Source organism: Ammospiza nelsoni, chromosome 4 (assembly GCF_027579445.1).
Source record: "Ammospiza nelsoni isolate bAmmNel1 chromosome 4, bAmmNel1.pri, whole genome shotgun sequence".
In the NCBI taxonomy this organism is placed as follows: domain Eukaryota; kingdom Metazoa; phylum Chordata; class Aves; order Passeriformes; family Passerellidae; genus Ammospiza; species Ammospiza nelsoni.
The window spans coordinates 64,209,389-64,353,567 of NC_080636.1; the positions used below are offsets into that span (position 1 = coordinate 64,209,389).

General features: G+C 41.8%; 1 protein-coding gene and 1 long non-coding RNA gene across 5 annotated transcripts; one reads left to right on the top strand and one right to left on the bottom strand.

Moving 5' to 3' along the window:
• Positions 1 to 47,912: 47,912 nt before the first annotated feature.
• On the bottom strand, positions 47,913 to 106,653 carry LOC132072782 (uncharacterized). The gene is made up of 3 exons (XR_009418389.1): positions 106,498 to 106,653; positions 60,811 to 60,959; positions 47,913 to 48,367 (listed from the first exon to the last, which is right to left on the bottom strand). It is a non-coding gene; the product is annotated as an uncharacterized LOC132072782 (long non-coding RNA).
• An 8,907-nt stretch (positions 106,654 to 115,560) lies between these two features.
• On the top strand, positions 115,561 to 131,082 carry PITX2 (paired like homeodomain 2). Of its 4 annotated transcripts, none has more exons than XM_059470927.1 (5): positions 116,941 to 116,985; positions 119,251 to 119,306; positions 126,829 to 127,092; positions 127,787 to 127,992; positions 129,767 to 131,082. In XM_059470927.1, the coding sequence occupies exons 2-5, from the start codon at positions 119,261 to 119,263 to the stop codon at positions 130,328 to 130,330; spliced, it is 1,080 nt and encodes a 359-aa protein (XP_059326910.1). In that variant the 5' UTR covers positions 116,941 to 116,985; positions 119,251 to 119,260; the 3' UTR covers positions 130,331 to 131,082. The 4 variants fall into 4 exon arrangements, with proteins under 4 accessions (XP_059326912.1, XP_059326910.1, XP_059326913.1 ...); XM_059470928.1 differs by lacking the exon at positions 116,941 to 116,985 and adding an exon at positions 118,492 to 118,627; XM_059470929.1 differs by lacking the exons at positions 116,941 to 116,985; positions 126,829 to 127,092 and adding an exon at positions 115,561 to 115,684.
• The last annotated feature ends 13,097 nt before the right edge of the window (positions 131,083 to 144,179 follow it).

The window sequence follows — 144,179 nt, forward strand, 5'->3', positions numbered from 1 at the left end:
CAGCTCAGACTGCTGGCGCATCCAGGCTTGAGCCCGGCATGTCTGGCCCAGCCCCATGCCCTTACAGATCTGCTCTCCTCAGCCTCAGGAAAGGAGGGCTGGGAAGGCCAGGGAGGGAGTCTGGAAGGCAGCACATGGCTCCAGCATACAGGCTACAACACCCCTGAGATCACTCAGAAGAGAGCAGCATGTGCTGTCAGGGGCTCTGCAGGCAGTATGCATAAGCAGGCTGCTCTGGAGGCAACCATCATCAGACAGTATGTTCAGGAGCAGGGGATTAATTGCCCTCAAAGCAGAAAGCAGGTGCCAAACTAAGAGATTTGTTTGACCTGCAACGTGTGAAATTAAACAGGTGAAAGTAAAAATAAGCCACTGTGTAGAAAAGAAGCCCCTCCCTATGAGTCAGACTGTAAGTGCCTTGAGTCCTTTGGGGGAGGAGCCACTGTGGGTGTCTAGGGTCTTTTTGTGGCTTATTTATTTCTTTTTGGGCAGAGCCTTTTCACTCTCATCCAGAAATACCTGGTTTTGCTTAGTGTTGTATTACTTTAGTGCAATCAGTACTAATTCCAAAATTCATGGCTGAACTTGGTTACTAATTAATGATCTTTAAATCTTTTCTTTCTATACTAATGACGAACCAGAAACAGATATTCTGAGCATCACTTTCATAATAATGTAATACATTGAAACCAAAGGAACAGTGCAGTGTTATTTCAGGAAAGACATACCATATACACATCCCAACAGCACAGAAGATGCTGATGCCAAACCAAATCAATTGAGAAATTTCAATCGAGTTTCCCTGTGTATTTCACAGCTGCAACAAACATTCTTGCTGGGGTGTGCCCAGCAGTGAGGGCTATTTGCAGAGATGTTTGCTATGCAATTTTTACAGTTACTGGGTACTAGACTTACAAGACAACTCATTGCTTCCACTGGAAGAATACTGAGAGAGTACTGAGAGATGGTAACATCTGTGCCTGTATCTAGCTAACCGCATTCAAGCTGCGACGGTGATGACATTTGTGAGACTTGATTAAACTTTTCTTTAATCCCATTCTTTATTTTAGAAACACACACGCGAACAATTTCATATGCAAGTCTGAAAGGAAGCTAAGCTGATGCAATGTGGCCTCATGCAAGAAATTTGAAAATTCCCTGAGGTCTGTCTCCAAGAGACACACAGGGCTTCCTGTTTATGGGACTCTTCATGCCCACAAGCTATGTATTAAAAAGAAAGAAAAAAAAAAAGTGGGGTGTAAACAGAACTCAGGAAAATTAGCTAAAAATACAGATCAGCTCACTATGGGTTTGTGCTGGATTCTTCTCTTTGATTCTTGCAAGGTTTTCTTTACTAAAACACCCATCATCCACCCTGAGGAGATTTTGTCCCACCACACTAAATCAGGCTTTCTTCACATTTTCCCTTGCAAACTTGTGGAGAGGCTCTGCTAGGTGATTTTCATATGATTACCTCATTTTTCTGTGCTACCTTCAGCCTCAAACAAACAGGAGAAGCTGCCCAAACACACTTAAGGATTCCTTCTTTTAACCAGGTAAATTCAGCTCAGGTACATCACCTAGTTGTCAAAGACCTCCTGCTTTACCCAATTTTACAGCTGGAAAAATGAGACAAGAAGAGGTCAGGACATGTGCCTAAGGTCACACAGAGATAAGAGTTTGGAGTACCTGGCATATCCCTGGATCACAAACCCTTATGCCATGAACAACACTGCCTGCTTATGGTGCTCTCAGTTTCAGTAGATAGTTTTCCTGAGTGAATGTAGGTTGCATCAATTGGCCTGCAAAGCCTTTTAAAACTCTTACAGAGGCCACAGGCAAAATAAAATGCACAAGGTTTTTCCAGGAAGAAATGCCATCTTTGTCAAAGGTGCTCCCTTAGATAAAATGAGGCAGATCTGCACACATTTATCAACTCTGCTCTGTATGGTCCTAATGCTTCCAAGCAACGAGCTCAGATTTTTTGATTTTGCAGATTAAGTAAAAAAAAAAAAACAAAAAAAAAAAAAAACCACACCTGAGATGAAGTGGACCCATCTAGATATTAAGTAGCCTGAATCTTTGAAGACAACATTTTTTTCTTCATAGTAACAGACAACTCTCATCTGAAAATACTGTCATTTCAAATGTTTTCACTTGTTTTGTCACCCTGTAGCAGAGCTACACATCCCAATCAAAAGAGAATTACTGTTTTGTTGTTAAAAAGTAAACATACTTTTCTACAGATCAAAGCCATAGTGGCAGAACACACAGTGGAACATGCCAGCTCAGAAAGAAAGGGTTACTAACCCCTGCTTTCAAGTATGAATGATTGATATGCAAATATGGTTTATGGTAATGCTTGTGAATATCTGCTTTTCTGGCAGCCCAGAGCTCCCGCATGCATTACTCTCACAGATCAGGGCTCTGTGAGGAGGCTTTGGGGGCACATGTGCACATTCAGAGACCCAGTTTGCTGTGGAAGCCTTCCAGAAAGCCAATAGCTTCTTGCGCCATAAAACTGAACATATATTTTAAACTTCTCAGAATCAACAGAAGCAAATAGTATATCAAATGCCTCTGGTCCTATGCAGCAAGGGTACTGCCAAACCCCAAGTATTCAGGATAAATCATGAGTGGGAACCTCAGATCATGAAAGAGACCTTTAAAGAAATCATAAGGTAGGAACATAACTTGGTCTCTTTTACAGTAACTGTTGAAGGCCTAGTTTTGAAAAGATTCATTAACTCACAGTTTAACTAGTTTTTTTCCCTGAAATACTGAGCTCTGGCACATGCCTATTTTACACAATGAAAGCTATGACTCAACACTTGCTACTTGCCTCCAAGAGCTGGGCTTTTTCTGAAAAAAAAAAAATCCCAAAAACCTATGAAACAGTTTAAATTTTCAATAAACAGCAAACAAGCAGCAGACAGGCACTGAAGAACATAGAACTCTCCTGAAGCCTGCAATAAAACTCCTCAAAATGTGTTAAGAAACTCCACTTCTCCCAATAAGAAAGCACACAAACTCTATCCTTAATTTCCGAAGTATTTACCTCCTCCAGTAAGTGCTCTGCAACACAGCAGAGCAAACCCAACCATTTCCCATTAGGCAACTGTGTGCCACAGCTTTTCTGCACACACACTCACAGCCGTAACTCATCGCTAGCATTTTTGTGCACATAAATTCAGACAAAACAGAAGGGTGGGGGGAAAAAAAGGCAAATCAAAAGCCACAAAACCTTAAAAATGGTTACAGTACCTGCAAGCTCCGAGATAGCACTCACAGTAGAGGCTTCCCTGAGGCAGAGAGCCCAGCACTCTGCTCTCTGGACCATCTGCAGACCTGGACCCAATATCCACATTTAAAGAGACAGAGAAATGAAAGTAAAAAACCCAGCAGCTTTTATCCAGGTTGTTGTATGAGAAATCACTTTCTTTTTATTTTTTAATGAACTGTCTTTAAAGAGAATTCACCAAAAAAGCATCACACTTGTGCACCTTGGTGTCTCCTTAACCAACTGCAAGACAACAAAAATGTAGCAAATCACACTTACATATCACAAGTCCCAATGACTCAAACGTGTTTGGAGCAAATGTAAATATTCCACTCTCTCAATGAGCCAATCCCTTAAGTGTAGGCTTAATTTTATCTCTCCTCAATAAATCATTTTTAAGCAAGAACCTAAATATAAACCCACAATGTACTCCAATAAATACTAATAGGACTTAAACATGTGCTTAAAATTAAACATGTACTTATGTGCTTCACTGAACCTGTCCAGGGGACATTATGATTGTGTGAGTGGTAAAATCTCTCAGACAGATTGCTTACAGGACCCTGTATAAGCTCTGTGCCATTCATAGGGCAAGACAAGAAGCACCAGAGGATCTGAGCCAGTGGGGTTGGATAGACCAGTGGCAGTAGGAGATTATATCCTCCACTTTCTCTACTGCAAGGAAGTCACATACAGGCAGATGCCATACAGTGAGGCTACAGAAAGCCAGCAGATTTGCCAAGGTCAAACAGGCATTTCTACAGCCATCCTTAGCTGAGGCTGGGAAGCAGCACTGAGAAACTCACTGATGGTTCTCAGCCTCAGCTGATAACTTGCCTGATGCTCCTCTAATTTAGGCCACAGGAGTGACCTGTGGAAGCTGGAGCTTGCCCACAACTCCCCTTTCTTACCCCTGCCACTGCTTGACCCCTGCCCTCACCTTGAGAGCCCACCAGGGACCAGGAAATGTGAGAGGAGGCCAGAGGCTACGCTGGGCTGGACATCGCTGGTTCCAGTACAGAGGGACGGGGTCTTTGCATCTCACTGTTCAACTCTGTATCCAGCTCTATTTTAACTGGCAATAAATTAAATTTTCCAACTTCAAGCCTCTTTTGCTCATGATGGTAATTGAGTGACCTTCCTGTGTTACCTAACCCATGAGATTTTCTATTTTTTTTTTCTACACAGTGCCACTGAGAAAGAGACATAGAGCATCTGGGTGGGCATCCAGCAGCCAGCCAAGGGCAACCTAACACTGAGCCTGAGATCCCAAAATGTCAAGCAGATCCCCTTTGGACTGAATAATCTTTCCTTTTCTGCAATTGAGATGAAAGGAGTGATTCATACATACCTAACTATACAGAGACATTACCTATATAATGAGCATACTGCATTCATGTCAAAGAGCATAATAAAATTACTGCAATTCTATTCATTATTAAATACCCCAGGACTTTTTTTATGAAAGAAAATATTTCCTTTATTTACAAAATTCAGATTATCAAAGAACAACAAAGACAAAATTGGGAACTAAAACCACATGGATCTAAATAAAAGCACAGCAAAACTACTAGATTTATACCTTAACTTCAGATGCCTTCCCCCAAAATATTATTTTTAGGTTAATTTCAGAAGCTGCTCATTTCACAAAGAGGCATGGGTATGACCAAAGTGTACTATACCATACCCAAAGGTGTAACTGCTACTGTGATACATATGGACACCCAGCCTAGTTCTCCTGGAATGCATCTGTGTTAACACACACATGTATGGGATTATGAGATTACATAGATTAGGTGCTTTTGCAGAAGACCAATTTGGTAGCCCTAATTGCAGGAATAGGGATCCTAAATCAAAGTAACCAGTATTTGAGTGAGTCACACTAGCATGGACACACTCATGCAAGCTGTTCCATGACTGTGGGTCCCAGCGCCCAGTTCAGCCTCAGATGTGGTCAGCAATAAAAAATGTTCTAGAAAATACCCATTTACAGTTAAAATCCTCTGCATCACTTGCTTGTTTTATCAGTCTGTCAGAAAGAGTCAGAGCAGAAATAAGAGATTCAAAGCCATTCTCCTGAACTCTGCAGCACAAACCTTGTGTACTGCTGGAATGACTGCTGGGTTGCCTAAACACAGCACTGTGGGCCCACAGCTGCTACTTAACAGGTTTACCTCACATTTACATGATTGTTTCTTATTTAATGTTCAACAAGATTAAATTTGCACATCAGGTTCTGTGTTTCCAAGTATATATATTTATAAACACACCATAACAAGATTAGGAAGTCAGTCTTCAAAGATTCCTGAAATTTTTGCACTGAGATATAAAACAGGCAGTTTGAATTTTTCTGACCAACGTCTTATTAGCAAACAAATTAAACACAGTTACACCACTGCATTTCGAGTGGCTGATTTAATTAGAGTGTAACATTCTTCAGAAAGTCCACTCTTTTCTGCTCAAGTACAACCAAAGTAAAATATTTTAGGATAATAAATATAAATTTTAATATCAATTTCTTAAGAAAAACAATATTTTTTTATAATTAAAAAAGAATATCAATAACTCCATTACCTCAGAATGCTTTCCACAGATAAATAAAAAGAAAACTAGCTACAGTGCTGTTTTTAATGTCCTAAGTGTTGTATAGAGCACAAATTTCCATGACAATACCATTGAAATACAGCTTTAGCACCTTTTTTGGGTTACTTGAAGATCAGAAAAGAAATCTCTAATCCAAGAAGCCAATACTGGATGAAAGTCCAGGTCATCAGAAAGCACAGGGACCAAATCAGGGCACAGACACTCTCAAAGCAACCAAGCACCTCAGTGGCCTTGAGAATCTTGTGGAAATCACTGGCGGGAAACATTCCCAATGGCTTCCCAAGACAGAGATGTAGTCAGAGCTGGGAGCTTCTTGAGTAAAGATGGATTGAAAGGGCAAGACACAGTCAATACTCTCAGGAAGCAGTGACTCCTGATCATCACTGGGTTTTGATGGATGAACTTCAGCATCCAACTCAGAAAAAAGGAATACAGCACAGTAGCATCCTCATTTGTGCAATGAACTATTATATCACAGATTTTCTAGTTACTAAAAAAAAGGCTAAGTAAATGAAAACAGAGGAAAACTGAGCAGTACATCTGTTCCAAGGCAGATTCTTCCCTCCCAGGGAGAAGGCCAAATTAAAAGGTTAATAACAGAATTACTATGCCTCTCCAGTGGGTAGGTTTTAGAACAGAGGGGAGGCTTTGAGCCTTTGGCTCAGCTACTCACACAGAGTTGGAAGCCACAACCAGCAGACTGAGAGCAGGAGAAAGTGGGCACTGGATGCTCTTCTGTAATGGGGACCTCAGACAAAGAAATCCTACATCCAGATGAAGGGCCCCCAGTGCTAAAAGATAAAGAGGATGACAGCCACCAATCCAAAAACAAATTCCAGCCTTTCTCTCCCATGTTCATCCTTGCCTCCAGACCTCATGTCCATAGCATGTCCCCAGCTGACCCACAGAATAATGAATATCTAAATAGAAGTTCTTAAAAATTCCTACTACCCTCAGCTTTCCTGGGGCAGCTTATTTCCAGTTCCAGTTTTGGCCAACGTCTTACATATGAGGATCCTCAAAACCACAGGCGAACTTCACAAGACTGAGCAACAGACACCGTATTTGGAAAAACAGCTCCTGTCAATGGTGATCCAAAAGATATTTGTCACCAATGACCAGTAAAAATCAGCCTTTCCCCATTCAAAAAAATCATACCTCTATATTCCCTTTGCAGCATAAGTGCTACTGCTTGAATCCATGGGGTTCAAGGCACCAACCTGCCCTTGAGAACAAGCCAAACACAAGACCTAGCATTTCTCAAAACAATTGTTTTTCCAGTCTAAAAATTTCTTCTGCATCTTTTTTTGAGAGCATGGTTGGTGTCACTGTGTTTCCTGCTGAACAACCTGTGATTTCACCAGCAGTTTAAAATGTGCAAAATGCTTGGCTTTCCTGTTGACATAACTCACAGACTGAGTAATGCAGAGGAAAACAGCCTCAGTCCACAAGTTGTCTAGCATCTGAAACTTACATTGATTTTTGACAAATGCAGTTTTCCTAATACAAACTGAGATTCAGCCTGATGCTGTACAATCTGTTATTAAACATTTACCTCAGTACATCAGCATTTTTATTTTAGTTGCCAAAATGCAAATATTCTGAAGATCTTCACCATACTAGTGATCATTTAACTGTATTTACCAGTGAGAGTCTTCCAAGATGAGGGAAGCCAATAATCTTGAATTAGGACTGTAGAAATGAGATCATACCACACATTAATTTACTGCATACGGCTGCTCTACAAAGTTTGCCATGAAGCATTTTTGAGGATTTCAGTGCCAAATCATCTCTGTAAAATTCTATTGCTGTGTATAATGTGTGTTTTCTCCTATATTTGCTAAATTTTACAAATAACTTTAAGAAGAAATTCTTCCTATGGCTGGTTTGTCCCTGAGTTTTAAGATTTGCCCTCATTCATCATGGTGAAAAGAGGAGGTGCAATGAGGAAAAATATGCCAGAGAAGGCTGAGAGAGAAAAGTCATCATCAGTAATGTTACACTGGAGTAAAACTGTGCATAAATCAGGGGTGCCCTTTTCTTCTAAAATTAATCACTAGTATCTTGTCTGATACCACAATTGGCAACATGGAGAGAAAAAATTCCACTATAAATCTGATGCCTACAGTATTGTAGAAAAGCATTCATTCAAGACAATAATTGATTTCGTAATGCAGTCAATAAGCAGATATATTTTGACCCTTTGATGCAGATGATGACTGTACTAGTACTGAGTAAGCTAATGAAACAAATAAAATTAAATATTTCCAAGCTTATATCAGATGCCAAATAGAGTTGCATGTGCGTGCATGAGGAGATACATAAGAGCACCGGAGTGCTTCTTTGGCCATGAAGTGCTTAAACCAGAAGGCATCAAGAGTGACAAAATAAGTACCCAGTCAGCATTGTGAGTCTGAATTTTTTTGTTTCCTTGAAGATCAGAAAAGACATCTCTAATCCAAGAAGCCTGGATGAACATGGTCACCAGGACAGATTCACTGTGCCAGTCTTTCCTTCTCGCTCTTCCAGGAAAAGGATGGTTATTCCTAAACCACAGACAGACATTGGTAGGAAGTCTATATAAGCCTGTGTCAAGTACGTTTTTTTAACATGCAAGACTAGATTGTGTTCATTGATATATAAAAATAAAAACAAGACTTCCTGCTCTTCCTCTTTTATCTCAAAACTACACTCCGCAGAAATTTTTCTAAACTTACTGCTTAAAAAATATTCAATGTATAGGATTCTGTAAAAAACTTTTTTCCATTCTTAAAATATTTCTACTTGAAATGTAGTTTTAATACACATATATTGTATTAAATTAATTGTTTGGGGAAATAGAGGTGTGGAAAATTTACAGAAGTAGAATTAATTATTCTGACTCTGGCATGGGGCTGGGTTAAGATTAGATTATTATTTACTTGAGAAATTCTTATAGAACATAATCTGATATTGTCTATGCAAAATCTTGCAATGTCATAGTGTGTTTAATTTGGGAATATTTTTCTCAACAGGATTTCAATTATCTCATATGATTCTCAGAGCAGACTGTCACACGTGCATCCTGCTCATCTGTCGGGGCATTTGTACAAAACCATTTTTTAAGGTAAGATTTTTCAGACAGTAGACTTGAAAAATTGGTTGCAGTCTTTAGCAAACAGTGCATTAAAATTCCTTCAATTATGTTCTTATCAGCTTAAAAAGAACCAAAGAAAACTGATATGAAAACAAGGAGACATTGTGTTATGAATGAAGGCTGGTAAATTGGCTCCTTTTCAGAAAAAGCTGAAAAACATCACTTTAAGTTGTGGCAAGCAGCACAACAGAACCTGCTCTAATCATATACAGATGATGGGAATTTGTCTAATGCTTTATGGTGAATCGTTGATGAGGCCTGCAGAAGGAAAATTTGTAGAAATAAAATCACCTTGACAGTAAAGCACTAAGGTCAAAAAGCAAAGTAAAGTCAGTGTTCTTAGCTTTAATAAAAACAGTATGATCTGTCATCAACACAGCATTTTTACACTCTTGGACAATGCACTCTGGGAGCTCCTGCTGGGTTTCATTTGATTTTCTTGAAAACCAACAAAGGACAGTTTATGGCTGGTAATTCATTATGACAGCAGAGGAGTTATAAAAATACACGTTTAGATCCCTGTAAACAAATAGCCCACACTCCAATTTTCCATACAGAAACCCTTAGCCAGACTAGGCAAAATATACCTATAAGCTATAAATTAGATCTTTTACCTTGCAGGTTTTTTTTATGTTTGAGCCGTTTGTTTTTAAGGGGAGGTTTGTGCCTTTTGTTTTTTTTAACTGTGAACCTGAAAGTACAGACTTCTAAAATTTATTATTGTAGTTTCTAGAAATTAATCTGCCTACTCTGCTGCAACAGTATTCAAGGCACATTTGAGGGAAGAAGATTGACAAAGTGCAAAGAGGTATTGTTAAATACCTGAAGGGATTGTACATACATTGCATCACTGTCTAAATACTGACTGGGCAAGATCACAAGGCAAAACAAACAGCAAGGTAATTGAAAACATCTATGAACTAGATGATCACAGAGGTAGGGTGATAGGCAAAAGAATATACAATTCACTCCTCATTGCCTGATTTTACACTAATATTAGTGCTGTAAGAATGAAAAACAGATAGGAAGAGAAGAGAATAAATTTAAAAAATAAAGAGAACACTTGAATTTTGAGCTTCATGGGCAAAAGGGATATTTCAGAGAAACACACCTTCACTTCCAACAGCCACTTTAAGAAATCTGGACCAAAAAAGCCTTAAAATATGTAGCTTTACTTAAACACTTCTATTTTTAAAGCTACAATCACTGACAAAATTTTGAAAAGAAAGTGTATAAAGTTCTCTTTAAGCAGAGTTTTTTGCAGAAAAGAAAAACAAGTATCCGGATGGATTAATCTGAGCACACTTTCTCCAGTTCAGCACTGATACATAAATCATAACAGACAGTGGTGCAGAGTGGCATAAAGCATTTTGAAGAAGCCCAACCTGTGGCTAGCTGATCCACACCAGCAGGAATCTAGGTAGACACAGCACTACTGACCAAGTGCAACATAACAGGTAAGTCTGGTTTAACTGGTGGTTGGTACACAAAGCAATAGAGAGCACCATTTAGCCAGAAAAGCCAAACATATCTATTATTAAATTAGAGGGATATAACCCATGTTGCTCCCACTTCACTCCAGTGAAGTGTAAGCAAGCCCAGATTTAGGTGGGAAAAAAAAAGATGGGAAAAAACACAACCCCCATCCCCCCACCCAAAAACAAACTTTAGGAGACAACTACATTACCAGAGAGTGAGGTCTTTTATGAGGACAGGTGCTGTACATGGGTACCTACTTTGGGACTCTGCAGTGTAACACAGGTAGTACAGCTGGTCAGCACATGCATACAGAGACTTGAAAATTAACAGCTTTCACAGACAATTAACGATTACATCTGTTTTCCTTTCTGTGTTGCTATCCACACCTGGTTGATGTGTTCTCTGAAATGAAGTGATTTCTAAAGATCACTCTGATCAGTTGTCCAAAGGCACCTAGATATTGGGTACTACTGGAATGCTGTATGACCAATATGACTCTCAATGCTGTAATAAACTTTCCTTTATTTATCTTCACTACTTTTCTCTAAATTCAAGAAGAATCATCACTACATTTTCACAGAGGGAGTAAAGAGTTCTGACCAGCCATCCATGGTGCAAGGAGTCACTGGAGTTGCTGTCAGCAGCAACTGTCTCCTCCTGGCTGAAATTTGAGGGAAAGGTGGTGTTGCCCTTGCAGTTGGGAAAGAGCCTGTTGTGTCAGAGCCCACTGAGCATCCCTGCACAGCTGAAGACTGGGTTTGTCTCACCCAAGCATAGCCTGCCCTACTGACTTTATTGTGAAAGTTCATTCCTGGACAGGAGCAAACACTTGGGCAGTTGAAGTTTGCCCAGTTGCCCACCCAGTTGCCAGGGGGTCTGTAAGCATGCAGGGTGCAGCAGCCACTCTGCAGGGATTGCAGAGACATGGTGCTTGATTCAAGAGCTTAGATTCCAGTTCTCTCTTTAGATACTGCTGGGCTTTTCTCCTGAGATATTTCACTTCCTATATCACTTAGGTTCTGCAATGATGACCTGAGCAGTATCTAAGTTCTCTTAAATATCTGTGATGGAGCAAGGAGATGAAACAATTTCCTGAGTCCCAGCTAGCATTTTACTAGCCCTTTCCTTCAGAAAAGCCCACACGCAGCACCAACACATTGAATCTTACATGTATTTTTGAAATTTGTTCTCTATATTGAGATGCTGAAAACTGAATGCAATACTGACATAAAAGAGAAGACCTAGCTTCACTGGAAAAAGGTAAAAAAAAGCCAACCATCTCAAGGGGGATTAAGGTTAGTAGTGAAAATGTGCAAAACTAATTGACCTTATTATACAAATTATATATGTCCCCAAGAAAGACCTTCTTCCTCATTGAGCTCCCATCATTTACATGGGAACTTCCATTCTGCACTTCATTCTGCATTTGGAGAAGCAAAATTAATGGTGGAGTTTTCCCACAAAATGCACTGAAGGCAGGCAAGTGTAATTTTTATTAGAAGTATCTTCTACAGCAGTCTGGATTCATCCACTTCTGTCTGGTTCTGGCTTTTTACTCTATTCTTCTGAAGACAGAGAACAGTTCTTTTACTGTGACCCAAATTTCTGTCTGAACTTCAGTTTCCCCCCTACTTTCTGGACATTTAATTTGCAAGTGCACAGGTTCTTTTTTTAAACATCTGCAACATCACAGCTTTCAAAAATAGCAGCAAGCAAGACAAAATAATATATTTTCTGGCATAACATCTACCTCCCTAGGTATCCATCCAGTTCTCTTCTTCCCAACCAATAAAAAAACCATGTATTATTATTTGAACATTAAGAGAGTTAGAGGCAAAACAAAAATCTCAAATGCAGGTTGTATCTGTCCCATCACTTACAATTTCACATTTTGTTGTCTCATATCAGGCATATGTTTAGCATAAATTTGCATCAAACTTGAAGACAACTGCATGAAAGATAGAGTTTACATTATTTTTCCTCCTCTTAAGCCTCATCATCCTTGAAAAATAGGAAGTCCCTTTACTGGGACTTCTGCTTCCATAACAGCAGAATGGGCCCTTGTGGAATAGCAAAACAGCTCAGCTCATTTCAGATCTGTGCTATTTTACTGAGCTGGCAAAAGTCTCATGTGTAAGCACAACAGCCCTGACAACTACAGTAACAGTTATCAATATCCCAGCCCAATGGAAATCCATGGGAGCCTTGCCACCAACTTAAGCAGAACCAGAATCTCACTCACTACTTATATATGAAGGAGGAAAAGATGAGGGAAAACAATTTAAATCATCTCCCAAATAGGAATTATTGCTTTTCTTTCAGTCCTCCTGGAAGGAAAAATGATTATGCTTTTTAGCTGTCAGAAAAAAAATCCAGGGTAATTCATAAGGTATTACATTAACACATATAAAACAAAATGAAAACCAGCTTCAGACTATGACCTTTCACTCCAGCAAAAGCTGAAGCAAGTGTATTGCAGACCAAATTAATACACATTCTACTAGCCAAATAAATTCAAAACAAGGAGTCACATTCTCCTCACTCTGTGGAGCTCAAAGAAGACATCAATTCTAAACAGGAATCAGACCAAAAATTGAAAATGGCAACATACAATGCTGATATTTTTAAATCTTTAAGGAACACAAAAAATCAAACACACCAAAACAAAACCCATGGTATTCCAGTAACACAAAATAGGGAAGAGGGATTTTTATACCTTGTATCACTGCAGTATTGTCTGAAATTTTGGAATTAAGCCCAGGATTTTATTTTCAGCTCCCTGGATCTTGATGTTGTATTATCATCAGGCAGCATGGCTAGAAATCCAGCTTGCCTAAGTGCACTTGTATACACATAGTTAAAGAGGTCTTTAACTGAGAGACATGGTCTGGTAAATGGAGTGGAAGATACAGTAAGTAATGGGGATATTGTCTGTAAAAAAAATCTAGTCAAATGCCATGACAATTAAAATTAAATCCCCACAACCTTAAGAGTAAAATAAATTTGGCTTATACAAAACTCTAATGAGGGAGATTCTTAATTCTTAAGTGAACAAACAATGTGGAAAGGATCAATTTTGTAAGTTCAGTACACTGTATAACACCATATAAACAGAGGAAATATATTTACTATAGCAGAAACATTCTGCTATAGCTCTTAAAAAGCAGATATTTAAAGTTTACTTTCACATGGGTTTTCACTTTTTGACCTGCTCTTGACCTGGGTAATACTTGCAGACCAGTGAGTTTAAGAAGGCCTGGGATCTATTAAAAGAGTAGTAGCTTGACTTTTACTGACTAGCACGCTGATGCTTTAAAGTAAATGTTATGGTTTGTCACAGGAACCAATTTGGTTACCGTTTGTTCTTCCTGCCCCTGCCTGCTGATATTTTTTCAAGTGTTTTTCATTCTTTAAATTCTATAAAGAAACCTGCATGCTGTTATTTTAAACTTCTGTATCTTTCTTTTGAGTAGTTCATATTTAAACAGCGGGCAATATACCCAAAGTTTAACCCCAGTGCCTTTTGGTAGGACTTGAACTCCACATGCACTACCAGGTTGCTCCTCTTTTCTGGCCACTCAGTTATCATGGTGAAAGATCACATTTACCTGATTTTTAAAGGCATGGATGGCTATAATTCTTCTTCCCCTACAGCAATCATAAGCAATACAGTACACTGTGTATTTAAGTGTTTTATACTAGTTCATCACATGTTTAAACTTGCACTTCAGTTATATTGTTTTATTTTGTTACCATCTCTGGTTCCTGTGATATCTTTCCAGCTTTATACAATGTGTAGGATTTTATTAGATGTGTCAAAATACCGAGAAACTTCAACAAGTTTGTCTGAACACCCTGACCCATCCCCTAAATTTACAAGGGACAATTTTGTAATACCTGTGTTCAATTTATTGGCTTAAAATAGTTCTATTTTGTGCAATATGACAAAAAAAGGTGCAAAATTTCTTTCCTTCCTCCTAGAAATTACAAAATCATAAAATATCAGGTCCATGGGGAAAGGCTACAGTTGAGTCCCTAGCTAGCAATGTGCTTGAGAAGTCCTGCATTTTTATGGTAGGAGAGGTACATATGAGAACAGGAATGAATCAGCCCTCAGCAGACATTAGCAGATACTTGACATATACAGCAGAGACTGAAGCACAATTTGGGTTGAGCCTTATTTTTTCTGTAAACCATTAGGTTCAAAAGGGCAGTAGTTGTGTAAATCCTCTAACTTGTATATTTTTCAATATCACACTTTTATTTGCCTCAAAATAAAGGGCTTGTGTACCAGCAATGACTTATGTCCCAAAATGATATCAACTGTGTAAGTTTATGTTCACAAAACTAATCACTCCTGTTCTCCCAGGTCAATGCAGAAGGGGATGGAACACAGCAGAGAAGCTGCCCCTCTTCCTATGGCAGGTTTATTGGCTTGATTCTTCCATGAATTATGTCTGATATTATATGAAGGGGATTTTCTGTGACTCTCCTCCAATATTGTGAAGTCTGTCAAACAAAAGAAATCTCTAGGCTTTTGAAGTTGCCTGTATTGCACCTTTAAATTGCAAGAAATCCAAACTTGAGAGGGTTTGTTTGAGGCAGAACTGTTGACTGACTAGAGACCTTTAAAAATTCAGTTAAGAAAACATTAGCAACTCAGGACAGGATTGATGAATGTATCAAGTGACAGCCTGCAAAACCTTCAGAAATTAGATGGGGTGCAAACAAACATGCAGAAATTAAGCTGCTAAGTAAAAAGATGCAAATGTTTCTTATTTCTCCTAATTGTTTCTTCTTCCTTATGCAAATTCAAAAACTGTCATGCTTACACCTAGAAAATTTAAGATCTTATCTTCATTTCTAATCATCTGTCTAGAACCAAAGATACTCCTTTGCCTCTTTTGTCAATTTGTTATTTACTGATTAGATCTACAGAAAAATTATAAAAGAACATTTAAAATTCCTAACACTGTCTTTTGATATAAAATTATTTTGGAGGTGTTACCATTAAAACAGACTTTAGTTTGAGTAGCAACTCCTGAAAGGCAATTAAACCAAAGGGAACATTTTGGTAAATAATTTAAGAGGGATTTTCCTGCATCAGTTCCCTCACCTTTACTAACAGTAAGCACCCATCCTGCCTTCACAAAGCAGCAGCATGCAAAATTGTACTTAAAAAGCACTACAGGGTACTGCCACAGTAACTTTACTGTGCAGTGAAACATTTACTGAACCTGAGACAGGCTAAGCAGCATTCCACTATATAAATCACCTAGCCTTGGTTTTGTTCAAGCCATGTTATTAATGGGAATGTGACTAACTGAAGAAGTAGATACTGTGGTACTTCAAAGAAATCCTACCCATCCCATTCTGTGTTTTTCTGGGATGTAAGATAACGTCACTGCCTTTGGTGTCCTGTTTAAGTCTGATTAAAGAGTAAAACTAGGATACACTTGTGTAAAGGATTTCCTGTTGCATGGAATGAGACAGTTTACTTGCACAAATGAAAGTTTAATGACTTCAGACAATGCTAAAGTTCATTAGCTTTGGTTGGCTACTAAAAGAAAAGCAAAACAAGGAAAAAAATTCACACCTCTTCAATGTTTCCTATTGAAGAGCAAATAATATCTGGAATATTTACATCTTCTCTTCAGAGCTTTAGTTTAACATGCAAATAGTTGATTCAGGTTAATGGTTTGTACAAATCACAGTCCAAAGAACAAGAATTTCTTTATGCTTATAAATATTTTTTCAATTTTTTTCTTCTTTTTAATAAAAAAATTAAGATGAAAATTATTCACCGTAACTTCCATTTTTACCAGCTGTGGGATCATCACCCTTTAGCTTCTCCATCTATAGCCAAGAATCCAAATTGCTACTATTCGTGGCTCCTGCAGGCTGCTGTAGTCACCAGAAGAAGGCTACCTTTACCTCAATAAAAGAGGATTGATCTGAACAACTGCCTTCCAGATTTTACAAGCAACTAGTGGAAAGGCTAAAAAGATTAGTATTGTAGTAGCAATAAGATGTTTGAAAGATATAAGAATCTTTCATGGCTAGAAAAGGCATTAGAGCTGGTGGCTTACTGATGATTACCCCAACCTCTTGTATTTCCCAGTATAATGGTGATTGAACACGTTAAAACATCAATGATAGATAAATGGAGTCACCCTTGGTTTCTAGGATTTACTTGGACACTTAAGAGTCAAACTCAGAGCTTAAAACTGTAAATGGAGTGATCAATTTGTTAACAAATATCAGATAGGATTTTCCAGTTGTGAGGACAGAATACTAGAAAAAGAGCACTTAATTTTCAATAAATCAACACAGCGGAAGAATCACCACACAGCAGAGAAGAAAGAAAAGAGTCATAACTTTTAAATAATTTCAATTTTTCATCAACAAGTTTAAGTAGGTGTTTTTCCTAATGAAATTAGGGAGTGTTGGAGAAGGAAGGATAGGCTTAGCCAGGATATTTTAAAATTAATACAAGTCACAACATTTGTCTTTGAATCCAAATGTGTAGTCAAGCTTTTGAGACTTTGCTAGTGTTAGCATCTGGGTTTCAGTTCAGGACACTTTAAAGCTAGAAAGCTGTCAAAATCTGCTGATCCAATATAAGTTGTTCTGGTTCTACAGTAGGATAAGTCAAAGAGTGCAGGAAAATTAACAATTTACCCAAACTTTAATCCAAACTAAAGGCACGTGGGAATCCTAGAGAGACTTTCCTAGTGAGCACCTTTCACTGCAGTTTTCCTTCTTAATCTGGAATTCAAAGTAAATAAAGCAAGTTTGACCCCAAAAAGGTTTGCAGCTAAGATTGAAAGCAGAGTTCATTTATTTTAAAACCCTTACAATCTAACAAGAATACTTTTATCCCAGAACAGGCCGCTCAACTGTCTGGATCAGAAAGCCTCTTTTCCTAACTGTGTGGAAAGAAATGAGAAATTTGTCCCTTATTTCAGAATTACGAAACCTCAGACATAATCTCTGATGTGTAAAACATAGGCAGACACCTTGATATCAGGGTATAGGTTGCATAGCAGGATTGAGAATTGCCCAAGTACTGATAAGATTTTTTCACAAGATTTGGGAGAAACTTTTTAAATATCAGACAGGCTTAGCTCACATTTCCTTGCCTGCACCTCAAGTCAGTTTAACACCCATTTCCCTAATTTCTGAATGGATGTTTTTACCAGATTCCAAACTGTGCTAAAGCCTAAGGTATAGGATTTATTGAAGTGTTTCTCAACACACAAAACTGCATTATCCAAGACTTCTTCTGCACAAAGATCTTCTCTTGTCTACTCTAGAGAAGACAAAGCCTCAAAAGGAGTGTTACAGCAAGGCTGCCTAAAAACCAGATTGAATCTCATGAGCAACCTTGTTTAGAGAGGATGAATGGGGAAGAATGACGAGCAGGAAATTAAAGCAGAAGAACTACCCACCACCATTTAAAATGAAGCCAGAAAACGGGAAATTTAAAGGATTTGAAAATAAAATGGGCTCCCTGGATCAAAGCATTGCAAAAGGAATACAGAATTTTTAACCTTTAGGTAGCCAGTTCAAAATCCAGCAGAGGTCAGGAGGGATGAAAGGTTATCATCCTCTAATGATTTTCACAAACTTAATTAAAGACTCCATCAAACTTTTTATGTTCAAGTGCACAACCCTAACTTCCACTGGAGACAATAGCAAAACTCATATTGACTCAGAAAGGAGCCAGCCTGTATCCATAAATAGACATCACGCTGATGACCGGAGATAAGCTCATTTAAAAAAAAAAAAAGAAACAGGGAATACACTCCAGATGCATAGAGGTTTGGGGATCTAAACATGCATTTCATGATTTTAGTAGCAACTTAATGAACAGTCTTGCTGAGAAGAAAAAAACAAACACCAAGCCAAAAGGACGTAAGGCCCAAACTAAAGAAAAACAAATAATTAGACTTTCCACAGAAGGACAAGCATCATGAGCAAGAGTAAAAATCATATATTGTTGGGTATAAAGTTGTACTGGATTTCTACTGATGAACATTTCTCACCCCTTTCAAAAAAACAAACAAACAAAAAAAAAATACCGCAACGGAAAAAAAAAACCAACCAGGTCTTGATCTATGGTGTCACAGGCAGAAGCAAAATAACTTGTCATAAAAATGTGGTTTTCAGTTTTAAATCATGTTTCAGCTTGCAAATGCAAATCTAGTTTGGAAATGCCATGGCATTAAGTTGATTCAGTAAGAAACACAGAGAGAGCATTGAGCCTTGGATGAACCATAACTCTTTTGGAAAGAAATTTGTGTTCATTTACACATTTTTGACACAAATACACAAAACCTGCAATGTGTAAGTCCCTATCTCGTTTGGCTGACAAAGATTTTGCACCTAAACTCACGATACTGTAACCACCTTGTTATGTCATGAGATCCTGATGAACAGATTTTTGCAAACCTCCTGGGACCCTAAAATTTACCACTCAGGTTTCTCTAATTGTAAGAGGTTATCATGAGCTAAACTTAGAACAGACAAAACCAAGGAGGAAGAACCAAATTATGTGACATGTTCAAGAGCAAAGTGAGGAACTCAGGAACAAAAATCTCTCTTGAAAAATCCTCTTTTAATGTATTATTATTTGCATTTGTTGCTGGAATTGCTTGAAAGCCTCATCTAAGTGGTGCCACAGCAAAGAGGAAGGGGTAAGAGAAGAATAGGGATAATAATTGAGAATCTGGCTTTTTAAAAATGTCATGTTCAGCTTACTACCCAACACTACAGGTGTCCTCCTGCATTTCATTGGGAACTACACCTCTCTTCCCCTGTGCTTCCCTGTGTTGTTAAATGACAAATATCTTACTTCAAAACTCTTCTCAGTGACTCAAATTGAAGTAGAGATATTCTTAGAGGCTCACAAAATTACCAGGTGCACACAGACCAGTAGCAATTATTCAGCATTTTGTATAAAGCAAACATTTTCTTGAATGCAAACTTGAATGTTCAAGATAAAACCATTCTCTACTGGTTTAGGCTCAGGATTTATCCTCCAGAGAAAACCTGAACATCATGAAATTTGTCCCAAATAGAAAGGAAAACATATTAAAAATAATTTCCTAGCAACTTAAAAGTTAACATTTTTAAAGTGTTTTTTCTACACTTTTATTTTGAAATCTGAGGTTATAATACCAAAATGCTGAAATTAAGCTGAACTTTCTATTTTAAGAACCGTGTTACAGATTTGCGTGTTTGGTCCTTTTTCCCTGAAAAATTCTAAGGGGATGAGTACATTTTTTTTGTTGAAAAACAAACTCTTTGTTAAACACCATACATCAATGGAAAAATATTTCACCAAAGAATTGCACCAATCTCACACAAACAGTTGTTCTTTCACAGACAGGAAAGAAAAAAAAAAAAACACACTTTTTTGGTAGAAACTTGACAATATGAAAATGTAAACTAAAATATCTTTTCATTATTTATTGATGTTAGAAACTAAAATGTGTGTTGTCATTTATATGCTTAACTGTTTACAGTACTTGTCTTTCCTGAGCATCTGAAGACCTCTTGAGAAACCAGTAGGAGAAAACCAGAAAACAGGACTTCATTCCCAGCATTCCTTTAAGTTTTGTGCAGCAGATAACACAGACCTATTTGTGTAAAATCTCATTAAAATCACTAATTTTCAATCATTTTCTATGGAAACAACAGCTGATAGTGACATGAGCTGATGCGACATTTGCATCACACCGTGGACTTCAGCCACAGCAGCTGAAGGATATCCAAGTTGAATGCTCTCAGAATTTGTTGCATCTGCATAACCCATATGTAACTTGGGGTGCTGCTCACCCCACTCAGCCCAGTAACCAATTGTCCAACAGTGACTGAATGAAGAACCCCCAGAAATTCCTCAGATAAGATCCTATGACTTCTCTATCTGGAGAACCCCTGAAGCTTCCTGCCTCCATTTCCCTTAGCTTTAAAAGCAGAGAATAATAGCAACTGTTTCAAAGGCTTCAATACATAGCTTAGTACCAGAAAAAATAAAGCACTGTAGAGACAAAAAACTTTACATGTTTTTCAATGCAGAGGAGTACTAAATGCTCACTGTGGTTTAGTACCTCTTCACAGATAAGTCTCTCTTCTGTTGTCTTTCTGACCAGTCAAGTCATTTATCAAACTAATTGCTTTAAAGACAGACATTCTTAGGCAATCTGTTCCCTCTCCGTATTTCCCATTACAGTCATTGAAAGTTATGTATGCAGATGAAAATGATAACAGACCTCTTGTGCTCTCAGAATATTCCTTTTTTAAACAAACACTGGGAACTCCAACAGCAAACATGGCTGAGTCCAGTCCAATCTGACAGTTCTTGGAGTAAGAAAATACAATAGCAGTACTACTGTCAAGCGACTCTAGTCGATTGTTTACCCAAAATTTTGAGAGCTGATTAAAGAGTCAGCTTAAGGTCTGGAAATATGTTCAGCAATAGCACCTGTGTGCCAACTGAAAACAAACGTTGCCACCATCACCAGATCCTGCAAATAGTCCCCACCTTCCTTCTCTCTGCTACTGAGAGATAAAAATTAATGAGACACAAAGTAGCATGAAAAAAAGCTGGACTTAAACTACATGGAATTCACACCAAATTACCTGAAAAAAGTTAAGTAGAAATATTCAAATGCAAGATTGCAACTGATGTGTGTAATCTATTCAACTAAAGTATAGCCAGCATTTGGGCTTTTGGAAAGTACTTTCTGTCCTCCTCCTCAGCCTACAAATTTCATCGTGAAAGGGAGTAGACACAATAATTGTCACCAGGCCTGGAACCCATCTGGTTTGTCCTCAGGTGTTGCAAGCCATCACTTTGTCATTGTAGACAGCCTACTCCTTGAGAGGACATTTGCAGACACCTGGCCCCTTGGGACACACATTGACCCTCCCTTACCAAGGGGCCTTCTGCAGTTCCATTGCTCCCTTGGCACAGGATGGAGAAAACAGGGATGGTGGCTTTTAAGGGAGATTACAAAAGCTTTGAGTAAAGGAAACCATGTAGTAAGATCTTACTTTTGCTTTCCTTGCTTTTTTGGCCTGTTGTTCCTTACAAACAAGGAAACAAGTGCTGAAGTCTTTGAAAAAGATAATTGCCATGTATGTTGGATGACCATCTCTGCTGTATAGCTCATTTATGGACAAGACCAAAACAAGACAGACCTAAAACTGCCTAAATGTATGAGATTATATGCCTAAATGTATGAGATTATAGCACTGCCTTGCTCATAAATAAAATACAAAAAGAGACACTAGGTGTCATGATATTATGACTAAAGTGTTCAAGCGCTATATTAATAAATAGCATGAATGAGTGCATTACCTCAGAAGCTAAAGCATTTGTCAAGATGCATACATCTAAATAAAAGATTTACCTGAAGATATAAAAGAATGAGTGCTTTCTCAATTAATTCCAAAAAGTTCCAAATATATTTCCAGCAATGTGCAAATGACATGTTGTGCCATATTTTAAAAAAAAACAAACAAACAAAAAACAAACAAACAAGAAAAAAAAAACACACACCAAAATGCCCAATTATTCCAGTCACAAATTTTGGAAATTGGTACCACCCAACACAATTGCACACTTTGCCTATGTTTTATTACATTCCTGTAATACTTCATAGGAACTACAATGAGACCATCTAGCCTCTTTTAGTATTCTAAGCTTTCAGCTGATGTCAGTAGAAGGAATTCAGTTGATTTCTGTGACCCTTAAGACAATATGGAGATATCCATATGTATGAGTATGTTGTAAAATAAAAGTACTTACATACTGTTAGAAAGATCTACCTGGAGGTCAGAGAACACTGTGAAGTGGAATTATCAGTGCTATTCTAAAATTATTGTAAGTGAATATCTGGAAATAAAGGTCAACTGGAGAAAAAAATTATTTTTCAAGAAGATCTAGAGGTTCTTTAGAATTTCATAATTAAGCCAGAAAGGCATCTAATAAAAAACCCCAATAATCTCATGCTTTCATTGTATTTTTCCCTATGCTCCATGCAATTGAATTCACTCTAGTTCATGTGTGAACACAATCTTTTTATTGGTGAGTCCCCTTTCCAATAACCAAATTGATAACATCATTAAGCAGCACATCAAACAATTCAACTACTGTGGGCTCACTCCTATCTCCTGTGATTGATAAATCCCCCTACATGATACTTTTCAGACACTGACAAGTTTGGTCATTTTGGTGTATTTATAAGAGCATTGATGATGTGAGCAAGTAGCTGACAGCTTGCTTGTGTTAAACTGCAGCTCAGCTTTGAGCCTGCTAGTGCAGACACTGTTCTGATCCAAACAATAAAGGAAACTGCAGGAGCCATTTAAACGCTAACATACCTTCAGTGAGAAGTGTCAGTGTCACCTCATTTATATTTACTTTCTTCATCTCACACGTGTTTGCCTCAGTGTTCTTTTCCTGCTGTGCCACTTAGTTCTGCACTGAAACTTCCATCTGCCCTACAATACAGCTCCTATTGTTCTTTATTACTGTGGCTGTTCCCATAAAAGAAAATAAAGTGTTTCTATAGATACATCAGCAACAAAAAAGAGAGCTTAAGAACCTCCATCCTTACTGGATTAGGAGCGACAAAGCCTGAGAAAAAGGCTGAGGTACTTCATATCTTATTTGCCTCAGTCTTTAATAATAACTAACACTTGTTCTGTGGGTAGCCAGTCCCCTGAGCAGGAAGACAGAGCAGAATGAAGACCCCATAATCCAAAGGACAAAGGTCAGAAACCTGATACACATCTTAGACACACTCAAGCCTATGGAGCTGATAGGATCCACCCAAGGGTGCTGAGGGAGCTGCTGGAAATTCTCACCAAATCGCTTCCTATCTTTAGCAGCAGTCCTGTCTAGTAAAGGAAAGGACACAGATGTTGTTTACTGAACTTTACTAAAGCCTTTGTCACAGATTCCCACAGGATTCTCGTGGAGAAACTGGATGCTCACAGCTTGGTCAGGTGCACTGTTCACTGGGTGAAAAAACTGGCTAGGTGGCCGGGGCCAGGGGGCATTGGTGTATTTGGGGTATTTACCTCCAGCTGACACATAATGACTAGTGAGGTTCCCCAGGGCTCAGTATCAGAGTCAGACCTGTTTAAAATATTTATCAATGATTGGGACAAGGAGATCAAGTACACCACCAGTCAGTTCACAGATGACACTCATTTGGATGAGTGTTGATCTGCTGGAGGATAGGGAAGCTCTGCAGAGGGATCTGGACAGGTTGTATCCATTGTCCAAACCAATTTGGATGAGGTTCAACAAGGTGAAGGGTTAAACAAGGGTCCTGCCCTGGGTCACAACACTCCCGTGCAACAAACACTACAGGCTTGAGGCAGAGTGGCTGCAAAACTGCCCTGCAAAAAATTATCTGGGAGTGCTGAGCATGAGCAGCATTTTCCCAAGTGGCTAAGGCCACCAATAGTACCCTGGCCTGTATCAGAAGTAGTATGTTCAGCAGGACCAGGGCAGTGATTGTTCTCCCTGTACATGGAACTGTGAGGCCAAACATCAAATACTGTGTCCAGTTCTGGGCCCTTCACTACAAGAAGGACATTAAGGAGCAGGAGCACATCCAGAGAAGGGCAATGGAGACAGCCTCTAGAGCCCAAGTCTTGTGAGGAGCATCTGAGGAAGCTGGGGCTGTTTAATCTGGGCAAAAGGAGGCTCAGGGAAGACCTTATCACTCTCTACAGCTACCTGAAAGGAGCTTTCAGTGAGGTTTCTCTCTTCAACAAGCAATAGGACAAGAGAAAACAGCCTCAAGCTGCACTAGGTCAGGCTTAGGTTAGATATTAAAAAAAATTTCTTCACAGAAAGGGTCATTAAGCATTAGAACAGTCTGCACAAGGAAGTTGTAGTGTCACCATACCTGCAGGTGTTTAAAAGAAATGTAGGAGGTGGCACTGAGGGACCTGGTTCAATGGTGGACTTGGCAGTTCTTTTCGCCATTTTATCCCACTTATTTCATTCTCTGAAACATGCAGATTATCTTCTACCTGTAAAGCAGGATTTTTCTTGTTAGTCACATATAAGAATTCCAGCACTGTTATAAATTAATGCTTTTGGGGGCATTTCTAACCTTACAACCTTAACCTGGTCCTTATAAACACTTGGGATACAATTCCAAAATATATTCCTTTAAGTTTTTTTTTCACACAGGACCAGACATGTCACAGGGGCATTCTTAAATATTTATAAGTTATTCCAAAGAGATAAAAAAAGAAAAAACTGAAACCATCCCAAATGTTCCCATGCATGTTTGAGTCTTCTAAAAATTCTTAAGATTCTCCCAGAAAACAGTGTTCTACAAATGCAGGGTCATGTTCTTTGGCCTCTGCATTGCCCCAAGCATATTTACCATTATTATAAGACCTGTCATTCATCTCCTTAGATCTCAGACGGAAAAAAAATGTGTAGCTGTTTTATCTAGTTCGACAATATCTTGATGCAGAAACAAGCACTCCCAAGCCTGTGTGTCAGCCACAGAACATCTGTGCTTTTGTGCTGGTGATTTTGTGACACTTTTAATACACAAAGAAAAATTTCTTCCAATTTTTTCAGCAGATGTTTTACATGCATTTTAAAAATATGGTGAATGTGACATCCTTAATGTCCCAGGTGCTAAAGAAAATACGTGCACAATATGTAATGGAACAATATACTCACTGTACCAACAATTTTTCAGTATTCCAAATTTATCAGAGAATCAGAAGTTACACAAAAAAATAATCTTTTTTGTTTTGAGGTTGTAACTGTTTCAGTTTTGTGTGTTTTAAGGCAATGATTTTTTTTTTTTGTGGGTCTTCCAAATTCCTACAATATAAATAACCAATACACTGATGAGGCATATGTATAAAAATACTAGTCATGTCCAAGACCAGACTTTCATTCTCCAGACATACATCAGCTAGTTTGGTTACTTGGCTGGATGCTCAGTTTCTCTAGTGAAGCATACTGGAATCCTACCTACGTTTTTCAAAGTAAATTGAATTACTTTAGTCTCAAAGTCCACTCATAATTCTTAAAAGTTGCGCATATTCTTATAAGTATAAAGAAATCATTCAAGTCTATAAAAGAACCTCTTATCTCAAAACCATTGGTGTTTTATTTCTCTTGGGATTTTAGTCCTGAGGCCATTAGCTTGCCATGAGCTCTGACAAAATAAAGCTGACTTGTGAAACTGTAGGCCATTCCCTGGATAAGTCAGAGCCAAAAATATTTTCTTGAAGGCTAAAATGAAGGAGACAGAAAATATGAAGACACCCCTTTTTGTCACCCATCTTATCACAAAGACAGCTCTTCAAGATCACAAGTTAGGAAAATTACCAACACCGTCAACTTTCTTAACTATTCATTGTATCTTAGCACCAAAATAATCAGAGCAGCAAAATACAAGAAGGTTAATCCAGGGATGTTAAAGAAATTATGTTCATTTATTCATTTACTTGGAAGTAACCTCATGGCCACTAGGACAAACTGGGTCAATCTCTGGGATTTAGTCATGATCAATAATGGGGTGTTGCCCATGGTGACTCCTTCTCCCAAATTCAGCTACAGAATTTCCATCAGCTTCTTCCCATAGCCACCTTTAAGTATTGCAAACCCACCCTCAGGACAGCAGAAAAGACACTTGGCAATTTTACAGCCTATGGGCCAAAAGCTGCCATGCAACTCTACATACTCTCATCCCTCTGCCTGGCATTTAATTATTTCTGCAGCAGAAAGATGAACAAGAGAGGAGGTCTATAATTATTTTGTTGTTGTTGTTATTGTTTAAAGGCTTGAGAGGTTAAGGAGACATCAGCTCTGAGATTATGGGACCCTAAGGCATGGTGGGAAAGAGAAGGGTGCTTGTTTAGTTCTAGCAGGAAGAAGAGCTATCAGACACAATTTAAAAACATAAACACAAGATCATCACTAAAAGAAAACTTTCAAATGTTAAAGGACTAAAATAGATCATGCAATCTTAATCAGATTTCAAAATAAGAGATGAAAGTTAGGCAAAGCTAGGGAACAGCAACGAGTCTTCCACAGAAAATTGATACGTATCACAGATTCAGTAAAAAAATGAGAGATAACGAGAAACAAAACATGAAATTTGAAAGCAAAAAAAAGTAGACACAAGTTAAATGGTCTTCCAAAATAATCCTCTGCCATTTTCTCAATATTTGTAAACTGTGAGTTAAACCATGACACTTAAAGGCATACACAAGATTTTTACCCCATAGATTCTTCTTTTAAAAATTACCCACTTCTTCTGAAAAGATTTTAAAAGATTTATCCTTTTTGCTGGTCTGATTGATCTATCACTATAATTCCTAAAGGATGTGTGTAAGTCACTGTGTGCGTACTGATCCATAAATAACGGGAAAGGGGGATCCACTCACCTCCTGTGAGCTAGCAGAGCCACATTAATGGAACAGAAAGGAGGACATGCCATTGCATCTCAGCTAAGCTGTTATGCAATAGCTGGAATGATGCAAGATCAGGCTTGGAAGTGGGAGCTGGGCTTCCTATTCCCCATCCTGAGAGATGCAGAGCATTGCAGAGGTATCTGGTGAATCTCCAGGGATAAGGTTCAAGTCTTGTCACTACAAATCACCCTCTGCCAAGCAATTTGTGCAGCAGCTTATAACAGCAGTTAAACAAAGGAGGCATGGGGCCATCCTCCGGACTGAGGGCAAGGCAGTTGCTACTGGGGAGAGGAGACTGGGAGATAAAAGCAAAGCAAACATGCCAAAGTTAATAGGGCAGAAAAGGCTCAACCTCCCTCCGATCCTGGCTGCGTGGCAGGAAAAGACAGAGCATAGGCTATGAATGGATAAATACGTGAGGGCATCTGCACGAACCAGTCACACTGAAATCTGTCATCTTCCTTCAGTGCTTGCCTGAACAGGTGGGGTTTTCAGCTGCTCTCTGGAGACAGGATGCTTGCATTCATGCCCTCAGACTTTGCAGGAGCAACTTTCTACAGACCAATAAAGCAAACGCAAATAGATTTACATGGGGAAACTGTATTTATAACAGAAATGGAAATTATGTCAGGTCAGGTTGCTTTCTACTTTCATGATGTAATTACCACTAGTATTATGCAAGAAGAGACTTTTGTCTTAAGGTTTTTAAAATAAAATATTGGAGGCTGCTAAAAATCATGGAAAAGTTGAAAATGTGATGTTTTGGAGAATGTTTGCCTGTTGTTTCTGGAATATTCCCTAATCACTCCAGGTACTTTCTAAAGTGCATAATACAGTTTAAGAGCATTTGGAAGATGCTTTCCAGAGTCTGATAACTGAGAATCAAGTTGTAATACCAAAAAATAAATGTTGTGCCTGAGGCATTTTTACTTCAATAAAAAAAATACTTTATATATCATTCCAGATGCTTTCCTGTCTTTTGCTCTTTTCCTTCCCTAAAAACTGGGGACAGAGAAGTGTCTCATTCTTGGCAATCAGACAGTTCTTCCAAAAAAATTTCACAGTAGAGTCTGTGATTCACCAGGCATACTTGGATGAAGCAGAGTTTCTACATACTTAGAATCGTATTTTGCAGAGTATGTGAAGATTAATTCAACTTTCCTAATGTGGCTGGTGGGCCCAGTCAAGACAATGACCTACAGACCAAGCCAAATGAATCCTTGAAAAAATCCTGGGTGGCCTGCTGCAACCTGTACCGTTCCCACAGTGCCAATTGCTGCGTTGTCAGGCACCCAACCAGATTTAAAATGCCCTCAGTGCCACTTCTGATTGCAGCTCAGACATAGGTGATATCCATATAAGAAATAAACCAAATAACACTCCCTGTATTGTGCATACAGAGAGATGCAGGAGAACCCAGGACACACTGGATGGACCTCTAGGAGCTGCAGAACCCTTGGGTGCCATCAGCCCTACAGTAAAGATACTGCAAGCACCACAGCAGAGACTAAGTGAAGGAGACACTCATCAGGGAAGTGGGGCAGAGTCATATTTATTCCTATAGATATTCCATAAAAGTGCCATTCCTGCACACAGGTGGGGAGCATTGGGAACATCTCCATGCATCCTCCCAAAGCAAGATTACTCACAGAGCTGTAGGCAAGAGGTTTCCTGTGGTCACCAAGTATCAGATACTAGGAGGAGGAACACAGAGGTCTTAGAGTAAGAAGGTATCTTTTTTAACCCTTGAGCTTTCAGGGTTTACTTGTTTTTGGAAAAAGAGATCATACTAAGACTGATGGAGTGAAATAAGCTTGGGGTTTGAAGCAGTGGCTCCACATTATGAAGGGGTTATGAATGAAAAGTGAGGATTCCTGGTCTAATCAACAGGTATACACTTTTCACTAAATAGTGACCCAGGATGGAAAGGGGTTGATAAGCAAGGAGTTACAAAGAACTAGTCTTCATCTGAATATAAATAGCTGAAACTGGGGGGCTTGGAGTCTAGTGGTTTTTCCCAATGAAAATGGGTGGCAATGGGAAACATAGCCAATCTTTTTTTCCCAGAGAGGTTTAACACGCTCAGTTCCTGCAGAATTTATTATCATGGCACATTAAGGTTGCTCATTTCCTTCAGGAAAAGAAAAAATTTCTATGTACATTTCTTAAAGGTCCTAATTGTAGGGATACAATTTCAAAGTCCTTAATAAGAAATGTTAGGAACTTTGACAGTCTTGTAGATCTTGATCAAATAAATTAGACAATAACAATGAGCATTCCTCTTTCCCATTATTTTTGAAAATATTTTAAAATAAGGATGAAAAACTCCAAAGACCAGAACAAAAACTCTAACCTTGTTTCAAGACTTTACATGAACTTTCACTTTTAATGTTAGCATTGAATTTATCATTTTCTAATATAATCTTGATCCAACCACTTAATTTCTACTTATGTGAAAAAAATTGCAAAGTGTATAAATATCACATACAAAATTAGCTAAATGGTGATGCTTGTGAGATGTGGATACAGGAGATAAAATATTTCTAAATCTCAGAAACATTTTCCATCAAATTTTGGTTGCAAAGGACAAGTTCTGATATAAAAACATATAAAACCACATTTTGGTTTTGCTGTTACATATTGTGCCATAAACCTGGCATGTTCTGATAAACATAAGAAAGAAATGTAATAAACAAGAAAACAGTAGTCACTTATTTAAATTACACATTGAAATATAATGGTTATTTAAAAGCAGAAACAACTGAAAGTATTACATAAACTTTTAGCCAAAATAATTCCTTTCCTTAAGGAACAAGAGTCCACAAATGGGTTATAATACATAAATATTTCTCATTTTAGTTATGTACTGATCAAAAGATTTTCTGTGGGTCCAGCAATTCATTTGATCAATATTATTATTACTCAACATTGCTCTGAATTTCCATCTGAATTACTTAATACTACACCAAAAAGCACTATCCAAAAACCACTAGTGCATTGTATTGTTCCAGGGATGGATTTGGTACCAGCTGAGGAAACCCAGGGAGCCTCTAAGGCTAGGACAACACCTTCCTCAACAAACAGCATTATTTTCAGTTATTTACCTTTGTAACACTTTGATCAGAGGCAAAGTCTAAATTATTTTTCATTGGGATTCCACATATTATATTAATCACTTTGAAAAATTTACACTGCTCCTGTAAACACACAACAAAAGCAATCACAAAGGAGTGTTATTTTCTAAGGCTGCTTGCCCCCAACATTAGATTTCTTGTCTACAAGGCATGGACATAGCCTGTTATATAACATAAAAATAAGATTCAGAAACTGAAAATAATCTCTGAATGTATGTATAAAATTCTAAAGGCCAGTCTCTGAGTACATGAGTATACAATTAACATTGACTTCAGCTGATGCTGTGAGACAGACATTTAAACCCCACAATACCAGTATCTGCAGGTAAACTGCTAGAAGAGATTTTCAAAGCAAAGAAACTCCTTTCTCCTTCTTTACAAATGAATCTATTGATTTCAACAGCACTAAAATATCAGGCCCCAGCATGCAAAGTGTTGTTTGCAAAGATTTCAGTCAGCATTGCACTTTAGAAGGGCCTTATAAGATAAAAAGCAAAAAAGAAAATTCCTTCATAGAACAAACAAACATGCCCAATTCTTTTTCTGCACTGAAACATAGTTTTTATCCTAATTTAATTAACATGTTACCTTGGGGCAACACAGCCGTTCAGAAAAAGGTACAAGGAAATTAAAAGGGCAACAGAGCAATCTTACCTAATATTTCTCTAAAGGAAAAACATTAAGGGACTCTGGCAAAAATTTATCCTTCAAGGAAAGATAAAAGAATTCATTCAAGCTGGCTAAATACTTTTTTATTTTTGTATGATTACTAAAAATGATACAAAATCTGAAGAAAATCATCAGTCATTTTATCAAATGAAGAATGGTTTACTAGCAAAGTAAAAAATATAAATTTGTACAGATGCTTTTTTTTTTGCTACATAGAGGCTATTTCTAAGAGAGAGGGGAAGATAAATCATCATCAGGATGCATGAACTGTGTTTTCCTTTATAGCCTAACTTGAGCATTTTGCTTTGTGTCTCGTGACACAGCGCTGCTGAGCCTGCATTGCTTGTTTCCTGCTGTAAAACACCAGTGCCGACACTTCCCAGCACCCTTGTTCCTGGGCAGTCTCACACTCAGACCAGGGCTTTGAATCCCCAGACGTGGAAGTGTCCTGACCCAGGGATTAGCTTGGGGCCACCATGAAGAGATGAAATATAGACATGGATAGCTTCTCAGAGCCCATCAGTAGCATTAATCTGTTTGTCTGGCTATTTATCCTCATTTGGGTTGGCCAACAAAACATCAGGACTAAGCAAACATAGAACTGCCGTTGTTACTCACCCAGCACCAATTGCTACTGCCCTGTTCCCACTGCACCTAAATCTAGGATATTTGGCTTAACTAGCAGCATGGTCTATAATGAAAAGCAGATGTAGACGCTGCCACCTTTTGGTGATAGCCAATTGGATTATTACACATTCCCCAAATTCACTGACATTGCACCTGTATCTGTCCCAAAGTGGTTCTAGCACACAGAGAGAATCTTCAGCTTCTGACCAGCCTGAAAGGCAGACAGAGCTTGTTTTCTAGGAAATACATTAAAAATAGAGATTTTTAAAATTACAGTTTGTGTAAAGTCATCTTGCCGTGTCAAAGTACTACTCCAGTGCTTTCAACTTTGTTCTGACAAAGAAAAGGGGTATAGTGCAAGCCCACCCCCAACCATTTATGTCAAGGCCTTGGCATGAAGATAAAGTAAATTCTTTACTCCTTAGACCTCCAAGCATTATTGGCAACTTCTAAGAATAACCTTGGTGTGTTTTTTTCCTAGAAGTGTGTCCACTACACCACAAGAGAAAAGGACAGAAATACTTAGGTATCAGAAAGATGTTGGGGAGGAGCATTTCCACCTTAGCAAAGAGGAAGGGTCCCCACCACCCACACCCATCCCAGCAGTGGAAGCCAGGCAGGGCAGCAGAGCTCACAGCAGGCAGCTTTCAACATGCACAGCCTGCCCAGGGGGACGTTCATGGCAAATCTCTGCCAGGCTGCCAGCACTCCCACTCAGGGCCCTCCCAGTACCCCAGCATTCCAGTAGGTAGTGCTCCACCAGGCACCTTGCTCCTGCTTGTTGCATTTGGGACATCAACCTGGTCTGGAAGAACATCAGCACCTGAGCCACCACGGGACATCATGCAGCACCTCCTGAAGAGCACTGAAGCTCAGCACTCAGAAGGCTGACAGAGAAAAGGGAGGAGGGAGGGAAAGGGGGAAGGTGTGGTGCCAGCACTCGGAGCGGCAACACGCTGTCTAAAAGGCTATCAGCTTTCCTGAGGGTATCCAGTGTCCTGCTGTCAACAGCATGCAACAAAAAGGAGCGTGCTGCTCCATTCCAGGGCAGCAGCAAAGTGCCCTCTGCCACACATGTCCTCAAGGCCCTGACAGGTAATTCAACCTTTGCTGAGCGTGTCCCTTGGGCACCCTGTGCTCCTCACTGCCTGGACTGTGGCCGGCTAGGGCACACCAGTCCTCCTCCCATGGAATTTCCATGCCTGACAATCAGCAAGCATGGTGCTGGGTGAGTCAAGGGAAGCTGTCATTCAGCCACCACAAAGACTTAAACAAAAAAAAAAAATCAAACTTCGAAAATTTTTGAAAACCTAAAATTTACCTAAAAAGTTAAATCAAGTAGGTCATTCTTTCCAGGCAAATAGAAACCTACGTAGCTTTCTGAAAGTCTTTTATTTGTACACAGCATTTATTCACCTTTTTTTTTCCAGTTATATGGCACAACAGGAAGAACCCAAAGTAAACCCTCATTTACCACAGGAGGAAATAATCTGAATAAGAAGCAGAGAAACATACAAATAATGGCTGTTCCAACTGGGATACCAGGCTATTAGCACAATGCCTCTAGCTGTCACAACACATCACCCTTTGCTCCCTGATTGTTAATACTTTGTCTCAGTTTCCAAGCTGTCTTTGCTAACAACCAACCTTGTCCCAAGGCTTTGAACTTAATCGTTACATTTGTAAGTGGTGATAGACTTTGTCACCGCTACCCTGACTATCCAGCAGAAACCCTGTTGGACATTAAAATGTATTACTGCAAGCACTCAAAAGTCCAGAAATGGAGGAACAGTTAAGGATTTTGTATTTTGATCTCTGTACACCATAAGGATGATGACTGATTAGTACTGCAAGATGTAACCTCACAGAGGACTGAGGTCCAGTTTTCCTTTGAAGACATACTGTCATTTTTTGTGTGATAGGAAACACCAAAGTTCCCACATATCAATCTAAATGTGGCCCAGGGGCAAATAAACAAAAGTGATATAATTTGGTGAGGGTTTACATTTATTAAAGTAATTTCTCACACAATAAAACCGCTCTCTCAAGAGTTTTACATTTAGGCTACAGCTAAAGGCTTTCATTACTTTTAAGTGAAAAACTGATTTACTTGGACAACAGAGCTGAAATTCCACTTTGAAAAATAGGGTTTTGAGGCTTTAACTACAGTTACTCAGCCATATACGTTTGTATGTTTTTAGACTTCATATTTCTTCATGATGCTGGTGAATTAATTTCACTGAAAGGACATCTAATGCTAATCCTAAGTTTACAATAATAAAGTCAAGGCTGCCATTTGGAGCTAGTTTTCCTAGGTATAATAGAAAAGTTGTATTGCTCTCAAGGAACTAAGTACACTTTGGTGTGTGGTTATTTTAAATATCAGAAGTGTCTCCTGAATTTGTGAGTCTAACATGAATCCCACACACCGTGTACAGATAATTTTTTAATCTTTTATAGGTTTTTATGCCTTAGCATCCATGACCTTATCACAAAGAGATGCATGCACCTTTCCCCTACATGAATCTCTACCTGTGTTTGTTTGCTATCTATTAAAGAAAACTAGGAAGTGGAGGGATCTGAGCAGTTAAAGTCTTCATCTTTCTTCAGTCCCATCCATGCTTTTTCCACCCTTCACAGTTTTAGTTCCCACAAGGACAGTTTATGGTTACCCAAGAATGAGTGTCAGAAAAACAAAGGATTGGCATCTGTGTAGCATCTGAAAAAATGGTTGCAACAAAACTGAGGAGTAACTCCCTGCAAACTACCTTGGCATAAGGATTACAATCATTACCTAACTCATACAAAATGGTGTTTAAAGTGCTAATAAAAAGCTCTCAAACCAAGCAAACAAAACCACCAATCAAACAAACAAAAAATCAACTAAAGAAATCCCAAACCTCCTGTTTTTCTAACCAATAGCAGCTGGAACCAAGGCAACAGCAACCGTATAAGCAGCTTCTCCACAGCATGCTGCCGTCATATGGAAAGAAGCAAGAGGCCGGAGAAAGGAGTGAGGTAGATATGACAGCCACTGGGCTGGGAAGAGCACAGAGCTCCTCTCTGTCAGCAGCAGGTGCCAATCTAACCTGCTAACACCAGCCCAGTAATACTTAGATGTTGGTTTGTGACATTCATCCGGTACAAATACAGCTGAACTTTGCTTCTACTCTGGTCTTTTCTGCCTGCCTTTACCATCCCTAACGTGTCCATCCATACTGACACACTAGATCCCATAGATGGCTTAGCCACCTCTTGCACTGCATCCCTTTTGCCAAAATGATCTGAAGCTCACCATTTATAAAGATTAACACATGAAGTTGATGAGGTAATTGAAGCTGCAGCAAGCCAGGGCACCCTCCCGGGGAGCAAGTTGGCTAATTCCGTCATGTGTTGCTATAGCATGCCTCACCCAGTGCTTTGGTTTCTTTGGAAAACTTTGCACTGGAAGCTCAACACTGGCAAATACTTACTACTAGTAGCAGTGGAATTCATTTTACCTTAGGAACTGATATAAAGTTTAATTACATTGCCTACATATACCATTCAGTCACTCACAACACCAGCACACTGCCTACTACTCCTGAAAACCTGACTGCATAAGTGGATGCCCTCAAGAAGCAGAAGAGGTCCAGATTTTCAGTTTGGGGGTCTATATTTACTCTGACAGGAAAGACACCTTTCTGCTCTACTAGGCAGGGAAGAAGGCTCCGTGGAGTTCACACCCTGAGTTCTTCCAGGAACAATCTTGCTCATGTGGGAATGACTATTAGAAATTGTTCTTTGAAGTCTTTGTTATATTCCTGTTGCATCAAATCCTATGATGATGGGAAGTAGCATAAGGCCACTGACATTCAAGGTTTACCCCTGGCAAGCTTACTGCTTTTGTAAGGTTTTTTTCAAGGTACGGCTCCAGCTGCAATATGATGATTCACAGACATTGGCCAATATCCTCTCAAAACCAGAGTGGCTACTGTAACATCACATTAACTCAGTCTCTTTTGTTATTTGTTCCCTTAGAAGATACTGACCTGAATTTAAACACGCTGTTTTAGCATAAAAAAGTTACAACTCATAAAAGAATATCTGACTTTATAAACCTACTCAAAGCCTTTTACTGAAGAGGGAATTCTTGGTTTCTGTGAAATTGATAGATTTAATGAATATATTCCTGTTATAATATGACATCTCATTTTTCTTTCTCATAAATACTTGTCAGGTTTATGATTTTTCACTCATTGGCCAGGAATTGTGTTGCACAAGCTCAGATTGTGGGTGCTCATACCAAGTTTAATTTCACTCACAAGTAGAGTTGACAAAAGATCACAGTCACTAAGCCCTGGAATTACCCTAGATATTGCCCTCTGTGCTCTGCAAATGAAATCCTACAGAAGACCCTTTGGAAAAGAAGAACATGATGGTTAACTCTCAGAAATCCATTTTGCACAGGGCAGTGTCAGTACACAGAGAAGCACTGAATGACAGGCAGATCTGCCAGTTCCTGGATGAGCAAAGTCAGACGCTCAGCATTACACTCTCCCTGTCTGCCTGTCTCAGGCTGTTCCTTTCCCACTTTCCCTTGTTCCTCTCTCATGCCCTTGATTAACTACCAGGTCAGATAAGAAATTAAGAACAGTGAAATCAGAACCAGACCGCACCTGTCCCCAGCACAGCCAGAACAGAACTGAAATAAAGCACTTATGAAATTGCTGTGATCATAACCTTCAAAACACCAAACTCCCCCAGCTGTCTGCTCTCAGGGACCAGGCACTAGGAGTGGAGAGCTGGGCAAGAAGGCCCAGCAAGCTATTTCTAATGAAATGCTGTCACTTTGGGAAAGGCTAAAGCAGTCCACAGAGTAAAGATCTGTTTTTAGCAACAAAGCTTCTCAAAATAGACATGACACTACTATTTAGTTCATCGTGTTGCGACTCAGTAATAGAGGGATCACTTTACTGCTATTTAATTTGATGCTGTAAGGGAAAAAGATAACTGCTGTTATGAACAAAGCACTACTTATCAATTACAGCAGCAATTGTCATGGTGAGTGCTTATTGTAGTGGAACATGTTATTCTTGCAAGTTATAGAGAATACTTGAGTCTAAGGATTCAGCTGCACGAGTTGCATTGCGGGTCCTGCTCCTAAATGTATACATAGGCATAATTATGCATATGGTTCTATATATGTATAAGACCTCTCAGTTCTATATAGTCAAAGCTAAAGTCTTCTTTTTGCTAGCAGTACACTTCAAGAACAGCCTCGTTTATCTGATGAGTGCAGGTAACTCTGAACCTTACCAGACTTTTGACCAAAGAGATTCTGATGACAGAAAAAGCATCATTGATGCTTCAGGGAAATCACATTCAGACAAGGTTACTCTTTAAACCCAAAGAGGTGCATGAGAATGGCAGTCTGTCTATAATCCAAGGCAAGAAACCACGTTTACAGCTCTTGCAATAGGTTCAAGGTAACTAAATTAGATCTCCAGCTCTACCTAGTTCAACAGAGAATATTTCAGAATGAAAACGCAAAAAAGTTAATAATTTGAGTCCCACATGTCTAGCACATAAAATTGTGAATGGAGAAACAAACAGAGCAGAAGATATCCTGGGCTGAGGTGTCTTTTATCAAGGAAGTTCGGGATCCCAAGGCCAAAATATTTTTCTGCTGTATAACTATGCTTTCTTTTGTAGAACAGACATGAATCAACTTCTTTCTTTGAGAGACAGCACAAGACAACGTGGCAGCAGTCCACTTTTTCAATCCCTCATGAGCCACGCACTAACACAGAAACAAGTCCATACAACAAGAAAAAAAAAAGAGAGAATGTCTTCCATACAGTACTCCAGGTTTCCCAAATTCAAATTGTTTACATAAGTCTGAGTGTTTGCTGCTTAGTAATTAAAGGAAGTTATGAAATGGTCCTTCTAGTTGAAGGGAAATACTGACAGATGTGCAACTAATGCTACACTTCAAAGCAAGAACATAATGCAAACTTGTCTGTTCTAAAAGAAAAAAAAATAAAAGTGACATTTCATTAGGTAGCAGTCTGGTTTTGGTTCATCTGGTTTACAACTATAACGTAACCCCTTTGCTTATTAAATTGCCAGAGGAACACAGATTAGCACATAGATTAACAAGGAAAACATATACCTTTCTAAAAGAATTATCCATTTCAATTAATCACTGAAGCGTGAGTGAAGTCACAGGACATCTACAAAGATTTTTCACATACTCTCTTTTGGCTACATGTACAGTTACATGTATTAACAGAACTCATTTGAAGATCACCACTGCTTTGGCTCCTCTTCCTAGTAAAAAGTACTAACACACAAAGTTCTGAGTTCCCACAAAGAACAGGAAATGGGTATAAAAAAAACCATAGAGATGTGAAAGAGTAGAACAGAATTGCACAGTTAGATCCAGCTCAGGTATTTAGTGCTGCTGCTCACAGTTTTGAACAGAAATTAAGACATGGATGCATGTACAGGTAATTACTCAGCAGACTGTTTGTTCCTGCTTGTAGGCACTGCTTATGGTACTCTATTACAGGTTCTTCATTAGTCTAGACAGCTTGTTACACCACTGTATCAATATACCTTAGACCATTAAACAGTTTCATTAGAAAGCCATTGTTAAGGAATAAAAACTATGATACTGTAATGCCACAGCCATGATGCAAAAACCTAGCTCAGGATTGAGCAAGTGACTGGATCTCAGACCAAAATCAGGATGGCATGTCACTAACCCACTGTTATTCTCTAGGGTTGGAAGGCACTCTGCAAAAATGAAGCATTTAAAAAAAATTGGTGGCTACTGAAATTTTTCACAAACAGGTTCTTGAAATGTTCAATTGCAACATATGTCCCTGGCACCAAAAACAGCGACAATATTCAGCTGTTAACTGCATAACCCTCTGCCACAAAGCTGAGTGCTTCATATGCCCCCAAGCAGAGGACAGGGTGTGTACAAGCACTACAGCTGGCAGGGACACTAAAGCAGACTACTCACCACCACCCTCTGGGAAAAGACCTGAAAGAAAAACCTACAGAACAAAGCACCTGTATTATAATTTATGTTTCTTTTCAGTCCAGATCAAAAATAAAGAGGAGAGCGCAAAAAAAGCGTTAGGTACACTTTTCATGATAAGGGGAGCACTTTGCTTCTAAGATCATTCACTCCACATTAGACTTTCCATCCTTATCCCTATATGAGGACACTCTGGGAAAAATTTTTTAGTGTAAACAGTTTTTTATTTCACACTGATATTTCAGCAAGAACAGCAGCAGAAAGGTGAATGTATGCACATAAGATTGTATTTCAAATTTTGGATTTGAACAATAGAATTAAAATGCACATCACTCAAATTTTAACTAACTGCATGCACTAGGAGATTAGTCATTATGTTTATCAATATTCATCAGTGGTGGGATGGTATTGCTTTAAAATGAAATAAGCTAAGCATTCAGAAGTGCTAATACTCTGATGGCTTATTTTCAGGTTAGGAATACATTGCAGTTTCTCTGTCATTTTAAAACAACCAACAGGTTAAAAAACAGAAGACTACATAATTGCTTAAGGGTAATGCACAATTACAGCTGGAAAAGTCAATTCCATTTTACAAGGCAGTAGCATAGAGCAACACCTGCAAATCAGCTCAATTTGAATAAGGTCATTCAGATTATTTAGTGTAATCGCTCATGCCAAAACTGAATAAAATAGAAACCCAAAAAATTTAACATCTGACCAGCTTTTTTGCACCTTGTAATTTATTTACCTTTGACTACTTCTACCGGACAAGACCTAATAAACGCTTAAATCTTTATGGGACTGTGGCTGAAACCAGCTCTGTAGTAGTTTCTTCTCTTACTTAAGCTTATATTTATGACATAAGCTATGACCATAAAATTGCTAAAAAGTATTTCTTATTATTACTCTAGTTGTGTACTAAACTGCATGTTTCTCTGAATCTGTCAAGAGAATTTTTAAACCTCTCCATAACTTGAGGTCCAATACTGTTAATTGTAAAATCTGTTTTGAATTTGAAATGGGGGGAAGGGAGAATATGACAGGAGGGAGAGATGAATCCTTTATTTTTCTTTATCTTTTACAAATTTTATTACTTCGGTCAAAAAATGTGACTGAAGCAATAAAACGCTACTGTTGCTCAGTGTAATGGTATGTGTTTGAAATACAACCCATTTGCTCTTCATTCACTTCATCAGAGTTTTGGCAACTGCTAAAGGCTTCAAGTATGTGTGTAGAATATTCCTTATGCTATCACATCCATATTATTCCTCCACTTACCATTTCTTACTGAGCTATTTTTAACAGTTGCCCACTTATCAGTTTTCTATTTATGGCTATGTGCTTTCCTCTGTCTAAAAACATTTAATGAGATTTGTTTATGAAACTCGTTTGCAATGCTTTGAATGCTGGCAGCAGCTACAAGAGGGAGATCAGAGACCATAGGTGCAGTTCTTCTTCCAAATCCCTATCCTGACTACAGACCCGTGGTCACTGCCAACTCACATGAAATATGGTCAGCTATGCAATCCCAGCAATTATACAGATGACAGGGCACAGCCTGAGTTTATATCATGACATTGCTCCATTGACTCTCTCTCACGCTAGGGACGCCACCTCCAGGAATCATGGAAAGCAATAGGAATGCTGGGGAAGTAATGAACTCCAAGTTCAGCTGGGTATTTGGGGAGCTCTGAAAGGCAATGTGGCAAGCTGATACTTAGCTGTCTTGTTTATCCCCTGTTCTGGCTCCCTCGTATTTATCTAGCTGTTTATAGACACCTAAAAGCTCCAAAAGCTGTTTTCTTTGGCTCTCAACTACAGTCTATAAAATACTGCTCAGTAAGGGGATCATGTTTGTGTCGTTTAATACCTAGCCAGGTGCTTTTCAGAGTTGGCAGCAGTGTCTTTACTGATAAATTTGACTGCATTTTATGTCTTTTCCTTTTACAATTACAATGCAGACTGCTGTTCAGCTATTGCTCCCTCTAAATCATGCATGATCTTGGCTTGTGGTGAAAGTAATTCAAAGACTTTCCCACAAGCAGTATGTCCTACCTACTAAAAGCAAATGAACAAAAAAGCAAGGAGTATAGAAATTCCCATCTAACTAAAATTATTTGGATTTGCTTTCCTAACTTCTTAGGTACCTAAAGGGCATAAATTATATTTTGCAAAAGCTTTAAACCTCTGCATTTCTAAAACCAGCAGAACAAGTCTAGTACTGGAAACACTGTAGAGTGGTCCCACAAGAATATATTTGGGTGCAACAATTAGTATTGCATTGCAAACTTTCTGGCACATTTTGATTCCTACTGCACCATTTCTGTAGTGGTCTAATTACTGATTTTTAATTTCTTTTCCTTAGAAGACCAAGGCATAGCCATTTCCCAAAGAAAACTTCCTAAGAACAACAGGGGATGAATCTTTGCCACAATGTTCCACAAAGGACAAGGATTTTCATTCTGGCCAATATCAGTAATTCTTTATATCATGTTCCCTGCTCACTGACAAAATTCAGTGATGATCGCAGCTTCCCTCCCTCCCTTCCCATTTCTATCTTATGAAACTGAATGTTTCACATAAGATAGTGACTTATAGTAAATGAGTTACCAAAATTTTCTTATATGTTTCCTGTTTCCCCTACTGGTTCACATGAAGAGCTCAGTGGATATTTGTGATATGTGACAGCTGTCAAGAAGGGCCATGTTCCTGGAATGCAGCACAGAATGCCATCCACAGCACAAGGATCATCTCTTCACATAGCCAGGAAGGGTACAGAGACCTTGGCTCAGTTCAGTGAGAGCTGACACAACAGGTTATCTATTTGCCAGAGTCACCTAGGAACACTTGTGTACTATGACAAGGTCTCAGGAGGTCATTAATTCTGTTTCAGAGAAGCATAATAGGACATTAGTGCCTGGGAACCACTATAAAGGCATTTTAAATAATTTCTGACAACCTTAGAAGAAGACGTGGAGTTTGGGTCTTCCAAGAATTGCTTGGGTTTTCTGCAAACTTTGGCATAAATCTAATGTATATCAGGGGTAAGCAACTGAATTATTGACAAAAACTGAAAAAATTCACAAGGGCGGTGCCTAAGGCCAAAGAGAAAAAAAATAAGCTTTGCTTAAAAACAGCAGAACTGTGGAAACTCTTCCATTAAGCTTACAGTGCATAAGCAACATGAACAGCACCTCATTTCACATAACAAACATGGCATTCAGAAGGCACCTCTGTGGCACTGAGTAAAATCTCCAGAGTGGGACATTTACATAAATGACAACTTGTGTTCAAGACATGACAAACCTCACAGGAAATGTGAAAATAACTGTTTTTCCAAAAATGTTCACAGTATTTCTTTTCCATAAGATAACCCACTCCACAAACTGTTCTGAAGTGCAAAAAAACCCAAGACCATAGTTTATAAGAAGTACTCAAATTCACTGATCATTTCTGTCATAGTTAAGAAATTTTCTCTTGAACAAAGCAGAACACAGATCACTAAAACCAATATTTTGAGGAAAAGAATGCTTTGGATGACAAGACCAGAATGCTCTGCATGTTCATAGCCATAAAGGGGTAGATAAAAATGGCAAAATAGGTAATTTCTATGACACGTATACATGGGCACTATCCCTTGTTGACCTTGGCAATATTTCAGAGGGAAGCTTTCAAGGATTAACTGTTCAATCAATCAGATTTTATGACATATGCCAACTGGCTTTACAAATGCACTGGCAATCAAATTGCAGGAATAACAATAAAAAAGACTTAATCTATTGTTAGCTCTTACACCAGTACCCACAGAGAAAAGCTGCACACTTTGGCAGGAACAACCTGCATGTTTCAGAAACTCCTCACCTGCCTCAGACTGTAGCAAGCATCAAGTACAGCTCTTGCATAAGTGTTTGGGGGACCTTTATATAGCAAAGCGCATTTCTGCACCTCATTCTAAATACACTGAGCTATGAGAACTGACCCTTTTGCAGCCAGAGAAGAAAATCCTTCCCAAGTGCATGTCTATGCCAGCTGCTCCCTTTGAGACACAGAAAAAGGCTACACACATGCAAAAATTAGAGACAGAGAGAAGATGCAGCCTGAAAGCAACCTTGTGTGCAGAACAGAATCCATCGTATTATAAGAATAATCAAATTGAATCAACAAGCCCTAGTCAGGGCTGCACGACCCTGAAGATTGTTGTTGTACTCACAGTCATGCTATAAAAAGACAGTACTGCCCCCAGAAAGCTTAAAACTGAAAGATTGTAGCAAAGAGGTACAGATAAGACAATAATACCCCCAAACCAAATAATGATGGTTATGAGACAGATGGAAATACAAAGTGAAGGACATGATCTTCTAAAAAGCTCTTGTAGCAAGTACATTTAGTAGGAAGAGGGCAGAAAATCAACTATTAATTCTGCTCTAGAATAAATCCTGATAAGAACAGAGCCTGCCATAACTCAAGAAGGTGTGCTCTATTTCACATGTATAAGCAATGCAACTGATTCCAGGTGATGTTAGTTTACCTCAGATTAAATAAATGTGTAAGTGCTTTATTGAGTGAAAGCCAACCCCCACATACTTCATTGTAAAATATCTGAGTGGAATCAGGGCAAACAAATGATGGTCTACTCAAACTCAGAGAATCCCACAGAAAGCCTCAACAAACCCAGTTATCCAGTGGGGTAAGAGCTACACAGTATCACACCTTAGCTGCTTCTGATGGCCTTTTTTCTGGGAAAAAAAAAAAGAGGGGGGGCTAACAAATTATTTAAGGAGTAGACGGGAGATATTTTGTGGGGGAAAAAAAGAAAAGGTAAGGGTGAAAATAGGATGCTCCCACACCAGATTTTTTTCACCATTGTCATCGTCTAGGTCAAAGGGCAGATCAGAGTATTAACTGGGAAAATTCCTACTATTCTAATTGAGTCACACCAGGATATGCAGCTAATCTAACATAAAAGAAAAAAATCAAATATCCTTTTCATAGATACTATTAACATAAGAAAATTATCCAAATTATTTTTCTTTCAAATATTAATAATCATCATTCTAACTTTGTATCAAATATTCTGATTTAAAAATTGGCCAAATTTGATATCCTTGTTTGATTTGCTTCCTTTCACTATGGCTGCAATTGTAGCCAGCACAGCCAAAAATCTGGGTAGAAAACTTAGACATGAGCAGCAAGTGATCATTCACAGCCCATAACTTGCCCTGAAAGACAGCTGTGAAGTTAACCTAAATAATTTTGCAGTCCAATGTAACAACTTTGCCCCATGTTCACAAAAAAATGTCTTGAGGATGCTCCTACAGATAAAGTTTTCTGTGGGGATTTCCAGAGGTCCGAGTAGAGAAAGACAGGGACCTTTTGAACAAAGCAGTACCCTCTTTTCTGTAGCACTGAGGAGACTATTTGGCACAGTCAAACTCTGCCACAAGCAAACCAAAAGGAACTTTTTTCCTGTGCTACCCATATATTTTTATGTCTTTTTATGGTTGATATATTCACATCAATTACAGTAATTGTAAACCCAAAAGGAAGAGATAGCGAGGTTTATATGATTATACTGCACAAGAAAGTTTTTGGCTGAAGATTTAATTAAAGAACATGTGTTATTTGTAGGTGGAAGAACCTTAGAATAAATCAGGCTGGAAGGGCATGCCAACTCCAGATATGGCTTACAAGATAGAATTCATAAAAAATGAAAGGAAATTCAGATATGCAGTGATGCTACAAAACCTTTGATATTCAGTATTAAATAAGAAAATTACCTCTTTCTCACAGAGATAAAATTAAGAAACACTTCTTATTTCTTTTTATTAGAGCAATTTTTTATTTATGCTCTGCAGATGTTGCACAGAGAAGCAGCAGAAATGGAGTCTGCAGCTTGGACATAGATAAAACTTAGGTGAAGTCCCTAAAAAACTCTGAAGCAGTCAATTTATTTTTAAGAAAGAGCAATTAAGAGAGCCAGGAACAAAGTTCAAATATATACATACACACACATGTGGAATAAAGCCCTTTTTCTCGCCTCAATGAATCTCCCAGTAAAAAGGGACTTACTGTTGAGTGATTTGATCAGAAGTTGTTCTGCAAAACTTTATTTTTAAAGGTTAATGGGATAAATTCATTCTTCTTGTAATTCTACTTACTTTCCAGTCTTTACTGTCCAGACACTTGGAAAGTGGGAGAAGAACTAGAAAAAGAGAAAGAAATCAAGACTATTTCAAGCATACTCTTTGGCAAAAAGTCTAGATCAAACTGATAAGCCTGCAGTCTGTTGTGCATACTCCATCACAATCTTTAAGAAGTGAAACAATCATACTGTACTTCCAAAAATAATACGCAGAAAATAAGACTATAGATAACAACCCAATATTCTTAGAGTTCAGATACTTTAATCAAAAAATGAAAACTGCTGCCTTGTCTTCCCACTGTGCTTGTCTTGTCACCTTACCAGGTCTAAATCCTTTTTTACTGAAGAGTAAATATTTTTTAATTCCCTCCATTATTCATGATAAAGAACTGTGGTATGCTGTAGTGCTGCTGACAAATTCCCTCACTAGAGTAAATAATTCATTTCTCTAGGACCATGCAGACACTTTTTCCTGTGGCTCTCCTTTGGTTTCCCTGATGCAGCATCTCACACAAGCACCTATTATCTGCTTAACCACCACTACCAGAGCTCAAGTGTTGCAAAAGCAAACATTTTGCTCAATCGTGTTTAGATTTTTCCTTATATACCTGAAAAAAAGAAGTACAAAAACATAAAAGTTACTCAACATGCTGTGAGTGAAGGAGGAATAAAAATTACTTCCTGACCCCAGGCTTTCTTGAAGCTTCTTTTTACTCTGAAGGTATTTTGGAAAGAGAATGTACTGAACAATACTATAAGCATTGCAGTTCAGAAAAGGAAGGAAATGAGGCTTTTACCTAAGCACCAATCCAGACAGAGCTTGTATTAAAGCCTAAGAGTTCTGTGTCTTAGCAGTCCTGTGGTTTTAAGGAAGAGCTCTAATACCTGCTTGCAAAGTGTAGCTGATTGGGCTCTACCTGCTGAGATGCCCATGCACAATGGCAGCCACTGTACATCACTCCATTTGCTTCAGGGAAAAAGATCTGAAGGCTTTGGCAGAGAAGCTGAATGGCATAAATGCCAAAATTATATCACTGGATGGAGGCCTTGCTTAGCTCACTTCATCATGAAAAAAAAAGTAGTCATATCACATTTTTCGCACTTTGAAATGACATTAAGGCTGCACAGTCAGGCATCAAAGATGCAGGAAAATACCAGAACTAAGGTTTTATGTGAAAATTAAATTAGTCTCATAAGATAGACATTTTAAAATTTATCTTTATACTGAGGTGCAATTTTTCATTTCTTTGTCATTTACTTCTCTCTCCTCTCCCCAAGATCAAATGTTGCCTGCCAGATTTCAAGTGGAAAAACATAGGCTGTAAGGTTTCTCACCCTACCCCTCCAAGTGAAGCAAGATGCAGGACCTTTTCCCTTTGTAATATGAAAAAAAAGTCATTTTCTGTCAGCTTATTCTAAGAAGTACACCAATATAGGCCTGGCTGAAATCCTTCCCCTCCCCACCTCTCCTGAATGAAGACACCCATCTGGAAAATCTCAGCCCGAATTGTTTAAGCTTTGGCAGCATTAGTACAGGCAGTTAAAAACACAACCTTCTGTCTGAAAGTGTTAAGCAACCTTAAGCACAGGTAGTGTTAGCAGCCCTGTCCATCATACATAAACACAAACACAAGAATGAGATCACAATATTCGGAAGTTTTTACAGTGGGAAAGAGATCCACTGCCAGAGCTGTGTGAGGAATATGTTTAATGCCTCTTCCAGCCAATGCAATGGCATCCTTCAATAACAGGATTAACAATAGATATTTGCATATTTCCCTACAACATCTCTGCCAAAACAACTTAGCTCTGACCTCCCAAACCTTTTGTCACACCCTCAATCTCTCAATTACATTACATCCAGCTCCAGGAAGACATAAAATATTCCTTTTCTCTATAAATGCTGAAGAAAAGTTTGTAGCAGAATTTTTATTCTGCCCACATACGTGGTTTGTATTCCCACTGGAAGACTGTGTTAGCACTATGTCCCCAAGATCCTCTTTGCACCCATTTACTGTTTAGACTCTTATTCCACATCAGATACTGCTTTGCACAAAAAGACAACTACAACAATCATCTCTCTTGTGATCAATAAGAGGAGATCCCTCCTATGTGTTCAAAAACCACACTCAGCTACTTTGGTCACAAGTTACTTAACCAGCTGCAAGAACCACCAGGGAAATTCACTGCCTTATGCAGTGCAATTAATGGCCCCTTCTACCCTCCAGAGCCATCAACCTCAGAATCTCTGTAATGAAAAAAGTATCCTGAAACTAGTTCTGAGGTTCGTGTCACTCAATTAAGTTGTATAAGGATACCAATATTAACATTAATATGGTTTTTGGTTTGGATTTTCTTGCTTGTTCCAAGAGAGGGAGCAGTACTATTCTAAAAGCATTGATTCTAGGCGAATGGTAGAAATGTAATGGCAACATTCCCTGATCATCAAAACAGGATGCACAACAAGGTTTATGTCAAACAACACCGTGAGATAAAGCCATGTTCTTCCTTACTCCCAATCTCCAGCTGCAGAGTAGGTTCAAACCTGCTGAAATCAGCTGTCAGGTATTTACTCCCTGCAAATGGGGCAACTCGGAAGTTGGTGCGCATTTGTGGAGATGCTCCTCTGGCACTGCTGTTGTGCTTCCTCATATTGGAAAGGCTATTCTTCAGCAATGAGCAGAGGTGAGTGATTCTTAACTTAAAGCTCACCAGTCTTCATTGCTGGTGCTTCCCATGTCATGAAGCAGACTACCACCATCCTCCTCTAAAATCTGTGTAATTTACAATCATGCCCCACTTGAACATTATTATTAAAGTGGACAGGCTGATCCAGTCTGAAGACAGTTTTACAGACTTTTCATTTCAAAACACTTGTTGCCATGGGGCACTCCTGCTGTTTCCATCAGGGCACTTCAAGTTCATGGCCTAGATGAATTTGACTGCCTGCCTCCTGGGTCTGTGAGCCACATCACCTGACTCAGGACATCAGCAGAGCCCCATGAAATCATCCCCCTGCCAGGATCAACACCTCCCAACAGCCTCTGTGCTGTTTCACATAAGCACTTCTAGGGTGGCCACAAGGTCATTTGGTTGAAGAGGGAAATGTTTGGTTTGTGTTAGCTAAAATTAGTCCATGGGTGCAAAGTATTCTTTTACTTTGCTGGTAGAAGCTTGAGAGTAGCTGGATGTTCTAAATGGAAAACTTATTACTATAACAAGGAAATATCTTCCTTTCAAAAGCGCTGTGTCCTCCATGTGGCACAGAGCTCTCAGTTATCTTAAATGGAGTGGGGTTTTAAACAGAATAGGAGAAAGGCTTCGTGTTTGGATTTTTTTCTTTTGTATCATTTAATGTATTTTAACAAGCTACTGCATCGAGTTCAGTAAATATTGGGCAGATAAAAGCTAACTGGGCAAAGAGCTCTTGGAAAGAAAACATTAATGAACAAAAATTGATGTATTTCACACTTTTAGTTTTCCCCCAACACTTATTTGTTAACTTCCTTGAAGAAAGCAATTCTATAATAAAATATATGCAAAAATGGGGGAAAGAAATGTGGTTACCATGTAACAGAAATAAATGGCAAGCATTTTTTTTCTTTGTGGTATGATGATGTCACTTACTTTACCATCTGCAGCCACCTTAAAATCAGGGTTTCCATAAAATAACAACCCACAAGGACACCCCACAGGCTGTTGCAGTGGAGAGTCACTTTCCAGGCACATGTGCTCACAAGTCCTTGAGCTCGTCCAAGGCCCCAGCAGCTTTTCTCTCGCTAGCCTCCTGATAGAAAGAAAAACATGCCAGTGGGGTTCTCAGTAGAAGGGCACTAATGATCTTATACTCTTGTATGTTTGACTGCGGGTTGATATGAACATAAGTTCTCAGACCTTTCACAATCCATTCACTAAATGTACAATTATCAAGGACCCAAAACAGTCCATTGCAAGCAAAGTTGGAAATTTACAATAATAATTTCTTCTTTTGCCCATCAAGAAGCCAGAACATAGATGGGCAGCCAGGTTTCCGTTCCTGCAGCCCACCCTTTGAATTGTGCCTTCTCCCTGTTTTGCACAGCCAGTTCTCGCAGCCTCAAGTCCTGATCTCTTTACTTTCCTGCTTAGCTTGCTGGGAACACACAGCATGTTCACACCAATTTCTGTGTGTTCTTCCTTCAGATGCAGCTGATTTCCTCAGAGTTCAGTTTCAAGGCACTCCCATCCAAATGGGAAGGCACAAAGGGCAAATGACAATTTACAAGAGCTATTTAACCCTATTCTGTCAAATACCTAGGGATTACACTGATGATACTGCAGCATCATAGTTGTCAGCAGGGATTGATAATAGGCTTGTGGACAGATTCCCTACCTTATGACAGACTCAGGACAGATTCTGCACATGGGAAACAAGGTATGTTTCTGGTTTTACTTATTAAAACGTGAAGTTAAACATTCAGTTCATCTGCAACATGAGTTACTTCATTTCTCTGAATTGCATTATTATCTCTTAGAGGCATGTTATTTCAATAATTCTGTCCAGGATAATCCAGCACTTGGAATCAAGGGTACTGAACCTTTGAAAGCTAGAAACCACTTTATTATGAGACCAAGAGATGCAGAAATGAGAAAAAACCACAGTTTGAGAGACTGACATTTGTACTCTAACACATTAGTGCACTATGTTGGTTTTGACATAATTTGAAGTCTTGATGGGCTATTATACAACATCAGAAATTAATGACTTCCTATTTTCTATTACTTCCCCTTCACTTCAGAAATGGTTTCATTAAACAGACAGAGATGCCTGACTTTTCTCTAATTCAGCAAACCACTGACTTCAACAACAACAACAAAATCAAACCAAATCAATCTATTATTCAGTCCATTTCAGGAATTTGCCTGACCTCTAAAGCATATAACAAATACCCAAGCAGCAAGAACTCTGAGGGAAGAAAACGCATGCCTCAATCTTTCAATGTAAGCAGAGCAGTGTGTTTCAAAGTAAAAGTTACACAACATTGACATGATTCCAGCATTACATCAGTAGCACCAGTTTCTACAGCATAGAGAAATCAAGTCCTGGCACATCAGTCTACCCTTATCAGCCAAGCTACTTCCCCAGCTTTCCTCTTAGAATAAATCTCAACCCTCAAAATAGAAGAGTTAAAGGTGTGGTCTTCCTTACACAATCAACCCAGAATCTGGCAAGACTTGGAAGGCCTTAAAGGGTTAATTACACATCTGCTTCTGTTGGCATTTTTAAATTCTAATTGAAAAAATGAAAAGCTATAAACTGGATGACAACCATAGCCATCAACTGTTAATATTTCTGTTCATTTGTCATGCAAAATAAGGATTCCCATTTACTACTTTATTTTTAGAATTGCTTGCTCATAAGAAGCTTTGTATCATTATTTGTCAGTTTTGAACTTGAAAAATTTACACCACAGATTGTATTTACACTTTGCAGCTGGTCTAGGTATAACATTTTTCTATCACTTGACAGGATATATTTTCACAAATCTTTACATTCCATCAGATGCACAAAGAACAGAAAAATTATGCATTTTAATTATTTTTTTTAGAAATAAGAAATATGTTAGGATCTTTTTCTGTATCAGAGTTATTATTAGAAAAAAAATCAAAAATCATAACAACTAGAAAAGGAGAAAGGGAAAAATGATAGAGAAATATTGAGGTGCAAATGCTGCTTTCATAATCTTTGAGGTTGCTAGATGGAGCTGTCATGGACAGCTTGACATAGGTTCTTAAATGCTAGCCTACAGGAAAAAAAAATCTGTGGGTTCTTTTCATATGGGAGGGAGGTGAACTTGACTTTTCAAGTGTGTCAAAACTTAAAATCTTAAAATACTGTGCATACTGGGGATGATCTCTAACAGAGCAGAATCCTCAGAATGCACAAAGGGTGAGTGACCAAGAGCTTTATTTTTCCACTCTGAGAATGTATCAAGAGTCCAAAATTAACCAAGTAATTGAAAATTATAATAGAAGTCTACATCTGAATGCTGAAGGAAAACAAATTGAAGTGAGGGCAAAGACTTTTTTCAAGAAAATTGGTAGTCAACCAATAGAACGTTTTTCTCTTGGCATCTTCTCACACAGACTAGATAACTTTTTTTACACTAAATTAGGCAACCTGAAAAGGTATGAAGCTCAATATTCATAGAGTGAAGGGTTAAAACTCTATGAACAGCACCTATGACAGCTAGGAGCTCAAGGAATCTTATTTAAATAGTCTCTTTTCAACTTCCCATCTTTGAAAAACCTCATCAGGCTAAAAGAATGAAATAAGAAAAAGTTAAGGGCAATTTCTCCTCTACAAAACAATAAAAATTACATTTATTTCTCTTTTTACTTAAATTATTTTATCCATACAATATAAATAAGTCTGGTCCATAGCATCTAGCCATAAATAGAATTCCTCCAGGTATAGAAGTAAAAGTCTACTAAAAACTAGAGAAGTAACCTCCACACCAAATGAAACACAGGCTAGTCATCATCTCTTTTAGAACTTATTGCTATTTTTTATGTTGTCTTATTATAGCAACATTCTTTGCACCTTTTTTCTGAGCCAGAAGGTTTAATAAATGGTATATGTTGTCAAACTATAGGTACATGGCGTGAATAGGTACATGCAGGGAATGTAACCTTTCTCTTCTAACTCATGCTGCCAAATGACTTTCCAGGGTTTCGCTGAACAGGTGAGAAATGCACAAACTGCCACAAAGTAATGTGACAATTGGACCTTCCAGTCTAGAATACAGCAGAGACTCAAGAATATGAAAGAAGCTACTGCAGGTAGTTAAACAATCCATTGAAGATAACTAACACTTTAAAACATTTCATCTGAGAATACACCTCATTTCAGCTGTGGGCATGCTTGGGTTCAGAAGCTGGTTTCTAAAGTAACAAAGCAAATATGTGAGCTAACAGAACAAATAATAAAATACATCTAATTGAATTCCTCATTGCTAAAACCAAATAAAATAATCTTAGTCATGCTGATATCTATGTTCATATCCATTTTTCTATCTTCTGAATCTGGGCTTTTTATGTTAAATGCCAGCCATCAGCCACAGAAAGCTCATCACATTATTTAAAAAAATTTTAAAAAAAAAATCTAATCAGAAACCAAACACTCTGCAATAATATCTCCATAGAACAAAACAATACTGAAGGGCACGGCAAAACATGCATGAAATTGCCATTGACATCTATTAGGACTCAGTATACACCCAAAGGGCAGGATGTGGCCTCACAGAAACTGCTTCAGAGTGGTTTACAAAAAACATACCGGTTTACAGGCAAGTCCTTCGCCTCATACAGAACCCCCCCAGGTCAGCAGGATAGCTTAGTCTATAAAAGGGCTTCAGGAGGCAGAATTTTATGTGAATAAAAGGCAGATTAAAAGAGATGCTGTTTTGAACTTTCATTTATTTAGATTACTTTATGCAATGAAAAGTGCTTTCCTTAAACAAAACCTGTGAAAGGTACAGGGCTATGTCTCCTTTTCTTGTACTTCATATTTACTAAATGCTGAGTAATAGGAACCTAACCATAGCCTTTCCCTTAAAGCTAAAAAAATCTGGATATTCTCTCTATCAGCAAATAAAGATAAGAGCAGAATGCTGAAAATGCCAATTTTACTGCATATTTCAAGAGGTGATAACACATTTTTCATGGTAAATTCTCTTTTCTCTACCCAAAAAAATCAATAACTTAACCGTGCTCTTTTCCTTGAAAAAAAAACTCTGGAATTTTCTGAAAATATCAATTACAAAGTCATCTTGGTATTATTACAAATTTATGACCTCTCAAGAGCACAAATAATTTGTGATTATGGCATGGTGGGAATAAGTAAATATGCAACTATTTATGGTGGGAAAGCTTTTAGGAAAATTTTACTTCTGCAAATACACATGAAAATGCTCAAAACTAATTCAAGAATATGAAACAAGAGTGCTTTTATACCTATGCAAAGGTTCACATTCAGCCAAGAATTCCTCTTGAAGAGATGAAGCCTGCAATGGCTGAATACATGACATTTACAAATAAAAGCAGCTGGCTATGAGGAGTCTCTTAAAACTAATCAATTTTCCAATACATTTTATTATGGTTGTCAAAAATCCAATGATGCAGGTTAGTAGCATGGAGCTATAAAAAGCCCCACACACCATGCCAGCTGCATAATCTTTGCTTGTTTTAAAGTCTGACAGTTTCCTTTGATTAAAATAAGGATACTTCATTATGAGTATTAAGCATTGCTTTATGAGTTATGTAAAGTTTATGCTTTTTCATTTATGCTTTAGAATTTTAACCACATTGTCTCACTTATGCATAATCCATCAACCCAGGTGACAAATATTATTCTATATTTACACACTAGGAATATACAAGGAGCATAGTGTATTAGCAGCTGAAACTACAAACGTCACTGTCAATCAAACTGGCTAGCATAGGACCATATTTCTTGTCACCAAGAGGCTTAAAGCAAAGAATCTGTGCCTAATTCTCTTAAACCTTGCAGGTCAAAAGGTTTTAAAATTATTTTTGACACCATTTCTTTGCTTTGTCAACAGGCCTGAGTACTTTTTAACTTGTAAAGGATATCAAAAAGCTGCTCATCGTAACAGTCTGGCATTAGCAATTTATGGATTTAAAGTCTAGAGCACACAGTAATTCCACTGGTACAACAGCAGGCTGTTCTGGAGTGAGAAGATGGAGATGTGGCCCTTGGACTAACTTTTATTAATGCAAAAGCTCCAAAGCAATCAGTTGTGCTCCAGGCAAGCAGCACTTGCTGAGCTAAATCCACTGCACAGCCTGAAGCTACACCACGCTGCAGAACAAACACTCCATTGTCAGCACAAGCTGTCACAGAGACACCTTTCCTGCCCAGAGGTTTTATGCCTCTGTCCAGGTCCTGCTTTGCCCACACACTCTCAAACACAAAAATAGGATCGCTAAATGGCAGCAGCAATGTCCTTCTTATTTGCTGACGTACTCAGCACAGAGATAACCACCATCCTAGAAAAATCAGGGCTGTAAAAAAAAAATTTCAGAAGCCCAACAATTTGAGCCTTTCTTACTAAAGGTACTGCTCTGCAGCAGGCCCAAACCCCAGCTGAAGTTCTGGCCCCATCCTGACAGGTCAGCAGAAGGAAATCATTCCTTCTCAGCGGAGTTTTAAAAAATTCTGAGAATACTGAATTATTGGAAAACACATCCCCCACACAAACTGCTGGCTGCAGCTCTGGGGGCAGTAGCCAGCATCTTCCACTCTCTCTCCAGCAGTTTCAAGACACAGTCCCTGTGATCTGGCAATGAGCAGAGAAGACACACCATGGAGCAGGCAGCACAGCACCTCTCAGAGAGCCAGGAGCTCACAGAAGCCAATGCTGACCCACCACCCAGAAATTACAACACAAACCACTTCCCAGTTTGTCCAATAAAGCAAGGCTGCTGCATGTTCCCAGCAGAGTGAAAAGGTTTCTGTCTGAAAACAAAGACAGCATGCTGACCTGAGAGTTGATGTAAGCAATGAAAACACTTACATGGTGAAGAGAAATAGGGTGAATGTCAAGTAACAATGGGGAGAGCTTGAACTTGGTCATGCAAATAAAGATTTGAAGAGGAAAAGACAATAGAATAATATGAAGGAAAAAAAGTAAAAGATTAATGTGAAAGAAAAAAAAAGACAAGATATCAAGAAGGGAGAAGAACAAATAAGGAATAAAGAAAAATGTATTGTATGTACACTGAAGAGATGGTCAGGACTAGAGTTCACTGGCCCAAAATTACATTCAAACATCAGAATAAAAACAAGCAGTGAAGGACACTTTAAAATTCCAGAATAATAATGCCCATTTAACCATGTCCAGAGGTACTTATGGGATCACAGAATAATTTAGATTTGCAAAGACCTTTAAGATTATTGAATGCAACTGTTAGCCCACCACCGGCAAGTCTACAACTAAACCTCGTCCCTAACTGCCACTTCTATACATCTTTTGAAAACCTCCAGGGATAGTGAGTCCATCACTTCCCCATGCAGTCTGTTCCAATGTTTGATAATCCTTTCTGTGAAGAAATCTTTTCTTCAACCTAAACCTCCTCAGGCACAACTTGAGACCACTTCCTCTCATCCTATGCCTTGTTATGTAGGAGAAGGGACCATCCCCCTGCCTCACTACAACCTTTTTAGGCAGAGTCAGCTTTCCCAAGTCTCCTCTTCTCCTGACTGAACACCCTGAGCTCGTACAGCCACTGCTCAGAGGACTTGTGCTCCAGATCCTTCACCAATTCCACTGCCCTTCTTGGACTCACTCCACCACCTCAATGTCTTTCCTGTGGTGAGGGGCCGAGAGCTGGACACAGCACTCAAGGTGCAGCCTCATCAGTGCCACACAGAGAGGGCAACCCCTTCCTAGTTTGGTTGGCCACACTATTCCTGTTACAAGCCAGGATGCCATTTGCCTTCTCAGCAACCCCCAAAACTTGTCATGAGGGCTCCTGCTTTGTCAGGGAACAGGTATTTGAGATCCTGCAACTCTAGGCTTTACAAAAGTATGAACACTGTAAGAAAATCAGGTTCTCAGACAGAACAAAGATTATGCCTCTGTGACAGTGAAATTGGTGGTGCTTTGTGTGTGGTAAAGGAGACAGCAATGATGAGAACAGGTGCTGGTGTCCCTTCACCTTTGCTTTATTGCAGAGCTATCATTGCCAAAGACTACTTTCCTCCACTATTTTCAGAAGGCTGTAAAACATCAACACACAATTGACCCCAGGCTTTCCCAAATGTTAGGCATAAAGCAATTATTATTTACAGCAGCAACAATTACATGCAGCCTGGAAGACCCCAGCCTTTCTGGAGTCTCTTACCTCCACATTCTTTCCCAGTCTTACAAGAGTTAATTCTCCTGTCTGCCAAACTGCTTAATTCAGACACTGAAGCAGAGGGAAGAGAAAAGGGGGGAGTGTAGCCAACAGGACAACTCTATGCAGCCCCTAGAAGAGCACTGAGGCTGAATTTTGGCCCACAGCCCAGTGCTGGTGAACACCAGTGGCTTCAACTATATTAGATGACATAATCATAAGGTTATATCCATGTTCCTCCCTGCACCGTGTGTGTGCACTGTGTCTGGTTTTTATTTTGGTTAAGGGCAAGGACACTGCATTCAACAACCCAAACTGACACTCACAATTAAAACAGTGTATTTCATGATAGCATATACACTGAGACATAAATATCAAGTCTATTTAGATAAAAATTGTTGTGAACCAAACCAAAGGAGAGACAATGAGCTACAGAACACTTGCACATAAGGATCACAGCTCACCTTCCTTAACTTTACCCTGTTGGAGCCTTGTGTCAGGACAACAGATGACTTACCTGTTACACCTCCCTTCCTTTCCTGCATTGCTTTACTATGCAATTCAGAAAGCAGCACAGCCACAAGCTTCTCATTTCTCTGAAGACAGAGACAGACACAAATCTCACCCCAAGGTCTGACCTTTGTAAGGGTTGCAACTTGTCTGTCAGAATAGGGTAAGTGATAGATAACAGCCCATCATAAGGGCAGGAAGAAGAGGAGGAATAAAATATACCTTCCATACTGGAAAGCAAGAGAGATGAAAGGCAGAGATAAAGGATTCCTATCAAGAAACAAGGTGAAAGAGATACACATATCTTGGAAGCAGAGACTGCAAAGTTTGTGAAAAACAGGAGAAAAGGAGATCCTCAGTGAGAACAGAAACAGACCAGAAGAAAAACAGCAGCCATATGATGAACCCATTTTAACTTCAAAAAAAGGAAATATAGGAATTTACACTGTTAGTGGAGAACCAAAAAAAATTCAGATGTTTACAAGGTAAGCAAATAATCACTCTTAGTGGTGGATTACAAAATATAGTTCAACTCAAATAACTTCTGAGCAATTTGAAGTTTCTACTCTTCTTCCTCCTAATTCTTGCTTTCTTTACTATCTTTCTCTTCCTATCCCCAGATCAATTACATGTTCCTTTTTTTATAAAATTAAACATCAGTTTGTAGAAAAAGAATTATGTCCCTTTCAGTGAAATTGCCAAGGCCTTTACAACCCTTACTTTTCTCTCTTTCCCATTTAACAACTGCCAGTTCCAGTGTGCTCCTTTCATCCATATTAGGTGGCATTGCAGATGGTTCTGTTTTAGTGTAATGAAAGTGTAAGCTTTTCTGCTGATTTATAGCTGAATAATACTTATATTGCTTACTATACTACAGTTTTATATGTAACATAGAACTTCTCATGGTTCCTCAGATGTGTCTTAAAAAAAGCGGAATACAGTTTCCATATATAACAAAAGGGTAATGCTAACTGATAAAAGAACACTGCACAAGCAGTCATATTTAGATCTAAGAGAAAATTCAGGGAATTTCCAAAAAACTGCAAAGCAGAAGAACATTGATAAAGTGATGCCCTAACTCAGCCTTAGAGAGAAATTACAAGTTCCTTCCTTTGTAGGTGTGCCATGCATTGAATGCATGTCACACTCAGTTGCTCACTTTATTTGGTGCCTTCCCATATTTCTCTTGCTAGGGAGGTCCAACTGCTTTCAACTCTTTCTGTTAAAATAGTTGGAGCCTAAAGTGCAAAATTCTTTGGAAACATTTCCCTTTGTTGAAAAACGTACTGAGAAGTCATACCTGCAAGAAAAACAAGCTACAAATTGGCAACATCAGGTTTCAGAAATGATCCCTTTCCATTATTTAACTAATTCCATCTAATTCTCAGAAGTTTTGCTTGTCTGAGTTTGCTATGCTTCAGATATGGATCACGCAGAAGAAACTCCCAAACACAGAGGATCCAAAGGTACTAGGCAATGCAGCAAGGCTGTCAGACTTGTTAGGACAGATTCAACATTGATTCAGTGTGTACTCTGAGGAGGGCCCAAGAGCAGGCTTTACTCCAAACCTATTGAATCCTGGTTTAATTTCACATTTAGGCTGAGGTTTGGACATGTTCATATTTTTTTGGAAGTGATTCATCCAAAACTTTGAGTTATCCAGGAAAAAATGTGGGATTAAATTAATCCTAGATGTTAGTATTTAAAAAGGAAAAACCATGTTTAATATGATCTGAATGGCAGTAGAAACATGAAGCCACAGAAAAATGATACATCTATGGAACAATAGCATAAATTACTAAGATCAGTGCATCTTAAATAACAAACCATATTCAGAAACAGTCTCCAGGAGAGGGATCCTATACTGAGCAGAACTGGCTAAGAAACTAACTCAAACCTTGCCAGCACCATGACAAAGGAGCAGTAAGGGGCGCATCACCAGTCATGTACCAAATTAGCCCCACTAATGCAGCTGGGCACTCCATAACAGCTGCTTTTGGTTGCACATGCAGTACAGGCAGGCATGGAAACCCAATTCCATTTCACTCCTCTACACCCAGCCCCCAATAACCCACAGCAAAAAAGTGCTGCACTTTCTTGCCAAGACCAAAGATTCTGGGATTTTCATCTGGGAGGGAGGGAAGAAGGAGAAACAAAGTGTAGCCTGCAGCTGGTTTGGGTCTCGGGTGGGAAAAAAATTGAGAAGTCATAAACTATTGCATTCTTCAAGAGAAGATGGGCTCAGGAGTTTGGAAAGAAATTTCTGATTGCATTGAAAAGATTAAAATAGCGATAACAAAATGAGTTTCAGAAATGGAAAAGTGTCTGGAAAAGAAGTCTCCATATCTGCATATCTAATCTGCTTTACTTCAGCTGTCTAACCAAATGGTGATTCTGCACTGTAGGTTCCTATTAGAAATATCATATGGAAAGATAGGGTGCCAAAATATTTATTTCTACAGTGAAAGGCACATTAGGTGCTGAAACAATCATCAGTTTTGTTGATGTTTACATTGTGAATATTTAAGCTCTGGTAAAGTCTTAAGTGATCATTTTTGTTATGAAAAAAATGACAGGACATTTGTATTTTGAAAGCATCTGAATTTATCAGATTATGATTTTTAGCATATTTGTGGTCTTTCCCTGAAGCATATTGTTTGTGTGTGCCTGTGGAGCTCAAGTATTCCTATCCTGTAAGCCAAAGCATGTAAGGAAGAAAGCACTTTTATTTTCTAACTGGGCCTCTGCTGCTGTATACCATGGGCCTCTCTCTCTCTCATTGTCCAGCAAAGATCCACAAGCCACAGGGCCCTAAGCTGCAAAGTTGCACTTCTCCTGACCAGATCAATGACAGAAGGGAGCCTTGAATTGCAAGAGTCCCAAACCAGCTTGGTGTACCTTTCCACAGAGCTCTCCCCAGAAGTCTGCCTGAACACTTGCTTTAAGCACGAAAATTGAAGTCAATTGAAAGATGCTTGGGGTTAGTTAAAAAAAAAAAATTAAAAAGTTCCCTTTTCTGCCCATACACGAACTTGTGCAAAGCATTTAAGAACTCATCGGGGCAATGCAGCAGAGCAAAAGATGCAATAAAGAGTTCTAAGAAACCTTACAAAGTCAACATCATCCTTTCCTTCATATGCTGTCCCTTCAACTGACTGTCTGAAATGAGGTATTGACACTCAAACTCAAAATCTTGGTCCCATATGAGACTAAGAAAGTTGCTGTCACATTGCCATCACTTGTGCACATCCGAGGGAAGGATGGTCACCCAACACAGGGAACCAACCAAACAGGGCAGGCTGAGGACCATCACTACCCCATGCAACTTGCCTCAAATCCTTCTTCCTCTAAAAATGATATGCCACTGTGATATAGGAACTTTTGCAGAAGTCTGCTAAGCACTGCATGCTGACAATGCACAGGGACAAAGCCCAGCTGCTGCACAGGCTTCTTGCAGAGGAATGCACTTCCATGAACATTTGTGTGCACACCCAGCACGTCTTAAAATCAAAGGGGTAAAAACCAAAACAAGCCCCTTCTTCCAACGTGTCAAGTCACACACATTCAACAGGTGGTTTTCTGATACAACTCCTTCTTTGGACTTCTCTCCACTGGCCCCATAGCTTACATATTCCTAGCCTACTGCCGTAATTGCTTTGCTCCCCACTGCAAACACACACATCAAGAGAAACTTCAACAGACCCCAGAGTGCCCAGTATATCAAGTCACCTAGTAACAAAGAGGCATGACCTAAGCAAAATCTCACATTTTCAGGAATCTGGTTTTCTGTTCCCTTGAAAAAATCAAGAAGTTTTTCCTCTTCTTCGTAATTCAGCCAGTCTTGCGTTGTATTCTCCCAAATGATATTCCAACTTAACTTTGACTTCTCCTTCCCCCATCCATTTAAAGATTGGAATGAAAATATAATTTCCAAGTGTACTATTTGTTTTAACTGAAGTTCCATTTGGCCTGTTTCTTTCTCACTTAGATATTCAATATTTAGAATTCACAGTGGATTTACTACTTACACACAATCCCTCTATTTTTAAAAAATATTGCAAAATCAGAGGGTACAAATAAAAAGCTGATGAGAATGAAGGAATACAGGGGGGAGGACTTTCCATGAGGTTGGAAGCTGAAGCAGCTGGACATATTTCAGAAAAGAAGGAAATAAAGGCAGCACACAGGAAAAATTATGGAGTGAGGTATGCAAAAGACAGTCACAATAGCTATTTTTTCTTATCTAAATTCAAAACAAAGAAGCTTATTCAAATTTGTGGGCTCCTGGAAAATTAAAAAAAAATCACTCAACTGAAACACCATCATACAGTATACCACTAGACCAAGGAATTATAGGCTGCAGGAATTATTCAAACAAAATAAGGTAGCTGGATATATACAGGGGGATATATAGTTAGTACTGACAACTAATTTCAGAAAATTATTAAATCACATCCCATAAGATTTAAGACAAATTCTAAAAAAAACTTGATGACACAATGTTTTCCACAATCCGTCCAAAGTTCTTACCAAAAGCAGTAACCAACTATCCTAAACTGGAATAAAAACCAAATTATTTTGATAACAGAGGAAAAAATAAACAAGGCAGGACAGAAAAAAGTTTTGCTTCAAATCATATTCTTATTGAGTCTTCATTTATCTTCTATATCTCTATTAATGATCACATTTTTTCCATTGCACGTCAAACGGAAAAGAATTCATGAATGAATGACACATTAAAGAACTTCACGGACTATGAAAGAGTTGAAGAGGAAAAACCAAGCCAAATTCCTGTCTAAGAAATACATCACTGCTCACCTGCCATGAGGTGAACAGTATGGCTGGTGAAGCTGAGGATTTTGGTAGCATGGATCTTCATATCGCAGTCTTGTTGAAGAGATTATATGAATGGAAAAATCCCATTTCTTATGGATCATCTGATGGAAATTGGCTGAAGAATGTTAAGGCTGCAAGGCACACATAAAAAGAAAATGCAGTAGGGATCAGTTGAGAAAGTAAAATATGGAGGAAGAATTAAGCAAAGCACGGTCTTGTCACTGAGCTTTACACAGTTCCCTGAAACTGAGGAAACTATACAATAACCTGAGAGAAAGGAAAGATGTAGGCAGAAATTACAACTGAAAACTGAAAATCCCAGAGACCTGATTTAAAAATTAGTTTAATTGTTTATGAAAACAACTACTTTGTCCATTCAAAAAGAGTTGGTGGATTCAGAGAGAAAGAAGGGGCAAAAGGTAGGTTTTTCTGGTTGAAACCAAATAATTAAAAATACTGCATAAAGATCTGGGATGCAGACTATTTTTTAAATTTGTTGAAAGTTTAAGTAGGTGCAGGAAAGAATAAAAAAAAACATTTTAAAGGCTAGAGAAAATTCTCAGACTTTAAAGGTTAAATCTGCTAAATTTATTAAATCAGACTATGCTGGTATCTTCTCATAAAAAGTACAAAATCCTAAAGGATTTCTTTGAACCAATGCTAAAAGTTATAAATAGTACCCTGCAAGAAAAGCTAGCAAATGAAGATAAAATAAAATAGTATTGTTTTGGTTTTTGAACAGTGACGTTGATTAACCTTGGTGGCAACTAAAATAGAAATGGAAAAGTTTTTATTGTTTCAAATCAAGACTGTTTTGGGAAGATGTGTTTCAAATTAAAACAAGCAGTGGGGATCAATGCCTGTGTGTTGTTTCTATCAGGTTTTTTGTCCTGATGAATACAGGCGGTTAGATCCGATCAGATGATCTCTCCTGGCCCTTAGTCCTCTGCATCTTGTACTTGTAGTTCTGGTTGCATGTCCCATAAGACTCAAACATATTCCATTTAGTCATACTTACACCTAAGACTAATCCACATTTTGTTACACTTTCTCCTCCCTTGCAACTGGCAGATGACATATTACCATTTTCCACCTTCTACTCAAACATCACTTTACCCTTTCTATGCAGCTTGTTATTGTGTAAATAGCACTACCACATGTTTTACATCTTCTCCCTCTGGAAATGAAGATGATGTTAGCACACTTACACCATCCTGCACCTATCCTCTACTTGTATGTGGTTCAAACAGAAATTAGTAACACTAATAAGAACCTAACCTAGAGCCAGATTTTGACATAACTCTACACAGAAGCATAAGATCAGGAGTGCCTTAAATCATCTTGGCATGCACTCAACACTGAGGCAAAACTAAGCATACATAAATTGTTCTGTTTAAACCACTGTTAAGATTTAGAAAGAGAAAGGACCCCAGAGCCTGCCAGATAGCCAAGTAAAGAACAGAATTAAATTACTGTTGATTGCTAACTGGTGTAAATGAACACTAAATTAGTAGGCCAAGGAAATCACCTAACTACATGAAAAGGTCTGATACAGGAACAAAGAAGCCTGCCATCCCAATAGCTTCACTCTGAGAAGACAACAGCAGCATAAGCTGTTGCTGTAACTCTTGGTAGTAACTCTGTTGTGATGTATTCCCTCACCAAGCAAACAATGAGGATGATGAGCAATAAACATCACATTTGCAAGTCCATCAGCATCTTTCAGGGCTGATATTCCCACAAGCTAGGACTGAATTTCAAGCACTGTGCATTAAAATATACTACTCACATAGTGACCTCAGCATTTCCATTTTCCAGTTTTGCACATTAATTCCCTCTATAGAACAGCCGGGCTCTAACGTTATTTCATAGGGTGTGTCATTTCAGTAAGCTTAACTGATGCTCAGCAGCACCTGAGAGAGGGCCAGTTATTCTTATCCATTTACTGGACTTAAATGGGAAGATCATGCTATTCAAAAAGCAGCTATACCACCAGAGCTACTTCTGCAGCTCGGAGAGAGGGTGTCACCCAGATGCATACAACTCTTGTTGCATAGTCCTTTTCCTCACTCTAACTCACCCTGTCAGCCAACACATCGTCTGCACACGATGTTTTCAACTGTTTTAATTTGTGCCCCCACAATGAATTAGAAAGGCAAATCTGAATGCTCTTGTTCCTAATTATCCTGTCAGCACCAGCAGCCAAAGAATTATGGATTTAGGTGCTCAGATTTATACCACACTTAAACACAGCACAACTGATTGAAACACCTTAGGAAAGCAGCAAGTACCAAGCTATGGGAAGTGCAACCAGAACCACAAATGGACATAATGCAGCAGAGCAGCCGCCTCTGATATGCACCAATAAGGATATACAAGTGTCCTTAATGGGATTTACAATGTATATATTAAGAAGCTAGAACAATTTAACAAAATTGCTGTACTGACAATCTTAAAGCTAACTGCATGGGTCCTGACATCATATTTGGTGTGGGAGGATACTACCACAAAGAAGTGCATTCCAGACAACTCATGTCCATGTTTTGAATAAGATGTGATTTATTTTTACTTTTGTTTTGTATTCTTACTAGGGAATAAATAACAAAATAAAACATGTCACATTTTATTTATTCTTTTTTGGCCTTTCCAGCTAAGCTGTTCTTAGTCTGCAAACATTTAACATTTTCAGCATCAGTGCTTTGCCACAGAAGACATCTGAGGGTTATCCTCTTCCCTTAACTCTAATAAATTATATAACTCAAAGGCTGATCAAAGCACTCTCTCAACTTGAGCAAAGTAATGAAAGAAAAGTTTAAATTAGAATCGTTTAAATATCCTCAGTATTGAAAATGTGGCTATGCATGGCAGAGAGAGGAGGGAGTTGGGGTTTGTTGCTGATTTTTTTTTTTAATTTTTAAACAGACATAATCAAATCTCTTTTAAAGTTGCAATTAATTCCTAGCTGGGAGAGAGCATAACACATATGGAATTCAATTCCTCTTTGAAAATCATATGTTTGCATTCCTCCTATATGATGATTTTTACCACACCAGAAACTTCCTAATTAATTGCAACCTACTTCACTATACAGAAACAGATGTAAATAAGATTTTTTTTCTAGTCACTATAACCAGCCTCGCTACACATGTACATAAAGGAGAGCACTACTGGCTTTGTGCACCTACAGACTAAATTGCTTTTCACCACAGGCTAGGGGATGAATGGACCAGCCTGGAGGTTCTGGTGGAGGAGAGGCTGGACAGAGCCCAGCAATGTAAACTTGCAGCTCAGAAAGCCCAACCTGTCCAACACATCAAGGGAGGTAATCGTACCCTCCTGCTCCCCTCTGGTGAGACCCCACCTGCAGGGCTGCATCCAGCTCTGGAGTTCCCAGCACAGGAAGGACATGGACCTGTTGGAACAAGTCCAGAAGAGGCCACCAGGTTGATCAGAGGAATGCAAGACCTCTTCTATGAAGGAAGATCAAGGGCATTGGGTTTGTTGAGCCTGGAAAATAAAGTCTTTGTGGTGACCTAATTGTGGCCTTCCAGTACCTCTAGAGAGCCTACCAGAAAGCTTTTACAAGGGGTGTAGTGACAGGACAAGGGGGAATGGATTCAAACTGAGAGTTAGTTTGGACTAGAGGGAGAAATTCTGAACCATGAGGGTGGTGAGGCACTGGAACAGGTTTCCCAGAGAAGTTGTGAATGCTATCTCTGAGAGTGTTCAATAGCATGTTGGATGGAGCACTGAGCAATGTGGTCTAGCAGATGTCCCTGTCCATAACAGAGGGGCTGCAACTAGATAATTTTAAGGTGCCTTCCAACCCAAATCATTGCACGATTCTATGATCTCCTGCAAAATATCAACAGCTGTTTTTCCCCATTGAATAAAGCAGCAAAGTAAATTTCCATAACATTTCATTCAGTCCTACTCTCACTCTACTCTAAGAAAAGTCAGTGCTTAGGCAGAGCTCTTTAAACAGCCAACCTGAAGCAATTCCGACTTGTAACAAAGTGGCTCTAAGGGATGAAACATAAAACGTGACTTGAAAAAGTAACCCCTCTACATATTTTGCTTCAGAGTCGGGGATATTTTCAGAACCTGAGCATTTGGGAAAACCTGCCAAGTGACTGAGCTTGGTTTTAAGTACAAAAAGGCTGGCAGAATCACAGGAGAGCCTAAATTATTGGAGAACTTAAAAGTGAGAAAAAGCTAAAGCAGTAAAACCCAATGAAAACAAAATATTGGAGACTGAAACATGCCCAGGAGAGGCAAACATGGCCTAATGCCAATCAACATCAGCTTGAAAGATGGTACTTATTAAGAAGAGAGCTTCATACTCAAGAGACTGTTTTGGAGTAAGCCACGGAATCAGGAAGAGGGTAGCTCAGATGATGGATATTACCAGTGGAATACTCACAATAGGCTTGTTAACAAAGAATCCTGAAAATATTAAAAGACTAAAGAGAAAGATGATCCATTCTCTCAGTCCAGCTCTATTGTGGCATCTGATTTTTTTATTTAGACATCATTAGCTGTAAACTAATCCATTGTCCCAACAGGATTTTCTTTGGGGTTGAAGGCTGAAGGTCTCCACGATGAAGAAGAGCTGGTGTTTTAAATCTGAGAAGCATTACACTTCGCTGGGGTAGTACCCCTTAGCTTATACAATATCATAAAAAGTAAACTAGGACTTGCAATATCATAGATGTTTTTGCAAAGCAACCCCAAAAGGAAAGGAACCTCCTGCTACACAACCTACAGCACCTCTGAAAGGATCATTATTATGTTAGGAAAATTCAATCAATGTGATTTGTATGAATATCCAATTTTTTTATCAGTTCAGCACTGGATAAGGATTTGGGAAACCTACATTGAACTTTTGTTTATAGCAGAGGTTTCCGGGGACCTGACAAACATCATATTTTTTGGCATCTTTGCTCATAGGAAAATACAGGAAATAATTCTTCCCCAGTCTGCTAAATATATACCAGTTGTAAATTCACACTGCAGCTGCACAAGTCACTGACGCAGCATTTCCCACTGGATTGTTTCAGGCTCCATGGTAAACATTAAAACTTGTTTTAACATCCATCCATTAAAAAATTTCTGGCCTTTTGAACCTTCATTATATGTCTGTCCTACCGTGGCTCAATAGTTTGCAGGATGTGTCTCCATGCACGGGCAGGTCTACAGACCAAAGAAAGAAGCCTTCTCTCATAACACCAAAACCACTTCACCACACAAGCTTTTCCTACTTCTCTTCCCAAAACTAGTTTTGTTTCATCATATGCAAGGGATGCATGAGAACAGGAAGACAAACTAAAACTCCTTTTGATAATAAAACCATAAAATGATGGGAAATCAGTTGAATATCTTGCCTCAGCCTTTTCCCAGTCCTTGTCTAACTGATTATCTTCAGGACTCTTTAGGGCCACTGCATTACCTTAGAATTCTTACTCATGATGTCTCCGTGTCACAATGCAATCAGCTCTCAACTGCCAGCACATCTCATTCCTCATCCTCTGTGTCAGGGCTGTATGAGCCTCACAGCAGTGTCTTCAAAAAAACAACAACAAAAAGCCCCCACACCATATTTAAGAATATCCAACTGTTTCACATCTGCACTGTACTCAGCCAGATTGAAAATGTGTTCTGAGTAAGTGATGGAAACAGGTCAGTGTAAGTACTTGGCAACAACAACAGACATGGCAGTGTCCCACGTTTTATTTCAAAAGCTAGCACACAGCCTCTGTAATGGAGAAAAAAACATAAATCATCACCAAGGGCAAGGTGATTTGCTCCAGATAGACATTGAGCAAGCCTGTTTTGATGTTCAGCCCTAGAAACCTTTCATTATGTAAACACACTTCCCCAGAGGTAGGATGCATCATGTATTTGATGATCAAAAGGTCAAATATACTTTAATTTCTTCAAGTGACATTAAACCTAATGTCCTTTCATTAGCATTTTGAGCTGCTGTTGCTGAAGTCAAGCATTTTAACAGCAGTTGTGCTCCTCTCTTCTCCACCCCTTTTCTCCTAGGATGCCCCCAAAAAATTACATCAAGTAAAGTTATCTCTGTGATTAACTTGTACTTGGAAGGAACCTAACTTATTGTTCACACATAAATAAGAAGACACTTAAATAATTCTTCACACATAAACTGCACTTAGCTTGTTTAAGCACTCAGGACAGAGAGAAAAACCAGATAGAGATATTTTGCTTTTGGAAGCAGCCTTAGCAATGTATAACTTCATGGGAGTAGGGGGATATGGATTCAATTCTAACCTGGATCAGACTCTAAATATTCTGACATGTATCAAGCAGAATTGCCAAAACATTCTTCCCTTTCAAAACATTCCATTGGCTCCGGCCTCATTAGGCGGTTTAAATGCTATTTCATTTTTAAAAATTAAAAATACAACATTAAAAGTTTACACTGAAATAAAAAGTTATGTGGAACCATGGTGCTTTATTTATTCTGCTTTTGCAGTCTTTGGAGTACCATAGTGTTAGCTATCAGATTAAATTTAGGCATTGCTCAAATGAATAGCCTTTACATTAACAAGGTCCATTTCTACCCATCATTCTGGAACAACTAAAATTAAAGCCATTGTTTCTCTCTCATGTGACACATTAAGCATCTTGCTATAAGCACAGCTATGAGAAACACTTCAAGAACCACAGCTGTGGCTCTGCTTCAGAGTAGGATTGGACCAGGTGACTTTCAAAGATCCTTTTCAACCTAGATTGCTCTACAACATCCTTAAACATCTTTTTCCACTTATTTTTCAAATTAATTTCTCAAGCATTTTCTTGGTTGCACTAACAAGCAGATTAGATTACATCACACAGCATTTCTGCTGGCCACACAATTTGCTCATTCAATGTTTAGTGTCACCATGGTATCTCACTGTCCCATCTTACTTTTCTATTTGGTTACTGAACAAAGAAATCCAAATGTTTTTTAAAAAGGTATATTATGTCTATAATTCCTTTAAACAAATGTGCTAGAGTGTTCTGAGGTAATAATACAACATAAGTGTCGTCATAACCACACCTTCATCCACTTTCCTGTAATAATTTTTTAGATTTACCAATTTCACATTTGCCTTTTTTGCAGATCAAAAAAGGAAAAGCGTCCTTAAGGTCAATACCACCATGAACCCACCACACTGCTAATCTACACTTCTCTCCCACGTGAAGGAACAGATTCCTGTCTGAATCAGCAGAGTCCTGTCCTCAATATCTTGTTATTCCACAATCTCACTATTAAATCCTAAATTCACCTGTGTTTGCAATTTACCTCAATTAGAGCAGCTGTAGCACACTGAAGTGATTTAGACTGAAGAATGTAGCTAAAAGAGCACAGGTTAATTGAAACAAAAAAAAAAAAAAAAAACAAAAACAAAACCAAAAAAAACTTATCAGTGGCAGATTAACCTACTCACACATCTGCAGGTTAATTGTTCATATGCCACTCATACCCCAATTGTAACATCTCTTGCATGATGCTCTGAAGAAGCCACTACATCTCAGAGTCTGGATTTTTTTCTTTTAAAAAATCAGGGGTAAGTAGTTTACTAATCAACTTTTACTGTGAAATCCTAGAAGAATTTGTATAAAATGTTACGCCCATGATATTTGTCAATAGCCCAAAAAACACTAAGCAGCAAAGTGGCAAAATAACATAGCTACTTCAAAACAAGCTTTGCATTCATTATAATGATATTTATAATTATATTCAGAAAACTATATTCAGAAAGATCTGGGAGCACTTGTAGAACATTCACCCAAACATCAGCTGAACAGTGAGAGCATGAGCTTAACTTGACAAATTATTAACAAATTACTAGGAAACAAACAGAAGACTGTTGTATGTGCTCAAGGTACAGTTGCTGAGAAAGCAGGCATGTTATAAATAACATTTATACTGTTACTTATGATTGTGCCTATCTGCATCTCAATAGGCTGAGACATCACAAAGTCCCAAATGTGGCTTTCATCTAGGCTACAGTGCCCATCCTTAAATCCCTGAAGAGTTCAACTACTAGCAGAATATGATACTTGTCTGACTTATTTTAGCCAAGCCATATTGCAAATTGTAATGATGACCTTGATAAGCTGCAGAAGGTATGTTTCCTTCTTTTCCTTATAGTGCAACATATCAAACTAATCCACAGTTACATAATATTCAGTCACAGCAGAAGTCACAGAGGTATGTTGAGAGATAAATGCTAAGGTAGTAAACGAACAGATTTTTGGTCACAACAGAAAGTTGTGACCAAAAAAGCCATTAAAATTTCACCCTTTTAATAACAACACAGGCTTAAAATAAGAAAATAAGATATAAAGAAAAATTCTTAGTTTTATTATACTTTAAATGGCTACTACATGAGCTTAAAAAAACCCCAGTAGAGTAGTATAGGCTGGCAGAACCAATTCATCTAGTTAAATGACACCAAGATATGCCATTCATACAACTAATGAGGATTAGCATGCTGATGATATTCTAAAGATAGCATTGTTAAATAAGCCAAATATATCCCAGGAATCAAGCCTAATATATATAACGCCAATCTATGTCCATCAATTAGGATGACACAGAGCGCTAAAAATATACAAATCTGTAACAACCGTTGGTCCTCTGATCACAGTCCAGCTCTCTAAACCTACAGGCTATGGACACAGGCTGAGAGAGGGGCCTGTAAAGTCCAATAGCCTCTGTAGAAGGTAGGGCTCGGTTAGTATAACCTGCCTGGAGCACAATATTCTTTCATTATCTGTATCTCTGTAAGGCACCTTGATCTACTAAATCACTGTACATAACTGTGTTACTAGTTCTTCAAAGGCAATGATTTTACTTAACTTAGAATTCATAATGGCAAAAAAAATAAACATATCAACTCTCTAAATCAGCTTTTCACAAGAAAAAATTCTGGGAAACTAGATTAACAAGCCTGTCATGAGAAGCTATTTGCAACAGGATGTTTCCTACAAGGAAACACGTCCTGAGCTGCACAAGCAGTGCAACTTCAACAACCCTGAACTGCATGTGACCAAAATTGTCTATAAGGGATGCAACCTGATGAGCTCCCTATCAAAGATGTAGGAGACAGGGTCAAAGAAAAGTAGGAGAGAGGAAAATCAAGCAAAACAACTCAGAAAAAAGCACCCACATACTAGTTCAATACTTTCTAAAACATTTTGGTTTCAGTCATTACGCATGCAGAGGTGGACAGGGGGAGGAGAGGAAATGAATGCAACACACAATTCATGTTTATAGAAGTCTGACTGAGTTTGTTAGCAATGAGAATACCACAGAGAGCCAATAGTAAAGATGGAAACACACTGTTGAAACTCCCTTGTAGCTATTACCAGTATTGCTCTTCCTTCCAAAATCCAGCAAAGTGTCCAATTCTACTGAGAACAACATAAAAGAGACATAAGCCATGAGCCATGGCTGAGTAGGAATACCTGGTGTGCTCCCACTGCTGGCAAGGCAGGAATTTCCTTCCGGTGTCCATGAACCACAATGCTGTGGCAACCTTGACAACCCCTCATAAGGGACTGCAAATGAGTATTCTCCAGATCCTTTTCCACCCTTGCAAGGTTTGAGTAGAGATGCCAAGTGTATCTCTAGCATATCCATTCTTTCTCTGACAGGCTGCAAAATCTTTGTTCTGCCATTCTTGTTTGCAGAATAGAAGCCTCTAAAAACTGTGCTTTCAAGAAATCAGCAAAAGTCTAAACATCTAGACATACATGGTTTTTTCCTCTTTTCTAGCCTTGTAATCAAATAGAGCTCCAGAGAAATTGCTCCTGAAAGAATAATGTGTTTCAAAGAAAACTAATCTAGAGTTTCAGCTAAACAATTTATCAATCATCTCTAGCTGGGCACACACTCATTTTTATCACTTTGGGATCAGATAATACAGCATTCATCACTGAAAAAGCAGCTTTGTGATCCTGCTTTGTAAGAAAATCAAGAACATAGCTGTGCATAAACCTATCAAGGTCTAGGGTGAGTTACAGTTCTAAATACATATTCTGGACATCTATTGAGCATTTTGCTCCTCTTCTTTTTGTGAACTTTTTTCCTAATTTTCCGAGTGTTTCTCTAACATACCATTGGTTAAGATTTAAGTTTACCTGGGGCCCACAAATATACCATGTCTTGCAATCTCTTGTTATAAAGACAAAAAAAGAGAAGCAAAAACCTGACCGTTGTGTCTTCAGCCATCTGTGGAGCCAGCACTAGGCTTCTATCCAAGCCAATTAGAAGCATACTGATACAAATATGAGAAACCAAGAGCAAATCAAATAAAGGCGTAGCAAGGGTAATAGGGAGGTGTATGACCAAGTAAAAAAGATCTAATTTTAAAAACATGTTAATCAAATTTTAAAAAAGCAACCTTTACCCCACATATCCCAGTGCCTTCAATGTTTTCAGGAGTACACAACAGCTTTCATTCTAGTCACTGCATCCAATAGTTACCCAAGTTTCTAACTTTCATTGATGTATCAAATGTCTCTAAAGGCATCTCTTGCATAGTACCATGACACAGAACTCCACAACTAAGCCATGTGCTGCCTTGCAGCACTGATCCATCCTGTTACCTTTTCAGCCTGTTACTCCATAATTCTACATTTTTTGCTATGAAAATTGCATGGCCAAAACCAAAGGCTCTAATTTTAAAGTACATTTTTGGGAAAAAGTGATTGCAAACACAAGGTATAGACTTACCTTAATACAGCTGAACTCCAAAATCACTGAGACAATTCTAAAAACATATTTTTACATGTAGAGAGGATAACTAAGAACTGTTCTGGAAAATCCAAATGCCTCATGAAGTGATAGAAGATGCCATAACTGAAACAGTCTTGTACACCCAATTAGTGAAACTATTTGCTATGACAAGTATGTCTTTAACACATTCAGATTAAACTGTGATGCATATTTCCTTGCATACAACTCAAAAAGGAAATCTTGACCACTTCATTTTACTGTAATTCAAAAGCAGAATTTCTAAAGAGAACATTACCCCAACTACCTCTCAAACCAAAAGAAATAAATACTCTGCTGCGTTTATAGTCTGTAAAAGCTCTGAAGAACAAGGAACATTACTCCCTGTGTGCTCTGTAAATACTCTAATATTCAAAAAGCAAGAAGAAACCAGACACCTCACAATGAAGGGGATGTCACCTGCACTTTGACATTTCTTTGGAAAGAAGTCTTTGTGTCCGCTTTGTCCTGCACAAAGTTGTTTTGGTTTTTTTTTTTAACTTGTTGTACAGAAGTATTTAAATACACATCAATGCAACTCTGTTGCAGGGATCATGTTTGATATTTAAAAATGGAAGTCTAAAAATAAACTGAGATGATATAGCTTCAGGTTCTGGAACAAGTACATGATTAAATAACTTCTCATCTGAGAATTTTCTTCCTGATAGGAAAGAATGAGACTGCATACGTTCTCATTTCAGTTAATTCCTTAGATCCTGCTCAATTTTTCTTATATAAGATATAAATGGTGTAGCTACCCTACTTGCTAATGTCAGGTTTGCTCACTAACGCTCAGTGGAAAGATCTTCTGTGGAGAACACTTTATGCTTCTATATCTGCATGTGGTGGGACCTGAACCCCCATAGGAATCGAGATTCTATTTGGAAAGCCAGAATATCCATTGCCTCAAGCCAGCTGGAAAATGCTTGAGGAAAAATGGAGAATACTATCAGCAGTAAAAATTTTATTATAAGAAAGGTTATTTTGAAATTAACAAGTTGCAAGGTTTGATTTTTAGTGTTTGAAAATTAAGCAGGCTGCAGTTCTGCTCAGCTTTCTTTTTCTTAAAATAAAGAGTTCAGGCTGGAAGAATTCAGTCATTTTCTTCAATGTGCAGGCCTGAGAAGTCACACATGACAGAAAAAAATTAAGAGGTGCTAGAGATGTTGTGAGAAAATGCCAAAATCAAAAAAACCCTTTAGCTTCTTTTGGAAATAATGTCTAGTAAACAAGCATAGAGAAATCTCCTATACTGGTTGCAAAGGTAAGGATGCCATTTTGCACCTATTAAGAGATGGAGTAGGCACACAGTTCTGTAAGACCATTTAATTATGTAGAGACATTCTACTTTAATACTTTATACAGGGAAAAAAGTGAAGATTTGAGGCTATAACATAAGGCTCATGAAACTGCACATTAGAGAAGGTATGGTCAAAACACAGAAGCAAAGTGCTTTCTCAACATTTGCTACAAATGTGTATCAGATTTAAAACCAGCAATCCATTCCTGCTCCTTCGTGGTGTATAGCTTTGCTGTGGACTGCTGAGTAGCTGTCATGCTATGCAGCCTGGCTGCTTTCCAGTCCTGGGTGAAGCAATCCCCACAGTATTTGCATAAAAGAAATGATGGGTTCCTTTGATGTGAATGATCTTGAGTGAATAAAAGGTGGGTTTGGGTTTTTCTGGCCTTTATAAGCATTTTTTGTCACTGCTTCTTGCTCATAAGTAAAAACCTGTGCAAGGTGTTCTAGAAAGTCATGTCAAACAATTATCTCTGAAGCCCCATGTGGAAAATATCCGTTCCTCACATCTTATAACTAGTCTTCACAGAAGGGATTGCCCTCAGCTTTGTCAATACCTGGGGTTTTCTATATTCAGGAATTGTCATCTGCAGGTATGCTGTGAAAAAGACAATTCCTTTGATAGAACACAAGTGGTTTTTATCTAAATGCATTTGCTGGTTTAACTTTACAGCTTTATACAGTTTCTGCAAATAATTTCAGATAATTACTTAAATGTTATTTCATATGAAAGTCATTACTACTAAAATCTACAGTACCCCACCAACAAGAAAAAAAAAAGAAATGGGCGAAGTTGCAAGCACAGCTCTTCTATTGTTTCTGACTCAAGCAGGGTTGCAAATGCTGGAGACTGTTGGCATTTTGAACTGTCTGGAGACTCCTGCAGATTTCTAGAATTACATGTTATGGCTCTTGGTGTTCCACAGATACCACAGTTGATTTACTAAAGAAAAATTAAAAATGCATTTCTCAATAATATGTGCATGCTCCATGCCTTACTGAAAACAGGAAATCCATACACCCATGGCTGCATAGTCAAGCATGCAGAGCCACACAGCCACAGTGAGTTTAGATCAGGTATTAATTTTACACCCTAAACAACATAGCAGGGAAGGTATGATGCATAAGATGCAAATGTTCTCTGGTCTACTCAAGTCCATCTCTACACTGAAGTTTATTTTTCTGTAACAAAAGCCCAATAGCATTAGCAGGTTTTAGAAGGAGAGGAATAGTATGTCTACCAGGAAAAGCAAGTCTATGTTAAAACAGAATTCAAACCAATAATCTAGGAAATCATTAACCTGACTGGGAAGAATTCCCACCCTGTCAGTATATACCCCCCACTAATTTACTCCTACCTGTAAGTGATGCCTGCAAACCCATACAGAAGTTTTTGAAAAGAGAGGACCTTGATGAGTTACGTGTAGAAATGGTTTGGTAGTAAATCAGAAAATCAGTAAAGATTCTTATATCTGCACAAGGCCCTTGACCCTCTCCACTGAGGTGGAAGGTAACAACAGCCTCATCCCTTTTTCAAGCTGCCCAATGATTATACCAGCCTGTTTGTATCCTGACACCATTAGAATCACTTTGGGACTTCAAGACTTGCTCAATAACAAGTTTAGTGTGCTTTTGGCCTCCTCACTCCTGGTCTTCTTTTTCATAGCTTGTTTTCTGCCCTCCCACTTTTTTGTCCCACCTCCATCTGTATCCAAGCTGTGTCAAGATGTGCACCACACCATCTGCCCAAGTGGAAGGGATATGCACAGCTGAAGCTTGTTGAAAGCTTGCTCTGCTTCTGTGCAGAGACCAAGCAGTCACAAGGTAATGCAACCTTTAGGGAAGGCCTGGATTGCCATCATTATATCTAAGGTACTTTTCTAATTTCTTTTGCAGTGAGGCTAAAAAATAACCAGTGTAACTATGAAGTTATTCTAGCAATACCTAGAAAGCAAGCATGAACCCAAAGTATTAGAAAAATCCAGAAAAGGTGTTTCTACCACTTTTGGATCATGTGATTCTTGTATAAGATGAGAAAAATACTTTAGTTCCTAAGGCTTTCCCAGAAGTTTAGATCCAAACCCAGCAAAATATTTTGTGTAAGAAGCAAGCATTATTTCAGTAAAATTAATCTCCTGGTAGATACAGTAATTTCTTAAGATACAAAAAAAAGCATTTGAACACAGATCTAATATTTGATATCTTACAGTGATTGGAAAAATACAGGATGGAAAGCAGATTAAATACTTTTTTATAATCTATAACTTCTAAAAGTTACAAATACTAAAGCTTTATATAAGCTTGAAAATTCCCATCAAAGATAACACATCTCTCTTTAGAGCAACCACCAAAACATAGGAAACTTCAGTCTTCCAGCTCTGTGACCAACACAAATATCCATCTCTTCAACAGGTTCTACAGAGAAAATAGCACTGGTTACTCAGACACTGTAACAACTTTGGACTCTTCTGTCTGTAACAAGTTCATTTTAGTACAGGTTAAATCGACTGAGTTACTTTTAACTGCTACAAAATTATGAATGGGATGCCCAAGCAGAGCTTACCTTGACTAATCTTCTTCTCAAACTTCAAATTTAACCAGGATACACTTTTGTTTAAACAAGACATACACACATTTCTGGGATAGCTTAACCATTCTCCATTATTTAACCTTTATGTTTTCAAATTCTGTAGTATAAAAAGTCTCTTAAAATACACTGGAGCTGTTAAGTTCCTGTAAAGTGTTCACAGTATCTTTGCTCTTCTTTACTCCAAATAGAAAAGACAGAAAGTCATTAGGAAGTTTTTTGGGGGGATTGTCTTTTAGTTTTTTTCACCATTTAAAATATATATTTATATAGCCTTATACTAGTACCCTGAGTCAGTTTTCTACAATATTGTTGCTAATACTCAGCCACAAATGAATTTCCAGTGTAGAAAAAAATTACTACATGCAAGTGCATCTTTGAAGCAAGCAAATATGGAGAAAAAAATGGTTTTCCACACTCATTCATTCACATTTTTTACCTACATTACTCTTCTGAAATGCTACTGGGGACACAGAAGTGTTCTGTTGTATGAAACTTACATTCAAGCATTCTCAAAGCTTCACCAATTTTCCCCTCCAAATCCCTTTCTAAAGCTCTCCTGTACCAAAACCTTAGCCAAAAAAAAAAAAAGGAAAAAAAATCACCCCATCTTTGAGGCCACTGGAAGTACAAATTTTACATTGGTGTCCACTGTGGTCATTCACTATATTTTCCTCGCAGCCCCGAGATCTTTTTTTAAAACATATCCATGAAGCATATATTGTAATAGAATCCATGGCTTCATAAAGTGCCATGACTGTGATGAAAAATATATTTAACCAATGATACTGTAACCAGTAGGAAAGAATCCAAAAATGGGAAAATAAGGGGGACTGGTGGTAGAAATCAGCCAGATACTTCCAAAGAGGGTGGAAGGACTTTATGCACCAAGGCTACACTGAAAGTACCATTTCAGTGCTGAAGTCATCAAAAAGGTTTTTCCTAATAAGCTTGGTTTTTAATGGCACCAAGCTATATCCTCGTCTTTAAATTATAAATTCAATCCATTTTAATACTTTGTACAATGTATTCAATTTAATTGCTGGATAAAAAATGTGGTATTTAATTATGTACAGAGACAGCCTGGGTTTAACAAAACAAAGTGTAATCCAGAAACTGGGAATGGTAGGTGACCAGTAGCATTTACATTTTCAATAATCATGGTCAAGTTTTCTTCCTGTAGAGCTCTAGGATAAACTCAAGAGATGATTACTGTAATTAAGGAATTTACAGATCTTTTTCTTCAGAGACAATCTATTTGGCAGAGATTTGCAGTCTCTTGAATGAATTCCCTCCAATCCTCTGATGTCACTATCTTGCACTCATTAAGTTCCCAACTAGCAAGCTCATGCAGCTGATGCTGGTGTCAGCCAAAGCCCTATCTCAGTCAAATGGTTCTTGCAAATAGAGATATTTTCTGGCATCTGACTTCTCGAGGTACATGAGGGCATTTCCAGTCCCAGGGGAGGAGGCATGTTCCAGCAAGAACCAACCCACCAGATACTCTAACATTACACAGCCAACTGCTCCAGTTGCAGTCCCAACTACATCCAGAATCATACTAAGTAATACCTTTGAGAACAGAGGAGAAGAATCCAGACTTAAACAGATATAACTGAAATTATATAACTGACTACTGATTGTCACCAAACACTCTAGTTAGAGTCTGTGATTTCTATGACACAACCAGATATATCACACCTGCAAAAGCAGGTCATCCACTCCTAGGAAAGATGGTTAGAGACAGCACACAAACTTGCTTTATAAAATACCTTCCTTACTGACAACTAACTCTAAGATTTCACTGGGGAATAGGAGCATCTAATCACATGCCATGGACTTTGAAGCAATCTAAAAATATAGCCCACTTATCAATCCATAACTGTTCCAAACAAGTATTAAAAATACGTGTTTTAGCTGTGATACAGTATTCAAGTCTAAAATAAAGTTATATCCTGATTAAACCAATGCTCACTAGAGAAGTCACAGAATCAATGGAAGTTTGCGAATCAGTGGTTTGGGGTGCCCAATTTGAAATACTCAAGAAACAGGACCTTGAGAAGATGGCTGTGGAGAAGATGCTAAGCCTCTCAGACTGTATGTACAGTCAGTAATTAGGTATCACCATACTTTGACTACTCTCAGTGAGAAAACATGGAGATAGTAGCTGCCTTCCACATTGCTATTTACTTTGCTGCCTTCCACATTGCTATTTACTTTGCAAACCACAATGTGATGTGCAATACATTTGAGAAGACTGGTTCAAGAGGAAAGGGGACATGCTATTACATTAGAATAATTTATCTGATTTTATCACCGTTTATGAAATTTATTGCCACAAGTTTAAAAAAAAAAAAAACATAAACCCAAACATTACTATCCAAAGGCAAATCAGATCTGGACACAAATAAGAATATTTAGAAGAGTTAGAGTCACCAACCAAAAAAGACTGCAGGAAAGGATAAAAGCTCCTGCTTCAGTTTTAGCTCAGTTTCTCATTAGAAGGGATTAGAATGAAATTTTCATAGAAGCCTCTAATTCCTATGGGGGCTACCATCCTCATCTCGAGCATCTGGTATGGTCATCAGAGAAATGGTAGTACATTAGACAGACCACAAGCACAATCCAATATGGCAATTACAACATGTTTTCTTCTGCTTGATAAAAAGTTAAACAGTCCATCTGATGCCTCTGTCAAAATGCAATCTTGGAACAAAGCATCAAGTAAACACTTCTTTATGGACAAAATAAAAAAAAGACCAAATATGCCCACTAGCAATTTAAATTCAATTCCAGAGATGCAAGATTACCTGCCTAGACCACAGTCTATCCCACCAAACCCTTTGAGTGTTCTTTTGAAAAGCTTCTATGTGAAATTTCTTTAGATTGCAGAGAGAATGGGTATCATCACTGGGCTGTATAGTTGGGTTGGGAAAAGCCAGAGTTCACTGTTTTATTTCTTTAGATCAATGTGGGCATCTCAGCAGGATTTTGTTTCTCAGTGAAAAAGGGCAAAAGAACAGATTGTCTTCTACATAGCTTTTCTGCTCCTTTTGGGGCAAGTGGTACAGCAACCATCTCTCAGAATGAAAAAAGAGGACAAAGAATATTTAAGTCTTTAAATTACTTGGAATATGTTAGACTTAAACTCTCCATTAAACAAATACAGAAAAAGAGAAGGGAAGAAACTCTTATTTCTCACTGCTTTATCCAAATAACTTTTATTGATATCCTAATAAAGCAAAAATACTATTCACATTACCTCTTTAATTTCTTTTCAAGCCTGCACAACTGTGTAGGGATTATATCTTTTATTACCTCTATCATTTTTATATAATTTAGCAAAAATACAAGAGAGGTCAAATTGTTCTTAGAATTTAAGCTTAAATTCATGCTCAGACCCTGATAAATACATCCCAGCATCCTTTATCAACCCTCAGCAAATTCTCTTTAATGCAGATACTGAAGTCTGCCAATCACTGCAGACACAAGATGCCAGTGATGGACCTTCTTTATGACTTTGTCAAGTAAAAAGAATATCACACATTAACTGATGTTAACACGTGATGCTATATTATTAAAATAGCAATAACAACCCAATTTTACAAAAGAACATTAAAGAGAAAGCCTCTACACATACTGATTGTGTATCATTCCTGACTGTACTTAGAGATTGAAATGAAATCACACTGAAAAAAGAAAGAATGGGGTAAAATCCTATCAGTTGTCTTGGACAAGAAAACATGAGAGCTTTTCTAGCTTCTTTTCCCCTAAGAACATGCTGAACCATGAAAAATGTAATGGCAGGAGAAACAATGTGAAGACACTATTTGCCAAGCAGATGAACAGACATCAATGGCTTAAGCAGTACAAGCCAGTACCTATTAACGTGAAAACTTCTCTCTGGCTTTTGACACATGTGAAACAGGGACCATCATGCAAGAAAACCCATTTGTAAAGATTCTTTAATATTTCAAATCAGTAAGAAGCGAAAGCAAAAACAACAAAAGTGAAATACAGTCTTTCATAGCATCTTCTCTAATCAGAGCTTAGAGAACGGGAAGAGCTCTAAAGTAATCACTTCAGTTTTATGCCTTCACTCCCCAGTCTAGCCATGAAAATTGTACTTGGCCATCCTTAGGAAATTATTTGAAATCTACAGTTAAGAGGCGACTTTGAAATGTTGGTCTACAAGAATTACCTTATTAGGTATAATACTACAGAATTAATAAAAGATGTTATTTTCCTCTCACTTGGTTAATGATTGTTTTTCCCGGATTTCTTTCTACCTATTCAGTGACTGATGATATTTCCCATCATTTCGCTTGTGTGTCTTATCTTCTGTTACTTGATGCAAAAAAACATTCTTGTTCTCCTGGCTCTCACCTCTGATCTTTCCCAGATATGCGGAGTTCAGTGCTTGGTAGAAGGAGACCTCAGAAGTAGGATGTCAGCATCCTACTGAAGCAGAAACTTCCCCAACTCTGCACACACTCAAAAAGCACACCCTGTGCTGTTAATATCCTGCATTTTAGAAGCTGATAATTCTGGTGATAATGAAGGTACTTCAGAAAGAGCTCAATCACATTAACAGTTTTACTCTAAACAACATTGGCAGGTAAGCTTGAAGACAATCTAGGGCTATGAAAAACTGAGGAAGGCCTGAAGCATATTTAGGATAATATAAAGCTAAAAGCACACTGGATATTTGCTTAGTCTTCCCTACAACAGATTCATTTCTACATCTGACTGAAGTACTCTTGGAGGAAAAAAACAAAACGGAAAAAAAAGTGTCTGGACAAGTTAGAAAGACATTCCTACACTCCAGAAAGCATTCAGCTCTTAGAAGAACTGGGAGAAATTAAATATGGATAGCCTTTAGGAAAATACATGGAGCTGGAAGGAATATGATTAGTTCCATTTCTTGTAGAAAGGATTCAGCTTTCTAACATATGGGGAGAAATGGCTTGTGTCAGGGGAGGAAAAAGAACAGAAATCAGAGCTTCAGTCAATAGTCTGCTTCTTGATCTAAGGCTACCTTTTATGTGGCTACCTTTTATTCTGTGGTAATCACCTAAAACTTTAATGTAACATAGACTTTACAAACCTAAAATGTAATTTATGTTTTTTATCTAGGATGATCCACAGGAATGAAATTGATGGCTAACACCATAATTTTTCATATCCATGAAATACTTAAACTGAAAGAAGTGAAAAGGGAGATTTTGTACCCACTAAGCTGATGGAGCTCTCCCTGAGAAATGTGAAATTATGTAAATATGGACTTTAAGAGCAACAGAGGAACTTTCATCTATGCACACACAATTATGAACAAGAGGTCACTCAGTGGTGAGCTAAGCTTCACAGCAAACAGCTTATTTAAGAACCATGCATGGGTATAATAAAAACTTGACATAAGTTATCAATAGCTACAGTAGTGATATAAATTTGTGACTTGTACAGCTATGGGTAATTTTAGCTGATTTTAACAGAAATAATCTGCTGTATTGCCTGGATTCAGATGAGATAGGAAAAAGCAGCACAACCTGGACAAACCATGTTAGCTCTAAAAAGGCTATTTGTTTTTCAGGTCCAACACAGGCATAAACATTGCACACATTTAATTAAGGTATCTATCTTTCTCCATATTTAGTCAGTTATAACCAGAGCTTTAATTAATGTCTATATTTTTTCTTTTTTAATCACATTTTTCTGATGAGCAACACATGCAGCTTCAGGCCCATGCATGTTGAAATTGTTTTTTATTAACCATTTGCTCACAAAATAAGTTAGTGAAATTCCACTAATTCTAGTTGCAAAATCTGGGAATCTAGAACAAGTAAAAAGTAAAAAAAAATTTTAAAAAAAGTGGTTCAAAGTTCATGAAAAAAAATTATGTTCACCACATACTTATAGATTTCTGAAGCATAGTTTTGCATTTCATTAATATTGATTATGAAAATAAACAAATAATCATTCATTGCCCATGTCCACTATTAAAGTATAAAAAGACCAGTGGGTATTAATTTCCAGGGGAATTCCTCAAGAAATTTAAAATTTATGTTAACATGACATACCAATTTCACCCATATGCATTTAAGATCACTGAGCCTAGTTCCCTTCTGCAAAGAAACTTCTTTTGCACTCCACTATAGCACTCTTTTTTTTTTTTTAAGGATTCACAGATTGTATTCTTATAATTGTAGATTTTGTACACATCTAAAGATGAAAACACAGTATCTTTTTAAGTGCTCTGAAATCACTAGTTCTCATTACTTTTGAACACAGTCCAGTGTTGGTAGCATATTGACCTTTACAAGTGCCTTGAAATCACAGAATTTTACTGCATTTAAATTGCTACTAAAGATGCATTACATTTGCAAGAAATCCTGGACTTCATGCTGAAGAGTAAAAATAACAAGGTCTCTAATAGAGAGATGGTGCCCTTAAGAGTGCACTGTAGATCACAATATGGAGCGTAGTGTGGGATTTATTCATCCAGGTAATTAAGCACGAGCGCGAGTGTTTGAGCCAAATGTACAATATATAAAAAAACTGACAAGTCTAATATTTTTCAAAATCCCCAAGCTATAGCTTCACTAAAAAAAATAAATTAATCTCTGCTAAACAGATTACTCTGGTAACTATCCAAAGAGGATAGTTATGCTTACATTCTTAATCATTTAAAAATATTTTTAATAAACATATAATAGATCAATTTTCCAAATCACATCATACAGTGTCTTTCTAGACTTTCACAAAATATAGTTGTGGTTTTTCCTCAAAATCATGATCATCTTTTCACCACAGCAATAAAGACCAGACATGCAGTATTAGGACATTAGGAAGATGGGAATACAAAAGGTAAATTTACTTGCACCACTGGTCATCATGGCTTACAAGTCAGTCTGCAGCATGACATGTATACTAGTAACACCTTTACCCAATGATAGTTAAATGTGATGGAGCATTGGGATAAATGCCCCAATTCATAAAGCAGATTAAGTATTTGAGATACCTAATATTATATTCCATCAATATATACAACAAACTACCCCAATAAAATAAATTCACCAGAGTATTTCTCAGCCCTGTAACTGCATTCATTTGAAGAATTCCATTGCCAGTTAAACATTCCAAAAAGCTTCCCAACTAGAGAAAGTTTAAACACTACAATAACAGATTAATTGCTCTTATCAAAGCCCCAGCAGGTAGGATGAAGAAACAGGAATTAGAAGACTTTAAGTCTTATTGCTACCATTGTAGCCTGTCAAAGAGCAGAGTGCCTTTCTTGCTTGCTTTTCTCTGAACAGTCTCCTGCCTTTCACCAGCACTTTGCAGCATCACACATACCTATGAGCTCTGCCTCCCAACCTGAAGTAATCTGCAGTTAGCTGACAGACCACAGTCAGCCCCTATCCTTTTAGAATAGCTGAACTTTTACATACTGTGCCTTCCAGTATGTAAAATGAGTCAAGCTAGTTTCCTGCTAGGCAATACATTATTTCCAAACATATAAAGTGATTTAACACAGGAAATACCAGCATGCAGAGGCAGCTCCCCTGGGCTATCCACATGCACGACTGTCAGTTTGCTGTGGAAATGACACTTCAGTGCATTGAGCTGGTTACATTTGCTTTGATATTGCCAAACTGCAATAACATCTTCAATTCAGTGGAACTTTAAACAATGCATATAAATCTGGATTTCCCCTTGGGATTGGATCGACACCTAAGCTTTAATGAACACTTTCACTAAGCCTAAATGAATTTTTGGTTGGGTGACATGCTTAAAAGTTACAAGACCAAATCCCTGTAAATTCACCCCAGCAGTCTGTCTTTAATTCCAGCAGCTGAAGGACTGACTCTCAGTGATCATACAAACAATCCGGAAAATTTTGCCAATTGGTTTCTCTGGCACCAATATACCAATATCTAAGTTCTAACCGTACTTCTGGTAATACACATATACAACGTTTTATCATAGAGAATTGACCACAGGTTTTTTATATTGTCATAAGGGACATTGAGATCATTTCCCTGCCTTGCTTCAGGCATAATATAAACCATGCTTCACTCATTCTCAATAGGTACTTACTTATTTTCAGTGCTCTCCAAGAACAGAGCAGGGTCTCCCAACAAGTTATTTAAACATTTCAATTTTTTTTTTCCTCAAGAGAATGTCACCAAAAACTACTATTAATCCATCTTCCTGAAGTTCAAGTTCATTACTACTTCTCCTACTCACCATAGAGATAATGTTATACTGGTTCCACAGCAGGCTTGCAGACCACTATGTCACCACCTCTGGTACTGCCTTCATCAGCCTAAAGATCAAAGTCAATTCAGCCTGTCTCATCCTTCCAGCATCAAAGATGCTTAGTGCTTTTTCCTTCATTTCTCTGCAATCAGTTCAGACCCAATTACCTTTATGATAGGACAACTGCCTGGATCAATGAGGGGAGAGCAGTGAATGTTGTCTATGTGAAGTTCCACAAAGGTTTTTCATATTATTTCCCATGATATTCTCATAGGCAAACCCAAAGTCTGCAGGCTGGAAAAGTAGACAGTGAGGTGGATTGAGAACTGACTGAATAGCAGGACTCAGGGTTTTTATCAGCATCACAGCCTAGTTGAAGGCCTGTAACTAGTGATGTCTCCAGAGGGTTGACACTGGATTCAGTATTGCTTAGCTTATCCACCAGCTTGGATGATGGGATAAATGTGCCTCCTCTGCAAATCTGCTGAGGATACAAAACTAAGAGGAGTTTCCAATACCCCAGAGTGCTGCACAGACTTTCAGAAGGATCTCATGCGCTGGAGGGATGGGCAGAGCAGAACCCTTTGAAACTCAGCAAAGGCAGGTTTAGGGTCCTACACCTGGGAAGGAACAACCTGGTGCACCACTACAGGGTGGGAGCCAACCTGCTGGAAAGCAGTCTGCTGAGAAGGACCTGGAGGACAGCAAGCTGTCCATGAGCCAGCAGTGTCCTTCCAGCCACAAAGGCTGATGGATATCCTGATGTGCATTAGGAAGAGCATTGCCAGCAGATTAAGAGGTGATCCTCTCCCTCTATTCAGCCCTGGTGAAGCCACATCTGGAGTACTGTGTCCAGGTCTGGGTGCCTCAGTACAGAAATGCCTGGAGCTCCTAGGGCAAGACCCACAGAGAGTTAGAGGGAAAAGGGACTGAAGTACCTCACTTATGGGGAAAGACTGAGGGAGCTTGCCCTGTTCAGCCTCACAAAAAGACAATTCAGAGGAAGCCTCAATAATTTCTATAAGTATGCGGAAAGAGGGTGCAAAGGGCAGAAAATGCCTTTTCAAGAGGCATTGGGCAGAAACCAATGCACAGAAAGTTAACTGGAGTATGAGAAAGAACTTTGCTGTGAGGGTGACTGAACACTTCACAAATGCCCAGGGAGATTATGGAGGCTCCTTCCCTGGTGGTATTGAAAAGTCATCTAGATGCAATCCTAAGCAACATGCTCTAGGAAACCCTGCTTGAGTAAGGAGGTTGGACTAAACCATCTCCAGTGGTTCTTTCCAGCCTCCCTGTTCTGTGAAGTCTTTCTCAAAGTAAGCTCAAAATGGGACATAGCATTCCAGCTGGAAGCTCACAATGGCAAAAAATCAACGTCCTTCCTGTTACAGTCCTGTTTAAGTCTTTATCAATAAACCAACACAGCTAAGTCACGTTTCTCTTGTGACTTGGCATTGGATCTTACTCCACAAACCTCTGCTTACTCCATTGCTTCTCTTCCATACTTAAGCAAGCAATTACTACCCTCAAAAAGTCATTCAACCTACCTAAATTTCATCCTATACTTTTCAGATCACTTAACTTCTAATTTACCAAAATTATTTTGAATTCATTTTGAATTCTGATCCAACCCTCAAACAATTGCAGCTCACTCCAGTTTGCTTCATTGCAGCCTTTAATAAAACAGCCAAGTTAGTAATGAAGTCCTCAGACAGAATCACACTCCAAATAGACCTGTTTGTTACACCCTTTTATTTTTGTTACAAATAGCTCCTCTGTAACACAATTGCCCAACTGGTTGGGACCCTACCTTGCAACAATATCACCTAGGCAACAAGGCTTAAATTCATTACAAAAGTGTTGCATAAGACAGTTTTAAAAGTTTTTCTGAATCCAGGATACAAAGGAATTTATTGCTTTGTCTCTATCCACATATATTTTGCCCTGTCATAGAAGGGAGTTATATCAGTTAGATATAATTTGATCTTGAGTTATTCCTGGCTGCCATTCATCCTCAATTTCCTTGATATTTCCAAATTGTGCATTAATTTGTTACAGAATTTTGCCAAAGATTAAAACCTCTCTGGCTAGTCTAGAAGGTGCCATGCTTCTTTCCTCTCATCAACCCCTCACTATTTAAAAAGATAAGCAAGCACTGTCCTTTTCCTCAATTTTTTAGTACCTTGTCCACTCTCCACAACTTCTAGAGGTACTTCTTGAACAACTGAATAAATCACTATGGTAAAGGACAGATTCAAATGACATAAGAAAAATCCAAGGCTTATTTTCCTATCCATTCAGCAACATCAAGCCTTTTTCAGGGGTATTAACTGCACTAGATAGCAGCATGCAACTGTCCCATTGAGTAACAAAGGATTTGAAAGAGTTAAAAGTTCAGCCTTCTCAGCATCCATCCTTAGAAGCACAAGAGCAACTTTGTGTACTACATCCCAGAATTTTGCTCTCTTGAACTCAAGGCAGAACAATTCCTTTCAACCAGAAAAATGGAGGAAGAAATCCTTCAAGCTTTCAGACCAGATTGATCACTCAAGAGACACAACTAACTTGGGTAAATGTCCAAACTCGAGGTTGCTTTCTGAATTGATGCTTTTGAGGTTTGCTCATACCAATCATTAGTCACTACCATTTATTAGCTTGCAGATAAACTGAAATACATCCTGGGAAAGAGAGAAAAATATTCTCCCAGGACCTTGGTTATTGATTTTATTTATTAACTAAACTTAAGCTAAGGCAAAATTAATAACATTCAACATGCATAGCAGAAACTTGGAGGAGAGACTGTGTGAAAGCAGGCCTCTCCCATTGGTATACCTCTGAAGAGGTCAGCTTCTATCCTAGGCCTCACAAATTCAGGACCATAAAGATGAGTGAGCATTAAACACCAGCAGACAGAAGCGAGGCACGAACCAGGTTGTTTGGAGGCATACCAAAGGACTCCACCAGCACAACCCTCAGAAATGACCCCTGCCACACTGATTCTTAGACCCTAAGCAAACAGGCATGCACGAAAAGACATTGAATTTCTCATGTCTGACAGATGGGAAATTTGGAGCTGACTAAACACATGCCCAACCCCATACCCTTAGCCCAGATAGCACTTCATTGACCCCTGGCTGATGGAAATGCCAGAGGAGTATCATCTGAATGTGACCCCTTAATGTAGTCCATGTGTGAAAACCTTAAGAAACAGTTCTCTTTCTAGTGGAGGCCAGGAAACAAATGAAAAACGTTCACTGAAGTCAAGGGATTTACATTGGCATAAATCTGACACACAGAAAAATTAGGGATCCAAACTCCATCCTCCAAACTGAGGCCAAAAAGATCCCAGAGAAAGATCTTCTACAGCAGTTTCCATATCCATAGCCACACTATTCTGCTCAGAAACATAAAATAGCTAGTGTCATATTCTGTAACACTAAAGACTACAAATATTGTCCTGAAATAAGAAAGATTCCTTTGAAGAACTTCTTTTTTTATGCAGACCCAAAGGCCTTTCCAAGTTAATTAAGTTTACTGAAAGAGCCTAGGGGCATAAAATACTGAAATTGTATTGAAATTCAATAGGAAACTGGCTACTAAATCTTATTTTAAAAATCCTAGTGTCAACTAATTATTTGGAAAGAGTGGCTCTTCAGAAACATTTACTTCTCTAAATAGATATTCCAAATATGTATGATCCTTGCCTAAACAAATTTGTATTTACTTCAGCACAGACATATTTTTACACCAATATTAATAGATTGCACCACTGTGATTCATTAACAAATAAAACCCATTTTCTGTGCACACAAATGACTTAACATTAAAATAAATTCTACCTTCCTTGTTGGTTATGGAAGGGCATATTCTTATTGACATCTTTATTTTGCAAAAATGCTCTGAGAGATGTATTTGGCAAATAATATTGCTCTTTCAGATCTCGCTGCTTCAGAAACACTTCTCTGAGGAAACACTAGATCTTGTAACAGAAATATCTTTAAATCTTTTAGATAGCCAGTCCACAGGGAAAGGTTTAAGAAAGGATCAAAGCTTGTCCTTTCAGCTTGAATTATTCCATTACAGCTGAATGTGACATAATTACAAAAGATGTTGGATGTGGAATCTCATCAGGATTATCTGACACTCATCTTTGTTGAAAAAGTCTCCCCAGCTGTTGCTCTGATAGCACAAATGTGACAGGAGTGCAGAACACAAAAGTAGTTGCAAGTGACTGCTGCTTTGGGGCTGGTTTAGGCACCACACAGCACACTGTGACTTGTCAGCCACCTCAAACATTGAGGCTGTTTAGGACTGCCTTGCAGGTGAGAGGGAATACCAAGCATGCTATTGAATTTCTAAAAAAGAAAATTTGTTTGAAGCAGCCCATAGACCAATATGGGCTCTATGCTCTGTAGACGACAGACACAAGGAATTAATCTTCTTTCTTATGCAAAGTCAACATAATTCAGTGAGTATCTACTCATTCCTTTTCCCCCCACTTGCTATATAGTCTGAGCTTGTTTTCACTGAGATCAAAACAGTGCTGGTTGCAACATGTAAGATAAAGCACATCCTTTTTTAAATCTACACTTCTCTCCACATTTGATGCATTCTAAACCAGTGTATGCAACCTCAAATAGGAAGGAGCATATTTCCTGTAGTGCTACTATATTTGTATGTATGCATAATTTTTTTATTCTGTGGAAAAAGCTCAGTTGTAAACTATAAAATCAAATCTTGAATAATTACCCATTCCAGAGGATTTGGTAGCTGTAAAAATACTTTTCTTTCCTTCCTTGTCATGGATTACATTTCCTTCATACATTATTAATGAAGTTAAACTACTAGTAACATGCCAAATGTGCTGCATAGGAGATTTGTGCCTAATCCAGCACAAAACAGGCCCAGTCACATAATGATAGAAAAAAAAGAACAAATGTCAACAGTTTCACACTGGGACTAGATTAAGCGGACCATACTTACTGATTCCTTACACAGGGATTATCTCACTTTTAGTGCTATGAGCAGACAAGCCACACTTCTCCTATACCATTAACACAGAACTGCACCTCAAAAAGAAACACCAGAGTCCCCAAACTGGCTTAAAGACATACACAGAGAAATTGTCACTTATTAAACATCAATCCAAACTCTTTTGAATAACAGATGTTAAACCAAGATATTAATAGTAATATATATCAAAAATGTCCTCCTCCTGCTTTAGATCTCAGTCCAACTTTCAATGGAATTTGTGCTTAACCCTCAAGAGAATATTGCTTACAATTAGACTCCAACTGAATCCCAATTAAAGTAAAATAGCTGATGTCTGTGGTCTTTACCTTCTTATCATGGAAAACTTTCTTTGCTTAGGATCCAGATGCCAATAGCTAATGTGTTAGTCTGGTAAGTAAAGTGCTCACTGAAGGCAACAAAACTGTAATAAACTCTTAAGCATTTACTGGAACAAGCATTTGGCACAAAACTAGCTGACAACTAAGCAATAATAAAGTCCAAACAGAACTAGAATTTGTAGACTTTAATCCCCTATCTAAAAGGTGTATTCAAACTTCTTAGGGCACAGGCAGACGTTTACTGAGATAACATAAGTATGGTTTTGCAAGATGAAGCATATTTCTTTAAGATGCTTACTGCCATATCAGGATCACTGAAGCCTGACACAGACAACAGAGCCAGTGAAAAATTGCTTAGTCATTTCAGATTTGTTAAAAATGTTCAAGGAGTAGCTGTCCCAGCAGACTGGGTGAGATCAAGTGTCATCTGTCTACACCACTCTTCACTTTATGCTGGATCAGGTATCGTCTGTGCTACTGCAGCTGGCATTGGGCTGGTAGCAAGAGCACAGCTTGAGCTGCGCCTGGCTCAACACAGCACAACTGAGCACACACACTGATCCAGCCCTAATTAGTGTTAGCAGAGATCTGGCAGGAGGGATTGTTAAATCACAAACTGAATCTGCAGCTCCAAGTTGCTCTTTCACAGGTAAACAGCCATGAAAGAGTTCTGTCTTCCAGCTTCAGCCCAGCCCAGTCAGAGCCATGTAGTCTCCAGAAATTACCTTTGTTGAAAGTCTAAATATTACATATACGTTGTGTGTGTTTTACAATTCCAGGCACTTCAGAAATCTAGACAGGAACCTACAAATGGCTCAGTGACAGCACAAGGGCAAGTTATTCCAAACAAAGCCATGCTTTAAGCCGGTTTCAGCAGCACTTTTGTATAGACATTCTGTAATTGACCTGCCATCCAGTCTGTTCAGGGTCCCACAAAATGCACTGGAATATACAGAGCAAATAATGAAAATCAAATGAGAATTTACTCCACACATTGTACATTCATTCTGAGCACTCTTTCCCACAGGCAGGGGGAAATCAAGTGAACAAAAAAAACCTAGAATTTTACCTTGTGTAAGCTCCAAAATATTAGTAAGTCCAAATAATTATATAGTCACTAGCACATAAAAACTAATTTGCTTATTAAAAGCCTGGGCTTATACTCTCATATGGAGACCATGAATCATTGCAGTCATGAGAACCCATGCCCTTAGCTTTCCACTGAAATCCACGAAGAAAACAGACTATTGTGTCTACCACACAATCTTTCTGCATTTCTTCTGCACACACATATCTCCCATGGCAGGAACAGAGTGGGAAACACTAAAGGCAGAAGAGGAAGAAAATAACCAAAGTGTATGTTCAAGAGAGATGACTGGGATGTATCAATCTCTTTTTTTATAAAGAAATAATCCTCTGACTGCTAGAAAGTGCAGCAGACACTATCTCCATGGAGCCCCTCCACTCCATACCAGGCTTAACATTTGTCCCTCTCATAGCTCTCCAGACCGTGTAACTCTGTGGAGCTGTTCTGATGGAGCTTTCTGCAAATACCCCGTGAAATGCAGTTTCTCACTGCAGAAGGGGGCCCATGAGGAAAATGCTAGTCAGCATCAAATTCTTTCCACAGTCTATGGACATTTATTAATTCAGCCCTTTCCCTCCTGAGTCCAAGGCCTCAGATTTCCCTAAGCTCTGTTTGGACCCCACAGACAGGAAGAAATGGTGTTCCTGAAGAGACTGAATATGAAGGTTAGGGAATATCCTAGCATAAAGGTTTCCAGCTTTGCAAATCTCATTGCACTATGTGTGTTGTCTAAATAGGACATTAAGAAGTAAAAATTCAGGTTCATGTGACTTTTTTGGCACACTTTCAGTTACTAAAACATTCATTTTTGACCCCATGAAATGTGTCAAGTATGAACTGTGGGGGTTCAAAGTAATATAACACCACGAATTGCATGCTCATCTTCAGTAAATACTAATTCATAATTGTAGCCCACGGTTTACCCAGTTTCAAAGTAGTTACCAAGTCAGAAGACAGTCATTACATCTCATCCTGTGAGAAGAGCACAGCCCAAATGAGGTGTCTTTAGCGACAAGAAACAGGACAACTTGCACTGACATTTATCCTTTGTACTATGCCAAGCTCTCCTGATTCATCACCTACTCATCTGCCACAGCCACGTTACTGCCCTACATCTGTTTGCATCTTAAATCACAGCCCTACTGCAAACTCTCACCAGTTATGTGCCCTTGGTAAAGTACAAGTAACATTCCAAAAAGATCTACTGGAAGGAGATCTAGGAACTACTGAAAAATTAGAGTATAAAAAATTTCTTTTGTTTTTCTGTCTTAATTGCTATTTTCTTAACTGTGGTTATTTATTTTACTCTGTTACATTTAATATTTTATTTATTTGTTTAAGGCACTTCAGATCAGAAAGGCCTGAGAGCAGTACATTTTTTAATGCAGAGAGCTAGTTTCTAGTATTAGTCCATTCTGGAGGGGAACAGCTGAAGTTCAGAACACTAGCCTTATTCATACCTTTTTTTGAACCCTAGCTTTCTCCCCCATATACTTACACCTGCCCCAGGCATCATGCAAAAATCTTGTAAGCACACACCTGTCAGTCATCAGGAGCATGTCAATCACAGGCTGAAGCAAAGGTAGAAATTTATGAGTAAAGCAATTTTTATCTGCTAATAAGGAAAAAACCTAGATGGCTCCTTACTGGAATGGGCCAACAGACATACTGAACAACATCTAAGCTTTGGAGGCTGGTAGAATTTCATTATCATTCAGTTTTTAGGCCTTTAATCATTAATTTTGGTGCATTCAACAAGGTTTTTGACAACTCAAACGCTAAAAAATACATATACATATATACCTAGTGATGTGCAAATATATTTCCCCAGGAAGAACAATAGGGAACACAATCCTAAACCAGAGTACTTAATATTACCAGCCCATAAGGGGTTTCTGAAGATACAGCCCATGCTTTTATGTCACAGTTACAATGCCTTGATCCAAGAACTCTCCGGACAAATTATCTCACTGTGCCATGTACTTGAACCATTCTCTTAAGTCACTCCAGAAGAGAGAGAGAACTGTCTCGTTTTAGCCAGTTCAGCCCATACCCCTGAGATATGAGAAGCAATCTCCACATTTCCCCCAGACACTACAAGCAAGCCCACATGTGCAATTAGACCAGAACAGGGAACACTTTTTCGTTGAAGGACTGCTAACAGCTCCATGATAGACAGGAAGAGCCCCACAAGTCTCACAGAATAGTTTTCATTTGTGCTCCAGGTAAGATTTCCATATCAAAAAAGCCAGAAGGCTTGCAAAATTGGAGACCGGCAACAAAAGAACATCTACTTGTTGATGTATCGTTTATGCTATACACAGCAAAATAAATGAAGCCAATGAATGTTTTACAAGTGTCATGTTAGTATTCTGTAAAGGATATTTCTCCATTAGAAAACCCTAATACTTAAAATGGATTCAGTGGGACTAATAAATTGGTCCAGTAGGTGTTAATCAATAATATAAATGAATAACCAATGAAAAACTGCCACTGGTATGCCAAAGGGGAAATCATCCAAGAATGAAATCAGTGCAATAATACAAGTGTATTGTATCCTTCAACAAATACATGTAAATCATACTGGATACAGACCAATTCCTAGTACAAAACTATGTGCTCCTTTAGACAGCCTCAAAATACTTGATTTTATAAGTAAGTTTCTATAGGATAGAATTTTTTTCTAATTGTGAGCATTGATGTGTTGAATTCAAAGACGTACATATGCTGTGCTTGCGTACTGGATATTCTGTTTAAATTTTGTAGGGTTCTGCCCCCCCCCCCTTTAATTATTCTTGCAGACAGCTTTTTGCCAGAGCTCTGAACCCTAGAGGAAAATCCCTGGAGATTTACATGAAAAAAGCTGGCGTTCCCTCTTATTTGCCTATTGAACACACGCAGGGTGACAGATTGTTTGGGCAAAGCCTATCCTGTTCTAACATCTGAAACATCTGCCCAAGATCCTCAGACAGTCTGCATGCATTCACAAAACTCTGACTTTGCTCAGGTTTATAATACTCATTTTACAGTGCTTACAGCACTGCCCACAGCTCCTGCAAGAGCTGAGCTTGACAATTTTTGCCACTCAAAATTCCCTCTCAGGCACAAACCACTAATCTCCCAAGTTCATTTGGCTTTCATTTGTTTGGGACTTTTGGCAAAAACCCACAGAATACCTGGCACAAAGTTTTATATTTAAAATTAAACCAGACAAAATCTAGATATGAAATGCTTGAAATTATTGGAATTACTTCCTTTGATGACAGAGGAAGATGAGCTACAGCTTTCATTTGCCAACAGAGACAAATGGACTAATGCCTCCTAGGATTATTTTTGTCCTTTGTATAAAAACTTTTCCCCACCACCACAAAACGACCACTGGCTCTTCTGGCCGATCTCATTCCACAACCTCTCATCCAGCAATACTAAAAGAATGGCTGCCATAAAGCTGGCAGCAGGAACTTTGACTCAAGAGTGGCAATACTGATGCTGAATATTTACATTATTATTATTATCATCACAAGACAGGTCAAAAAATGCCTAAGATGTCCAGAAAAAAATTTGCATCTTGCAAGGGATGTGTACATCAATATTTGAAAGTTTTATCTTCCATGAAGCCTCAATGGCTACTTCTTGCTAATGCTAGGGCAATAAAATCCACATTCAGTAAACTTGATCTTCCACAGCACCACAAAAGCCATATCACTGCTCAGCTGATGTTCAAACCTCAGGTGATTTTTTTTTCCAGAGTTGTGCCTTTACTGTTCATTCAGCAACTAGCATCACCTCTCTGCATGGTGATCTGTAGGCTTCTCTGCCTATCTTAACACATTTCTTTTTAAATCCTATATTCCTTTGGATCAAATAGGTGCCATAGATTATCTAAAAATCAGGAAGCAAATAATAAATGACAAAACAATAGAAACCAATAATCCCTTTACCATCAGAACTAGGTATACCAAGGAGTTGATATAAGGGCTCCCCCCTCTTTTATATTATTCCCCACTCATCCACAACACATGAAATTATGTGGCAAAATCCCCACTGGAAAGAGTTTGGCCTCAATTCTGAGCTGTCTTTTTATGGTGTCGCCTCAGAGAAGAAAAGTTGAAGCAGCAGCAGTTTTATATCACCTCCACATCACATTTTCACCCCTTTATCCCTGGGCTAGTCCCATGCACAATAGTTCACACCTAGCTTCATATGGACTCAGAGTCCACTTCTGGCAGCCAGGAGTTCCCAGCACATGGAAATGTTACAGCCTACTCACATTTGCTCAGGAAAGGGTGCTTACACTGAACAGGAAAGCAGAAGCTTTTTCAGGCAGCAGAAGTGCTATCCTGGTGACCTTCTGTCAGCAGAGGAGTCTTTCAGCCATGAGTTAAGCCAACATTACAGCTACTTCACACTACCTGGTAGCTGAAGACCTGTCTGCCCATCTTGTCTGCAGGGTAGGGAAAAAAGAAAAAAGAGGGGAAAAAAGGAACAATAACAATAAATGGGAGGCCTTTGACAGGCAGCACAAACAGAGTATGTTTTGTCAGTAACGCCATGTAAATCTTGCAATAGATATGATATGTTGACAGGTGCAATAATGTGCAGCAGGAGCACAAGTGTGTTTAGCCCTCCCACAGGTATCCAGCAAGCTTTTCCTACTCAGATCTGCAGTAACTGGACACATGTGGCAGGTGCAAGAGGTTTTAAGACTGCTCCCACATCCCTGCTGCTCACAGTGGTTTGCTGGCTTCATTTCAGGCATTAAGCAGATTTTGTGAGCCCTTCTAGGCTTGGAATTGATAGCTGCCAGACTGCACACAAGAAGATGCTCATTAGGGTTGATACTAAGAGAACATCAGCACTCCATTTTTAAATTCTGGTTTTTCCCCACCTCTGGATTTCAGAATAAAATTTTAAGCACTTTTTGGAAACATTGGCTATTATGCCTTCTAAACAAAGCATACTATAACACACTCACAGGACACTAGAAATGTTGGATAAAGTTTTCCAAGTCAATAAGAGACATTAAAGTAATACACAGGCTGAAAAAATTTATATTTAATCATCCTCCCCTCCAATTCAACTCAAGGTTTGGGATTTTTTTTAATCAGCACTGCAAACTGCCCCCATTCCCATCAAAGGTGATTGTTAGAGCTCCCATGTCAACAGTTATTTTAATAAAAATTGACTTGTGACAAAATATGCAATAAAGAATCTCAGTATATTAAACAACAAAACAAGTTAGAATGTTCTAATCTGTATACACCTGCCAGAATAATACCTATCAATTTGCTACTAAATTTGCAGATGATATCCAAATATGTACACTATTTCTAGCCAGCTTTTGTAATTTTAAATAAAATCCCTCTACAATCAAGAAATTTCAGCCTGTTCTTTAACAAATAGGCATTGATTACTCAGATTTTATGTAAATTTTGGAGGAAAATCAAAATTTCAATTGAACTGACATTCTTAGCTACTCATATGGCATTAAAAAACAGAGCCTAGTAGTGGTGGCTTTTAAAATATCCATTATACCAATGTTCACCATTCCTTCCAGGAAAAACACACATAGTCTTGCTTCAGCTTCTTTTTAGTAAATCTTTTACTCCAATTCAAGTTATTTTGCTCAAACACATACTGTAGCTCAAAAAACTGCAGTAGCAAATTTGATTCGTGTTAATTCCAGCCTTCCATAAAACTTTGAAGACTTCAGTGGCTTAGGCCTATTTAGAAACATTTTCAGATGTTGCTAAAAAATATAATGTTATGGTTTGCAGAATGATTTCCTGCACTTATTTAGAAATGCCTAAATAAATTGTAAGAAATCATCAGTTTGTATCCTTCAACAAAGGAAACAATTCACAGTTAGAATAAAACAGTCTCCCCAGCACACCCAGGACAACTAGTCTATACTATCCCCATTATTCATCATTTCAGCCTGCAACAGATAAATAACAGACCATGAACTCAAACATCTGGACAATCCAACATGTACCTTTCCCAGGATCCCCTTATAAATACCCAGATTCACATTCTAGGTTTTTAACAGAGTAAGTTCGACATAATGTTACCACCACCGTCCTGCTTCTATTTTTACTAATTAACATGACTTCATAAAGTTGATAAATGAAGCCCATCCATTATTTGAGATATGCTCCATGCTTTGTATACGTGAATCTGTGTGCTTCTCTGGATATACATTTTTCTGAAGCAACCAACCACACATTCTTCAAAAAGCACTCACACACCCAACTGCAATCTTGATTGCGCTCTTGCCACCTTTGCAAGCCTTTCCCATCAGTTTTATTTGACACTTGCTCTTCGGGTTTCAACTTCACCTGATATGCAGTTTTCCCCAGATAATTCCACTCAAAAAAAAAACCACCAGGGGAAAGCAGGTGTGAAACAATTAATCAGCAAAATAGTCAACACAGATTATTTACATCTGAAGCCTATTAAACTGGTAAAGTCATAAAGGATAGGGAACTCCAAGATTTGAGCAGACACAAACTCCTACAATGTGCATGTAGGAAATAACTAAATTCACAAATTTCAGCCTTTAAATAAATTGATATTTTTGAATGAACTTGATAAAGTATCACGTATTACAAGGTCAATAACATTTTATTGCTAAAAACTGAGGAAAAAAATTAACAATGGAGTTTTTAGATGCAGGTGGTTTTACATTCAGTGTATACACAGAATATGCACCACCTATTAAGAGTCACCAATTTCCCCCCTCCTTTCCACTCACATACTTCCCTCCCACAGACAGCTAGGTAACTCCTTCAGCCACTGCTTATTTGCTTTGCTGGGAGAAGTAGCAATATACCCAACTCTCCTTACAATTTCTCCCTAATTTGGTAAGTGATTAATCACCAACAAGAATGATGGCAATGCTCGTCTCTTCAGTGGATTATGTTATCACTACAATAATTTACACTGCTGAATTTATGTGTGGTTCAACTCACACTTCACTTAAATATTCAGCTAATGAGAGTTTTCCCCTTGATATTGCTTGCTGTAACAACAGCCTTTCCAGATCACAGGAAATCTCTGCAACGACTATTTAACTCTACAGTAGCCTTAATGACTGAGGTTTTTAAAACACCTATATCATCCCAACTTCCCAACAAAAGAGAACTGAAAATAAAGTGACATTTGGACAAGCATTGATCCCCATATCTCCCCCATCCAAGTCCCCCACAGCACACACACATTGAACTGAATTTCGCACTGAAAAGTAAGGCTCAGGCAATGACACTTGTTAGTTAAGTCTGTACTAAGAGCATCTGTCTGAAAATAGATACAGAACATCCCACCACAACCAGAAACATTTGGGCCTACTTTTAGTGTACAGCCTGTGCCACACTCGGTGGTGGTACAACAACAGCCACCCTGCCTCAGCCACACTGTGATTCTCTGAGTTACTTAAGACACCAATTCCTGACACTCCTTGCGGATGCAGTCCAATGAGATGATTTATCTGATTCAGTTACATTACTGAATTCATGCTCAGAGATCTGTGGCAGAAAACATGCTCTCCATTCTATACCATTTACAGCAACCAAAGGGAATAATTTCAACATCTTTTCTGCAAAAGACATTGTCCACATTACAGAGGAAACAGATTATCCCTCAGAAATAGGACATCTAGCACTGCTTGAAGTCAAATATGAAAAGACAGAACTTTGGTCACTACAAGACATCCAAGCAACACAGAATTGACCCCTAAAAGCCAGCGTGACATTCTGACAGTGATGCATTGCTGTTCCTTATGTCAAGGGGGTGCACATCAGCAGCTGGCTGATGCAGGAATTGGACACACATCCTTTTGCTGGAATACAACCTCCTTACAGGCCTTGCCTTCATTCCAGCCTGTCAGGAGAATTTCTTCCACTGCACCCAAACATATTGCAAGTGTTTTGCCTGTTTGATGAAACAGTGACTCGTCATTTGTTTACTCCCAGAGTGCAAGAGGCAGCCCCAGGGAATCTTCCTCACACATCAAGCATTCATATATGACAATTTAATTTAAGGCAACTATTTAAATAATAAGCAAAGCTGCAAGACTCTCTGTTAATAGATGTGGTTTGTAAAAAGCTGACCTAACCTTATGGGACACTTTCCACTTCAAATATGAGAATTAAGGTTCCATGTAGAGTTTCTTCATAAATTTATTTTGATACATTTAAAATACATAGTTTATGACAGCTCTATTATGAGAATGAAAAAAGCACTTAAAAGTATTGTTGAATATTTGAATGTAAATCTCAGAGCTCCTTATCTTATGAAGTAAGTATTTTTGTGTGCATAAAACACAGTTCAAGTATTTCCCAGAAAACGGATGACAAATCCAGGTGTAATCTTCAGACAAAGTTATTTCAGATGCCTAATGCCTGTAAAATTATAGCTGTGCCTGGTCCTAAATTTGATGACCTTTCAACATATCCATTATAAAAACAGTTTTCAGGTTCTTATAATTTAATAATAAAAATTTGATTCAGGATGCCTCTTGGCATAAAAGTGTTTGGACCAGAATATACAAGCAAGTGTCTACAGGTAGAGGAGAATGCACTTTCCTCTAGGCATAGGGTCCAGGCTCTCTCCCTAAAAAGATGATATTTGCATTTACAAAGTCCATAGTCGTGTCATTCACATACATGGGATCAGCTTCAAGAGAATAGCAAACCACCTGCATTTTTACCTACCTGCCCTGTAAGTCTGCGCTGGGCAACTGAGGGACAAAAGCCCTTGCTTCCTACAGTAAAGTGAAAGGAATGCAGTAACTCAAACAGTATTTTAACATGTTTAAAAGAGTAAAAATAAAAATGAGCTCTTAAAAAAGAACCTACAAAAAACCCCTAAAGCCTAAGAGACATTTTCCTGATATGTAATACTACTTTAAAGTTAAAATAAGAACCACTTAGCTACTGTACTAAATTCCCCAAATTACTATTTTTTAAACTTGATCTAGAAAAGAATAAGAGGACAGGCCACCCTGATGAGGCCTTCCTGCTGGGCTTGGGCAAAGGAATAACGTAAATTGAGAAGCCGGATCTGATCCTAAAAACTCTTTTCAACAACATGAGACTCTGGCAAGAGCAAAGGGAGAGGCTGGCTGGTTATTTTAGCCAATGCACATGTGCTACTGCCTGCAGCTCACAGCTGCTGAATTAGGCAGTGGAAGCAAAAATACACATGGGCAAGCATCTTTAAGCAGAAAAGGATACAATCAGCAACGTTTGGACTCATATTTCAAATGCACCAATGTCCAGCAGCTCTCCAATCACAGCAACAGGCACCACTTTGCTTTCATTGTGCCCAGCCACAAATTAAACAGAGAAGTGTTTGCCCACTCCACAGCATAGCACTCTAAGAGACTGCCAGCTAGATTAGGATTAGAGTTTCACTGGCTCTGAAAATCTAGGAGGAAGAGAAGCAGCTGTGGTTGAGAAGAACGTGGGTAGACAAAAATCAGTCATCCTCATTCCTGCTCTATTGTATGTGTTAAACACAGTGAAAAGCCACCTTCCAGAGATTGGACTCATGGCATAGCAGAGAGAATGCTGATCTTTCCCACACCCCACCATTCAGGGTTTACAACATAACTGAAGAGACAAAATGCACACAAGTGTGACTGAAAAAATCCACAAAGAGAAGAAATAGCAGGGATAATTATAAATACCCACATGTAATCTGACTATAGGAACAACTCAAGTAACAACCAAATCATATTAAAATCAGCAGGAGACCAGGAGGAGAAGGGAGGGCTCAGCTCAGCTATTTGGTGGTGTTTAATTTTGCCAGTTTCAAGAACCCTTTACAGACATCCATCTTTCCTTTTACAACAGCCCATTTCTATTATTTTTGTGGTTCTGAAGAGGAGCACAGGGTCCGCCAAGAAGATTCCTGCTTGTTGCTATGTGCCAAACACAAGACATAAACCAAATTATCTTTCTCCACTGTTTCTGGAGCTGTGCTCTAAACAGCAACACACCCCCCAACTATAATGCACACATATCTCAAGCCTCACCTCAACAACAATCACATAACATGAGTTGTCCTTCTGTCTCTGCCAGGAGTCTTCCATGACCTGAGATGTACTTGGGACACTGCCAGGTGGCTCGTCTCCTACCCTTTTATTTGTAGCTGGCAAAGGTATTCTAATAGAATGTACAGACTCTTTACTATTCACAGTTGGCATTTAGATCTCTGCCTTGATGAGCTGTGTATCAACAGCCAGGCACTGACTCACCAAAGAGTCCTAGCCTTTTTCAGAAACCAGCATGTTGTCACAAAAGGAAAAAAAAAATAAGAAACTCTGTTTGAAATCACAACTCTAAATTTTGCTATTCAGAACTAGATGAAAATCCAAATCAAAACAGTGCCTGAACTGCCTACTGTCAAGTGATGACACGGGCTCAGGTTTTCCTTTGGCAGGTTGTTTGGGGTTCTTTTGGGAGGTGGGGTGTGTGTTAATTTTTAGTAATATAATCAAAATGCCTGTTTTACAATTGAGAACCACTTAAAACCTAGTGGGCAGTCAAGATTCCTTTCATTTCTGTAGATAGCTGTCCAAGTTCTGCTTTCCCTCTTCTCCTCCCAGGTCCTTTTCATCATCACATTATTATGCTGTATCAGTTAACATAAATAATGCCACAGCAGCTAAGTCTCCAGTAATTTATCATATATCTCACTAATGAGAAAATTAAGATAAGCTGACATATTTTACTAAGAACAAATTTAAGATACCATCTCAGTTGTTTTATACCCTTAAATGCATGTTTTACATGAAAAAGCCTATCTCAGTGCTGTACAAGTGACTGCACCGGACCTGTGTGCCTACAGGACCTGTAGTAATTGAGTACTGCATCTAATCAAGCATGAAGAAAGACTTATGTGCCTGAAAGCTTGTCTTTTTTATCCTCCCCATCCTAACTCAGACACCTGACTGGCAGGAAAGGCACATTTATTTGGGAGAAACAACCTACCACCACTGCTTATAATCAAGTCTAATGAGCAGCTCCTTGCTTCTTTATTCTTTTCTTTAACAGCTGCATTTTTTAATATGTGTGGTTCCTTCTTTAATTGAAAAATGTCTCCCTGCTGCAAAAGCAGAAATCTGTAGATCTCTACATTTCTTAAAGTATCCTCTACACTTTCCCCATTAACTGACCACAATTAATCAATAATCAATTTACTTTTTTTTTTTAGACAAGCATGGATACTTCAATTCTTCACTGTAGCAGCTGAATAAAACCCAGGAACATACTGAATCCAAAGAGTCTTACGTTCCATGAATCTTCACAAATGCAAGTAAAGTGATAACTGGCCATGCTCAAAGACTACTCAACCTGAATATGGATTTACCCTTTGTATGATTAAAAACAGCAGTGCTTATAAAAGCAGCATCCTGCAAATACAAGGAGGTGAGATCAAAGAAAACATAGAAGTACAGAAGAGTATTAGTAAGTCACAAAGAGCATGGGGTTCAAGTAGAATAAGCATCAGCAACAAACTAACCTCAGAAATATGATATCCTTAGAGGAATCATTGCATCACCTTCATGTTAAAAACCAAGCCTGAACACAAACACTCACACTACCACCATAGTCAGCCTAGGAAAGGCTCTGTAATGACAAACTATTCAGGTTCACTCCACTTTGAGCAGCAAAATGACTGCTGCTACTCTGAAACTGTTCATGCTGAGCTGTTACTCTGAAACTCTGAACTGTTCAATTATCAAAGTCTGAAGAAACAAATAGCCTTAAAAATCACTACGGACAAAGATGCTCAGGACAGAACAAGTGATGGCCTCACTGATCAAGAAGAGCCTCAAGATGTTCTGTGACAGGAAGCGCAGAAGTCCAAATGTCAAGATTATCCAAAGCTCTCAGTTACATGCTTTGAAAACTAGAAACAAGGGGTTTATTACAAATACAACATTCTTTCAGCATATTTTCACTTGAGATCTGCTGCTTTCACAACCAATTCCACCATTACAGTTTGTGTGGGGCTTTTTTCAAAAGATGTCAGTAATTTTCTGGTTAAATCTGCTTATCCACAGCATTTCAAACATTCACCAATCACTTGCTTTGGAGTGTACACATAACGTGCATATATATATATATATATATATATATATATATATATATATTTCCAAGTTTTTACATTGTACCTGGTGTCTCATAGGAATACTGGACTTGGAGAAACGCATTTACATCACAGTGCCTACTAAACTAAAACTTGATAACTCAATTTTACATGGCATTTAGATAGCTTATAATAAAGTCAAGAACTCAGCTTTACATGCAAGTTCACAGAAAAATTTTAAGAACTCAAATTTAAGGTATCTGTTTAAGTTCTGAGGAAACTTGAGGGGGTTAAGTAAACCATTACAATCAGAAAAATCAGAGTATTTGTGGAAACTTTCATCTTTATCCAAAAGCACCACTTCAGTAGAAGGTGGTTTTAATATATCAAAGTCAGTACATATTCTAGTAACATGTTAAGATATTTATTTGCAGATATAGAACTCCAAAGATGAAACTATTTAGGACTGAACGCAGAGGTAACAAGAGCTTAAACTCTGCAGTTAGGCTAAATTCAATTTTCATTTGCAATATTTTCTATGAGAAAAAAAAATCTACATTCAAACTCAAAAGCATTTTTTAAGTAAAGCCACAATAATTATTTTTCTTAAATACTCCCAGTATTCTTGCCTGCAGATCCTCTCCTGGCCAGAAGACAGACTAAAAGCAAACCAGAAAAGTCAATTATAAATATGCCCACTATGAAGCCAAATTAAAGGCACTGCACTCTTTTGTTGGGAATTACCTAGAGTAGAATGCATCCTCATTTTACTTTTGGCTTGAGTACCTCCACTAGCCTGCAATGCAAATCCCTTTTTTTCATTCAGCAATCTTAACACATTTTAAGCAGATGTATTGTCAAATGTATTACATGCCAATCTGTTTATCATTAAAATGAAAAATCAGTGTCCAATTCAAGCATAAACGGAGTTGAATGTTCAAGTTGTCATTGAAGATGACATATAATTATTGAATATGAATTGTACTTGGCAAATTATTGTTTCCTGAAAAGAACAACAGACAGTAGCAAAGAGCTTTTCACAGCAAGTCAGCATAGTGCCACTTATGGCCAGGGAACTAATTTTATGAATGCAGAAAGATACCTATGCAGCCAAAAGTAGCAATGAGAAAACAATCACTGTTAAATTTAATCATTATGTATGTTTAGATGATGAGAGAACATGTAGCTTTATGTTACTGGGCTGAGTCCAGACTTTTATTCAAAACAGGAGTACTGAAAATAAGAACTTTAAAAAATACTATGAGGTTTCAGTTCCGGACCATTAATTTTTCAGTCAAATCAAACCATCATTTAATTGATTCCTGATGCTAAAACTTGGATTCTACATGAAAAATTTGAAACTAAAGCACATAGAATAATTTGGTATGTTGGGCTATTCAGCTCAATATGTCTAGAAAAAAAAAGTAAGACAAACTCAAAATAACATTAGTCTACTTTCTGTGATGACACAGAATAACAAAAGGAAACCAAGCTTTGTCCTGGCCAAGAAACTAAGTCCTTGACTAGCATTACTTTAGAGCAGATGCTCAATTTTAAATCAAACTTGTAAAATGACAGAAAATACTCAGCATGAATGCAATATCCATCAGTATGTTACTTGTGACACCCCCCCCCCCTTCCCCAAAAAGAAAGAAAAAAAAGAGGACATTTCACAGTTAGCTAGCAATTTTAAGAATCCTCTTAGAGCCCGTACAAAAAAGTTTGCCTTTCAGGAGGAGTAGAACAATTTCTAAGCAAAGAGAACTCTCTCTAAAGCAGTGTCCAATCAAATATTTAAACACTATGGAGATGGAGAAAAGGGCCACTTCAGTGGCATACTTTTAATTCTATATCAAAAGAGAATTTCAATTCAGAAAAGGAAACAGGAGTTCTTCCTCTGGTTTTGAATAGCAATTTACAGAAACATTCAAATATGGCCTTTTAGGTGGGCTTAAATTAACATTTTGTTCCTTCTTGAATCTCATAATTCTTAATCGCTTCCACTACTGAGTCCCTAGTTAGCACCAGCTGCCTAACGAAAGAAAAAAAGCCCTCCACGTCATTCAGCTAACCAGCTGTGAACTTTTTCAGACAGACAAGGACATGCTGAAAGTACATGGTAGCCTTCAGCTGGGGAGCTGAAAGTATCCTGGTTCTGCTGAACAGTTGACAGCTTCTATTTGCACGTGAACCAAAGCATCTCAGTCTTAAAATAGCCTTGGTACACGAGAAACCATCTAAGATTTCAAACAACAACGATAGAGAAGTCAGTATGCTGCCAGGTCATAAACATTAACAGGAGCCCAAAATCCCTTTAGTCTTCCTAATAGCAATCCTATGGACAAGGACAAAAGGTAGAGTGCATGTTGAGGAGGAGGGGGTGAAGAAGAAGTCAGGAAAAAAAATAGCATTCTGATTACAATTAAATCATTTGAGTCCTTCACCAGTTACAGGGCTCACAGCTGCAGACTACCAAAAATGTGGTATTTCTATTTTGCAGATAGGAGAAAATATCAGACTCTTACTTCAACACTTCCTCATGTAACGATCAGCTAGGATAAACTAAAAGTAGCACTGTTATCATAATTAGATGATCAGGAAGAGTAATTTTTACAACCCTTTCACTCCACAGTATCTTTATTTCATTAATACTAATAAGAATGCCAAGCATTTAGCACATCTACAGATTGGACCAGATATATCAGAAGTTAAGCACCTGAACACTAATTTTGACTCTTCTAAACCTCCTCTCATTACATTTCCCTCCCCCCCACTCAGATCGGACTTTGTACAAGACTGAAGGGTATGTTCTAACATCTACATTACAAGTATATTTAACAAACCCTCAAAGATGCAGCAGCCTCCTGCTACTCAATTGGTATTCCAGCCTACACAACAAAAAAATTATTTTCAAACAGTGTGTGTTGAATTAGTACAACCAGTTTCTTCCATTCAGCAAAAACACACAGACATGCTTTAACCTCAAAAAACATCTTTACATAATTGAAACAAAAGCTTTCTCATAATATGACAGTTCAATGATGTAGAAATCAAAAGTTTGCTAATAATCCTTTAAATGCTAACCTCCTAATGCAAAGTTCACTAATACATTAAAATTCAGTTTTACTTGGTCAAAAACAGCATCTCTCATGTTACTGCTAAAACTGGGACTGTCTAACCTTTAATAAGGGAACAGGGAAGAGTTTGATGTATTTAAGATAGTAATAAAATAAGAAAGATAAAGCTAACTAATTTTTTCTGTTACTTGCTTATAAAAGCAGGGCACAATTCTCTTGCGTACACACTTGCACATATTCAATATATTAAGACTATTAAGTCAGAAATGTAGCAAGCTGAGCATACTCAGTACAGTATCAAAGAAACCAGTAAAAAAGCCAGAAAGGAGAAGGAAAGAAAAGGAGATTAATTTGCCTTCCTTTTTTAGGAGGAAAAAAAACCACAAGACCAATGAGTTGTACCAATGAGCAAAAACAGTTATCCAAATACTCTTAGTCCCCACCTTCCCTTGAAAACCTTATGCTAGGTAAAGAACTAGGGGAAGGAGAGCTCAAACCAGGAAACACAATATCTCAGCTATACAGAGAAATTACCAAATCTAGGAGCAAAGGAAAGGGTGAGAATATAGAAAAGCAGAAGTTTCTATGCTTGGTCAAAGTATTTGCTTGCTAGTAAGACCGGTCCACAGGCTTTAATCCAACCACATCAGGCACAGTTAAAATCCTCTTGACTGTAGGTCAGCCTAGTCCACTCCTAAAGCATGGGTGCACTTCCTAACTCCCATTCTGTTATATTAGCCAGTCAGAAAACAGTTAGCATTCCACCAGCAAGGAAGGGCTGGTTGCCTCCAGTTTGTATAATGCAGTTTCTAGAAGAGATAAACAAACTTGACCGCCTGCACAACAAAGCCACCCGAGAAACAGAGAATTTGGGTAAAACACCAGCTCTGTGGATTTAAGGAATTCACAGCACACCTTCTTGACCTGACCTACTTAGCTTTAAAGGCTTGTTTCTGGATATGAACCCAAACCCCAGTTCTGCTCATTATCAGGATTTAGAAGTCTAAGGAACTAAACATTACCTCAGTAGAAGAGAAAAAATTTCCAGCAAAAAATCAAATCCATCAAAAGATCCAGGAGTATCAGATTTTTCTGGTAAATATATATGCACACTTACAGTAACCTTCAGGATAAGAAAGGAAGAGGCAGGTGGTGTAGAAGGAAAGCAGATGGAATTGCTGAAATCAGCTCTTCCTCCACAATGAATTCTTGGGATGGAGCAAAAATTCTGTAAATCTTTAGCTTCCCGAGACAAAGAGACCTTCAACCCCAGCAAAAATAGTCCTGCCAGAGCTGGTATTTAAAGTGCCAACACCTGACTGGAGTTAACAGGTGCTAGCAGTTATGAAAATGGTGCTGTTGATTGCTGCTCTCTGTTTTCCTTGCACTGCCTGTCGTAAGACCAATATTTTTTTGTTGCCTGTAACAACGTTAAATTTTAACTGGAAAGGCAGCATTTTCTGTGTGGAAGCACCATTCTAGGAAAAAAGTCCCCCTTTGATAAGCCTATAACCTATTAAATAATTTTCTTTTTTTTCTTAAAAATTTAGATGTTAAAAAAAGTCTATTTTTCAGCAATGTGTAGCATATGGGGCAAGGTACAGTTCTGCATTAGAGTGAGTTTTCTGTATTGCTAGGAAAATGCACAAGGCTGAATTCTAATCCTTGTATAAATTGTATGTAAACATTTCCAGAATGAAAACCTGGAGTAAATGTGCAAGACCAAAAATCTGGAAAGCTGATGTAGGAGAGAGAGACCAGAGAAACAAGGAAAAAGTCTCCAAAAAGTGTGTCCTCTGGCAGAGTGATGGAATGGGAAGATCTCAATCAGCTCTGTAGTTCATCTTTCCAAGGACAGAAGAAGCACCCTTCAGGAATACCTCAGTGATGTGAAGATGCCTTCCTTTCGTGTTATCATATCACCTGCAAATACACCATTACTTATTGCTCGTACCACAGCTCAGCAGGCGTGACAAACAGCCCAAAAGTGAAGCGTGTTGTGTTTCATTGTGCTTCGGCGGATTAGGAAAACCCACGGACAGGTTTTCTAAAGAAACAGACTGTCATTTGACACCGTCTGGGGAGCCGCAGCCTCCACTCCGTGTGAACTGACACTGACTGGCCTTTCCAGGTACCAGGCGGGACAGAGCCTGGCTGGCATTGACGCTGCTGCCCATCGTGCCCATTTCTGTGCCCATTGTGAAACTTCAGCCTGCCCAGGCACTACAGACAGAAATCCTTACCTGCTTGTTCACAGGAACACTTCTGCCATAGGAGCAGCTGCAACTCCTGCTTAAGTATCTTAAGTATCTGGAAATCTTTTTCTCTCACCCCCCTGTCTGTGAAGTGCCAAGAAGGAGCCCAGCTGTTCAGCACTGCGTTGCTGATTTCTTTGGAAAAGCTTAGAGAAGCAACAAGTGGGCTGTTTTCCTTTTCTGTGGGAGAAGAGGAGCCTTTATGACTGGGTGGGTTGGGGGAAGGGAAAAAAAAAGAGCATGAGCTCAGGACTTTTCACTGGTCCCTTGCCCTGTGTGAACTCAAAAATCTTAAAATCTTCACGCTCACCATATTTTGAGCCTTTCTCTGCCATCTTGCAGCTCTCAGGGCTGCAGAGGGAGTGTCTCTGCTTATCACTCACAGGGCAACATATGAGGCAAAGCCCATATTTCAGCTTCTCATCTTTTTGCAGAGGAGTGCAGTCTGCTACTGAGCACACTCAAAAGAGATCTTATCGTGCCTTTTAAAAAGATTTTTCTCCCAAACCAAGCAAAGGGGGAGTGGCAAATGTCATCTATATTCTTGCCATGTTTTATAGCTCAAACATCAGATCGGTCATGCTGTAATGCAGTTTATAAAGTGTGTTTGAGGGAATGAAAACAAAGCAAAAAATTTGGTGGGTTTTTTTTTTTTTTACTGCTTGCAGATCAAAAGGCTTACGTGCCATACTTTCACCACAAAGCAAATGTTTGTGCTAAGTAAACTCCCAACAATTGAGATTATAATGAAAGCACTAACAGCAATTTTTGTTGACCTACAGCTCACTTATAATCACAGGTATATTCAGTAGCTTTTAAAATCTGAGAAGACAGAAATAACTTCCAGGCTTTTCTTATAATGCAGTGTTTTCTGAGCCTCCCTGCTTTATTTAGGGCTTTCCTTTCATGGGAAGGTAAATGCCACAAAGTTTTCATGGGCCCTTGTGTTTCCAGTGCTCTAAGGCAAAAAGAAAAATCAGTTAAAGAAAAACAGGCTGTGTGAAAATGTTTGGTCTCAGAAATCAGGAGGGAAAACAATAACCAAAATGTGCTATAGCTACTCAGTAGCAGGCAGAGACAGATAAATCAGCTGCAGAAAAATCTCCTTCAGTCTCCACCAGTCTGACAAATTTAAAAGGTCTCTCTGTTTTCTCCCTAAAGTTTACATGGGGAATACATTCTTTTAAATAGTATGATGCTAAACAGAGAAAGGCAGCACGACTCTTGTGCCCAGAACCTCTGCCCAGGATGGTAAAGCTTGCAAATTAAGGCTGGTAGGGAGTAGACAGGGAAAAAGGTGAGATAAGCAGATGTGTAAAGAGTCATGAGCTCAATGGCTGTAGATACCACAAGCAACTCCACAAACATGTGTACCATGAGGGCTCATGGAGCATCCCCAGTCAGAGTCAAAGATGAAGGGATGACCCAGCTGAATGAAGAACTGGAGAACTGGTTTATGTGGCATCATCTCCTCAGGAGATTCTGTCAACACCACCCACCAGTGAAAGCAGCTGGGAAGAAGATGCTGCTGCTGCACCAAGCTGCCTCTGTGTTCAGCAGGAAGGTACAACCCTGGCAGAACTGGCAGACATTCTGCTCTCCTGGTAAGCAAGATTCCTGAAAGCAGAGAAAAGTGGGGGAGAAACCTGCTAGCAAGCTCTCCTCTTCTGCTTTCTTGTCTGCTGAAGTGATTTGAATACACTCATTCCCAAAATCAAAATTAATACCAAGAGCATTTTCCCTTTTCTTGTCAAGTTTGACCTCAAAGTGAGTGTTTCTTCTGCCTGGGGAATACTAAGACACTCCTACAGTGTACCTATAAACTTATCCTCTAGCTTAGGTGTTGGACTTTGTGGGGTTCTTTTAACCTGATCATATTTCCAGCTGTATTCTTTATTTGACTATACCCAAATTCTGCTTCCAAACACTTTTCAAGAAGCTGTGCAAACTTGCCTAAAATATATGGCTTTTCATGATTGCCACAATGTCATCAGGATCCTTTTTACCTAACCTGCCACATCAAGCTAACCATAAATTTGAATTACAGATCTTATCATAAATTCCATCAGAACAAATATTTTTCTGAAAGCATTCAACATCTTCTCTGATGGAGGCAGGCAGAATAGCTCCATATAAAATTAAGGAAAGGAACAATAAAAATAAAATAGGGAAGCAGCCCTCAGCTGGTGAGGAAAATTTAGCTAGTGAAATAGTTTTTAAATGCAGTGTCTAATATAGAGCCAGCACTTGGACACAGCTTATTACAGTAAGAGAGCTTGGCCACGCTCCCAGATGGAGAACGACCCACCGGGTGCTGCCACCTTTGCCCTTCCTCAAGCGATTTTCCCAAATGCCACTTAATACTTTAACCTTCCTAAAGCATGGAGACTGTCCAAAGGCTGGGGCACAGCCTGGCCACCCAGCAGCCACTCTGGGTTGGTGAGGGGCTGACACAGGGCAGCAAGTCCTGCCCAGTGGGTCAGGGGTGTCAGGGTGGAGCCTCCCCTCACAGGGACAGGGCTTCCCAGGCTGTCCCAGTCAAACAGCTGGGCTGCTGTTCAGCTCTGTTTCCCTTGCTCTCAGCCAGCTCCTCAGGCACTGAAGCCTGTCTTGACCCTGGCCACGTCCCATTGCCTCACGCCATAGAGGAAGGGAGTGACAGGTCCCTTCCAACACAAGAGTGAGGTCTCCCTATGCTGGGGGGGGGATTTTACCCTCCTTCTCCTCACCCCACTGCCAGCAGGGCTGGGGGTTTGTGATCCCCTGCACTCCTGGGTGGGTTTGTACTTGTGCCAGCCATGGTGAGCAGGCACAGCAGCGGCTGCAGTGAGGCTGCTGTGCCCCTCAGTGGCCCCTCAGGCAGCCATGGCCACCCAGGGCCTGTCACAGCCAGCCCCAGCCGTCTCCAAAGGCCAGGGAGTGCAACAGTCCTGCCACCTACCAAAACCTGACAGTACATCCCAAAAACTCATATCAGAACTTCTGAGCACACATAACACCTCTTCCCAAATATTCTTACCAAAAAAACCCCATCAGCCAGGACAGAAGATGCACTCCATGGCCTTCCATGGTGAGGGCGGCAGTTGCGGTGAGGGACTGAAGGTGTGGGGGACCCGCAGCAGGGCAGGGACAGCCCAAGGAAGGCAGAAGGGTTTGCTGTGAGGAATGATGTGAGATCAGACACGGTATTTTCAGTGTGCATCTACCTTTTCAGCCACATGTAGCTCAGCAAAGATAGCAAGACCCAGGAACGGATCGATTGCACATCATCACACTGAATGATCACGAAATCATGTGTGAGAGGAGAGCAAAGTCCAAGTAATGCACATTTACTTCATCTGCTTCAATAAGCTTAATCACAACTGTGTTGTGCCCGAAGGAGGAAAGAGTATTGTTTTGTAACAAAACCACAATATAAAGATAATTTAGGGTCATTCTGGCATCATTTCTCCCCCTTCTCTTTCAGAAACACACAAAGGCCACAGCCAGAGATCACACATTTTAGGTGGAGCATTTTGCAGCTTGAGAGATGGACTGGCAGCAACAAAGGCAAGTGAAATACAGGAGAAGCAGTCACTTGATGAACGTGACAGAGGCTCCCTGAGGAGGGTGAGCACAAACACTGCCAGCACTCGTGGCATGAGGGATGGGTCCCTCCGTGCTGTGACAGACAGAAGGTGTGACACCTTGCCTGCTTTCCAGATGAAAGTGGCAGGGAGACCATGACACTCCAACACTGGCAGCACTGTTGTAGTGTAGTACCTGTTTTTTGAAAAATGTGACATCCTCTTCAGCCTACACCTGCAGCACTTACCAGAAGGTCTAATTTTACCAAGTATGGATGAAAATAAATTAAGAAACTACACAGAGATCCTGGGTTTCCATAAACTTTGGAAAAGATTTTCAAAGCAACATAGAGAGTCATGTCAAAAAAATATCCAAGTGGCACCTCTTCTAGGGTTTGTCTACTAAACTCCCAAACCTTTCGAATTTGAATCCAGCTCCTGTAAAATAACAAGGAGTGGTTTCATTCATTCCCTTTGCTACAACATGACTGAGAAGGAAATTCAGTGGCAGTATTGCAAAGTGTCAGGCATGTAGGGAGAAGACAGATGTGTTAAGCACACTGCAGTGGATGCAGGATGTGAGCAAGCTATGAGCCAAAAATTTCTGTCACAAATGACTGAAGCCATAAAATGAGGCTTGAAAATGAATGTTAGGCTAGTGTGTTCTACTGAGTGGTGCCATCCTATGAACCAGAATTTTGAAGAGCTGAGGCTCAACAGAGAGTATAAGACTCGGGTATTATTATACAGTACTGGTTGCCATACTTGAGCAGGTGACGCACTGGAAATGGGAAGGGGGAGCAGACACAGAAAACAGGGATGTCATCAGCCTTACTTGATGTGATCTGGTGGGACTGGCATTTGCTTGGAAAGGACAATGCCCCTTCAAAGCTAACTAGGGTACAAAATGCTAAGCAACAGCCTGCTGGGCTTTCACAGCCTGAGTCCAGCCACTGCTGTGAGGTGGACAGAATCAGATGCCAAAATAGCTGCTAATCCCAGCCCTCAGCTTTCTGATACTAAAATAAAGAACTACCACACATGGGAAGGTGGGGGGGGGGGGGGGGGAGGAGGGGGGAGAACAGAACGAGAAAAGGAGGTGGGGGAAAATTATGCTTATAAAAGATGGGGTTTGCTTTGTCCTGCAGAAACAGCAGCCAGAGTAGGAAGAAGGAATGTGCATGTGTGTGTACACCATGTGGGACAAAGGCAGTGTATTTCTCTTCAGCCAAGAGCATGCTGTCATCTGTCAGCATTGTATGCCTGGGTACAAGCAACACCAAACACTATTTGCCTCGCAGTGCCTTTGACAATGTGTTTTTCGTGTTGATTTCCTCATCTGAATTTTCCTTTTTGCTCCCCTGCTCGGAGCGTATACATGTAGTTTTGATGACACTCTTAACAGCTGGCTGCAGACAAGTCTCAGGCTTGCATTTCTGGCTGAGTGTAACACACACATATGTACACACACACACACACACACACACACACACACACACGCACGCGTTGTCTTGACCTCTCTCCCGATCTCCTCAGAGATCTGCTGCATTTGAAGTGTTTTCTTTAGCAACTCTCTTCCCAGGCTCACCTCCCTGGCCCACGGAGGGCTGCTCCCCAGACCTGCTTTAGGTCTGGGCGAAAGGAAGGGGGCTTCGGGGGCTGCTCGCATTGGCGGCCGGCAGGAAGAGCGGTTTCGCTGCGCCGGCCCCTCCGCAGCGCCCCGCGGCTGCCCCTTGCCCGCGGGCTCGCTGGATCGCTGCGCCGTGGGCCGAGAGCTGGGCCGAGAGCTGGGCCTGCGGGAGCAGGGGCTGGGGCGGGAGGGGATGGGGTCAGCTGGCTGCAGGACTGCCGCTACAGCGGTGGGAGCAGGACACACGGAGAGTTTCTGAGTGGTTAAAAAAGTTCGAATAAGCAAACTCCGGCGCTGTCAAATATCCCCCCCCCCCTCCGGCCCCGCCGCTCTTCTCCCCCTCCCCCCCTTTTTTCCCTTTTTTTTTTTTTTTCTTCTTCTTCTTTTTTATATTTTTAAGGCAGTTGATGTGGTAATTAAGAATTTGGTGAGAGCCTGGTCAGGTCACCTCGTTTCTCAGATCAGAGCCCCATCAGAAATTCTTTCAAGTGTCCTTCTGCGTCGCCAAAGATGACAACAGCAAATCAATAAGTGCTTGAAATGAAAGGGGTTTCTGGCTAGCCCCCGAGGCTACAGATTTTCGCACCGCCGGTCTTTTTTTTTTTTTTTTTTCTTTCTTTTTTCTTTTTTTCCTTTTTTTTCCCCTGAACTTCTCGCATTCCTTTGCACTGCCTCTCCTAGGAAGAGCTACCTTTTTATGCCTAGTTTCATGACGAAGGTAAGTGCCGTGTTAGCATCTCTTTGGCGGGACGGGCCTCGCCAGCTGCGATTGCTCTTCCCCGCTTCCAGCAGACGCTCGCTGCCGGCGAGATGCGAGCCGAGAGCGGCTCCGGCCGAGGGATCCGCGCCCGCCCGGGAAGCGGCGACCGCAGGCTCGGAGCACAGAGGCAGATATTTGCGCTTCTTCTTCTTTTTACTCCATTATTTTAAAAAATAAATAAAAAATTAAAAAGAGAGGAGAGAAAGGGAGAGAGCGTAAATAAATTATTTTTTTAAAAGAAATCATAGAAGAGGGGTAAGGGATCAAGGCAAAGGAAAATAAATATGGGAATCACTGGTTATATTACTCTGTGTTAACAGAGGTTGCTTCGCTCCGGTTCGCACCGTCATCCCTACCTCTAATGTGACCCGATTTAACAATCTTGCTAACGAACGACGTCCTCGGGACGTTTTAATTAGGCAATTCATTAGTAAGTCAATACAGACATTTATATTTTCTTTCAGATCAAGTGGTTAAGCGCTAATTTCGAAATAATTATAAAACACTAGAATTCGCGAGGCGTAATAATTTTAATTTATATGCAAATCAATGGGTCCATTTGAAATGCTTAATTTTTTAACAATTACTGTATTGTAGCATCGGAACGAACAGCCTGAATGAGCAATTTGAAACCAGATCTAGACAGGAAGAAAATATTCGAGCAGCCCAACAAATCAATAATGTTTGAGTGTGTTAAACATAGCCAGCTATAGGTATTTACATACTCGTTTGCTGACAGATAAGGAGCTCAGAGAGGTGGGAGGAGAGGTTGGGGGGAGACGGGAGGGTTTGCTTGCGAGGGCTGAGATCATAATCCGGGAATGAAGAAAGTAAATGCTCGTGAATTGCCCCATCGCGCACTTCGGAGGATAACTCCCTTTTCCGCCGGTTCCCCAGCGCTGGCGGCCTGCGCCAGACGCTGAGGGCTGCCCGAAACACGGCTGGGCTCTGCACTCAGTCACCGCTACATACGCTTTGAGGTTTTTTATGTTGGTTAGTTGGGTTTTTTGGGGTTGGGGTTTTTTTGTTTCGGGGAGGCTTTTTTGCCTTTTTTTTTTCCCCTCGTCCCTGGGCAGCAGGAAGCTGATGGGACTCTCCTTTGTCTCACCCACTGTGTGACCCGGGATCACCCAAGGAAAAGCCCCACTGCAGTCGGGAGCACGGCTGGTGCGCCAGGTGCCTGCAAACGGATAGTCGCGATAGGTTTTAAGAAAACAACTTTCCCGTCTGGTGGGGCGATAAGTAACTCCGACCTTCTCCCCAAGCGGTTCGGCTTCCCCCCAAGTGGGGGCCGGCACGGAGGGCTCTCTGCGCGGCTCTTCGCGTCCCAGCCGGGCCGGGGCAGCTGCAAGCCCCCGCCACCGCCGCCTCACCCGCGGAGGAATGGCTCCGGAGCCTCCTCGGGGGTTTTAAAGCTGTTGTCACTGCGCTGGCGAAAGGGAGGAGATAGACTATAAATACAGCCGTCGCGCCCTTTGCTCGCCCTGAAATCTATTATTACATTTATTGCTTTGACAGAAGGGGAAAAAAAAAATTAAATCCTCGTATTAAGTCGGCTCCATAGTTTCCAGACACCCTGGAACCCCCTCTTCCACGGCAGCATGTCTAATGTATTCCCTGGTGATTCTAGGCATTAATTAGTTGTTTAATAGGAGTATGACTAAAAATGTAAAAGAAGGATTAGGAGCGTGAAACGTATGTCCAGCTCCTTCCACACACTCGAGGAGGGAATGAAAATCATCCAGTATCTTATGTTTCTCCAGAAGCCATTTGCATTTCCCACCAGCTGCTCACTTTAGCCTCTCCGGGGCGGACGGGGACTGCTGCTGCCCGGCGCGGAGGCGGTCGATGAACGGCGGGCGGTCCCGCTCCGCGGCCGCGCTGCCAAGGAGGGTGTCCCAGCCTTCCCTGCCCGACACACAACGGGGCTGGGCGTGTGGGGAAGATGCGCACCGGCGCAAGCACTTTGCTTCTCCCGGATAAACAAAAGTGAGAGCTGGGAGCTGGGAGTCCCTCTCACTCCCGCTCTTTCTTCGGAGGCGCGGAGAAACTGGATTTCACCGGGCAGAGCGCTCCCAGGGATAGAAACGCAGGTAGCCAAGGACGCAGTAAACTATTTTATTTCTCCCTAGATTTTCCCACAGGATTTCTCTTCTTGCGAGAGAAAGTCACCCCCTCCGCTTGGCGCGGCCACCGCTGCGGCGTCGCAATGAAAGCTGCTCTGAGCACACCGTGGAGCGCGGTGCTGCCGGCTGCGGCTGGGCTGACTGAACGACCCGCGGAAAACTTGGCCTCTTCCAAGGGTTCGCTTTCCCCTCCAGCAATAACCGCCTAGCCCCCTGCCCACGGCTATAAATAACTAAAATTAACTCCATGCTGAAATAATTTTAAAATAGCCACAAAGAGATCAGGTGTAGCCTCCGAGTTAGTAAAGCGCCTATTTTATTTTCTCGTGATTCCTCTATAAACAAAGCCGCGGAAATGCTGTGAGAAAAAGAGATCGCTTTAGTTTGATCTGAATAGAGAAATCCAGCTTCGATATTTTCTTAAACACGGAAAACGCCGCAAAATCGAAAATAAATTTCCCCCTGGAGGCAGCTCGGTGTCCTTTGGGGAAAAGGGAGAGAAAGTAGCGTTTTCTCTCTATCGCGCGTAAATGATGCAGGGCGAGTAACAGAGAGGAGCGGCAAGATTTCGGCTATCCTGGCACCGCGCTACCGATACAGGCACGAACAAGAGCACCCCGCATTAAAAAAAAAAAAATACATATATATATATATATATATATATGTAAGAAGTAAGAAAAAATTGGGAAAAAAATGAAAAAAGTGAGTTAACACAGGAAACCGAGACCTCTCCCAATAGGTTGCCGATCCCTCTTCACACCTGGTGCAAGGACAGCCGCCGGCCCGGCCCGGGAAACTTCGGCCACAGTTACTTGTGCCCCCCTCCCCAGCCGGGCGGAGCAGGGCGCGCCCTGCGCGGGCGCGGAGAGGCCACGGCCGTCCTCGCTCACCTCGGTTTTCCTCTGGCTACCTAGCCCGCCGCCGCGCCGCCTCCGCCGACTTTTGTCCTTCCTCCTGCCCCCTGCCCCCTCCGCGGACGGGGGCTGCACCGCCGCCGCCGCGCCCGTGCCCGCGGAGAGCCGCGGAGCCGCCCGGCCCGGCCCGGCCCGGCCCCGCGGCGGCGGGGAGCGCTCGGCGGAGCCGGCGTGACGTCAGGGCCCGGGGAGGCGGGCGGGGCGGGGCGGGGGCGCGGGAGGGCCGGGGAGGAGGGAGCCAGCGGCGGCTCCGCGGCCCCGCAGCCAGCGCAGGAGCCCGGCGCGGCCCCGCCGCCCCCGCCAGCCACAGGCGCCAGCAGCGAGAGAGCGGGGCGGGCAGCGCAACCGACCCCGGTGAGTGCGGGAGGCTCGGGGGGTACCGGCGGGACGGGCGCGGGGCTGCGAACCCGGCGGGTCCAGGCTCTGCGCACCCCGGGACGAGCAGCGGGACCGGGGGCCGGCCGGGCAGGGTCCTGCGGGCTCGGGTGGCTGGCGTCCTCCCGGGCGGCTGCGGCCCGTCCCGCAGCGCTGTGGGCGAGGGAAGCGGCGCTGCCCCCGCGCCGTTTGCCCGCCGTGCCGGTCCCGCTTCCCCGGCGGGGCGGGCGCCCAGGAAGCGGCCGTGCAGGCAGCGCCTTCCTGGCGCGGAGACGCGGAGCCGGGCGGGGGGCGGCAGCGGCGGCGGCGCGGGCTCGGGCTGCCCGAGAGCGATGCGGGCGGGTCTGCCGAGCCGGCCGCGGGGTCTCGCACCGGCACCGCCAGCGAGAGAACGGCGGGCACGGCTGCCCCGCGGGCACCGCAGAGGGGTAGGCCCCGCACGGAACCCCCCTTTCGTTTGAGAGCCAGCGGCCGCGGGCCTCTGGCAGAAAGCCTCCCGCCAAAATCACGGACCGCTGCATTTCGGGCGGTGAGATCCTTGCCAGGCCACTCCAGTTTTTTGGGGATTATAGATTTTTTTTTTTTTTCCCCAGAAAGAACAGTGATAGATAACTATAAAGAAAAAATAATAATCTCGCTTTGCTGTCCGCGCCCCGCAGTTGCTCCGAGCAGGTTGCTGCCGAGAGGGCCCGGCCGCGGAGAAAGGCAAGGTCGCACGGCTGGTGCGTTTGCTGGGGCCGTGGGCGCGCAGAGGTGCGGAGGTATTTAAATCTGAGTACTCGGAGAAAGGGAAGTGGAAAAGCAAGTGGAGTTGCTTTCGTTTGTGTCGCCGGGCTGGAGACAATAGGAAAACGCTCCACTTGGCCCGATGCTGAGATGTGTCTTGCAACGAAAATTAAGAGGATAAGGAGAAGAGAAAGGGAAGGAGCAATACGGGTCAGGAAGGAATAACAATAATCCGTTCGAGAAAGGCACTTTTCTCCGAGGAGACCGGCGTTTCAGTAGAGAGAAAAAACTTCCCCTCGGTGTCGGGGCGTGTGCATGGGGGGAGCCGTGTGTCTCCACTCGTGAGATAAATCAGCCATAGAGGCAGGCCGCGGGGGAGGGCATTTGTCACGCAGGACTAATCTTGACGGAGACCGATCCCGAAATAAGGACCATCGGCGAAGAATTAAGGTTCCCTTAATCGCCTTCCCGATTAATTTAGGCATTGCTCGTGTGGTAGGCCCGGCTGCTGGAGGGAGCGGAGTTTCTCCCTGGCGTCGTTCATCTGGGAATATAAATCGCCATGTCACGACACGACCACGAGGAATCCCAATAACAGCACCTTCCCGTTTCCTTTTCCCCCTTTTCCTTTTTTTTTTTTTTTTTTAATTTATTTTTTCTTTTTATTATTTCCCCCCTTTCCTCCCCTTTTTCCGCGGCCTTATCCTGCTTGCCCGGCGGAAGGTGGAAGGGCCGGAGCCTCGGGACCCTTCTCGGTGGGTGCTGTGTCTGGTGCTGCTCATCCCAAACATGCCTCGGCTCCAGGCTGCCGGATTTCTAAGCACCAGCTAATAATGCGCCCGGTCCAGACATTAAAAAAGAAGCAAGAAGAAGAAGAAAGATTACCGAAATGATGGTGACATGCAAATTTCCCTCGAAATTATCATAAGTAAACATTTGAAGCCTGGACTAATAAAATCCCATCTGTGTTACTTCATATCGAGTTAGTAGAGAGCTGTGATAATGAATTTTGTAATATCTCACGAACAGACATCTCAATCAGGCACTAATCCTGTGATTTTACTGCCCGACCTCTCAGATAGAGGGAGGCGGCGGTGGCGGCCGGGGAGCGCGGAGGCGCAGCCGCTGCCGCGCAACTTCCGCCGCGGTGGGGGAGCGGCTGCTGTACCCGCTGTCCTACGGCACCCCCGCCACCGGGGTCGGCCTGTCCCGCGGCTGAGCTCGGCGATGAGGTTAGGGGACTCTCCTACGCGTGCCCAAAGAACCAGAGGTGCAGGGAGGCCGGAGGGTTCGACGGGCTGGGAAGCAGCCACGGGTGTTTGCGCCTGTCCTGCGGTGTGACTTTGGTGGGACCTGGGGCTGAGGCAAGGAGAGGGGACACTGCGCGTATCGCTGGGGAAATGCGCGCGATCCAGCCCGCGTCGTTGCGACGTAGCTCCCGGGGCGGCCGTGTTTCGGGTTTTTGCGTGTATTTTTCAACCCCAAAGTAATTGTTTTAAAACCATTCGTCTTTTGCAGATAACGGGTAATGGAGTCCAACTGCCGCAAACTTGTCTCCGCCTGTGTCCAGCTAGGTAAGAGACGCCGCGGCCCGCCGGCCCGGAGGCGCCGCTGCCGTGCGGAGCGCTGCGCGGGTGCGCGGCCAGGCGGGCCGGCCCCGGGGAAGCGGCGCCGCCTCCGCGAAGGGCTGCGCAGCGTCGGGCGCTGACACCCACCCAGCCAGTTACCTCTCCCCTGCGCCGCCCCGCCGCGTCCCCGTCCCCAGGCGTGCAGCCCGCCGCCGTCGAGTGTCTCTATTCCTACGGCGGACATCTAAAGGGGGAGATAGGCCGGAGGGCCGCACGGAGCGGGCCGGCAGCACGGTGTCCGGGCCAGCACGGTGTGCGGGCGGCCGCCCCCAGCGCCAGTGACCCGCGGCGGTCTCTCCGCTCCGCTCCGCGGGCGCGCTGCGGGGCTGCGGCGGCAGCGGCGGGTCGGGCCCGGCTGCGCGGCGCCAGGGCGCCCTCTGCTGTCTGCCGCGGAGCAACGGGCGCCGCCTGCGCCGGGAGGTGCGCGGCCGCGGGACGGGGAAGAGAAAGGGAAACGGGGAAAGGGAAAAGGAGGTGCGCGCACCCCCGCGGCTGCGGCTCCCGCTGCCAGAGCGCGTCCCCCAAAAAAGCATCGCTGTCAGCGCGCCGTTTAGACACCCGCAGCGTCGCCCTTGTATTTATTTTTATTTTCTATTTTTTGACACCACCCGCGCGCCCGTAAACGAGCCGCCAGCCCTCTCCTTCCCCCAGAGGTAGGCGCCCCCACAGCGCTCCGTCTGCAACACAGCGAGGTCCTGTCTCTCTTCCCCGGCCCTTTTCAGGGGGTCTGACAGGCGAGCCCGAGGGGTGGTAAAGAAAAACAGCAATGCAAACATATTACAAAGAAGAAAACAAGTGCCCTGTATTTCGAGAGACTGTTTAATCCAAGATAAACGTAATTTTGTTTAAATAAAATACATTAACCTGAATTAATAATACAGGAAACTAGAGTGAATTAATAATGCACGTAGTCCTGGTCTCGTGGTTAAACACTTCCTTGTAAGAATACTGTATTAACCCTGTTTGGCCAAACAGCTCGCTATTTCTCAAATAACATCCAATGATTTCAGGAGAGGCCACGTCCCCTTCTCGAGTCCACCCGCCCCTGGGGACTTTAGGCAGGATTTGCTAGCTGGACATCAAAACCCCTAGAAGAAGAAACGCTTAAGATAAAGGAAGGTTAGCGAGCAAAATCCGGGGTAATTCCAAACGCCAAAGTATTACGAACCGATAATTTTTAATCCCGGAAACATACACGATATTAAATTGTGCACAAATAGGCTTTACCAGGGTCTGGCACTTTTTCCATCGGCCAGTAATAAGTGTTAAATAATGTGGAAAGGAAGGGTGACATTGCTTTATATATGGTTTGCAAATAAGAAAGGCCTTTTTACCCTCCCCTGCCTTTTCTTCCCGATGAACAGGTGGTCTTAATCAAAGCCCTTAGCACGATCTAATGGGAAAGTGGGGACCTTTCTGATATAATAAATTTATGAGCCCTTCCAAGTCAGCTTTATTCGACTAAGTATTTATAAAAGTAATATCCACATATGCTCCCTGACACGGTAACTTTAACTTCCTCCGCCGAGAAACAAATGGTTATTTTCTTAAACATCAATTATGAACCTGGATTATTGTAGTACACGCAAAATTTCCTGCCTTGTTACCGTACCAGCCGGCCTGTTTTTTACTCGCTGGGCTGCAGGGGAAATTGCTATCTAAACACCTTTAATGCCATTAATTAAAACATACGTCCGAGTCCGAGAAGCAACGGCGGTGTTGCCTGACCATTAAAACGCTCCCATTTACGGGGAAGGGAAGCGCGACGACCTCGGATACGGATATACCCCTGCCGATATGGGAATATATTCCTGCAGATATGGGAATGAGCCCTGTGTGGTGCCTCAGTCCCTGCCTCTGTGCGACGGATAATGGCAAGTCCCGAGACGCCCTGAGCTGCTCGGGCGACTTGCTGTAAATCGTAGAAATCACGGGTGTTTTCTCGTGATACCGGAGGGATTTGCTGGGATCTTGGCTTTGATTTGCTTAAACCCGCGCGGTACTCTTTGATTTTTTTCTTACCTGACCGTAAGGACGTCATGCTTTTAGGATTTAGTTTGCAAAAAGTCTGATCCTTGGGGCGGGGAAGGAAGCAGGGGTGACTGGGGACCCCTCTCTGTCACATTTCAGCTTGGGAAATTACGAGGGCGGTGAGGTAATTTCGCCAGATAGGCACCGTCGGTGGCCACGAGGAGAATGATCGCTAACTAGAACCACTGGCATTAACAGCAAAACATGCGACTGTTTTGTCAAATCGGTGGTTCCGCGAAAGGAGGAAACGAAATTCAGTAGGAGACCCTCCAAAAATACACGGCATGCCGGCTTCCCGCGGGGAATGGGGCGCAGAGGGGGAGGGCTCTTCCAGAAGAAACGAGTCCGTGGCCATGCCGAGGAAAGGAAAATGGGAAAGTATGAAAATATTATTGCAGCCTAGAGTGTCAAACGCAGCCCGGCGGGTGTCAGATTTCTTCAGAGAGACAGGAAAATTGCTGCCGGGTGACCAGACCCACAAAATTAGGAAAACTTCAGCACATGCTTCGGCAGACCCACAGCACTTGTAAACGGTTGTCGGTGGTGGGGTTGTTTGAGTAATTTTTATGCAGGGTGAAAGGATGCTTAAGGTATTTGTGTGTACGTGTATATATATATATATAATCTATACGATTTGTTAGGTCTGTGAATTCTACTTAAGGAATCCTTCCCTGTAATCGATAATCTGGGTATTGCTGAAACAGCAGCTTCCACCATAAAATGTTGAAATTACATTCCGTCTCGTATCACCATTCAGCATTCCAAATTGATTGTTTCAACACTATCGAAAAAAAAAAAAAAAAGGAAATAATAAGAAAAAAAAATTGGTCTGACTATTCCGTAACTGAACATTCTTTTCAAAAACAAAACCTTAAAAACCTAGCGCTGTTTCAGCTTTCCATTCAGACCGGCTGAAGACACTGCAGCGTGCAAAGCAAAGGTCGCCGGTGCCTTTTTTGAGCCGCGGGCCGAGGTGGGCGCGCAGGCTGTGCCCCCGCGGGAGGGAGCGGGGGCGGGGGGCTGAGGCGGAGCCGGAGCATCGCTGCGGCCGCTGGGCCGCCAGGCAGAGCCGAGCGGCGCCCTCCCCTCCGCGCAGCGTGGCCAAATTAGTCCCCGGAATCGTGACCCGAGCCGTGGAGCCGGGATGTTCCCTGCCCGGGGCGCAAGCCCTTCGCTGGTGCGCGGCCCCTCGGAAGGTGCGCGCCCCGTCCCGCACCCTCCGCCAAGCACAAATTGGAAGTTATTTATTGCGCTTCGCTTATAGAATTTTCCCCCTCCGCTGTTGGCCTCTGAGAATAATATATGCAGCAGTTGTTAGCCTCACTCCAGGGAAAACTAAATGTATAACGAAAGCTTTTTCGTGAGTAGGAATATACTAACGGAACAATCTGATGTCTTCTTAATCCTATGTAAAAAGCTCTGTAGTCTTCCTAATATTGACTGAATGGGTAATTAATGGCTCTTCATCGAGGAGAATACCCGGTAATCCGAGATAGGCGAAAGACAACAAGCCAAAGGTAAAAGACAACAGGACTAGTTGGAGGCTCTACATAAGAACCAATTTATCCATTTAGGGGAGTATTACGCCTAGAAACAAAGATCTCGTGAGGCGATAAAGGAAAAGTGGGAAAATAAATACCCGCAGTAGGTCTGGCCACCCTCCGGCATCCCCAGCAGAGCCGCTCAGCTCCCGGCCCTGCTCTCGTCGGCCCTCCCGCTTGCCGCGCCGGGGCGGGCACCGGGCATTCCAAATAAACTCAAAAAACAGCGTGGAAAAACTAAAAAATAAAAGAAAAAATAAAAGACTCACAAAAAGTCCCAACCGATAAACCAACTCAACAAACAGAGGAAAAACCACACCAAAACTCCCATGAAATTAAAAAGGTGATGCGGAGCGGGGAGCATCTCCGATTCCCCATTTTTCGTAGGCGGCGGACGTCTCCTAGTCCATCTGGGCGCATCCTCGATGGGCCCTACAGCTCAGGGGGAAAAGGAAAGAGAACAGTTCCCAAAATAGTTTTTGGGTTTTCTTTGGTGATGGCAGCCGCGCACAGAAGGCGTGCATAGTCGGTACGCGAGCGAGCTGGCGGGGGCGGCTTCGTGGCAGGACCCGAACCCGAGAGGCGATGGGAACTTCCACCAGAAAAAAAAAAAAAAAAAAAAAAAAAAAAAAAAAAAAAAAAAAAGGAAAAAAAAATTTAAAACACTTGACATTTTAATTGAAACCTTTACCCCTAATATATTACCTGGGTGACTACAATTAGGTTGTTTTTCGGTTGGCTGACAGCTTTTAAAATATTATTTCACTTGGGAAATAAAAGCTTCATCTCAGATTATAGGTGGGTATTTTTGGATTTACGTGATTTATGGTCACCATGACAACTAATGCTGTGTGGTAGCTCCCCTCCTGCCCGGGATGGGGGAGTTTTAATCAAAGGCACGTAAGGAAATGCCGACAGCCTCTCCCTCTGGGCTGCCGGGGCCCGGGCCACTGTTGTGCGCTCCTCTTCGGGGCGCGGGGACTGCTGGAGGATCTGTCACGCCTGTGGCTGTGGGACGCGGGGCTGGAGCTGGGGAAGGTGCGATAGGGCGGTGCGGTGGCCGGGCCCTCCTCCTCCTCTCCCCGTTCTCCGGGGGAACGCTCCGGGAGCGGCCTGTCCCGTCAAATGTCCCGAGAGAGCGGGGCTGCGGCCGGCGGGCACGGCGGGCACCGGCGCTCGCCCTGCCGGGCATAAAGCGCGTAACAAGCCCTCCGCACGCGGGAGGGACTCGTCGCTTCGAGTCGCGGCGGCAGAAGCCAGCACTGCCCCAAAATGACTGAAAATAAATCAATGGCAAAAAAAAAAAAAAAAAAAAAGGTGACGGGTGTTGTCCAAGACAGGGATGCATTGATGCATTGCCCCGTCTGAAAAGAAAAAAGTGGGGGAGGAAGGCGGAGATACCTCCCGCATCACCTCTCCCTCTGGCTCCCCCACCCCCGGGCTTTGCACACTTGTTTTCACCCCGACGTGGGGCTGCAGAGGGGCAGCGCCCCCTCCCAGGTGCCCCTCGCTGAGAGGCCAGGGCTGGGGCAGCGCCCTGCCCGCGATTTCGGCACGGCCACGCCACGGGGAAAAGCCGGGGGGCGGTTCTAGGTGCGGGACCACAGAGGTAGCGAGAGGTTAAGAAGAAACTGGGATATGATTGGTAAACAAATTGTGCAGAATGGAGCTGGATTCATATTGACTTAGTTATAGGTCATCTGCTGCCGGTGCAAAGGGAGGAAATATTTACTTTACACATATACTTTATGATCTTGGGGGAATTAGAGGAAATTCAATAAGAAAACGGCTAGAATCATTTTAAACCCCCTATTTAAAAGACTTAAGCAAATTAGAGTCTTATCAGATTAAAATCCACTACAAATGTAAGAGCATTGTCTCCATCGAAACGCTGTGGGGTCTGAGGAAAGAGATTCTTTGCCAAATCTCAGGGATAAAAACACGTCATTTAAACACCAGATAATGAGCAGAATGTAAATTAATTTAACCTTCTTTACTAACAGGCTGCGAAAGTAATATGTATAATTTAGCGATAACTAAGATTGCGACGGATGATACGTTCCTTGAACGAGAATCAGCGACTGAGGAAGACCCTTGAGGGAGGTGGGGGTGGCGTGTGGCGGACGGGATGGGCACGGGACACAGAAAAGTTTGGGCGCTGGGATGTGGATGTGTAGGGCCACATCAAGGGGAAGCTTTCGCTAACTTTTCAGTACCAGTGACCAGCCAGATAAATTGAAGATAGAGACGCAAACCTGCGTTTCCCGCTCCTGGGCTACTTCGGAATCCCCATCCCTAAGACGGCCACAGCTCCGCTGGGCCAGTAGTGGCTCTGCGGGCTCGGGATTGGATTCCTCTGCCCCAGGAGGACCTGTCCAGCATGGCAGGGCAACCTGTCCCCGCCTTAGACGCGTGGAAAAGCCCCGCACCTCCTTCCTGCGAGACACGGCTCCACAGCAGCCTCATCCCGGCGCCACAAGCGCTCCCACGAGCGGGGACTGCGGGACGGGGTAGCCCGTCCCTTTACTGCCTCTGCCCGGGAGAGGGGTCCAATCCTGTCCCCAAACCTCGGAGAGGGGTCTGAGAAGTTTGTGTGCTGGCGTGTGGACCGGTGTCGGGCTTGGCCAAATTCTGTGAGCGGCTTGCGTGGGCTCGGGTTCGTGGGCTGCTCCGGGCGCCCTGGGGGGGCGGGATGGTCCCTCCGGGTCCACGCCGAGAGGGAGGAATGGTCCCGCGGATTGTGCAAGTAAGTGGTAAAACCGGGGTGAGAAAGCCTCCTTGGGGGCTCGCTTTTGGGAACCCGGTTGCAGGAAAGGGGCGGGAATTGCGGAACCAAGGAAAGGATTTTTCCCCCGTGTGCCCCGCCTTTAGTGCGGGCAGAGGAAGGGCAGAAAGCCGGCGAGCGCGGGAACTAGAAGGGGTCAGGGTCCTCCGAGCGCGGTGTGAAGCTTTCCGTAGCTGTGTCGCAGAGGGGAGGTTGTTATCGTTTGTATTTAAATGTCGCTGTTACCGGCACAAGGTCTGCCGTCTAACCGGCCGCGTCCCCGTCCCGCTTACTTTCCATCCCCTCCATGAGGAGAGAATCGGGCTTTCCCCCACCTTCCTGCAGCGGCTCTGGCAGTGCCGAGCTCCCCGCTCCTAGCCCCGCAGCTCCGGCAGCGCGGCGAGGCGCGGAGCGGACGCGCTCTGAGGCGCTCGGGCGGGGTGCCCCGTGGGCCGGCGGCGGCGGGCGGGCTCTGGGGGCGCGGGCAGCCCGGCGGGGCACACCGGGCGGGGGTTTGCAGGTTTGCTGGGGGCCCGGGTGCGCCCGTCCCCGGGAGAGCGCGGGGGGCGGCGCGGGGCGCGCAGGGCGGGGCGGGGCGCGGGCGGGGCGGGGCGGGCGGTGAAGGGGCGTGGCGGGGGCGTGGCGGGGCGTGGCGGGTGACGTGCGCGCGGGGAAGGCCGCCGCCGGTTTAAGATGTCAGGCCAAGAGGGAAGCGGCTGAGCTGATGCGGTGCGGGGCCGGCCGCGGCGCGGGTCCATGCGCGGGCAGCGGAGAGGAGCGCCCCGCGGAGCGCCGCCGCGCCTCGCCGCCCCCGCCCCGCGGAGCCCCGCGGCGGGCCGGGGGCCGCCGGCCGGGGAGCTGCCGTGTCGCCGTGACGGCGCTTACAGGACCCGACTCGCCCGCTCTCCTGTCGCCGCCGCCTCGCCCCCCCGGGCGGCGGGGGCTTCGAGGCTCGCCGTGCCTCCCGGGCTCTAGTCGAACGTCGCTCGCCCCGGAGCGGCTCCCCGGCCGGCAGCCCTGACCCCCGGAGCCGCGGGGCTGCTCCGCGCCAGCGGAGGGGGCGCTGCGCGGACCCTCCTACACGTACCGACACCTACAGACACACGCACACCTTCTCCTATCGACCCCCCAGGCGCGCACGTAGACTTTGGCGTCCTTTTGCCGATGAACTGCATGAAGGACCCGTTAAGCCTGGAGCGCCTGGGAGCCGGGAATAAGCTGTGCTCCTCCTCACCTTCCTCCTCCTCCTCCTCTTCATCATCCTGCCATCACCACCAGCCCGCGCTGGCCATGGCGACGGCGCTGGCGCCGGGGCAGGCGCGTTCCTCCCTGGAGTCCGCCAAGCACCGGCTGGAGGTGCACACCATCTCCGACACCTCCAGCCCCGAGGCCGCAGGTAAGAGGGGGTGAGAGGCAGGGACCCCGGCCCGACGGGCGCCCCGCAGCCCTGTCCTGCTCCGGCCCGGCTGGCAGCCCCGCGGACTGCGATGCGCCGCCGCCCCTCTGCCCGGGAGCGCCCCGCACCCGAGCCGAGATACGTTTCGTGGTTTTTCGCGTGCGGTGTCTGTGTGACGGCGTAGAGGAGGATAATGACATGTGTAAGGATAGGCGAGTAGTATGTGTACTGATAGGCGAATTACATGGATACAGATCGGCAAATAACGTGGGATTTCATGGGAGAGTAATCCCGATGCAGACGGACAAATAGGGGTATATATGGACAAAGAATATTGTTACAGGCGGGCGAGTAACACCAGTGTAGGTAAGCTAATAAAACGAATTACGTGTATGCAGACGGGAGAATAACACGGATGCACATAGGCAGAAAGCTTGCGTACGGAGAGGCGGCTCCGTGCCGCTGCCCGGCGGTGGCTGCTCCACCGGGAGGAGCCGCCCGTGGGTGCCCGGGGCGCGGAGCAGCCGCAGCGGCGGGAGGCCGGCGCGGGTTAATCATTACAGCAGCGAGCCGCGTTCGGGGCAGTCTGCGGGCTCCAGCAGCGCTGGGGACACGCTTCTCCCCAGCCGCTGGAGAGAAGGCTGAGGAGCCCTCGTTTTCCGCCCTGTTTTTTTTTTGTTTCCCCCACTTACAGAAAAGGATAAGAGCCAACAGAGCAAGAATGAGGATGCGGGGCCCGAGGACCCCTCCAAGAAGAAGAGGCAGCGGCGGCAGCGGACTCACTTCACCAGCCAGCAGTTGCAGGAGCTGGAGGCCACCTTCCAGCGGAATCGCTACCCGGACATGTCCACCCGGGAGGAGATCGCCGTCTGGACAAACCTCACCGAGGCCAGGGTTAGGGTAAGTCCTGACACGGCAACCCGGCTCGGAGCAGCGGGGGTCAGGGTGGGCTGGGAATGGGAAGGAGGGCTGAAATATTTGCAGCTGCTTTCGATTTCGGCTTGTATGTAAACTCCAGAGCCTTTGCACAAAAGCAGGGCAGAGCAGGACATTTCTGTCAAAGTGAGACAGATTGGGATCTCTCTCTGTGTGTCTGAAATATGGTTTGCTGCACGTTTCGCCCTCACCGTGCAATGCGTCCCTCTCCTTTTGATCGAAACGCTAATAAAAACATTAGTCAAGAAAGCAACTTGGAACAGGCTGCAACCTGCGCTGTCTCTAATAAGAAAAAGATGTAAAATACACAAGAGCTTTTGCTTCACTCCGAGGCACTCCCAACGTGCCCTTCCTTGCATTTTCTATTTCTTTGGGTTTCACAATTTGACGAGCGTCTCTCTCCACCCTCTACCCCCCTCTGAGATTTATGGGACCATCGCGGCGCTGCAGAGATACCGCGGCCGGATCCTGCTCGCCTGCAAACAGCGCGCTGGGGGGGGAAATGAAAAACGACAAATCCCAACACACACACGCACAAAAAGAAGCCTATAAACGGGCGAACCTTCAGATTTTCGGGAATCCCACACAAATCATCTCCCCGAGGTGGCTTGAGGAAAGCGAAACGGTGAGAACCGGGGGCGGCAGCGAGCGGGGCCGGCTCTCAGCCCCGGGCCGGCGGTGCTGGCGCCGGGGCAGCCCCGCGGCGGGAGCGGGGCCCGGCCGAGCCCGGTGTGTCCCGGAGCACGGAGCGCTGCCGCTCGCGGTGCGGCTGCCGCGGAGGTTTTTGTGTCGGTCCGCGCGGTGCCTCCAGACGGGCCCGTCCCCGCGGAGCACCCGGGCGGCCGCGCCCAGCTCCACCGGGGTGGGGGTTACCACAAACACCCCCGGGTGGTTTCAATACACACGGTAAGGCGGCTGCTGGCGGCTGCCCGACGGGTCAGACACCCAGATGTGGATTGGAAAAGGGCACGCTTTTCCCATTGTCTGCGCGAGGAGGGTCCCTTAGATCTCATTTAGCACTTTGTTAAATGGTGATTTTTTTTTTTCCCCCTTCTTTTTTCCTTTTTTTCTTTTTCCCTTTTTTTCTTTTTCCAAAGAGCAATGAAACGTGTTTGTTTAGAAAGTGGTTTTCGGTTTTGGAAGCTTTCACGCTAGAGGAACTTGTAGTTTTAACAAACTGAAGCCAGGTTTTATTAGTTGCTGGCTTCCCCCTCCTTTCTCGTACCATTGCCTTAAATATTCCGCGGGTTTCCAGGCGTTTTACTCTCACTTTTCCCCTTTTGTGTTTTTCCTGGGTGGCTTCAGTACAGAAAAAGCCAAGAGAGAAGGAAAGGGGGAAAAAAACCCAAAAGAGAAATGAAGGGGTGGGGGCAGGAGAAAAGGGAGAGAATAAGAAGGAAGCGAATTAGAGCATCACAAATTATGTGGAGGGCTGCGGGGAGGGGAGTGGGGGGGGCCGTGGTGAGGGTGGAATTGTGCAGCCACGAATCTGCCTTGCTAAAGCCAAGCGGCCCCGAGGATGCTCAGCTGTCCTGGCAGCGCACCCTGGCCCAGAGCAGGGCTCCACAGAGGAGGAGGTGAACCTATACATATATATATATTTGTACAAATTTTATATATAAAAACTTCTATACAGACAGGCTCGGCTGTTGCCCCCGAGAACCTGCAAAGGGCTGCAGTGGTGGTGGTTCCTGACTAACTCGCATCTCCCTCCCTCCCTCTCCCCCCGTTCCCAAAGGTTTGGTTCAAGAACCGCAGAGCCAAATGGAGAAAGAGAGAAAGGAACCAGCAAGCCGAGCTTTGCAAAAACGGCTTCGGCCCGCAGTTTAACGGCCTCATGCAGCCCTACGATGACATGTACCCCGGCTACTCGTACAACAACTGGGCAGCCAAGGGCCTCACCTCCGCTTCCCTCTCCACCAAAAGCTTTCCTTTTTTCAACTCCATGAATGTCAACCCTCTGTCTTCTCAGAGCATGTTCTCCCCTCCAAACTCCATATCCTCCATGAGTATGTCTTCAAGCATGGTACCTTCTGCAGTCACCGGGGTGCCCGGCTCCAGCCTCAACAGCCTGAATAACTTGAACAACTTGAGCAATCCCTCCCTGAATTCTGCAGTGCCAACGCCAGCCTGTCCTTATGCTCCTCCAACACCTCCGTATGTTTATAGGGACACATGTAACTCGAGCTTGGCGAGTCTGAGACTTAAAGCCAAGCAGCACTCCAGTTTTGGCTATGCCAGTGTGCAGAACCCTGCTTCCAACCTGAGCGCCTGCCAGTACGCGGTGGACAGACCCGTGTGAAACATCCAAGTAGGAAACTGCGTGGGAATCCCTCCCCATTTCCCGCAGAGACTGAGAATTTCACGAGAAAGTAATGGGCACTAGAGAGAAAGAGAAAGGAGGAAAAATCAGAGGCAGAGAGGAAGAGAGAGAGAAAGAGAGAGAGAGAGAGGAGGAAAAAAAAAATAGGAAACCACTGAAATAAGATAGTTCCTTTGTTTTCAAAGGACCTCCTACAGATTCGGAGATCTTTCTTTCACTAAGAGTATTTCAACAGTTACAAGGACATATATATATATATATATATATGGACAAATGTTTGACTGGATATGATATGACATTTTAATGTTACTATAAGCTTGTTATTTTTTAAGTTTAGCATTGTTAACATAAAAATGACTGAAAGGATGTATATATATCGAAATGTCAAATTAATTTTATAAAAGCAGTTGTTAGTAATATCACAACAGTGTTTTTAAAAGGTTAGGCTTTAAAATAAAGCATGTTACACAGAAGCGATTAGGATTCTTTCGCTTGCGAGCAAGGGAATGTATATACTAAATGCGACACTGTATGTTTCTAACATATAATTATTAAAAAAAATTGTGTGAATATCAGTTTTAGAATAGTACCTCTGGTGGATGCAATGATGTTTCTGATATTGCAATGTAAAACATGCCCTGTGTATAACATTTCGTACAATATTATTGTTTTACTTTTCAGCAAACATGAAAAAATGTGTTTTATTTCATGGGAGTAAAATATACAGCATACAGTTCTGTCTGGATTTTTTTATTTACTGAGCCAAGCTGCGCAGTAGCAACTAGTCTGCAATGATTGACTGATAGTTGACACTGGATCTCGTTCTCTGGCAACGCGGGGTAGTACTTTTGCAACGCAAATAAATGCTGGCGCTTTTTTTTTTTTCCCGCGTTAAAAAAAAAAAAAAAAAAAAAAATCTCTCGCTCTAAGTTGCATACTAGAGAAACATGGGACTTGTACCCCTTGGGTCCTTTTATTTCCCCGCACAGCCCCGAGAAAATGCATTATTTGACATCGCTGGACTCGAGAATTACCTGCCACAAAGCCGCTGTATCTCGAGCCTAAATTTGTCCTGCTGTGAAAGACGCTTTTATTACATTAAAGAAAAGGGAGTGGGGGAGAAAAACATTTTAAAAGCCAGCTTGCAAACGAACTGCTCCCGTTCAAAATAATCTGTCCCCTTTGCTGCCCCCTGCGCTCACCTTCTCTCCCTTCAGCGGGCAGATCCTTCATGTAATATTACATTTCTATTTCCAAATCCCCCTTTCAGACATGAAGAGAAACAAAGAGCAGCCCAAATAACCGCAACCCCGTGGAGCGCGGGGGGTGAGAGGTTAGCCCGAGTTTCCTGCGACTTCGTGCTGCAACACGTCGTTGAAGGGAAAGGTCGTGCTCTCGTGTGTTTTGTTTTAAATAATATTGACCCATTCATTCTCAACCTGCTTGTTCGTGAAATTATACAGGATTATAACTTTGCCATCGCCAGACAATTGAAACAAATCAAGATGAATTGCTGCTCGGCCCTCCCATCGGCTCACACCCCGGGCGGGCGAGGAGGGGCTGCCGAGAGGGTGGGCAGCCGCAGGATCCGGAGGGAATATCGAGACACGAAGAAATTCCGCAGGCGCGTAAACTGGCGAGGGGCGCAGGGGACGGCAGGGAGGAAACTCTACGCGGTGAGAGCGAGCGTGATCCTGGAGCGGCCTTTGCGCGCTCGCTGCGCGCCTTTGTGAGCTCGGGAGGAGCGGCCGAGGTAGCCCGGGGGCGGGCGGGCACGGCCGAGGGCTCCTTCCCCCAGCGCTTGGACGGGAAGGAGAAGAGAGGGAGAGGGGAGAGGTCAGCGCCCTGCGCTTTCCCACGAGGAAAATGCTTTCCCCACACGAAATCAGGGTACTGTCCCGTGGGTCCGTTTGCAGCGTGCGCAAAGCCCAGCCTCCACTTTTTTCCCCATCATTTTTAAATTTTCTTTTAACTCCCCTTATTTTTATTTTCTTTATCGCCTTTTTATCTTCCTCGTCACATTTTTTTATTAGATTCTTTCTTCTCAGTCTTATTTTGTTGTAAGGTTGGGGGTTTTAAAATTATTTTAATATTTTACGCGACTTTCTATTTTCTCTTCCTCTGTGTGTTCTTGCCAGGGGGTCGGTGGAGAGAAAGAACCTCGGTGCTCGGGACGGGGGGGAGGCGGGAGGCCCCCCCTGCTTGCCCGGCCTCGCCGCCTCCCCGACCCAGCGCCGCTCCCCTCGGTTTTTCCGCACCGTGTCAACACCTCACCCGGGTGAGTGCCAGGGGCTGCCAAAAATGTCCCCTTCCTCTTCCTTCTCTTCCTCTTCCTCGCCGGGCTGCGGGAGAAAGGTCCGAGGGTGCCGGCGGCTCAGGGCTGGCAGCCCGGGAGCCCCCTCGGGGATCAGGGGAGCCGGAGAAACGAGAGAGCTCTTCTGCCCAAAGCCTCTCGGCGGGACGGGCTTGGAAATCAGCGAGAGGATCGCTGCGGGTATCGGCACGGTATTTTACACGCTTTTTTCGGCTCTCGTTTCTTCTCGGTGGCATTGGTTATTTATAGTCTTCTTTTATAAATATAAATATAAACATATGTATCTATAAAATATCGGTATATACATGTGTAGAATCTGTGTGTGCGTGGAGAAATATTAGATATATAGCACATAGTATACACATGCACATTTAGAAGAATAATATATACCGATTCCGGACCAAAAAAAAAAAAAAAAAAATTGGATCAGAGTTTTTCGCTCTACTGTGTAATGGCTCAAACGATGAAAAATCAACGTGACCGCTCAGAGAGGACATAAATCACTCCGAGAGTAGTCTGAATTTCTTTCTCCCCCTAGCTGAAGCCTTGAGGGTCATCATTTTTCTGCGCCACTTGACCAAAGATATAATGTTTTGATTAGGTCGTAAATCAAAATCTTGGGTCGTGGTGGGGTTTCTTTTCTTTCATTTTTTTTTTTCCGGGGGCTTTCCTTCTCCTTATCGGCGGTGGCAGCGTGAACCTGGAACAATGGAGGCCGCCAAGAGGGGGAGAAAAAGCCACAACGAAATAGGGAATTTGCAAAACACCTATTTGCAGAGGCGGGGGGGAGAGTGGTTAGACGAGGGGCTCACGCCCCCTCGCAGCCCCCTCGCCCCTCGGAAAGGCCGATTCAGGCCGCCTGCTGCGCACCCCCCGCGCCGGGCGTGCGAGCGGGCAGCGCCGTCTGCCTCCCAATCCACATCGCAATCCACATCCCAATCCACAGTCCCGCTGGCCCCCCCAGCCCCCACAGCCCCCGAACGGAGCTGCGGCCGCGGAGCCGGAGCGCGCCCCTTCCAGCCGGGACCGGGCTTCTCGGGCTCCCTCTCCCCGCCGGCGCCCCGGGGCCGCGGCCCGGCCCGGCTCCGTTCTTTTGTTTTCGGACGGTGCCTCCCGCACTTTGAACCCCGGCGGCGTGCCCGAGTCCCCGGCCGTCACAGGGGAGTGCCTCGCCCCGCAAAGGTCAAAATGACGCGCAGATATGGATGTATCTCCTTTTGGGTATTGTCTGTGCTTCCCCTTCTCCTCTCCTTGCCTTGTTTTTCGTACGTGCGCGCTCATCCGCGTGTACTTTCCCAAACCAGCGAGATACCGATCTTTACATACCTGTACAGTTGTTTCTACCTATAAAATAAAATAATTTTTTTTCCGCCCTCTTAGACATTCATTAGCATTTTTGGAGGGAAACAACTTCCTTTGAAAAATAGCTGACATCTGAGCCCGGGGAAGAGTTTGTTGTTTGGGGTTTTTTTCTTCAATAAAGCCGCGTTTCGGGGGCAATTTTTTTTTATTTCAATAATGCTCGGTTTTGGAGCGGAGGCGACGGTATTTGCAGGTTTTCAGCCCGCCTTCCCCCGCCGCCGCGGACGGGGCTGCGGGGGGCTCTCACATGGCGGCTTAAGACAAGGAGAGAGAGGACAGGGGACCGGCTCACGGCACTGGCGCTAACACGCTTCTTCGGGACGTATAATTTACCTTGCTAAATGTCTGCTTTGGTACGCGTATTACATGTGTAGGTCTGGATATTAGGCACCCGATAGAGCGGAACAGTCAATAATCCAGAAACTTGGAAGGATTTACACCTTCAGAGCTCCATACAATGCCGGACTAATTGATTGCTAAATCTGAAGTTTTTTAAATGCAAACCCCTTTTGGAATTAATTTCTTCGGCCTCCTGCAACTACTCCTAAGAGAGGAAGGGAGGAGAAATAAAATAAACTCTAACGTGCAAATTTTAAGCTGTAAGGAAATATTTTTTTTTGTTTGGGGTGTTGTTGTTGTTTTTCGTGCATGTGTTTTGTTTTGTTGGAGGTTTTTAATGAAAAAAAGAAAGGCATTTGAAGCCGCTTTTCGGGACTTCGGCCCCACTTGTGCCAGGCAGAGCCGCGGAACGGGAGCGGGCGGAACGGAGCCGGCGCTCCGCGCCCCTGCGCAGGGAGCCAGCTCTCTGGCCGCGCTCGACGAACGTCCCTCTGGTAGATCCGCGATTTCGGGGATGGGGGTGGCTCATTTGGTCGCTTTCTCCCTTGCGGCTGTGACCACCCCGGCCCGCCCCGAAGCGCAGGGGGCAGCGGGGGTCGCTCCCCCCGCCGCGGAGCCAGGCGGGGCAGGGCAAACGCTGCCGCAGCCCCGGAGGGACCCGAGCCCATCCTGCCCTCTCGGGGGGCGGGCTGTGACGGCGCGGGGGGCCACCGGCCCGACCCCGGCCCCGCCACCTCGCAGGGTCGCCACCAGCCCGTGCCCGGCAGCTCCGGCGGTGGCAGCGAGCGAGCGGGGCCTCAGGGTCGGCAGCCCCACGGGAGGGAGGCAGCGTCACCCAGGTGGGGACAGGTCCCGCGGCGCCGCTTCGGCGAGAGCCGGGGCCGGACCCACGCGGGGAGGGCGCGGCTCGGCAGGCCCGGCGCGGCCGCGACTCCACAGCGGCAAATCCCTGGGAGTTTGGGGCGAGGGGCGCAATTCGCGGGGCTGGGCTCCCATCGGGAGCGGGGTATGGACGCGGCTGATGGACAGCCCAATACCAGGAGAAAAAGGAAAAAAAAGTATTGAGAAAAAAAAATAAAAGCCACAAAGTAGCCCACCCGGAGCAGGAGGCCGCGAGTGCCTCGCTCCGGCAGTGACGAAGAGCTGAGCGCCCTGTGGAGGCAGCCGCCTGCTCGGGCGGCGCTGAGGAAGGAGCCGTGTGAGCCCTGTGCGTGTCCCTGTGTGTGCGCAAGTGTGCAAAGAGTGTGCAAGGAGTGTGCGAGAGACCCGGCCCCGGCCCAGCGCGGCTCCCCATCAAGCCGGGATGAAGCGGGGAAGCGTCTCAGGTTCACTCCCGCGCACACACGCACACATACACGTGTAACACACACAGGCGTACCTATTGCGCACACGTGGGTATTTTACACACCGACATACAGACACATGTGCGCACACACACACAGAACGCTGTGCGGGCCGTGCTCTGTAGCCGCTGCCCGCAAATGAGAGGGATGCTCCAGAGGCTTTGGCAGGGACTGGCCACGCACAGACCCCGACGGTGAAACCCACGCCTGATCGGAATGGCGGGGCGTGATCGCCTTTCAGTCTCTGCTGCTGTTTGACCTTTTGTTGAGGTTTTTCCCCGCAAATCCAGGGGCTGAGGGGCCGTGGCGAGGCCGATGGCCGCAGCCCCTTCCCCGGCCGCGGGCTTGCGCTCAGCCCGGCCCGCGTTGAACATTAACCGGCTGGAGCGGCCCCGCAGTGTAACAGGCTATGTATAAAAATGAATCATCTCCCAGGTTGTAGTAAAACGTCCTGTAAAGTCCACCTATAAATCCTGGTATGCACTTAGTGCTCTCGGCTTCACGTCTTACCGTTGCTACCCGGTATTTGCCATTCCCTCCTCTCCCCCCTTTTCTCTCCCCTTAAATCCCGCTGGCTGGCTGCGGTCCTAACTCTGGGTCCGCATGCCCTGGGATGCAGTGTCGCCTCCCCGTGAGGAGAGTGAAGCCCCACAGGGAACCACCGAGGGTCGCCACCCTCGCGGCGCTGGGGCCGCCTCTCTCCCTCCAAACTACGGCGAGGAGAAACAGAAGCTGGACAGGTCCGGCCCCCAACACTCCAGGGCGGCAGGAGCCCCCATCCCCCGGGGCCAGCCAAGGTGGGGCGGCTCGCAGCTGTCCCTGCTGCTCCCGCCCTTCCAGGGGTCTGTGTCTCTGCGCCTGTGATAAGAAGAGCTACTCATACATTGCAGCAAGGCTCTATAAAACTCCCCCCTGAAAATTCGTTACGTATTTTTTCTCGGGATTAAAGGGAAAAGAGGAATACTATCTAATCTGATTGGAGCACGGGACTGCATAGCCTCGGTGGGCAGACGTGGGCAAGGATCAAATCCGCAACTGGGATTTATGCAATTGGAAAGGAACCCGAGGAACAAGCGCCCTGGCCTGCTGGGTGTGTATATGGAGAAGTGGCAGCGCTCGGGAAAACACGAGGGTGGAGCCGAGCTCATCACTTGATGTGTATATTTAGTGTGGTGGTAGTCCCGCTGCCTCACGGGGGACTACTTCCACGCTGAAAGTTATTCACATGCCTGAGTGATTTGCTGGATTGTGGCCATATGTAAAGCAATAAATATAAGTGGCTACTTCTGTGCAAGTAAGAGATCCAGAGGTCTCACAAGTAATTTTCCAGCAGATCAAGACCTCACAGTTTTAAGATAAAAGTGAAGAGAACTCCTTTGTTTCATTCAATTAAAAAAAAACAACCCACCAACAATTAAGGTCACTGGGACAATAAAAGCATAAAGGAGTATAAAGCCTTTCCTTTATGTAAAAGCATAAAGGAGTATAAAGCCTTTCCTTTATGTAAAACCTTGATAGGCACTTTCAAGACTGCATTATCTGGAGAGGAGCAGGAATCTACAAGCCTGTGCCGATGCAGTTTTCAGCCTTTCGAGCCACAAACTCTTGCATCTGCTTTGGTGGATGCAGAACTAAGGAGTGAAGGAATTTCTTGCCCGGCTGGGGGACGACGTGTCGGTGTGAGTGGGTGCCAGCCCGTTTGGTGCTCCTTTGAAGTCAGCAGAGTCTGAGCTGGCAGTGCTCTGTGCAAGGGCAGTTCCCAGGCAAGCAGAAACTCTCCCTATGAGGTTTGGGGTGGTTGAATTCCCATGATTTCTCCAGGGAAGGTCATGCGTGCTTCCCACCCTTCAGCTGGGATGGGAAGAGCAGTGGAGACTGAGGTGGCTTTTCTGCCCTCTTTCTTCTATATGCAGAGCCAAAGTCTCTGGCATTTCTCAAAATTTTTTTAATTTTTTTTTTTTTTTTCATGCAAAGCAAAACAGAGTTTGAGCAAAATAATAGCATCCAGCTTTTGGCAATGGTTTCTATAAATTCATGGCTTTAGCCTGGACTCTCTCATGGCCAGACTGTAAATTTTCACATTCTAACTCCCTGTGACAAATCTCTAGCCTCAGTCATTGTTATTTCCTTCAGCTTTCCCATCCTTCTGGCAAAAACCTCCAACTCTGGCATTCTTTTCCCAAAACAGAAATTCCTACCACAAGGCCTGTCACTCTGAGAACATTTTTAATAACGTTTGGAAAATGAAAATAAGATACATAAAAATATATGAATGCAAGAAACATCAAATGAAAACTTGGAAAGGGTTTCAAGTAGTATTACAAATAGGAAATAGCTTTCCAGAGATAAAAATACTCCATGTGTTTTGTTAACACCAACAGGCAGTTGGGCTTTATTCTCATGGTTTATTTGGAAGTTAAGGGACACCTTTGTCCTACTTGATGTACTTGTAGCTGTTGGCTGAGCCAGGAGGTCAGAGACTTCAGCTTGTAATCAGTGGGTGACCGGCAACATCCTTGACAAATAATGTTGGCGTGACACGATCAGGGCGACAGCCATTCTCACATGTCAACAGCTGTAGCTCAGTAAGTAAAGGACTTGGGGAGGGATGTTTCATAGCACAGGTCAGTTTTCTAGTCCTGGACCATGCACCTGAGATGCTGTTTAAAACCTCACCCTCTGATACAAAGCAGAAACATTGGCTCCTACTGACAGGGTGGTTTTGTTTTATTTTGGTTTGGGTTTTTTTTCAAAACAGAAAGGGATATTAATTACATGAAAGAGTGGTCTCATTGCTCATTAAATGACAGTTGTAGGTTCTCAGGAACTCAGGGTTTTTTTCCTTTGAATTATCTAGGGCACAGGACATGTTGCATTTTTCTGTCTTCTGAACAGAAAGGCTTCTGAAACTGGAGCACAGCTCTAACAATTCTTTCCAGGACAATGGAGTACTTAATTCTTGTGATGGCCAGGCACTGCTATTTGAGACCACTCAAATTCCCTCTGGTAGAGCTGGCAGCTCTGGGGACATAAATAACATATCTTGGAGGCCCAAGCAAGCATTGTTTGCATGAAAATATTACGGACCTACACTGGTCAGTGTAGTGTTCTCCTCCTTGTGCTGGAAGGAGGTGTGATGCGCTTGTTGATCCAATACATGGGTCATGTATACATATACATAAATCCCACTGGCTTCCGATGGCATTTGAACAGTCTGAGAACTACTTGACTCATACTGGAAGACAGCAGGAATGGAGCATGTGCCACAGAACATGCTGAATCAGGACCAGGCTCCAAGGCTGGAGAGGAAGGACTGCGAACACGTTCCCTTTTTGTGGCCTTAGACAGGCTCATTTAATCTTGCATGGCTGGGTAAGGAGAATATAGCTGGAGGTTCTACAGTGCCTAGAATAAAAAAATTCCCTTAATCTTATGGAAAGATTACTTAATCTCTAGCCAGAAAAATCAATCAGATGTTTGGAACCAGAATATGTCTCATGTTTAGGGAAATAAATTAATTAAAAATGGAGAAAACCCTCTAAAGGAACTCTGTGAAGGCTTTTCATGGGGGAAGGAAGAGACCACGCTGCCCAGGCTATGAAGACCATGCTGACCCTGTATGGAGGTTGCAGACATGAGCAGACACTATGCAGATGCATGTTAGAAACATGTTGCATTAGAAGCCGCAGAGTGCTTCCCTTACTTCTCTCTTCTGTCTGGAGAAATGAAGCCAAAGAATGAATAAGAAAAGATGAAACAGCTTGAGTAGAAGAAAAGAGGTTTTCTGGTATTTCTGGTTCCTGTGGGAGATTTTCTGGTATTTTTGGTTCCTGTGAGATGTCCTGTGCATTGACTGTCACAAGCAGAAACCTCAATTGAATACAATGCCACCGAAACCAATGTGCTGTCATTAAGACAAATCTGTATGCTCTCTAGATCAGCTCAGGGGTGGTAAGTTACAAGAGTGATAATTCTGAATCTAATTCATTGGTGATGTAACCCAGGCAATTTTGTTTTACTGATTTATTTTAGTGGCACATTTTCACTTTCTTAAGAGAAATCTAATTGAAATAAGCCCGCAGAAGGAAAACGGGACAGCTAAATTGGTAGTCTAAACGTAGATTCTATAAAGGTAATGAAGATACTCAGAATTTATTCTTTGTTATTCTTCATGGCCTCTGATAAATTTCACTGCAAAATTTAGTTTACATGTATATACCAGCAGAGTGTGTGAAGTGTTGTGGGCAGAATGCCCATCCTGATTACCCCAGAGGATTAGGAACGTCAGGCCATTACAAAGGAAAAAACAGAGCCTAGAACAAGCCTCAAGAAATAATGCAGTCCTGTCCTGCCATTTTTTTCAGCTGCAGGGTGCTTGAGAAGGTGCCTGCTCAAGGATTTGTTCTCAGTGCAGAGGTCTCCCAGAGGTACAAAGAAAAGGCTCCCGCTGTCCATTAGGAGATGCGCAATCTGAGGCTAGAAACATGGACTTCAGCCAAATGAGTGAAAAGTATAAAATCGCAAAGAGCATTTCTTGATATCTTGGCAAGAAACCCAAGACAGTATTTGACACTCATCTACACACAATGCTACAGCCCTGCACTGCTGAACTGCTAAAGGCACGACATCAGACATGCAATCCTGGCTCCGTGGCCTCTGTGATTAAACTGCTGCCATGCAATCTGGCATAGTAACTGGTGTTGGACACTCGGTACCCCAAGGGGCTCTTGCTGTTTTAGACTGTTGCCAAGAGTTGCTGTTGACTGGAGGCACAGTAGTAAACCCTCTTTCAGCTGCTTCCCACTCTCCCATATTCCCCTGTGAAGTGTTTATGGATGGGACATCTCCATCTTTTGGAAATGAACTCTTCTTACCAACTCCCTCTGTAAGCAAGCAGTAAAACCCCAAGGGACGTGGTAGCTGAGTTAGGTTTGAGGCCCCAGTACCAAGAGGGTGAAACAATTGCTGGATACTATGGGAGTGTAGAATGACCCTATCTCTTGCCTTTAGCAAAGAGGGTCAGAGAGACACACCCTGTCTCCTGGATCCTTCTACACAGAGGGCCCTTGGCCATGGTGTTACTGGCCTGTCCTAAAATTTGGCAGGTTCTGAAGCTGAGCCTAGCTAACTAGTTGCAAATAGGCTGTATAAATGCTGAACTCAGTGAAATGCATGACATCAGCACTAGTTCATGTTTCAGACACATGGACAAGATGGTGTTTAAACTGAAGGATCTGGGATGCTTCAAGACCTTCAGATCCAAGTGCATATTCTGGTCATCTAGACTGGTGTAACGCTTTAAGCAGTCAAATATATGTTGAATAAGCCTATGTATTCAACTACAGGAAGGAAACCAGGCATGCAAGCAAGCTTAGAGGGAATTACAGTGTGTTCTCATCAGGTCCTTGGTGTGTGCCAAAAGAGATGGGCACCTGGAAGGTCCTGTGTAGTTCATATGCCATGCAGACATTCTTTTTCAGCTACCCTTTGAGCAACAATTGCCTAACTAGAGCAACAATTGTCTCCCATGTGGTGTAAAAATAAAAGTGCATTGGTGTTTGTGAAATGCTCAGTTAACTTGGTAAGAGCATTTCAGCATACGGCGACAAATTAAATCCCTAATTTCTACCTACTTCTACTTCCTATGCATAATGCACACTTTATTTTTTGTGGATTTTTTTAAAAGTTATTTTTAATTTTAGTTTTTGTTGTTGTTGTTGTTATTGGGTTTTTAAAGCATGAGATTAGTGTTCCAACTCCATATCTTTTATTCTGGTGAAAAACATAATCTTCATAAAATTATCTGGAGACAAAGCAGCTTGTTTGCTTATAGACTGGAAATTGGCCACCTTCACTAAGGAACTACAAAAGGTTTCAATCAAAAAGACAGGCATAGCTACAGGAAAAACTGACACAGAATGAAGCAGCCACCTCACTGCAATATCATTAAGGAAAGACTCTAATAGTCTGGGACAGATTTATATAATTAGTACAACTAGCTCATTATCTGAGACAAGGCATCTACAGCATGTCTCTCTGTGAAATTGTAGACAAGTGTGAGCTGATTACATTACATGTAAGTAGTGGGGTGAAGCAGCACATTTGGTCCAAATAAATGTAAAAAGAGTACCTAATAGTTTAGGTACTGTTGCATGAGTGATTTATACCTCCCTGCTTTGTCAAACCAAGTTGACCAAGTCAGACCTTTTCATTTAGTCTTCCCAAGGACAAGTGCAAAGCATTTTAGGGGCTCTTCTCCAGAAAAAGTGCCACAGTGATAGAGATGCCAACTTTTCATTTTCCCAGTGGGTGGTCTGCTGCAAAATTCCTAAAAGGCAAAGGATCTAGAGCTAGACAGGGCCTCTCTTAAGCTAAAGTGTTTAAGAGATTTTTTATGTGTAATTTAAGATGTTTGCTGAGAAACAGAAACTCTGATTTAACTATTTGCAGCTTATGATTTTTCCATTAGAAAATCTTACAGAACCATCAGCACATTCCATATTTGACTGACCACAAAATCACAGTTTTTCCCCTCAAATCTGTTGCCCCACAGCAGTGGTCTTTGTTCTTCTCCTTTCTCATTAGGCTTGTGCTTACTTGGAAATTGTCACAGAAGACACTCAACTGCTGTCATTCACACTAAGCAATATGAGCCTCTAAAATATTGCCACTAACCTCTTTTGGGGCAATTTGCAAAACAAGGATGTCATCTGGAAGTCTGGGCAGACTGACATCCCTGCTTAATATTTAACACAATCCCCCCAAGCACCCAAAAGTTCCATCACTCCTTTCTGTGCAGAGCCCTTTCTCTAACGGCCAGGAAGATCAAACTGTAGAGAAGGCGAGCAGCAGTCAGCATTCTTGCACATATAAATTTCCGAGTCATCCCAAAGATGTTGGAACTGCATTGCAATAGGCAACTACATCTAATTGTCTCCCTTATTTAAGTATTATATTTTTTTTGTAGGAAATATATAACTTTTGTTTGACAGTGCAACAGGGTGGTCCTCTTTAAGTAGCCAAAAGGACCTGGAGCCAGTTTTCCCTTTTGCTCACCCCGGTAAGCTCTTTTTAAGGAAGTAGATGTGTGAAGGAACAGCAGACAAGATAGAGACTGGAGCCAGATGTTCCTCTGAGAGCTGCCTCCTGACTGGGATACAAATCCAGCTGCTTACTGACTCAGGGATTCCAGGCAGAAAGCTCTGGGATTTGCCAAATGTGTGCACAGGCACAGGCTTCACTCCCTGTGCTTACTCTCCCCAGCCTGGAGATGGAGGAGGAAAGTGTCTGCTTGGCTGGGAAATGGATGCTGTGAGCATGAAGAGTGTGTGCCATACAAGCCTTTTGGGAGAAAGCCTCAGCTTCCCAAATTGTGCAGATGAGTTAGGCAGGCACATTTCTCCTCATACCTGTGTTAAGAAATCCTGTTCTCTGCAGTGAACTGCTGCCTTAGATAGTCTGGGCATTTGTCTAATTTATGGGAAGAATGCCAAGGAAACTGTTCTACTGTGGATGTGCTGCAAGCTGACAACTTGCACCTAGCTTGTAAAATACATTCCATATTTTTGGACAAACTTACAAACAGCTCCTAGCTAGGATAATAAACTTTGCCAAAGTCAACATAGGCTGTAGCACATATTATATCACCACCAAAAGCCTCCTTCCCTCCAAAAATTATGGTTCAGCCCCAGACAACCTCCCTACTCCAAAAAGGGTTTAATGCCACTGATTCTGGGGGAAGACAGAGCTTCCCTGCACTGCTGGTCTATAGGTCTAAGTCCCTAACCAAAAGTCTGGTGGGATGTGATTCTACAGGTTGTACAGATTGCTTGCTTGGAGATGGCTTGGGATAATAAGGCACAAAAGATGAAGAAAAGTCCATTTAGGGTTTTATTTTATACTTTTTTCAATGTTCAGGAACAGGTGTCACACATGTAAATTAAGACACACGAGGCTCCTGCTTACAAATTCTGGAGAGGTGCACCACAGCCCAGGACTCTGAAGCAGGCCTCTACACTCTGTACCTGTTCTTATTCATGGTGTATTTCACTGAGACAGTGCCAGTGACAATTATCCACCCTGGAAAAGCTAGGGCAGGCTGTGGCTTTTCACTGGTGAGCAGTCATGTCATTCAGCTGCCTCTACATTACCTCCTCAGGCACAGAGGTCTTGGTGGGCTGGGAACCACCTGGGTTTTTTGTCCTCTGCTGCTCCCCACTGTGTGTGCAGGTTACAGGGAGAGAGCTTTGCTGTCTGCAGCTCAGCACGGTTGTGTGCCTGAGAGCCCTGGAGCTGGCCATCAGCAGAGGTACCCAGCCCCTGGGACAAGACACACTGCCAACCCAGGGCTGTCAGCACGGGCGGCTGAGCTCCAGCACTGCAGCCAGAGCCTTGGCAGCTCCGCAAGCTCACTTTCACTCACAGCCAGGATTAGGAGCACCTCTCATCCTCCTTGATAAAACTCAGCATG

Bases quoted from the DNA above. Each gene is read 5' to 3' on its own strand.
- PITX2 (XM_059470927.1), top strand. From the start codon at position 119,261: ATGGAGTCCAACTGCCGCAAACTTGTCTCCGCCTGTGTCCAGCTAG. The intron at 119,307-126,828 runs GTAAGAGACGCC...TCGACCCCCCAG, and splicing joins CTCCGCCTGTGTCCAGCTAG to GCGCGCACGTAGACTTTGGC. The intron at 127,093-127,786 runs GTAAGAGGGGGT...CCCCACTTACAG, and splicing joins CTCCAGCCCCGAGGCCGCAG to AAAAGGATAAGAGCCAACAG.